The 144,179-nt window shown below is 38.4% G+C and overlaps 4 protein-coding genes across 11 annotated transcripts; 1 reads left to right on the top strand and 3 right to left on the bottom strand.

Moving 5' to 3' along the window:
* Window positions 1–3,428: 3,428 nt before the first annotated feature.
* Window positions 3,429–20,777, top strand: LOC127518067 (uncharacterized). Of its 2 annotated transcripts, none has more exons than XM_051904391.1 (9): window positions 3,429–3,692; window positions 4,849–4,962; window positions 5,072–5,134; window positions 6,893–7,063; window positions 12,674–12,860; window positions 13,011–13,147; window positions 17,592–17,638; window positions 17,799–17,839; window positions 20,317–20,777. In XM_051904391.1, exons 2-9 carry the CDS (start codon window positions 4,870–4,872, stop codon window positions 20,370–20,372), a joined length of 795 nt encoding a protein of 264 aa, XP_051760351.1. In that variant the 5' UTR covers window positions 3,429–3,692; window positions 4,849–4,869; the 3' UTR covers window positions 20,373–20,777. The 2 variants fall into 2 exon arrangements, with proteins under 2 accessions (XP_051760351.1, XP_051760350.1); XM_051904390.1 differs by having other exon boundaries at window positions 3,430–3,740.
* Window positions 20,778–28,820: 8,043 nt separating this feature from the next.
* LOC127517278 (RNA-binding protein 39-like) lies at window positions 28,821–42,803 on the bottom strand. 2 transcript variants are annotated; one of them, XM_051902647.1, is made up of 16 exons: window positions 42,617–42,803; window positions 42,259–42,318; window positions 37,064–37,116; window positions 36,785–36,976; window positions 34,696–34,761; window positions 34,528–34,581; window positions 33,297–33,414; window positions 33,034–33,186; window positions 32,808–32,945; window positions 32,651–32,716; window positions 31,743–31,947; window positions 31,528–31,608; window positions 30,453–30,567; window positions 30,242–30,347; window positions 29,684–29,762; window positions 28,821–29,579 (listed from the first exon to the last, which is right to left on the bottom strand). In XM_051902647.1, the coding sequence occupies exons 2-16, from the start codon at window positions 42,307–42,309 to the stop codon at window positions 29,479–29,481; spliced, it is 1,578 nt and encodes a 525-aa protein (XP_051758607.1). In that variant the 5' UTR covers window positions 42,310–42,318; window positions 42,617–42,803; the 3' UTR covers window positions 28,821–29,478. The 2 variants fall into 2 exon arrangements, with proteins under 2 accessions (XP_051758607.1, XP_051758608.1); XM_051902648.1 differs by lacking the exon at window positions 34,696–34,761.
* LOC127517280 (ammonium transporter Rh type B-like) lies at window positions 36,924–50,468 on the bottom strand. Of its 6 annotated transcripts, none has more exons than XM_051902653.1 (7): window positions 49,247–50,468; window positions 42,617–46,766; window positions 42,259–42,318; window positions 40,765–40,826; window positions 39,823–39,898; window positions 37,064–37,116; window positions 36,924–36,976 (listed from the first exon to the last, which is right to left on the bottom strand). In XM_051902653.1, exons 1-2 carry the CDS (start codon window positions 49,691–49,693, stop codon window positions 45,771–45,773), a joined length of 1,443 nt encoding a protein of 480 aa, XP_051758613.1. In that variant the 5' UTR covers window positions 49,694–50,468; the 3' UTR covers window positions 36,924–36,976; window positions 37,064–37,116; window positions 39,823–39,898; window positions 40,765–40,826; window positions 42,259–42,318; window positions 42,617–45,770. The 6 variants fall into 6 exon arrangements, with proteins under 6 accessions (XP_051758613.1, XP_051758612.1, XP_051758609.1 ...); XM_051902652.1 differs by having other exon boundaries at window positions 39,828–39,898; XM_051902649.1 differs by lacking the exon at window positions 40,765–40,826 and adding an exon at window positions 37,415–37,564 and having other exon boundaries at window positions 39,828–39,898.
* A 1,946-nt stretch (window positions 50,469–52,414) lies between these two features.
* LOC127517277 (solute carrier family 12 member 5-like) lies at window positions 52,415–124,463 on the bottom strand. Its single transcript, XM_051902646.1, has 26 exons — window positions 124,209–124,463; window positions 87,164–87,264; window positions 86,943–87,074; window positions 85,663–85,809; window positions 81,601–81,655; window positions 81,146–81,276; window positions 73,922–74,169; window positions 73,618–73,829; window positions 72,262–72,429; window positions 71,822–71,920; window positions 71,564–71,621; window positions 70,865–71,039; window positions 70,660–70,778; window positions 66,780–66,878; window positions 66,367–66,486; window positions 64,980–65,084; window positions 64,657–64,825; window positions 64,350–64,545; window positions 62,833–63,002; window positions 62,212–62,343; window positions 62,023–62,130; window positions 59,965–60,090; window positions 59,381–59,568; window positions 59,090–59,104; window positions 58,759–58,892; window positions 52,415–58,620 (listed from the first exon to the last, which is right to left on the bottom strand). The coding sequence occupies exons 1-26, from the start codon at window positions 124,261–124,263 to the stop codon at window positions 58,529–58,531; spliced, it is 3,354 nt and encodes a 1,117-aa protein (XP_051758606.1). The 5' UTR covers window positions 124,264–124,463; the 3' UTR covers window positions 52,415–58,528.
* Between the last annotated feature and the right edge of the window lie 19,716 nt (window positions 124,464–144,179).

Here is a 144,179-nt window from a genome sequence, read left to right as displayed (position 1 = left end):
GTTATTTATTAAACTTTGTGTTATTTTTATAATCATCATCTTCATTTGCTATAACATGACAAATATACTTTACAGAGAACATGTTATGTTTGTGTTCCCCTTGCTAGTTTGTTTCTATGGTTACTTATTGATTATTTGATTATGTTCACCTGTTCCTCATCTAGTTTCCTTTGTTTGTGTCAGGTATATACACTCAGTTTCACTTAGTCTTTATCACCTCTCGTTTGCATTGTGTGTGGTTTGCGTTGGTCTTATTGTTCTTCCTGAGTGTGTAGTTTTATTTAATAAAGACTTTATTGTGAAAAGCAAGGCGAGGCAGAGAGCCATGGGAGCGGAGCGAGGCTGGTGGAGCAATTGTTGCAAGCGACACCTGTGAGTCACACTGGTCTCGAGTCCCATGGTGGAGCTCCGGAAGGATAAAAGGAGGAATGATGACAGCAAAGGATAAGAGAGGACCAGGCCTGGGACTTTATGTTGTTGTTTTGTTTTCATTTATGTGGCAGACATCCGTAAGGGGCTGCCGCTTACTTTTAATTTATTATTTGTTTGTTTGCCTCCTCCTCCTCACTCTACATGACCTTACCATTGAGGACATTCCTGGACCTAGCCTACCAAGCATATGTAACAAATGTCCACTGCAGGCAAGTAATTTTTAACCCATGTGCAGCTTTATTTCCCAAACATAATCAAACATAAAACAAAGACTTGGCTTTGCATGACTTTGCTAACATGGACTTACCAAACAATGGGTTAAACGAACAAAGCTAGACAAGAGAACAAAGAAACATGAGGGCTATTTATACAAAGAAACTAATGACAAACAAGGAACAATCAAGACAATGACCCAATCAGAAAACAAAACAAGGAAACCCAATGACTAAAACAACCAATGACAACTTGACATTCACAAGGGGGCACAAGGTAAGATCACATGAGGAGCAAGGGAATCACATGACATGGGAGCGCATGGCAAACATAACAAACATGGCAATGAAACATGAAGCATAAACATCAAAATAAAATATGAAACATGAACATGAAACTTAACACCAAAACAAGACATTACAGAATCCCCCCCTCTAAGGGTGACTCTCGACAGCCAACATAAACCATAACAAGACATATTCCTGGAGGGTGGTGGAGCGGAGGCGGTCTTGGGGGAGGGATGGAGGGCCAGGCCCATGCAGGGGGACAGGACCTGGACCACGGCATGGCAATGGTGGGCCTGGGTCATGGAGCAGATACGGACCAGGACCATGGAGCATGGGTGGACCTGGGTCGTGGAGCATGGGCGGACCTGGGCCATGGAGCATGGAGGGGGCTCTGGTGAGATGACCATGATAGCTGGAGACTCTGTCATGGCAGGCATAATGTAAGGAGGCTCTGGCGGGGCGACAATGATCGCTGGAGGCTCAGGCATGGCGCCAATGACGTGGAGAGGCTCAGGCGTGGCACCATTGACGTGGAGAGGCTCTGGCGTGGTGGCCATGACGTGGAGAGGCTGTGGCGTGGCGGCCATCTTGGCTGAGGGCTCAGGCGTGGTGGCCATCATGTGAAGAGACTCAGGTGTGGCAGGCATGAAGTGAACAGGCTCAGACTTGGCAGGCATGACGTGAACAGTCTCTGGCTGGGCAGGCATGACGTGAACAGTCTCTGGCTGGGCAGGCATGAGGTGAACAGTCTCTGGCCTGGCAGGCATGATGTGAAGAAACTCTGGCTTGGCATCCATCTTGGCTGAAGACTCTGTTATGGCGGCCATCTTGTCAGAAGACACAGGCTTTGCGGCCATCTTGTCAGTTGCTCCTCTTCCACCGTGGGTGAGATCTGGCAAGAGCTGGCACCAACGTACATCCCTGTGGGAGTGTTAATGGGCATCAATGGCATTGAGTGGAGCCTTGCCCACAACTGAGAAAGGGTTTCTGGATCTGGTCCCTATGGGAATATATGATGACATTGAATATGTCAGTTCTCAATGCCTCCAGTCTCCGCTGGTCCCGTCCAGCTCTCTTTCTCTTTTGTTGCTGCTGGTCCCATCCAGCCACCTGTGTCCTTTGACGCCACTGGTTCTGCCCAGTCTCCGGTATCCTTTGTCTCTGCTGGTCCCATCCAGGTCCCAAGCTTCCTTGTTGAGCTTCCCAGCCTCCCACTCCCTCTTCCTCTGTAGATTCCATAATGTTCCTCAGTCCTGCCTTCACTTGCTCCCTTCAGCTCCTTGGCTCCTCCTTTGATTGCTCTGCCCAGCTACTCAGATCCACCTTGGGTCTGTCTCAAACTTCGCCTTGGTGTGAGGATTCCCTTGCTCCACCCCAGGGCTTTGAGCCCTAGACTCCACCTCGGCCTGTTAATCAATCGTCTCCTCCTTAGCACCACACTTTCTTGGCTCTACCATGGTTCATCATCCCTTCGGCTACACCTTGGTTAGTCATCACCCTGGTTGTGCTGTGGACTTCTGCACCTGCAGCTATGACTCATCCCTTCACCCCTTCAGCTCCATCGGGCTCCTCCTTCCCTCTGGCTCCACCGTTGTCCTCGCTTCCATCAGCTCAATCTGCCAAGCCCCAGATCCATGTTGCTAGTTTGTTTCTATGGTTACTTATTGATTATTTGATTATGTTCACCTGTTCCTCATCTAGTTTCCTCTGTTTGAATCAGGTATATATACTCCCCGTGTTTCAGTTTCTCTTTGTTGGTTCTCATTTGCATTATGTGTGGTTTGTGTTGCTCTTATTGTTCTCCAAGCGATCTCCTGAATGTTTTGTTTTGTTTAATAAAGAATTTATATTTTGGAAAACTCCTTTCGTCTTCATCGTGTGTGTTGGCAACGACAGCATGACAGAACATAAATTCTTAAATCATACTTGCAGTCAACATTAAATATTACCAAGCCATCAGAAAACAGTTGTTCTTTCATGTTTCATGGAGCCCTGGAAATACCAGAGTTTATGATTGACACCTTGTTCTTTAATCTCGACCAAGCCTGTGGTGAACACAGTCTTTTCCCCTCTCTTGAGAGCAATGACTTTTGCTCTGACAGTTCATATGTTAAGATGTCTCTCAGCATGCTTCAGAAGGTACAAATCTATCACAGGAACATGGAGAACATCTAAGCATCAGCATGTCAAAAAAAGAAAAGAAAAAAATGGTGTGAGAACAGACCGGTAGATAGGTAGATAGATTTATAGTTGAGTAAGTCTAGGGACACTAGAGTCATAGGGGGTTTGTGTGAGGGATAGAGAAATATCCTGAGGCTGAAATCAAATAATTGCTTTTGTCATGTTTAATGCATAGGCATGCCATGTATTTAAATTTAAAAAGACATATAAGCAGGAAACCTTGCTTTCATAAAGCCATTATGAAACATGAGAACGTAAGAAATAGAGAGGATGAGAGAGGTGTGGGCATGAAAAGGCGGAGAAGAAGTTAATGAAAAAGACAAGGAGGGGGTGAAGGGAAGGGAAAGAGAGAGTTCCTGTGAGAAAATTCACTAGACACTAGTTGTTTGACCATTGTTCCATGCTTGACAAGAATGTGCATTAAAGTCAATGTCTGGGTCAGCGTGCTTTAATTTAGATGGTGGATGGATTCTGTTACGAGCTTTTGTGTCATTCTGCTTCAAGTCTTCACAGCAAAACATCACCTGGATCTGCTCAAATGCATCTAATTGAGGATTGTAATCTTCTCCTGCTGGATCGGTGAGCCAGATGAACAACCCTACACCCTTTCACTTCTACAAAACCAAGGTAGGCTTGAAGGTCTTCATATGGTCCTTCTAAAAGCTGGAAACACCTCTCTTATTGATTTAATTCTGAATATACAAAAGACATGTTATCGTTTTCTGGAGTACAATTTTTTTTTACTTTGTTAAGACGGTATTCAGGGGAGATGAAGTGGTGGTATTTATGCATTTCTTTGCTCCAGGATTCCTCGCATTTTATCAAAGATGCTTTTTTTTAGAGAAATTTTCACATTCATGGTGACGTCAACACATCCACTGATATGATACATCTGCTTGTGCTACATTGTCAATAGAGATTTAGTTTACCTTTCTGCACAGCTAAAACATCTTAAAATGACAAAACATATATCAAAAATTAAAAAAAAAAATTCTTTTTGTCATTTGCATTGTGAGTGCATTTTTGTGTGCACATTTTTACTAATAGCTTAAGATAAGTTTCTTTTTTATATTAATTGGCAGAAACGTGACTGGACTGTGGTTAAATAAATCTCTGCAGATGAATCTTGATCAGGATTGAACAAAAGTTATTGTTTAGTGTATGCTGGCTGTTAAAGTTATGACATTCCTTGCCTCAAATAAAAAAAAAAAAATATCAAAAGAAATTTCAAAAAGATGGAGCAGATGTAGAAATGTCAAAAGCAGCAGGATCCAGTGCTGATAGAGAGAAGGAAAGGAAGATAAAAAAAGAAAGAGAAAAGATATATTGGTAGTAAGGGAAGACAGCTGCCAGTGACATACCTGGCAAAAAAAGAGTATTTTTTCCAACAATGAGCTCAACTTGCAAGAAAAAGCTTTCATGACAGTAGTTGGAAGATAACAGTGAAAGGTTCTCACCTTTTATATTCATGTATTGATTATTTCATATATAATTTATTTTTATTTCATTTATATTTTATAAAATATATTAATTCAATATTAATTCATATTTATATTTATCAGACAGTCCCCATAAGAAAGAAAATGCTTATTAAAATATTTTCAAAATAAATCAAAATCTAAGCATGCAAAATGGTTTTTGTGAGGGGTAAAAAGAAAAGTCCCATGATGATAGAAAAACAAACCTGTGTGTGTGTGTGTGTGTGTGTGTGTGTTTTCTTTGCTTGTCACTATAGGGGAAGAATGTGTGTGTTCTCATGCTGCTGTGTGTTCCCCTTTCCATGATGGACATCCCTGGTCCTTGCAAACATGCCATAACCATGGACCACCTGCTTCAACTAAAACAACTGGTGAAGAATCACATCTCAATAAAGCTTCAAGGGAGCTTTGATTTCAAATGTAGCACCTCAAATGTAGCATTTCTCCTAACTTTTCGGCTCATGTCTTTTTACTCTTCAGATTAGTAACCAGTTGCGGACTGGCTGTTCAATCACATATACATTCATTGAGAGAAAACACCTGGTAAGAGTGTCTTTAAACATTGTCTTGCTCTGCTTTTAAATTAATGTTTGAAAACAGGATTGTGTTTTTTCCACAATACAAGATTCTATTCCAAGGTCTTCTGTTTTGAATCTGCCCTTGGAAATGCATCAACGTTGGAGGTGTGTTTTAGATTAGACGGTCACTCCAAAGTGTCATCACTAATAGATGAGATTTCCGTTGTGGCATCCATGACATGGTTGAATTCAGTATGCATTTTGATATAGATCTTTGATGTCTCTGTTGGCCCCATTTAGTATGTAACAGTCTTTTTATTCTGTAGACAGTCCGAAGTTCTGAACTTTGATTTAGGTTCTTAAATCTGAAGCATTTAGTCAATAGTAACATATTACGGTAAGCAGTGTTGGGGGTAACGCGTTACAAGTAATGCGAGTTACGTAATCAGATTACTATTTTCAAGTAACCAGTAAAGTAACACATTACTTTTAAATTTACAACAAAATATCTGAGTTACTTTTTCAAATAAGTAACACAAGTTACTTTGTTTTCCCATTTATTGACTGAAAGCTCTCCTGTCCTGTGTTGAGAGAAATCAGGAGTAAGTGCAGAGTTGTTGTGTGAGGTGTGTGCTGTGTAAACATGATGGCTAGTTCTAGACTAAATGTCAGCATTTACTCATTTCACTTGCACAACAGATCCAGTATTCCTCAAAATAAATAAAAACTGTAAAATGCAAACTCAGAATATTACACAAACCTGCAATACTTACATATGTTAAATAACACAAATATACTTTATGTATTTAATCTCACTTTATTAACCAACGTCTTTGCTGACCTTTGACGATCCAATTGAACCATACTAATAAGTAAAGTGTTTAACTTTCTTCTTCTGCATCCTATTCTTCTGCAATCCAGAATAACAGCATAGCTGAAAGGTTTGTTTGAGATGCGCCCTCTACTGTACAGGTGTGAATAAACATTTTCTTTAGCCTGAGGCTTATTCATTTCACTTGTGAATGGGACTTTACATTTGCCAAAAAAAGCCCCGCCCAGCCTGGGTGGGAAAAAGTAATACAAAATTAACGTAAAGCAGTACTTTTCATAAAAAGTAACACAATTAGTTACTTTTTAGGGAGTAATGCAATATTGTAATACATTACCTAAAACGTTTCCCAACACTGATGGTAACACTTTACAATAAGGTCCCATTAGTTCACGTTAATGGTAACACTTAATTTTAGGCTTTTTTAACTAGTTGCTTATTAGCATGCATATTATTAGAATATTGGCTGTTTATTAGTAATTAATAAGCACATTAATGCCTTATTCTGCCTGACCTTATTCTACATTCTTAATCCTACCCAATACCTAAACTTAACAACTACCTTACCAACTATTAATAAGCAGTAAATTAGGAGTTTATTGAGGGAAAAGTCATAGTTAATAGTGAATACATGTTCCCTATACTAAAGTGTTACCACATTAACAAACAATAAGCAATACATTTGCTTTTTTTTTTTTAAAAATAAAAAATAAAATAACATTAGTTAGTTAATGTTAGCACAGATCCATTAAATAATATTAACAGGTACATTTTAATAATATTACTAGTAAATGTTGAGGACCTACTTTATATTAAGTGTCTATAACTACTATGTAATAACATTTAAATTAATCATTTGATAAAATGCCTTCATTGTGTTTATACTTGTGTCAGATTTTGTTCTCCAATTTTCTCTAAACCTTTTCTTATCCATTCATCTTTTTTGTCTTTTAGAGCATGGTGTGTTATGTGAAGGCTACTCTGCCAAGGGTGCTTGAACTGTTTAACGTCCACTTCAAATACATGCGGGGCTCAGGAAGTGCTCAAGCAGTGGTCTCCATACAGAACCTCATTCTCAACATCTACTCCCAACACTGCATACCTTCACTGAATGAGGAACTGGAGGTGTGTGCACTCACACTCACATATCTTGATCTTAGGTACAAAACATCTTAACAAATTTCTCTAGGCTACCTTAGAATTAGTTTTAGAATTGTCATTAAACAACAACAACAACTATTATTTGTTAACACTTTACAATAAGGTTCAATTTCACTCTTAAAAATAAAGGTTCTTAATTGGCATTGATGGTTCCAAGAAGAAACTTTAACATCCATGGAATCCTTCCACTGCACAAAAGGATTATTAAAGTGGTAAAATATTCTTAGGTTTATTAAAATGTTCTTTACAGTACATAAAGTTCATCATTAAGTAAGCAATAAGGTACGAGAGGCTGTGCTGTATCGTGAGTAAGTCATGGCTGAAGTGCGTTGTTAGGCATTGTTTTATAAAACGGTTCCCACACAATACAAATATTAAAGCCAAAAATATGTATCAATGCAACTTTCATGAAGTAAACTTTCACTAAAGCCTTCCTTTCGCCAGAAAAAAATGGTCCCTGACTGTGAACAGCAACAGAACTTTCATTATTACACCATTAGATGGTGGCAAAGACTGTCTTTATGAGTGTGTTAGTCAGTAGCGAAGACTTTTACATTGAAAAGACTGAATTGTTGTGAACACGGAACAAGACGCAACTGACAAATGCTTTGACTAGCGCTGTCAGTCACGGGAAAACTGTTAAAAGGACAGGATAATACATCGGACATTTAAAGAGATTTCTTATTATGAACATAGGACTGACCTGAAGGAAAATGCTAAATCTGAATGCAGGTAATAAACTCGCTCACTCGGTCTTTTTCTCACAATACTCCTCTACATAATACAGTAAGCATCAATGAACAATTTCAATTGAGAACATACAGTTTGCGTTGCTAAGAGTGGTTACTAAGGGTGTTGTGTAGTGATACACAGAACCGTTGGGTCAAGCGGTCATAGCCGTGTTTTATCGTGAATAAAACACAGTTACTGACCAATCAGAATCAAGGACAGGAACTAACCGTTTTATAACATAAATTATTACACAGCTCTCTGGAATACTCTATACTGATTGGTCAATGGTTGCAAATTTGATATTAAATAGTTATTGAACTGTTGCCTAAAAATCAAAAAGTAACCTACAATTTAGGCATAACTTTTAAATGAAAATAGTTTCAAGCAAAGCCACATTGTTTTTTGAAGGAATCAGATGAGTAAATGATTCAATGACCCATTTGTTCCTAAATGAATCAACCGTTTTGAATGAATCGGTTGAATGATTGATTCAACGACTCTCTTATTGAGATCTTTATAAGACACTTTATAAGTATCATTTAATATTTCTATATTAAAAATGGTGTATTTCAAAACAATCCCATGATATTATTTATGCAATTGTAATTGCAGATACATTCATGCCACCTCTGAGTTAATCACTGTGTATTTTCATTTGCTTAATAAGTGCTGTAAAAGAAGGCTATTGTTCACCGCAATAACTATTGTTACCGTATAAAATTTTTATGTAAGGTGTTATCCACTTTAATAGCATTTTAAAAGTATAGTTACTGAGCAACGTTTTAACACATGGAACTTTTAACATTGAAAATCTATTGGTAGGCTGTAGAAATGAACATTTACCAACCAAGATTAATTAATGGTGAAAAAGTATTGTTCACTGGTGGTTCATATTGGAAATAAATGTTGTGATGTTATTTCCTTCAAGAGGTGCATCAATTTTTGGTCAAGATCTTGTATTGACAATGCAAGAGGTGAGCACTCTGTAAAGTCTCCTCCAGCACATCCCAAAGACTTTCAATGAAATTAAGGTCTGGACTCAGAGGTGCCAATTCATGTGTAAAAATTATTCTTCATGCTCTCTGAACCATTCTTTCACAATTTTAACCCTGGTGAATCTTGACATTGTCATCCTGGAATATGGCCATGATGTGTCTTTCTACATGGTTGTTTAAGAAATGAAAAGCTACACTCCATCTTTAAGGGTTAAAAGAACCATTGCCAAACATATAACATGCTAGAAACATACTAATCACTGTAATAATTATCCATTCATAGATTCTTGAGTATTTGCCTATTAAAATCCAAACAGTGACTTTTTTTTTTTTTTTTTTTTTGTCCGGGCAGTGTATTTGACCACCTTATTGTAAAGTGTTACCTTTAAAGGATTAGGTTGCTAGACAGAGAATCTTGATGGCCTACATTTCATCTACATTTTCAGTCTGATATGGCAGGTCTGCTTTATTTAATCTGCACAACTGGTACTGCATAAATCACAGAGGCACTTCAAGAGTGTTTGTATATGTGAGTTTAGTCTTTTGTGAAACCACAAACAGATTTTAAATGCTCAGGGGTCACATTTCAGAAGTAGTTCTGTCAGGACCACTATCGTCAAAGATGATTGATAGTTAGCATACAGTTTGGATTGGCGGTATGGTTCTGTTTTGGGCAAGAACTCCCTGTGCATACATGCAGCCTAGCATGGATAAGAGGAGGGAGGGCAGTGATAACCCCCCTTAGGGTGAAAAGAACAGAACTAACATAAAGGTATGCAGATATCATTAATGTTCTTAATGACAATAATTTAATTTAACAACATGATTCAAGAAATTAGTCTGATTCGAAGAGGTATATAAGAGGCCAAGTCGAGAGGAGGAGCTGGGGATGGAGGAGGGTAATTAGCTCCTGAGCAACACGATAAAGCTGCTGATAATACTGCACCTATATGCTGAGATAGGCGTCGTATTCCTATAGGTAGACGTCGATCAGCTGAGAGTCAGCTGATACGAGCTTGACTAACGTGACCTTCCAGAACTAACGCTACGCTTTATCAGTCTGGAGTTGGTTGTGTTTTCTATATAATATTGCTATAATATAAAATGAAAGGCTAAAACTGATCCACTCTTTGATGAAATATTCAGAAACATCACTCAAGCACATTTTGGTCCATATCTTTGATCAAATCTGCACTCCTCATACATTCTTGTCGTGAGAGCAACAGATCTCCAGTAAAACCCTTAGAAGTCCTATAAGTAAAGCTAGATGTCTGAGGATATATTAGTTTCTCCTTAAGCTTATAAAGATAGTTAAGCATTGTTGATTGGTTTACTTACAACCCTGTCAAATTTGTAGACATTTCCATTTATTTAAAAAAATATTTCTTCAAATTCAGCTTGAGAATTTTTCCATCTGGCAGCTGGTGTCGTATATCATGTGCGTGAGAAATGTGGTTCAAGTATAAGAAATACAAAGAAGTCATGCTGTTACTTTGTCATACTTCTAATGTGAAAAGGGCATTATTATAGCCTCTGTACCTATGTTCAGCATGCTGTATTTTCTTTTATTCCCAGTAAGGAGCTTTTAGTGATTTATTGACAACGCCATTACTGAAACTACATAGTGTGGCATGAGGCAAAAACTCTTTTTCAGCACCCTCTTCATCAAAATATAATCTCTCATGGCATGAAGCAAAGCATGTGGATTATGGGATCCTCTCAAACTACACTTAAGGAAACATTTATCTCTAGCTTTGCTGAAGATAATACTGAAAAGACAATTTGTCTTTATGACTTAACTTACGTAAGCTTCTGAGATGCATTTCCAACATTAAATCATAGGGATTCCCCCTTTAGATCAAAGGAGGAAGCATACTGAGGCCAATCTATAAACCTAGTATATGTACTTGACAATTTGAACTTCAAAAGTTTTCATTTTTCATGTATAAATTCAACTTTGGTGATCATAAGAGACTTCAAAAATATATTAAAAAAAAAATCTCATCAACAACCAACTTTTGAATGGTAGTGTATAATGCACACTATGATAATGTTACATATATTTTTTAAATAATTTAAAATATTTATTAAACAAATTATTTTATATTTTTTAAATTATTTTTTGCTGGTTTATCTTAAACATTTAATTGCTATCAATTTGACTTTTTTTCTTTTGTGGAAGACAATGCAAGGTCTTTTCCATGCAAGTACAACATTCATGCTTTAAAAAGAACACACAATCACTATAAACGGGTCATTAAAGTAATCCAAAAGAATCCAAAAGAATCCAATATCTATAGCTTTAAGAAACAAACCAAAAGCAATTCATTAATCTTCCCCTCCACTGGTTGACGGGATCATTGAGTCATTTGAATGTGAGGAAACGCATAATTTTTGGACAAATCATTCAGACAGGTTTTGTGAACTGTACTAACTGATTCATTAAATGGATCTGAATCAAAAGAATAATTAATTCTCCAAACTTACACCACTACTTCCCCAAGACTCAATCACAGATTTAGAGCGGATGTCAAGATATTTAGTGAAAGATGACTTTTAATTTAATTTCTGCTCCTCAAACGAGTCATATCTCTTGTGAAAAGGAAGTACACTTTAGCATAAAAAGAGTACTTATTAGGGATATATTTTAAAAGAATTTACTTATTTATTTTAAACTGAAATATGCTTTGATGTAATTTCTTTTGAAACTTGTATGTCAAGTATTTCAATATTTGTAATTGCACATTTGTTAAGATACTGTTTATTTAAATATTAACTTTACATGTAATTTGAAATAACACACTATGTTTAAAATTATAATCAAGTAGGCTACTTTACATGTGTTCAAGTAGGTATTCAACACATCAAAATAAATGCACTTTAAAGCAGGACAAAAAATATTTAAACATAATGGTTAAAAATGTACTTATGGGGCCAGATTACTTACAGCTTGCGGCAGCGCAAACCCTCTTATTTGGCGTTAAAAAAACTACTGTCGGGATTTACTAAAGACACGCAGTGCAAAATTAGTGCTGAAAAGGCGTGGACTGAGTTGTTTTTGCGGCTGACCATATGCATTTGTAGGAGTTTCCACGCAAAATTTATGGGAGGAGAGTATTTAAATGTATCACGCAACGCGATTTACTGAGATGTTTGCGCTAGTCATTTTACTGGTATTTGCGCCATTATTTAACATCCAAAAAAAGCATGTCTTAACCCATTTTGCAACATGCTGCAATTGTTGCTTGCGTTGGTCATTATGTAAATGATTTGACTGCGTCTGTGTTCTTTATTTTGCGCGTCAGCAGTAGATCACGCGCAAAACTTCACACTCCCATCGGCACATTTGTGGAATTGTGCTCTCAAGCTAATTTGCCCCGTTTAGTAAATCTGGCCCTAAAACTTTTATTTTGACATTAAGTGTACTTAAGTGTGTTAACAAACAGTCATGCAAGTGTATACTCTAAGTATACTTAAAGAGTGTACTTAAAGAGTGGCCTTTCTTCATTAATATTATATTATCTTCAAGTATAGTTTTTTTTAAGTATATATTAAATTTGAAGTACACTACAAGTGCACATTCAATACAAGTAAACACACTTCTTTTTCACAAAGGATGGAACTCATTTATGATACTTTGATGGTACTTTTGTTTTCTTTTTGAAGCTTGAGAGCTTTGTGTCCCGCTGAAAAAAAGAGAAAGTCATGGTTTTCGAACAACATGAGGTTGAGTAGATGATGACAGAATTGACATTTTTATGTGAACTATCCCTTTAAGATCCACAATGTTAAACTACATCTCTCAGTATTTATTTTTGGTGTTCGCTTTCACTCTGACTCTCTGCAGGAAGACCCCGTAGCATTCGAGAGGCAGTACAATGAGACTCCTGTCCAAGCACTTCAAAGAGTCGAAGAGGTTCTGTCCCTCTACTTGCACCTCATCACATCCACTAACACTTCTGTTAACTGGACCTGCGAACAAGAGTATAGCAGCAATGTATCCCCTACTGTGACACCGCTTACCACTAGCACAGGTGAATGCACACACACATTCATTCGGCCACATAAAAAAGAAACAGGTACACTAGTAAACTGTAGGCAAGACTGAGATGATTCAAACACACACACACACACATATACATCCCTCCAGCAATGATTAACGCCACATGTTTGTCCTTTGAAAGAGACTGCGGTGGGATTATTCGGGCAAGATCCTCAGGGGTCCTCCAGCGATAATTTCTACAGGCTGGGCTTCATTGTGGTCTCCATCTGTGGAGGATTTCTTTTCCTACTCACTGCCTACTGCCTCCTAGAGAGAAAGGTATGCCATTCCTCCATAAATGTAGACATAAATGCCATATGGGCATTTTTATTTGAGTCCAAATCTTTTTATGTACACAGTATGTTATAATGTGATAGGTTTCCATTAGGTCAGACAGGCAATGTCCTTCATGCTCTTACATGCATTTGACCACTTGTCAGCAACATTTTATATGTATAAAGTTACCTGTTCTAGTGCTTTTGTTGACATATGACAGGTAGTGACAAACATTTTTGAGTTATTTTAAAGGCTTGGCAAGATTCTGATCATGATCAGAAAGACCACCAGCCAGCACAATGTGCTTCACCTCAATCTGGTATTGATTTGTGATGGTGTGTGTGTCTAATGCTATTTACGCTATCTAAAACTATTTACAGCACCCTTAATTTTGAAATGAAATAACACAGACTTACGTGATGACAAAAACATTAGATTAGACTCAGGGGCTGTGTCAGAAATCGCATACTCTCTTGAGTAGGCACTTATTTTGAAAAAGTACTTAGCAAGTTCTAAAAAAGTGAATGTGTGTAGTATGAATGTAATCTAGGCGTACTACTTTTGCCATGTTGCCATTTTTATGTGTTGGGTGTAACGCATTACTAAGTAATTAATTACTCTAATTACTTTTCCCTTGAAAAAGTAAGGTAAATTTGGGAGCAGTCATGACCTAATGGTTAGAGAGTCGGACTTGTAACCCGAAGGTCAATCTCATTACCCACAACTGAGGTGCCCTTGAGCAAGGCACTTAAAGGGTTAGTTCACCCAAAAATGAAAATTCTATCATTTATTACTCACCCTCATGCCGTTCCACACCCGTAAGACCTTCGTTCATCTTCGGAGCGCAAATCAAGATATTTTTGTTTAAATCCGATGGCTCCGTGAGGCCTACATAAGGAACAATGACATTTCCTCTCTCAAGATCCATAAAGGTACTAAAAACATATTTAAATCAGTTCATGTGAGTACAGTGGTTCAATATTAATATTATAAAGCGACGAGAATATTTTTGGTGCGGCAAAAAAAAACAAAATAATGAATTATTTAGTGATGGCCGATTTCAAAACACTGCTTCAGGAAGCTTCGGAGCATAATGAATTAGCGTGTCGAATCCGCAGTTCGGAGCGCCAAAGTCACGTGATTTCAGCAATTTGGCGGTTTGACACGCGGTCCGAATCATGATTCGACACGCTGATTCATTATGCTCCGAATCTTCCTGAAGCAGTGTTTTGAAATCGGCCATCACTAAATAAGTCGTTATTTTGTTTTTTTTGGCGCACCAAAAATATTCTCCTCGCTTTATAATATTAATATTGAACCACTCACATGAACTGATTTAAATATGTTTTTAGTACCTTTATGGATCTTGAGAGAGGAAATGTCATTGCTCCCTATGTAGGCCTCACGGAGCCATCGGATTTAAACAAAAATATCTTAATTTGTGTTCCAAAGATCAACGAAGGTCTTACAGGTGTAAAACGGCACGAGGGTGAGTAATAAATGACAGAATTTTCATTTTTGGGTGAACTAACCCTTTAACCCCCAATTGCTCCCCAGGTGCCTCAGCAAAAAAAATGGCTGCCCACATCTTGGTGTGTGTGTGTACAATACTCACTGCTGTGTGTGTGCACTTGGATAGGTGAAAAGCAGAGCACAAATTCCAAGTATGGGACACCATACTTGGCTACATGTCACATCACTTTCACTTTCATTTTTTGTTCACTAAAGTATTTATTAATTACTCTTAATTTTTCAGTAATTTAATTACAGTTACTTCCTAATACTGTATGGACTACAGAAAAATTCTATGTAAAACAACAGTGGATTTAACATAAAAGTTTAACGACTAATGTTAAAATGGTTTTATTGTAACTTTCTCCCTTTAAAATCTTTGGTCAGTTCAAGAATAATTTATGCAATTTTATATTATTTATTTGAAAGAATTATAAGAGCAGATTCATGCCTATCCTTGTATTGTTCAACTGGTTGAGGTTGATATGGGATTAAGAAAATAATTATGAATGCCATACTTTTTTAGAGAGAGTACACTTACAATTACACTGTTGTAATTAGTAATTAATTGCTTTTTTACAGTAACTAACCCAACACTGCCAGCATCAGTTGTGTCACTTCACTGCCATTTACAAATCCTCTCCTGTGGCCTCATAAAGTGTCCATCGTATGCACACTTCAGAATCTCGCCAGAAGTAGAAGGTCATCTGGGTACATTTTGCGTACTCTTTTATGAGTACTGTGAATTCAGACACACTTCTTTGATCACACACTGTTTTTCGCCTACTATATAGTAGAGAAGTATGCCATTTCAGACACAGCCATAGGTCAGTTATTTAGCATACTAAAACGTACTCTTGCAGTATATGCTAGTACCCGCTGATGAAAAGCAGCACCACAGCATGATGCTATTATCACCTTACTGAAGTTCACTGTAGATGAGTTATAGAGGTGTTGCGCCACAGTGTGACTGTGAATTTTGGCTTAAAATTTATTATTATTTTTTTTATCTTAATCTAATCAAATAATCTTTTCCCACTTCAGTGTAGGATCTCTTGTGAAAAAGAAATGCACTTAATTCTATTAAATGTGCACTTGTACTTCAAATCTTAAAAGTATAGGCCTATATATTTTTAAAATCCATACTATATAGATAGTGTAATGTCAATGAAATAAAAGGCCACATAGAAAGTACATGACTATGTCTCTTAACACACTTAAGTACACATTGTAATGTCAAATTAAAAGTTTTACTTTTAAGTACATTTTAAATCATTATGTTTAAATAATCTTTTGTCATGTTTTAAGAAGTACACTTATTTTGATGTGTTCACTAACATACTAAGGCACAAGTAAAGTTCTTGATTATAAATTTGTATAAATTTGAAATTAATATATTTTTACAACATAATTACAAATGTGTAATTACAAATATTTAAATACACGACATACAAGTTTCAACAGAAATGCATTAAAGTATATTTTAATTGATCATAAATTCTTGCCAGCACTTTCAATGGAAGTAATTATGAAAATACATATAAGGTGTTTATTAAGATGTATTTACTCACCCTCATGTCGTTCCACACCCATAAGACCTTCGTTCATCTTCGGAACACAAATTAATATATTTTTGATAAAATCCGATGGCTCAGTGTGGCCTGCATTGCCAGCAAGATAATTTACACATTCAAACGCCCATAAAGCTACTAAAGACATATTTAAAACAGTTCATGTGACTACAGGGGTTCAACCTTAATGTTATGAAGTGACGAGAATACTTTTTGTGCGCCATGAAGCTTCGAAGTTTTATGAATCTTTTGTATCGAATCAGTGGTTCGAAGCGTGTATCAAACTGCCAAAGTCACATGAACCACTGAAATTTTGAAACACTTATGACGTAACGAAGCCTCGTTTACTGAAAACACGTGACTTTGGCACTCCGAACCACAGATTCGAAAAAAAGGATTCGTAAAGCTTCGAAGCTTCATGAAGAGGTATTTTGGAATCGGCCATCAAGTTGGCGCACAAAAAGTATTCTCGTTGCTTCATAACATTAAGGTTGAACCCCTGTAGTCACATGAACTGTTTTAAATATTTTTTTAGTAGCTTTCTGGGCGTTTGAAAGTGTAAATTATCTTGCTGGCAATGCAGGCCACACTGAGCCATCGGATTTTATCAAAAATATATTAATTTGTGTTCCGAAGATGAACGAAGGTCTTATGGGTGTGGAACGACATGAGGGTGAGTACTTAATGACAGAATTTCATTTCATTTTTGGGTGAACTAACCCTTTAAGAAATGTAAATGTAAATGTAAATGTGACAAGCGTAGTGTAAGTACTTCTAATATGCATCCATTAGCATTGCCATTGATTTCACTGTCAGTTGCTTGGCTGGCGCATGCAGTTTTTTGAGCCGGTCATAACTAATCACAAGTTTGGATCTACAGGAAAAGATTAGCTAATACATACCAAAACTGCACACACGTGCCCATTTAGCATGGTCCCATCATCCCCAGTGGGTAGATATTTTAACTACACCATCTGGCAGTAAAATAATTCTTCTCCATAGACAGCCATTGAAATAGCAATGTTTTGCCAGTGGCCAATTTTTGTAGGCCTGTAATAGCGTGAAATGGATTTGAAATGGATATTTATCCCTGTCTGCTGTCTTGTTGAAAATTAACACTGGAGCCAGAAATAGCTTGAGCCAGAAACAAACAGACTTTGAAAGATTTTTCTCATATCTTACATTCATCATTAGGTCAGCTATAGTAGTTTACATACTGTAGTACATTGAACCTCACACTTAATCAGCAACTGGTTTTAAAGAGAGTAACGAAAAGCTAGAAGTAAAAAATGAAAAGAGTATTTGTTGAATATGTAACATCACTCATGCATGTAATTTCATCTGTAATTCTGTTTCCACAACAGAAGCTGCAACGCCAGCTTCACAGAACAAGAATGTCATCAGACTGGGGGTAACTTTGTGTTTTATTTATTTATTTATTTATTTATTTATTTTTTGCTGTACAATGTTTTAATGTTATCATACATATATATTTGAATGCTTGTATGATCTATGACCTATATGTCAAAACTATGCATATAGCAAAGAAATATCAAAATTTCTGATTACAGATTACAAGTTGTCGAAAATTTTGAAATCCAAGAGGAAGTATGTAAGTATTTGATTATTAAATCCTTGCTTGATTTTGCATCAATGTCAAAATTGACAATAAAAATAAATTAATACCTCTATACATCCCCTAGTACTTAGAAATTGTGAGATATATACTCACAATTAAGAGTTATGTTAAGTAATACATAATGTAATACATGGTTTGGTGCCCTAAATTTAGGTAGGGCAGATTCTGGGTCTTAGTTTAACCATTTTGTAAGCTTTATATTCTAATCACTGAACACATCAGACACACTTTTGGCAGACTTCTAATGTCCTTGCAAAATGGCGCTCTAATGATGATTGACAGACTTTAATACACACGACAAATGCATAGAATGCCATCTTAGGGGCCGTTCACGTCGCATCTAAAAATGCGCGGAAAGCGCGGCTGCGCTGCTTTCGAATTAGTATTTATTGCTTCCAGTTGTTGTTTTGGAATATTTCAAGTTGTGTAGGAATTTTGTGAGGAAAACAAAGTCTTGTCTATTCTCAGAAAAAACATAAAACAAACACAATAGAACTATACTGTATACAAAAGCTATTCACATGAGCATGTTTAAATTCAAGGGTTTATACTCTCAATAATTTGCTACGCGGTAACACTTTATTTTAGGGTCTTTTAACTAGTTGCTTATTAGCATGCATATTACTAGAATATTGGCTATTTATTAGTACTTATTAAGCACATATTAATGCCTTATTCTGAATGACCTTATTCTACATTCTTAATCCTACCCAATACCTAAACTTAACAACTAACTCACTAACTATTAATAAGCAGTAAATTAGGAGTTTATTGAGGGAAAAGTCATAGTTAATAGTTTATATGTGTTCCCTATACTAAAGTGTTACCTGATACGCTACTCCACATAGGAAGAACAGGGGAAAGTTACTCTTAAAAGTAATGCATTACAATATTGCGTTACTCCCTAAAAAAGTACAACCCGAATTCTGGAAATATTGGGATGTTTTTTAAACATTTGTTACGTTTTCTATGTTCTATTGTGAAGAAAATATTGGCTCATGTGATTTGAAAGTCTTTTAGTTTTCATTTTATTCAAATATAAAAAACGTCCCAACATTTCCAGAATTCGGGTTATAACTAATTGTGTTACTTTGTTACTTTTTTATGAAAAGTAATGAGTTACATTACTTTTGCATTACTTTTTCTCACCTGGGCTGGGCTTGCTTGTTTGCTTTTTAATACCCATACAGACGAGCCGTGGCTGGTTTGGTATTTGACAAAATGGACTTTGGGTAATGTTAATGTACATTAGTTCAAACATTATCTTCAGCACATGATCATTTGAGATCAGTAGAGGTCAGATGGCCTTGGAAGGACATAAAACATGTTGAATATTGTAAGTAAGTGATAAAAAACAAAAAACAAACAAAAAAAAAATCTTAGTTGAACATTTGGACATAAACTAAAGAACTGCAAGGAGGTTCATGAGTGAAGGTTCTTGATGAAAAGCTAATAATTAAATTAAAAAGTTTAAGTAAAAATAAATAAAATTCTTTTTAAAATAATAACAATCAAAATAAATCACTAAAATAAGAAATGAAGTGTAATTGTTGAAGGTTGTGCTTGAAATAAATAGGTCGAATGGGCTTGGCTGACAATATATACACCGATGAGCCATTACATTATGACTACCTATCTAATAACCTGTAGGACCTCCTTTAGCCCGCAAAACAGCAGGGGTATCTGGTACCATAATGTCAACAGCATGTCCTCCAGTTCCCGTACATTGTGGGGTGGTGGTGATGTAGCGCAAACCCTCTTTTCCAAGTTGAACCACAAATGTTCGATTGGGTTCATGTCAGGCCAAGGCATTAACAGAAATTCACTATCATGTTCCTCGAACCACTCCTTGACGATTCTGGCAGTGTGGCATGGCATATTATCCTGTTTGTAATGGCCACCGCCGGCAGGGAACACAGTTACCATGAATGGGTACACTTGGTCTGCATCAATGTTCAGATACCTGACAACTATTGGAATAATGTGGCCTAAAGTGTCCGAAAACCGCTGCCGGCCTGTGTCCGCCCAACAGCGCATCCAGGTGTCATAGCCTCTGTTGGTAATCGGCGTATCCACGCTTGGCCTTCGACATAATGCACCAGGAATCTTGATTCGTTAGACCAAGCCACTTTCTTCCAAACATCTACAGTCCAATCTCTGATCTTGGGCCCATTCATGTATTGTTGGCGATGGCGTGCGGTTAGCATGGGGACCCGGCTAGGTCATCGGCTACGCAGGCCCATACACAGAAGGCTGCAATGAACTGTCTGCACTATTGTAGCTGCTGGTGATTTGTAATGTAATGTATAAACATCAGTGTTTATATATATATGTTTACTTTTTTACTTTTTTTTATCTGTTAGCATTCAGATTGTTAACATTCTGAACAATAACTATAGCGCATACAGTATGTGCTCATAAACTTAATTCTCCTTTCTCATCTTTCATAGACCAGATGACTGACCGACGGAAAGCTTTTGGCTCACACCTCTCCACTGCCTTCTAACTGATTTGAGCTTCCTGGATGCTCACAAGAGATCACAACCAGTGACACAGACTGCCTTACAGACCACAACCGTAACAACACCTGACAGTGTTTCCAACATCAGAGGAAACAGACTTAAGATATACTTCTGATTTGTTAACATAACCCTGGACCTTGTACATATGTAAATATGCATATTATTACAAACATTTATTTCTGGACTACTGGAAAAGTCAAAGTATTGCATGCTAAGTAATGCTACAGTTACATCAATTCACAACGCACCTACTGTAACAACTAGAAAAAGAAAATCAGTCAATCATAGTTTGTTTCATAGTTGTTTTCTGCTGTCAGTCTGCTATAATGCTGTTATTGTTCATATGTGGGCAGTATGTTACAGTAAAGGCTTCATTTGTTAATACAGAACTTTCTTTCAATTTCCATATATATTTTACATTTTAAAGAGGTTAAGTGTTGAGCTAAAATTGTCAGAAAACTATTATTAGGCAAAATACTCCAGATAACACTGTCTCGCATATCTGGCATATTTTCCAAAAAGAGGTCAAAAGGTTATCTTCCTTTTTTCCCCCAGTGACATGCTGATATGAAAATGCTGTTTGAGCTGACAAAAGCATATTTTACAAAACAGATTTATTTTAAGAAAGCAGTTTTGCTTGCTTATATTTAGATTAAGTTTCGTACACTCTTAAAAATAAAGGTTCTTTATTGGCATCAATGGTTCCATGAAGGACCTTTAACATCAATGGAACCTTTCCGATTCACAAAAGATTATTTATAGTTTAAAAAGGTTCTTTAGATTATTAACCGAAAGATTTTTTGGTGAACCAAAAAGGGTTCTTCTATGACATTGCTGCAAAAACTTGCTTTTGGAACCTTTATTTATAGAGTATATAAGTGAATAGTGTATGGGAACTTTAATGTGGTTTAGGACAAAGCCACTCAAAACCAAAAATCCATGCAGGATGGCATAATATCTACTATAAAGGAACAGAAGAAAACAATTCCAGACATGAATGTTTCCGGGCGACCCACTTGAGCGTTTTGATTTGCATTTTGTTTCTGTCTGGAGTGTGTGTCACCATTTGGCTTAGCTTTAAACACTCAAAGGCTTCTCTCAAAATCAAAAACAAGGAAATGTGGTGGAGATTTTTCGGACGTCTGCTAATGATTAGAAGCCAGTCATCCAAGCGAAAAGGAAGAGCTTATGTTTAGCAGAAAAACAGGACGTAGCTTCTTGTGAATGAGATTTGAAGGCCTGCTCTAAAGATGCTGAGTGGGCATATTCACAGTGTAATGCGGTAGTCCAACACACTTTACACAGAAAGATCCAAATAAACAGTCTTTAATAAATCCAGGAACATTTAGGAGCAAGAGTAAAGTTAACGTGCACTACGCTAAACTAAAGATGACACTAAACAATGAACAGAAAGAACTGAGGGCTTAAATACACACACTAATGATTAACTGAACAAGAAACAGGAGCGCAACTCAATCGGTAACCATGACAACTAATGCTGTGTCCCAATGCTTATATGTCCTAAAAGTATATACTTTTGAGTGTGTAGCAGAATATCAGGCAAGCTTTGGAATATACTACTTTATCATAATTGCATCTTGTCACAGTTCAAATCCTCCACATTAAATTTAATTTAATGGTGCGTTCACACCAAGTCATAATTACCATAATTACGAGATTTCAACTTGTAAAAAGCATTCACATCCTTGTAGAGCTCGTAATTGTAAGCTATAGGAAGTTTCTGAGAGCTCCTCCTTGTTTTATGGCAAGGTGGTAACCTTGCCATAAAACAGCTCAGAGTAGAACTTTTTGTTGTCATCTCGAAATTGCAGTAATTACGACATGGCGTGAACGCAGCATAATTTCCTACCATATCAGAGAAAAATGTAGTTGCACGCAGTGGCGCCTGCAGCTGTACGGCTGTACGCACTGTGCGTACCATGAGAGGGCGCTATTAATGCCGTTTTTATTTTTTACATAATTTTTAAATTGATTATTAAAATCTTTCTGTGTACACACATGACATATTAAGAAAGCAACAGAGAATGAGAATAAATAAAGGTGTGCGTTTGTGTGCTGTAAAGTCAAATGTGTTTATGTGCGTGCATGGGTGGGCGTGGGGGGGTATGGGTGAAAAGAAATCTGATTGGATAGTTTAGTTTCGTCACTTTTTCTACACATAAAAAATATTTCTACAGATTTAACAAAACGAGCTCAATATGTTTAAACGCTCTCTAAAACAGCTAAACTTGACTGAAACATTTGCAAAAGGCCTAAAACTATTGTGTAGGGATGGAGAAATTAAACCTCTTAAATATTTGAAGCTTTTCTCTGAATGTTTAGGGAAAAGTTTCAGAGCATTAAGAGTGTCGAAAACAGTGCCATCTTGTGACGGGTAAAATGTACAGCAGCCATAAACCCGAGCGCGCAGCTCCGTTGTTTTATCCATTAAGCACAAACCAAAGCCTGGCGACGCTAAATGAGTTCAGTTTTCTGATAATATAATTCACATATTAAAGTGGGACAATAAATTAAATGTAACAACAAAAAACAATAATTATAATAATATTACCTTCTGATTTAAGGCAAGTAAATTGTGCTGTTATTGTTTTACCGGTTATAGGACAGAACATATGACAATGTAATATATATTTTTTGTTATATAGGCTATTTAAAATGTTAGTAAATGGATTTGAACTTCGTAGTGGTCTGGGTTCAAACATTCCGACACGCAAAGTGAAGCTTTCACGTGAATGGAAAGAAAGTGAGGCTTTGTTGTTCGTTAATCACATGTTTCTCTGAAAACAATACGCACATTTCGGGTTGGTGCAAAAAAAGTATTCTCGTCACTTCATAACATTAAGGTTGAACTGCTGTAGTTTTAAAGCTTTCTGGGCATTTGAAAGTGTAAATTAATTTGCTGTCAATGCAGGCCTCATTGAGCCATCGGATTTTATCAAAAATATCTTTTGTGTTCCGAAGATGAACGAAGGTCTTACGGGTGTGGAACGACATGAGGGTGAGTAATTAATGACAGAATTTCATTTTTGGGTGAACTAACCCTTTAATTGGCATTAATGCCACAAACAAATTAACAAATGAATGTTGAATGTTTGCATTTGCACATTGCTTTATATAGCAGCGGTGGGGAACGTTGATCCTGGAGGGCCATTGTCCTGCAGAGTTTAGCTCCAACCCTGGAAAAAACACTCACCTGCCTGTAACTTTAGTAATCCTGAAGACCTTGATTAGCTTCAGGTGTGTTTAATTAGGGTTGGACCTCTGCAGGACAATGACCCTCCAGGATCAACGTTCCCCACCCCCCTGCTTTATAGCCTAGTCTGTTTCTTGCACCAAAGACGAAGAATGAAAAAAATGAAAATTGTGCCAACCAACCCCAGTTCTGCAATGAATTCTCTTTCTTTCCCACACTTTTCTTTTTGCCACTCTTGCCAATGTCAGCCTTCATCACAGATGTCTGTGAACATCAAAGTCCTGTTTTTGATAACCGCTTGTATTTTCCACATTGATTTTTCCTGGAGAGCATTCACTGTTCTGCTAGTCAGTTGCCTTTTCACAAGGGAAAACCATGTTTGGCTCTCCATTCATTGCTCTCCATTAGGAGACTCCGTTGTTGACCACGTCCTAAGCTCCTAGTTTCAAACAGACTTCTGGTAGGCTTATGCCTAAAAGACTATTTTGGATTGACACGGCTTTGTTTTTCAAGCTGCCCAGAAATAAGAACAAGCACAGAATGAATGACAAACAGCCAAAATATTCCATATGCATGCACTTATGCAAATCAGCACAAATGACTAAAGAAACTTAAGATGAGTGTCTTAAATGTTGTTTCAAAACATTTTCACCAGTCAAATGTGGTTTTGAAGTTTTTCAAGCCCTTACCACGCACTTGACCAGCCTATATCATATCAGCTCCCTCTAGAGGTCTTAAAGACGTCAACTCTAACTTTATTAAACACAAAGCTTTTTTACACAGCGGTTAGTTAATTAGTTTTTATAAAAAGGAAGTGGCCTCTCACCGACGGATTTTTTTTTTTTTTTTTTGGGATATCCACATTATTTTTAACGTAAGAGCGACCTTTTTTTACGTTAAATGTGCAAGGCTTCAGGTGTCAGCCACTTCCAATTTAGCTGTACAAAAACAGTGCGCTGTTAATCATAAATACACTGGCCTGTAGAGCAAACTTTTGTTATTCTTCTAGTTATTTAACTAATGTGGCTAATCTGAAGTATTTAGTGGCTACTGATACCCTTGTGAAAAAAAGTATATATTTTAAAAACCTGTGCTTGCTGGTAATATAGGGTACACCTTAAGAAAAATTTTGCTTTTCATTAGCTCCGATAGTGTATGAAGAAAATATATGTTTTTATTGAACATTGATGGAGCAACATATTTTGTGTGAAAATAAATCATAAAAGTGGTTTGTTTGTTTGTTTGTTTGTTTGTTTGTTTAAAAATCTTATAAATGTACAAGGTGGCAAGGTGGGCATTTTACCCCACACATGGGGCAAAAGGCATAAAGGAGACTATTGATACAAATAATTTAGCTAAAATAATGTATTTAATAATGTCTACAAAATTATTTAAAAAAGTAAGGATTCTGAAAGCATTGAATGATATCCTATAATAATTTAATTTACAGTAGTAACAAATAAATATATTTTATCATATGATATGATTAAAATATTTTTAAACATGATGGTTTCATTATAAATAGTAGACACCCAACTTGATGTATGATATTTACCATCTGAATCTAACCATATCATGTTCAAAAAAAAAAAAAAAATGAATGTGGGCCCCAGCTTGGTTAAAGTTTTGGGCCCCAGTTAGATTGTCTATTATTGTTTATAGGGCCCCATAAGGGTGTAACGTGGCTGTTTTAGAAAATAGCATGTTGGATCCAGATGGAGTTTAAGAGTTTATTTAAACAAAACAACAGATGTAAATCCAGGCAGAAAACACAAGAGTCCAGGCAATGTAAAAGATAATCCATACACGGAACGACAGGAACCAAAACCAAGTGCACAAAATACATCTAAGTAGGATAACACCAGGCAAAGAACATCAGAAACACTGGGGTTTAAATACACAGGTTAACAAGGGGACAGGGACAGGTGTAGATGATTAGTTACTATGGCGACAAACAAGGGTAACTATGGAAACAAATAAGGAAGACAATGCATAAAGGGAAACAGGAACTAAACACATGAATGAACACAATCTGAACAGAAAAACACTTAAACTACAAAGTGCTTAAACACAAGACAGGGGAATACAGACTGGAATCATGACTGAACCCCTTAAGGAGCGGATTCCAGACGCTTCTCAAGCAAAGGGAGGTGGAGTGAGGTGGATCAGGGGGAGGGATGGAGGGAGGAACTGGAACAGAGAGGTTACAAATGGCCTATATGGCCATCACAGAGGGTTTAGAGAAGGCCTCCTTGGCCAATACAGGACAGACAGAGTTCATAGACAGCCTCCGTGGTCATATCAGGGCAGACAGGAAGTTCATGGACAACCTCTGTGGTCGTGTCAGAGCAGAAAGAGAGTTCAGGAGCGATCGCCACCACCTTGGGAGGAGCTGAAGAAGTGTGTGTGGCCAAATACACAAGATGGCAGCTGCCAGATGGAAGCTCAGCTGATGGTGGTAGGATCTCCCCGGGACCACCAGAACTGGGACCACCGGACTCAAATGCGCTGAGACCACTGGACTTGGGAACACTGGACTCAGATACACTGAGCCCCTCAGACTTGGGACCACCGGACTTGGGAGTGCTGGAATCTGTGGTGGGCCAAGCTCTGCGGCCACCGGAGTTTGAGACACATAGCCCCCCACCAAAAAGTATTTAGAGAAAGGGGACCTCCCCCACAGTTAAGGAGGAACCACTCAACTGGAGGGCGTAGTCCAGAAACCTGACTAAAGCGTCATGTAAAATTCTTGATTATAATTTTTAACAGTATTTGATATTGCATTTAAAGTTAATACATTTCAACTTAATGTAACATTTTGATAAAAACTATTCAAGTGAGGTTAACAATTAGCCTACAACAACAATAAAAATGTCCATCTAGATTGTAAAACAACGTTGAATATAACTTATTAATAGTAATCATAAAACAATTAATAAATGTAATTAGCAATAGTAGTAGTAGTAATAGTAATATAATAAAAATAGTAAAATAATCATTATATGGATGGAAACAACTGAAGCCTCCTCTACTCTCAACAGTTTCTCAGACTCACTGAGATGACTCAGATTGACTGGCAGACCATACGGTCTGTCTGAGGTCTGGCCGATTTAATTTCACATTTGATTTACTATCACAGATGAGAGCAGGATTCCTCAAAGGCAGTAGCAGAGACACTGTGCCAAAAAACGTCTTGGCTGCTAACGTTATGTCATGGTCTGTGGGGTTCTGGACACTTTACAGAAGTCTCACAGAACTCCAGTCTGCTGGTCCACTGAGGGCTGACGTAAAAGGTGAACGTTTTGGAGAACATTGTGTCCTCTTTCACTGGATGTTCTATAATCTGCATTCAACCCACACTGAGGTTTTTCTCTTTTTTTGACACCTGAACCTTTTCCTTTGTTGTTTTAGATACTCGCATGACGTTTCTGCAGCCACTAGATCAGTGTTTCTCAACGTTTCTGGTCCTGGAGGTCCAAAAAGAACATATCTTGAGAAATATCTCATTGTTTTTTCAGTGTAACCAAAACTGTTTGGTTACCAACATTTTTCGAAAGATCTTTTTTTGTGTTCCACAGAAGAAACACAGTCGTACATGTTTGGAATGACATGATGGTGAGTAAATTATGACAGTTTTCTTTTTTGGTTAACTATCCCTTGAAGTTTATAAGAATTATATACCATTATGCTATGGTCTGTCTGAATACTTGATTCTGATTGGCTGAAAGGTTTATTGCATAGGCATTGCAGCACATATACGATATCTGGCTCACACAGAAAAAAAATCGTCGCTACTTTCATTTAGTTGGGACACATCCCATTTGATATTTTGTTGTCTGGGAAAGTTTTGAAAGCTGGTTTATCCTGTGATTGGGCAGAAGAGTAGGTTTAGCTTTAGCAGCTCAGATTTGAGCTACCACCTGAGGCAAATTCCCAAGGTTTCAGTGCGCCTCAAATAAATCAAATTAACCAGCTACAAGATATGCAATATTTCATAAAGCCCCAAAGCTCCATTATGGGATTCTGGAATTTATTGACTTTTGAGTTGTAATTACAGTGAAGTTGATAGAGGGCTACATTTCTCCAATGTTTGTATCTTTTGAGATTATCATCTAGCAGAGTTTTATATTAAACTGTTGTTTCTGATTAAGGTTAATATTAAAGTTCAAGATGCAATATAATAACTCACTGCACCTTTGAAATGCAAGTTCATTCAAGAGTGTGCAGAGCTGTCATCGAGATTCTAGTTAAAGCGTGGCTACTTTAGATAAGATTGTTTTGATTTTATATTGTAGAAACACAATTTTCATTTATTTACTCGTAAACATGTTTATGTTAATTTTGGATAGTAGTTTTTAATATTAATGTTTAGAAAAACTATCAAGGTTTGATCTTAATATTTTAAAACGTAGAAAATACTAATTAAAAAAAATGGTCATGTCATATTATAATTTTCCACCATACTCATCCAGACAATAGTGCTTTAAAGTCGGCACGAAACAGATATGGCATGTGATATACAAATGAAACGGCTTCTCGAACAAGAAAAAAAAATGTAGGGTGGGACTTGATTTTATCCATCGGGAATTAATTGGATCGTTGGATCATTGTGGTTTGCTATTGCTGTGATCAGAGAAGAGATGTCACTGGAAGAGGGAGGGGAAGTTATTTTGATTAAAGATTATGAGGGAACATGAACTAAAATATATTTTAAGATGTGCACGGATAAATTGTTTATAATAAATACTGCAATATTCCATAAAACAAAAAACAACAACAAAAAACAAAACAAAAACAAGAATTGTCCATTTTGATTTCATGGTGACTTTAAAAGGATAGTTCACCAAAAAATGAAAATGCTGTCATATATTCACCCTCATGTGATTCCAAACCCATATGACTTACTTTCTTTCATTTTTCTGCAGAAGATATTTTTTTATATTATGCTGGTAACCAAAGAGCTTTGGTGACCACTGATTTCCATTTTATGGATTTAAAAAAAAAAATAAAATAAATATTCCACAGAAGAAAGTCAGTTATATGGGTTTGGAACAACATGGGGGTCATTAAACGACAGAATTTCCATTTTTGGGTGAACTATCCTTTAATACTTACAAAAACATCCTTATTCAATGAACACAAACTACCAGCTCCCTCTAGAGGTGTTCAGGATATCTACCAACACATCATAACATCATGAATACAAAGACAAAACTCATTTTTACACAGTGTTGTGAAAGTCTTTTAATCGTAGAAGATTTTAGAAAAATCAATTCTTGATTATGAAAAGTTATAAATTCAATGTTGTTTTAGAAAGCTAAACAGCTTGAGTAGACTCTCCAGAAGAAAACAAAAAAACAAAAACTTTTTTTGGTTGTCTTTTGTTGCTTAAAAGTGAAGAACCAGAATGAAAAATGAACCAATAGCTCACAACACAATGTCTGTCTTGAAAAGATGAAGATCAGTGAAAATTTTCCTTGACTTGACGACCAAACAGCTGAAGAAACCTTCCTTCTATCCTTACAAAAACAAACAGAAAGACGGTCAAATACCTTTTAAAAAAAACCCAGAATCTTCGAAACTGGTTTTCAAGAGTCAAGAACTCATCTAGAGAGGGTGACAATGTTACAGGTTTTCACTTATCAATATACCACTGTACATAAAGCTGAGAGCTGGTCTGAAGTTTGCTTTTGCCATTACAAGACTGAAAATGCTGTCCAACTGTGAAATCTAACTTCATACATTAAGTGGCCCTCAGTGACAGGACCGTCTCAGGCCCACAGCAGTTCATTTGGGAAGGAGTACGGATGCATTGGGGTTCCAGATGAAGCAGGGTCAGTGGGTGGCAGGGGTCCGAGCCAAAGCGATGGGCTGGATCACCGGTGCATGGGCCTCAGGAGCTCCGTGGCTGTGGCAGCGTCTGGAAACAGGTTATGGTATGTAGGGAGGGGCACGTAGGCAGCTGTGATCATTTTACCTGTAAAAAGGAAAGAGATTGCGATTAATGTCACGCACAGCCCATGCAAGGCAGTCTATTAAAAAGAAAAACTTGGTAGATGGGAGAAAATGGGACAGGTTTACCTGCAAACCACCGCCCGTGCAGAGCGCTGACAACAGCCATTGCTACTGGGATGGTTGGACATTTTACATAAACATTTCCCTGCCAAACAAGAGCAAGAGTGAGGATTTGTCATATTGGGGAAAACGAGAAAGGCTTTGATGATCTTAAGCCCTACAACATCAATATTACTGAAACTACTGAATTATTGACACTGAATTATTAAAAAGTTTTCAAAGAAAATGTTTATGCAAGTAAAATGAATACTTTTACTAAACAGTCTGAATCTCATTTTTAAATTTTTTGAATCTCATTTTAAAGCCATAGTTCACTTTCCGGTCAAAACAGACCCAAAACGCAAAAGGTGAAGCAATTTAGTTTAAATCGTCATATCTCTTACTTATTAAAAATTTCTATGTACCTCTTCTGGGTCAAAATGGACCCGAATGCATTAGGAGGGTTAAAGTTGGAAATAGATTTGACATGATTTTACTTTGATTCAGTTTTTATATTTTAAAAAGCTGCAATTTTGACAGGGGTGTGTAGGCTTTTATAGCCACCGTATAAAGGCGATCACTTACTTGAGCAGAGTTTTTGTCGACGTATATGTGAACCACTCCTCCGTGTTTTTTGCACTCTTCGATGACATCATCTCGTATCTCCATGTCCCAGCCAGGTTCGTTTTCCCTACAAAGCAATGCATCAAGAAGTTTCTTTTACAAAAGATACATCTCATTTGACATCACATACACCTTATTATCAAAAAAAGTTTTAATAATTAGTGCAACTCACGTCTGTGGACTGAACATGTTGGAGAGCTGTAAACAGTGTGTGGCCAGAGGCTGGGTTGGAAGGTTCATAGCTTGGTTCATCCCAGGATTGGGAATAAGAGGAGGTGCGGCTGAGGCTGTAAGCGGCACAAACACACAAAAGACTGTCACTACCACAGGTAAGCAAAGCATCATATGCTCTTGAGAATGACTGTCACTAGTCACAAAATTTTGCTGTAAGCCTTCTGAATAACAAATAAATGGTGGGAACAGGACAGCAGGTCAACAAGCTCTGTTTGGATTTGTCGAGTCTCCTCTGGAGGCAAATTGTCAAGACCTTGATGTACTTCAAATTAATCATATCAGCCACATAAGCTACGTTCAGACTGCAGGCAAAAGTGGCCCAAATCAGATTTTTTTTGCTTACATGCGACTCAGATCTGATTTTTTTCTGAAGTGTGAACAGGATCTTTTTGATTCTGATTTGGGCCACTTTAATATGTGGTCCTTAATCAGATACAGGTCTGATATTTTGCAATGCGATTTCAGTCTTAACAGTCATATCGGAGTTCATGCGACTTTTCATGTTCATGTTTATTTGCATACATACGACAGTGTGCTGAATGCCGGCTTTGTGTTTGTTACTTCAAGTTGCGCATGTGAGTCAGTTCAGGATCGTGACCTGATCACACTCAAAACTGTTTTACTGTATTTGAAAAAAATGTGAACAGTCAAACAAAAAAAATAAAAATAAAAAAATCAGATCTTAGCAATAAATCAGAATTGAGCACTATGCCTTCCAGTGTAAACGTATCCATATGCAAGATTTTAAGTCGCAAAGCCTCATTATGGGATTCTGGAATTGATCATGTCTTAGGTGAATGAAATATAAGTACAATGAGGCTGATGAAGATATGTTTATCTGTTTTCTTAGATGAAGGTTTATATTAGATGCAATATGACATGGTTACTCTCTGTATCTGCCATATAGACCAGATTTTGCTTTCGTTTAGATCAAGGCATTTAGATGAAGATACACAGCCCATTCAACTCAATGGATTCTAAGATAGGAATATGAAAATGACTCAAAGACACACCATTTGCCAGATTTCCAAACGCCACAGAACCACTCATCTGTAAGGCCTGCTTGGCAGCAGCAGGAATCTGCAGTCCTGTGCCTAAAAACATCCCAGAGACACATTTCAATGAGTACAAAACAATGCAATATCATTTGGAATAAGCAATACACAAGTAGTTTGAATCAGTCATTGGCACATCTGAGAGACAGTAACATGCAGGGTTCAATCTGTACCTTCTGCGAGTCTTGCCATCAGCTGAAGGCGACCCGTCGTGCCCAAGTCAATGCCAGTTCTCTCCAGCTCATCATTGTCCAAGAAGGAGCTGGCCGATGAGGCATCCGAACGCTCGGTAACATGACCCACCTTCATTGGCCGCCCCGCAAGCTCAAAACCATTTAGCTGCTCCAGGGCTTTTTTAGCACATTCTGCATCTGCAAACTGCACAAACAGATATCCAATCAGCATTGGAATGGTGTAATAGAACTGCCCTTGTCTTTTCGAAATGAAAGTCAGAACATTTATATATATATAAAAAAGCTGGAATAATCACAAAGATTACTATGATTATGGTAACACTTTACAATAAGGTTCATTAGTTAACATTAGTTAACTACATTAGTTAACATGAACTAATGATGAACTGCACTTCTACAGCATTTATTAATCTTTGTTAATGTTAATTTCAACATTTACTAATACGTTATTAAAATCAAATATTGTATTTAACATTAGTTAATGCACTGCGAACTAATGTGAAGAAACCATGAACAACTGTATTTTATTAACTAACTTTAACAAAGATTATCAAATACAGTAACAAATGTATTGCTCATTGTTAGTTGTTAGTTAATACATTAACTAATGTTAACAAATTAACCTTATTGTAAAGTGTTACCATTATGTAGTCATATAAATATATAAACAGACATTTTTGGCCAAACTGTGCAGCTCAGAAACAAGCACAACAAACCTGGAGATTAAAAAAATATATATTGCTTTTTACACTGCAATCACATTTTTTATTAGAAAAACTGCAATTATATTCTTTCCCCAAATCGTACAGACCTACTCACAAACACAAAGGACCAGAATTTGACTAGTCATCCACTGTCATATATATATATACAGTATATGAACTCACTGATATGAAGCCGTATCCTTTCGACCTGCCCGTCTCACTGTCCATCATTAGCTGGATGCCCTCAATCTGAAATGACAAAAATAACATTCAGTCCATGTTAGTTTTATCCTGGTTTAACTGCTTATACATGCAAAACCAATTCAAATGCCAAACACACCTTTCCAAACGGCTCAAAAATGCCCCTGAGCATGTCCTCAGTTATATTGAAGTGCAGGGAGCCAACATACAGCCGCATGGGCCCTGCACCACCTCTCTGGAGCATGCTAGCCATGGCTGCGGCCCTGTTCTTCTCAGCCTGAAATATGCAAACAATTCAACAAAATTATTCATAATCATTGTAATAGTAAACAGGCAGTGGATTTTCATTGTGTTGATGCTCTGACCTGCGAGGCCTGGACTATGATAGGCACTCCCAGAACTCTCTGCCCCGTCAGGCCGATTGCCAGTGGTACTGATGTGGCCTCCACAAACTCAATGTAGGCAATGCCCTTTGACCTCCGAGAGTTTCTATCTGAGATCATCCTGACGTCACGGACCTTAAAAGATGGATATAAAAGCTCTCATGTGTTGTATCTGTCATTTAATATCAGTAAATGGGGAGAAAAAGGGATCACAACCAAGTGTGCTTTAATCTGGGGCATCATACTTTTCCCACTGCAGAGAAGAATTCTTCCAGATCTCTGGGTCTAATTCTGGCAGCGAGCTGCATGCAGAACACTGTGCGGGCGTCTCTCTCTTCTGGGCTTAGATTATCTATCGGTTGCCTGTTTGAAGAAACACACAGGTCATCAACCACTGAAACACAAGTCATTCCCTCTGGAAATAAAGGCAAATTAATCTCTGATAGACATTTCCACAACATAAGCCATTCTGTGATCATAAATAAAGATCATAGCCATTTGATAAAGCTTTTCATGTACAATATAAACTACTAGGTTTGAATTCATATCTCTTCGCCAAAATATATTGCAATGACAATAAAAATCATGTTCTGAGTTCTGTATAATCCAATACACAGTTAATCTTAATCTTATTTTTGTAATGTCTCTCAGCCATCTCTCTTTCTACAGTCTCTTCATATCGCCCTCTTTCTTACTCTCTCTCCTCCCCCATTATGAATGGACACGCCCCCTACTGCTGATTGGCTACATGTTGTGGTGCTCGGTCTGATCCACTTTTAACAGCGTCTCTCAGAAATCGCTAACAATAATAAATATTATATTATACTTTTTTCATGTCAGGCCAAATGGACCTTAACATTCTCTATTAAAATAATACATTGCGTATTTTTGTACTTTTTGACTATTGTGAACAACATTAATAATTTTATCAATGATTTCTGTAGATCTAGATAGCCCTTAATTTTGATATCAAAACAGATTTTGTAGTACATCTGATACTAAATTGAGATCAACTGTTTGGGAGTGAATCAAGTTAATAAATTGAACACATACTATAACAATTTAATTTCTTTCTGTCTATGATTTTGAATAGGGCAAAAAACTTTTTAATGTCAGGCTAAATGGACTGTAAAATACTCTATTAAAATGACATGTATGCGTTCTTTTTATTGATTATTTTGAACAACAATTAATTTAATCAATAACACATTAATGTAGTTTATATCAAGTTTACCAAGAGCTGTAGACTTGATGTACAGTATTACTGTGAGACAGAAGGTGAACAGTTAACCTCTAACACCTTTTAAAAATAACTCCATCCACCACTTTCAGTTCCTATTCTTATTTTAAGTGCACCATAGTGGCAGATTTCGCTCTGCCTTATCTAGTGTCATTTAAAATAAAATGGCTTATGGAATAACTTGTGGAAATACTTCAATACTTCAGTACTACAGCAGAGTGTGATGAGTGTCTCACCTGACGGGGCTTTTGTCCTTCTTAAACGGGCTTTTGCTCCGAGAGCGCCTGCGACTAGAATCAGAATACATCATCAGTCTGTGTTTATTACCCATCCGTGTATGATTACTCAAGACAAACACACACATTCAGCTCACAACAGGCAGCAAGAGTCACAGATGAGATCACCTGTGTTTGGTGAAATGTTGTGGGCCGGTCTTCCCTCCGGGACCACCATTTAATTTCGGCCCCATACTATGACATAAAACAAGGGTTTGTCTCAGTGTTAAACCAGTCAACTTTCAGCCACTGTGGCCATGCGAGGGCTACTACATACTGGTGCAAGGGGGCAAGTATCCAGTGAAAACCAAATGTAGTTTTAGTCAAGAAAAAAAAAAGTTATAAAGGTAAAAATTCATTTGACAGAAAAATTGATTTATAATAATGATAACCCAAATCAGACCTAACATGAGCTGGAACACTGTGTGACTATATTGGCTTTGGTAGAAGACAAGTGTGATTTTAGATTCTTTAGAAATCATAATAAATAGCCGAATTCAGGTGGAGAACTACACTACCCATAATCCTGAATGAAGATCCTCCTTAAATCCACCATCAGAGATGACATTGCTGTTACCATGAAAACAAGAACCATGGTATAAGAGCTGAGCAATAAATTCTATTTGAATCATTATTTGAATCATTCTATTAATCAATATTTTATTATATATATATATATATATATATATATATATATATATATATATATATATATATGTATGTATGTTATCCCCATATATTTTAGAAAATATAACCAGAACCAGAGCTCGATTGCTCCCCTGCCCCCATCCCCCTCTGTTCTCTGTTCACATTATTTTATTTGGGTCCCAACCATGGTACGCTTGCGTCATCAAGCTGCAGCCGCGTACCCATGTTACTAAGTAACGGCTATGAAGGAGAAAGTGCCAAAATGGATAGAGTTGCTTGTATCACTTTTGTTGTTCATTTTTAACCTTTGGTTCTATCTGCATGAATCTATCTGCATGAACGTACTGCAAATGTTCTAAAGAACGCGGGAGACCATTTTTGCTGAAGGGGGGCAGAAATTAGATATACATTCTCTCTGCCTGGAGTGCGTCAGTGAGGACACACACAAACACAGTTTTATCGTTCAGCATTCACATCCTCCAAACGAACCGAATTCTGAAGTGCTAGTGTGAAAGCACCCTGAAAAACTTTGCTCTATAAAGGCATGCTAAGTCATGTGACTCCAATTGGACAATGAACTTGTGGTTAAGGTGGCCCCCATGAACCAGAACACAGTAGGCCTGGATAGACGTTGCCTCCCGGTTTTCTATTTTCAGAATTCCTCAAAATAAAAAAATGCATCTCCAAAAATACAGCAAAATTCTCACTTCAGCAATGTGCCATAAAGCAATGCAAGATTAAAGTACTTCTGCATTCTTAGCAAAGCAGATGCACAATAAGCAAGACACTGGCCACATTTTAGTTACAACAAAGTATGATGTGCTTTCCAAATACACAACATGTAGCAATAAATTCAAATTGGCCCATGGTCTATCTTAGGGGATAGTTCACCCACAAATTAAAATTCTGTTACCATTTACTCACCCTCATGTGGTTCCATACCTGTATGACTTCTAATCATCTTCTAAACATATTGAGCTCATCAAATACGGTAAACGAAATCTCAACCATGCTTGCTTGACACATGAGAACCAATGAGATTTGTGCAATTAAGCTTCTGTTTACCATATTTTATGAGCTCTATGTATGTGTATGTGTTTATATTTGAGTAAAAACCCAAATAAAATCTGTTAGTCATGTAAAGCCATAGTGTCTGTTCAGAAGACATGGTTTAAACCACTCGATTCATATGGATTACTTTTATGATGTCTTTATGAACTTTTTGAAGCTTGAAAATACTGGTTACGTGAGCTTTCAATGGAGGGACAGACATGATATTAAAAATATTAAAAATATCTTCATTTGTGTGCTGAAAGTCTTATGGGTTCGGAACAATGTGAGGGTGAGTAAATGATGACAGAATTTTCATTTTTGGGTTTTTACAACCCTGAATTCAGAAGCGGACATTCGGACATTTGACATTTGCTGTCGAACAGGACATTTGCTTTGTCCTGTTCTTACGGTCATCCATTTTTTTTTAACCCACCAATCTTGAACACTACAAAGACAAAGTCGCACTTAGAAAAATAAGATATAGCCTCTTAATTGAATGATCAGGGGTTAAACTCACAAGGGGCTTTTGCGTCCACGATAACGTCCACCACGATCCTTGCTGCGGGATCGTGAACGTTTGCGCTCTTTGCTTCGTGAACGTCTTCGCTCACGGCTGCGGCTCCTGCGTCGTTCTCGGCTCTTCTTGCGCCCCCCGCTTCTACTCCTCCGGCGGCCTGGACTCGGACTACGACTGTTGCTGCGTCTTTTCCTACCGGGGAAAAGACCCACAATTTCATTTACACAAAAAAACTTAAAATTAAGATGAATGAACAGAATACAGAGAGTTTTTGCTTACTTTTTGCTGCGTTCCTCATTATGACCATTGGCGCTAGAAGACTTGCTTTCACCCTGAACAGGATTGACAAAAGAACAACATGAGGATGGAGAGGAAACACTGGAAGTGGAGAGGGGAGGGGGATAAGAGAGAAGACAGAAATGCTACTATTGTTAGCTCCTTCATGATAAATTGCTTGGTTTTCCTCATTTTATCACTTTGGAGAAAAGCGTGTGCAAATTGAATATAACCAAATGGTCTGTTCTTCATAAGATGTTGACTGGGACAGTCTTCAACTTTTGAAAACTATCAGTAAGTTCAAGGTCTTGACATGTTTTTTTTAGGGGACCCTCAGGGTCGTAGTATAGGTACCCTGCTATTTTAAGCCTAAGTCTTGCTGTTGTCATGCTATAGAGATGCTAAAGGGCATTCCAGAGTCGAGGCTGTCAGTCCATGTGATCTTCTCCAGTTAGCGCTGTTGGACTGTGAGAGCTCGATGCCATCTCTGTCTCACAGCTTGTCCTGAAGCAGACAGGGATTTACACGGCTTAGTCATATCGCCTCCCAAAAGACACCGCATCAAAGTCAGCCAAAAAAGATACAACTTATAACCTCATCAAAAGATTTTCAGGGTTTTTTTCCTGCATTTGCCTCATTTTGACAACTATGAGTGGCACTTATTTGTTGTTAATTAGAAAAGCATAAAAATTCTATTTATATTTAATGATAGAAATGATTATTGGGTAATTCAGTTTTAAAGGGGTCATGAATTGAGAAATCAAATTTCCCTTGATCTTTTAACATGCAAGAGGTCATTTCAGAAGTTTCAGAACTCAAAACTTTGTTAGTCTAAAAACAGCTTTAATTGAAACCAAGCTCTGAAAACAAGTCATTTCGGATTTTGTCACATCAACGAAAAGACCGCCTCTGTAGAATCAGATCAACGCCTACATCTACATCATCACATCTTTGTCCCTGCCCACTGGCGTGTTAGTGAGATGAGAACGAGAGAAGATACAGGATCACTGGACTAAAAATAGCATTACTATCCAAAGGATACTAATGCTAGGAAAGTGCTTATTTATTTTCAACAATGTAAATGTCTTAATAGAACATTGTTTGTTTGGTACATTTTGGATTCTTAGGTAAATTAGTCACAATTTCGGCTTTGCAAACAATATGCAAGTAACCGTGTTAATTCTAATGCCTAATCTGTGATCACTGATCAGTGATTTCTGATATGCAATGATTCATGTACAGTCACAACGTTCTTTGTCTCAAAACTGTTTATTTCTGTTTATGCGCCAGGAAATCAAGCCAGTGACTAAACAGTCAGTTAATTTGTGATTAAATTATATACAGAAAGCGATCAAAGAACGCTGCCTTTATAATCGCTGGAGCTGTCAATCACACAGTGCGAGTTTATCAGTGACTGAGTTCTGGACTCTCGCCAAAACTCCCACTATGATCAATGACGCGGTCTACATTGCACAATGAATCTCTTTTTTACGTAATATTTGCACTGTTAGTCATAATAAAAGCATTTGCGAGAGTGCAGAAATCGAGTTGCAATGACGAGATCACTGCATTAATGCGCTCAACAGACATGTCTGTCATATGCTACAATGCTCATCGCTGCAACCTTTCATGCCACGGCAGTACATTCAAATATAATGCTTTAATCAACACTTTTCACAATTACTTAATCTCGACAACTGTAATAGTAAAAACGTGTTAAAGGTTTTCGAGAGAGTGCCACATGTAATACTTGTTTCATATGCAACAATGTTGGCTAATCATAGCAGTCTCACAGCAGACATGCCCCTTCCAAAAGAGCGTCCAAATCTAGAGTAGAAAATGGCCTTTTATTTCTAAATTATGACCATTTTTGATGTAAAAATCATATTAACATTATAAGTGCACCTCAGGAAACATTATAAAAAAATGCAGTTCATGACCCCTTTAAGATAAAGAGATATTACTAAAAAGGGCATGCACAAACCAACGATTTTAGAGACCATCACAAGACTGGGTAGAGAGACAGTATTCATATTTATAAACTTAAAATTCATTTAAAAAAGAATTGGGGTCAGTAAGTTTTTTTTTTTTTTTTTAAAGAAATTAGTTCTTTTATTCTGCAAGGATCTATTAAAATGTTCAAAAATGACAGTAAAGATATTTATGTTACAAAACATTTCTATTTTAAAAAAAATATATTAAAGCATTACAGCTTCCTCAAAAATTTTAAGCAGCACAACTGTTTTTAACATTGATAACAAAATTTGTATATTTCAATGATTTCTTAAGGATCATGTGACACTGAAGACTGGAGTAACAGGTGCTGTTAGCTTTCAGCTTTGCCATCACAGGAATAACTTACACTTAAAAATATATTAAAATATCAAACAGTTATTTTGAATTGTAATAATGTTTCACAATATTACTGTTTTTACCGTATTTTTTAATCTAATAAATGCAGCCTTAGTGAATATAAGACACTTCTTTCAAAAATATTTTAAAAAAAATTAGCGACCCCAAACTTTTGAAAGGTAGTGTACATATTTATGCCACTCCATTAGTTTCACCTTCAACAGATTTTCACTCATGGTGACATTAGTGAAAGGTGAATACTGTCTCTGCTCCATGTCACATTATGTTTCATCTATTGTCATTCATTCGCCGTTCTGAAACCGAATAGATTTGATGGTGTAAGGTGGCGGTCTATTTGTTTTTTTTTACCTAAGGGATCAAAGTACATTAATACATTGCGCAATTACTACCTTACTTTTTTTCACAGTTCACACTGGAATCAAAGATGTATTCAGGGGAGTAGAGGTGAGATATCATTAGGCAAGTCTATAAAGAGAGATAGACGGGCATTTATTTGTAATTCAAGATATGACACTACACAACATAACTCTTTCTCATACACATTTCTCATTCAGTCAGGCACAGACAACAAATGCAGGGTTTCTAAGTAGCCATATGACAACACAAGGAGTTCAGTTTCACACATTTCACATAAAAATTTAAATTCTGTCATCCACCCATGTTGTTCCAAACCTGAATTACTTTCTTTCTTCTGAGAAACATAAAAGAAGAAACTCTGAACTTCTGCATTTAAAATGAATTGAGCACTGGTACTTATGAGCTAAAAAAATAATAATAATAATAATAATAATAATAATGCAAAATCAACATAAAAGTAATATAAGTAGCTAATAAAACTATCAAAGGCTGAATCATAACATTACAAACTTTGTAAAGAAAAAAAAAAAAAGTATTTCAAAATCAGAGAAAAAAAAATAAGGTACTTAACTGCTTTAATGAGGGAAAGAACTACAATCCCATGAAGCATTTGTGATGGAGCTATATATAAAACTGATGTTGACTAATATATATATATATATATATATATATAGAAACAATATATTTTAAGTTTATTGCAAAATATGAATATATAGACAACTATTTAAGTAGTTACAGGCAGTGCTTCATGCTACAGAGCTCTTTTTGGCGTGATTCTATGATTGGAGGAGATTTTTTGCAGAATCATGGGTAATGTAGTTTTCACCAAGAATTCCACTTTTCATGATTACTTAAAAAATAATGCAGGCTGATGGCTTTAACAAAAGCATATACCACCGAATGACAAGCTCATAGCAGGTCTGTTTTTAAAAATCAATTTCCCTGTGGAAAAAATAAGTGGGAATTTTACTTACGGAACCCGAATGTTGGGCCTGTTTACACCTGGTCACTTCATGCGTTTTCTCTGGTCGGATAGCTATCAGATTGTGAAAAGACCAGGTATAAATTAGTGATTGACTGATATTGATTTTTTAGAACCGATACCGATCATTTTTGTTTTTATGTGCCCGATAACCGATATGCAGAACCGATATTTATTTACTGTTATACTTCTGTTTTTGACACGAATACAACACCACTGAACTGAACAAACCATTTTATTTTTAACAATCACTCCCCCCTTACATAGAAAACAAAACAAATCGCCGTTGTCTCGTCTTCCCTCATGCGCTGTAATGGCAATCCTGCGCGCAATTCTCAAAACACCCACAAGATGGCTGCGTTTATCGGTAAATCCGATATTACAAAACCGATATCCGATTATGGTAAAATGCTTAAATATCGGGGAAATATCGGTAAATCGATATATTGGTCGATCTCTAGTATAAATGCAGAACAACCCGAAACACTTTCTAAACAGATTTAAATACAATCACTCAAACCACTTCAGGAGGTGGTTTGAGACGCATTCCAAACTGGACAAGTGTAAATGCATTTGGTTGTTGGAGCCACATGTGTAAATTTTACTCCTCCCAAAATGTTAAAAAAATAAACGTGTGACAGCATGTTATGGCCACATATGACAGCGCTACTGCAAAACAGATGAGTAGCCGAGTATCTCTTCAGCAAGCTGACGTGCAAACTGCCGCAAATGAAACTGAAAGTAAGTCGCAGACGCGTAAAACACAATCATCTTCATTAAAAGTAGTGAGACTAAATTATCTTACCAGTGCTGATGCCGCTCTCTCTCTCCTATTGCAGTCTTTGATCTTGAAATTAGCAGATGATAAATGAAATGCAGCTCATATCTGTTGCTTTCGTTGACTTGAACTTGTTAAATTTGCATATAGCGTGGGAACTGAGGATTTATATCTGTTTTGCGGAGACACATTTGTGGTCAAGTGTAATGGAACCGTTTTAACAGATCAGATAGCCATCCGATCAGTAAAAACACATGAAGTGACCAGGTGTAAACAGGCCCTATATGTATACTTATTTTTATGGTGCTTTTCACCCTTCAAACCTATATAAATTTCTTTCTTCTGCTGAACACAAAAGAAGTTATTTTTTTGGGAAAAAATACTATGGTAGTCAATAGGGCCCTGAGCCTTTTTGTTTATCCATGTTCTTCAAAATATCTTCTTTTGTGTTCAGCAGAAAAAAGAAATTCATACAGGTTTGGAACAACTTGAGGGTGAGTAAATTGTGACATTTTTGGGTGAACTAGCCCTTTAAGAGTGAGCAGAGTTATCTTCAGAATTTGTCATTTTGTGTTCCTCATACGAATGAAATTCATATGGATTGGAACAGCGTGAGGGTGAGTAAACAGTTTTTCATTTTGAGTAAATTAATTATTTAAAGCCTACAAAAATTGAGATCCGGCAACTTCCGGTTGTCCACCAACCCACCTTCTTATAAGGAGCTTCCAGCATGGCCTCAACATCGAAGTCATCCGCCATTCTGACCTGCTGTAAATGGAAAAAAAAAAAGCAACAAGCGGTTTACAAACATATCCAACCTTATGAAACATATAGTTCACGTTTCTATTTTAGTACTTCCTACATCGATGAAGCAAACAGAAAGATAACAATCTTACAGTCGAGCTACGGTACTGCTGTTCTTTAAATAACACACTCGATTCTGCAGCAAACGCTCTCGATGCACAACAACAGCATTACATAAGCAGCTAATTTATACGCCACACTCATATCCTGACTGACAGCATACTGTAAATTATGTAATATTTACATTTAAATCTGAACCAACCTCGTAATTAGACCAAGAACTGCTTTTGGCAAATACTGCCTGGTTTTATTTAGGACTCCGGTTGTCGTCGCGACCTCTGCTACGCGCGTGTGAAGTTTGACACTCAACACAACTGCAAAACAAACGGTCAGATCCGCCTATAGACGAGCAACAAATACACCGAACAATCATTCAAACAAAAAGAAATAACGATGTATATATCAGTGGATATTTAAGAAGCTCAGTTATGTTTGTCATGAGGTTTCCCCCAACAAGACAACTTCCTGCTTTCCCCAAAATGGACGCTGATAGGGGGCAGGGTTTCCTATCGTTTCGTGATGTAGATAAAAGTCAAGGAGCATTTTGAGTTTCTTTTTTCGAGTGTAGTTATACTTGCAGAATTTGCAGTGCTTTTGTTTCTATGAATACCTCCTCGTTGATAAACCTGCTCTGTTATTGCATAATTCCCACATAAATTACAGAAACTAGCGTTTTGTAAACACGGGTGGAGTCATTTCACAGCATGTAAATATGAAATATAATATATAAATTAATGTCATATATCATGTGTAATATATACCTTAACATTAATGTTAAATTAATGTAATATATTATATAAAATTAATGTAATATTAATCTAATATTATATAAATGTAATATATAGGCTATAGTTTTCTTATGTTTCTTCCTTATTATTTCTGTTTTTTCTAAAGCAAAATTAAACGATATCTACATAATAAATATTTTAAATTAGTAAAATTCTTATTACTAAAATATACTGAATTCAAGATCAAATAGATAATCTAATGTACCTGTTTTTGTTGTTGTTGTTGTTGTTTTAAACGCTGCTTTTGTGTTTCAGATTCTATTGGACGAACAGCCTGTCACTCTTCAATATGAAAGATGACGTCACGGTTCACGCTGCCAATCACCTTGCACCTTGCAACGTTCCGGTATAAATGCCCGTAATTTACAACCCTGTCGACAGACAGACAGCTTTTTTTTTTGCTTGTATCGTTGATGGTTTGCCCGTACACACCCCCTTGTTTGCTTGAGCTTGTGTTCTTGTTTATTGCAGTTGCTGGAGTTATTGTATATGTGTGTACTAGACCGAAATGTGTTAATATTGTGGACGTACAGTTTTGACACAGCTGCGTTTGTTCTGTCTCTCCTCTCAAGTCTGGCTGGGAAGGAGGCAGCGGGTAAGTAAGTCGAGCAACATACACTGATTGCACCAGATGGGAACGTCCAACTAGACACACTAGGTTTAGGAGAGGGTGACATCCCCTCTGTTTTGTTTATTTGGATAGAGTAGTTTAGTTAGGGTGTTTTTATGCTGAAGACTTTTCTACATTTTCGTTTGATAGTTTTGTTTGTTTGTTTTGCAACTGTAGGCTCGCTCCCACCTTTGTTGTTGTATTGTTCTTATTCGTCTCTTGTAAATATTTTAAATATTTTTTCACCTTTTCACTTTGTACTTGGAAAAATAAATCTTTTCAAATTGAATCATCTATATTGTCTACCCTTTTCTTTTACAGACATACCTCCACCACTGTTGTATTTAATATTAAGCTATATCCCCATTTACCCCTAAGTAATATTTCCCAACATCTTCGGCATGTAACCGTTTTAAAGATTAAAAAGTCATATTCAATTTTTATTTCATAATTAGCCCTAATTGTTACCCAGACAGCCACAATAAGGTCTTGTACATTAAGCTACTAGTTAAAGTGTTAACGTCTCTCATTCACATTCAGTGTAGACCATCAACACATATATGAAATTGATATAGTTAAAATAAATTCAATTCAATGGCAGATATCCAAAACAACCGAAAAAAAAAAAAAATCACTTTCACAACTCCTCTCCATTTTTAATGAGGTTATAATCCATGTATAACTGACATATTTTGAGAAAGTGTCATCAATCAGCATCTAAATTCTGATTTTCCATATCACATGATTTTGTTTTAACTGCATGCATTTATATCCTATCTTAATATACTTAATATATGTGTATGTGTGTGTATCTGTCTAAACAAATGGATAGAAGAGATAGTGCATGAGAAATATAATCAACCTGTTAATAACTTTTCATCAAGATAACATTATCACTTGTAAATGTAATGTACTTCATATTTCAGATTTTAAACTGTTAACTGTTTAACTTTAGTACTGCTTTATCTTTTGTTCAATGAGGGAAGTGTTGCTGCCGTTACTCAACGAGAAATACAGATTCCTAAGGCTGCGCACAAAATACAAAAAAATTGTTTGCAGATAGTATAATATTAATTAAATAAAAGGCCATTTTAATGAACTTAGAGTATACTTTCGTGACAAGACATGTAAGTACAAAACTTGTAATAAAAATGTCAAATGTTTTAAATTAAAATACATTTTAAATCATTGTTTTAATGTTTTGTCATGCTTTAAAGTACACTTATTTTAATGTGTTGACTAACATACAAAAGCACGTAAAGGTAATATCTTTGCAATTTTGCAAATTACAAATGTCTAAATACATGACATACAATTTTCAATAGAAATTACATTAAAGTATATTTTAGTTTACCGCTTATATATGTCAGTGCATTCAGCAATAAACTTAAACCATATTTATTAATAGAAGTAATTATGAAATTACACAAAGATGTGGGTCAAAAAGCACTCTAAAGTTCAGCTAACTGCATTTAATATTTAGACTATAATACATTTTCATTTAATTGCGTATAACATGCAATTAATTTTCCAAAAACATTACATTTAGTTTGCAGTATTTTCTTTTAAAGTATATTATTTCCATAATCAGTACTCTTTTAAAAAGTATTCCAAAGTGTACCTCTTTTTCATAAGGGTAATCTAAAATTTATAAATGGAAAATTAATTGGTATATAGAAATATTTGATTCATAAAAAAATGAATATCTTACAAAGACATAATTTTATCAAAATCAAGCATACACTTTATATATTTCAGTAAAAAATGCAGTATATGAACCTTATCCCATCAAATATTAAAATAAACCACTTTTTGGGTAAATAAAATCACCATTTAGCAAGTTACACAGTACTCAGTTCTAAAGTCCATAATATTTTATGGTCTAGTCCAACATTGAGATTTATTCCTTCTATTTAATGCTCTTGTCAAACATCAGTCTTTTTCAAGTGCAGCTTTTTTCAGTCAGCATCAGTTTTGCTTGTGTCTCTGAGAACGTAAGACCACACATCCTGTGGCCCGTTTACGCAGTTGTAATCTGGAGGAACCTCAAAGAAGAGCTCATCATCAAAGCATTTCTCATCACTGGGGGAAGCCAGATACGGTAGCTTGAGAACTACTCCAGTCAGCAAACCGCCCACTGCCGCCGCAGCAATGGTCCCGAACACGGCTGCCACCTGAAAGAGCGCCTGTTCCTGTGCGCTCCGACCCAAGCCCGCTTCCAGGTCCGGGATTAATACCTGCAACTTCGCTAGCAGAGGGTCTCCTTCTGGAGGTGCCCGATGAGAGAAGGTCTGGTAGAGACTGGGGCCGTACGTTTCCTCAGTCGCCACCAGGATTGCGCAGATTCCTGCTAGGCTGGAAATGAGTCCCGTTAGGCCGTGCAGGTTGTGTATGCCACACTGATCCTGCAATCGCAGCCGACGCGCCAGGAACGGGCTTAGGTATTTGTACCCCAGCATGCACGCAATGCATCCCAGGATCCCCAGTACAAAAGCAGCGGCTGGTGAAATCATCATGTCCACTGAGGCTCCAACAGTTACACCACCAGCCAATGTTACGTTCTGCACGTCGGCCATGCTGATTTTGCCATTCTTGCTGAGCATGCTGGACAGGGCAAACGCAGTGATTGTGGAAGCACTGAGACCTATGAACGTGTGAAGGACGGCTCGGTGTTGGTCGTCACCCTTGAAGGTCAGCGCTGAGTTGAAAGATGGCCAAAACACCCAGAGGAACAGGGTTCCCATCACAGATAGCAGATCCGACTGGTAACTTGTCGTTTCTTTTGGGTGTCCCTCGTTTAGGCTGGGTCTGTAGAGGACAAAGGTGACACCCAGTCCAAAGTAGCAGGCAAAAATGTGGACGAGGATCGAGCCACCAGCGTCGTTGATCTTCAGGTATTTCAGGACGGCCCATTCTGTGACACCAAACACAGGAATCTCAAGCAAGGCCATCACCTATAAACAATACACAAATGTAGTATGAGGATGTGTAATTTACATTTCATTCATTTAGCAGATGCTTATATCCAAAGCGACTTACAAATGGGGAATACAAGTGATTCATTTTGTTGACATAAATGTACTAACAAAAGTGTGACACAATTGAGCCATCCCAAAACCTAGTGTGCTGCCTACATAGGTGGCATTTTAAGGCTTCATAGGTTCAATCCAAAAAGTTATTTATTTATTGCATCTTAGGATGCTTCATTTAACTAAATTCTAAGGCACCATCACATGTATCTATGCGAAGAACGCAATCCCAGAATGCATTTAACCAAACCAAGTGAAAAAAAATATGCACTTAAAGGGTTAGTTCACCCAAAAATGACATTTCTGTTATTAAGTACTCACCCTCATGTCATTACAGTCCCGCAAAACCTTCGTTCATCTTCTGAACGCAAATTAAGATTTAGAAAGCAACATAATTACCATCATTCAAGGTCCAGAAAAGTAGTAAAGACATTGTTAAAATAGTCAGCGTTACTACAGTGGTTCAACCTTAATGTTATGAAGCGACGAGAATACTTTTGGTCACGTGCGCACCACATGCATGCGTCGTGGTGCTCACGTAAACAGCGTCGGCCAATGCTGAGCCGGCATTCGGACGTAAACACGGAAGCGCTGAACTGCATTCATTGCGTCAACTGCGTATGAGACTGACAGGGTAGAGAAGAAATTTTGTTTTTGCACACAAAGTATTCTCGTCACTTCATAACATTAAGGTTGAACCACTGATGTCACATGGGCTATTTTAACTTCCATTTTAATGTCTTTAATACCTTTCTGGACCTTGAATGAGGCTAACTGCATTGCTTTCTATGGGGGATAGGAAAAAAAACCTCTCAACACAAAATATCTTAATTTGTGTTCCAAAGATGAAAAAAGGTCTTACAGGTGTGGAACGACATGAGAGTGGGACAGAAATTTCATTTTTGTGTGAACTAAACTGTTAAAAGTATATTTAAAAAAACAACAACAACAACTGTAATAAAAGGCCACTTAAGTGTATATAAAGAGTACACTTTCATAACTGTTTCTTAACACACTTAAGCACACAATTTAAAAAGTGCAGTTTATAAAAATGTCAAATTAAATGTTTTTAAAGTGCATCATTAAGTTTTTAAATCTTTTGTTGTGCTTTAAAGAAGTACACTTACTTTGATGTGTTGACTAACATTGAAAAAGATGTAAAGTATGTGATTATAATTTAAACTAGTGTGTTATTTGATATTACATTTACAGTTAATACTGTATTTGAAATATACTAAATTGCAACTTCATCAAATACATACACAACATAACATACAAGTTTCAGTAGTATATTTTAGTTTACAATGAATTTTCAGAAATACACTTTAACAATATTTCAAAGACAGTAGAAGTAAATATAAAATCACATTTGTCCCCGGTTTCACAGACAAGGCTTAAGCCTAGTCCCAGACTGAAGTGCTTAATGTTTGTGCTGTTTTAACTGAAAGCAGCTTGCACTGACATATCTTAATATCACTGCCATGGTTTTGTCTCAAAATAGTTGTTCTTTTCTAAGGCACATTTATAAAAGCTATTTAAATGTCCTAATTGAACTAAGGTCTAATCCTGGCTTAATCTAAGCCCTGTTTGTGAAACCAGGCCAGATGTACTTAAAGGGATAGTTCACCCAAAAATGAAAATTCTGTCATCATTTCCTCCCCTTCAAGTTGTTCCAAACCTGTATGAATTTCTTTGTTCTGCTGTACACAAAGGAAGATATTTGGAAGAATGTTTGTAACCAAGCAGATCTCGCCCCCATTGACTACCATAGTAGGGCAAAAAAAAAATACTATGGCGAGATCTGCTTGGTTACAAACATTCTTCCAAATATCTTCCTTTGTGTTCAGCAGAACAAAGAAATTTAGACAGGTTTGGAACTACTTGAAGGGGAGTAAATGGTGACAGAATTTTCATTTTTGGGTGAACTATCCCTAAGTGGGTCAAAAACACTAAAGTTTAGCTAATTGCATTAAATATGAATTTAAACTATAATACACCTATATTTAATTGCAATTAACATTCAATCAAGTATATGAATACAATACATTCAGTTTATATATCTTTTAAAGTATTCTAGTGCACTTCTTTTTTGCAAGTTTAGCAACATATTAACAGTTTATCTCACACAGAGTTGCTTCCGTAGGGAACTCCCAACGATGGCTGGGATGCTGCTTTAGAACGAAGATGATTTTGGCAGTAAGCAGTGAACTCTGAATTTGAGTTTTTGATGCATGGCAGATCTTTATCACATACATAAAACAGGTGAATATCTACTTTTTGTGAATATAATATAATGAATGTGAATGTTCACCACATCTTTCCACTGTATCCTTTTAGTAAAACAGTGATAATGGAAAATGTTTCACTATCTAATATCAAACCTGCTGCAAAAATGATAAACTTACCAGGAGTTGCACAGGGCTCGTCTTTCCCAGCACTGCTCCAAAAGAGATCAGCACAACGGCACAGGCAAACTCTGCATTGATCAGATTTAGCACACCAAGATGAATCTTTCCATCATAGTAAAATTGAAAGAAGCCCTGGACCAGAATGGCCCACTGAATGGTAAATGTGGCAATTAGGAAGTTAAACACCATTCCACCGAAACCATAGCGGCGGAAAAAGGCCAGAAGGCAGCCGAATCCAAGAAATATCATCACCTGGATGTCAGCAAAAAATGGATAGTTTTGATACAATGAATTCTCCATGGGCCGTGTCTGGTTGTTCTGTAGAAGTGCATTAGCATGATCATCGTACGTCACAAAGACAACATAGAGGACCACAATCATGACCTCCAATGCAAAAATTAGTGTAGGGAGCCGGACACGCAAATTTGTAGAATTGTTCTTCATTTTGACTGTAACTGAGCACAGAGCCAGCACTCCTGCCTCCTTTCTCTTCCAGTGACACTTATTTATTTTATCTACTGTAACTTGATAAGCAGAAAGCCGTCCATTGGCTTAAACATGAAGTTACATCATCCACATGCTGCTTAAGCAAAGGGGAAGCCAGCTGCACTTTGCCCTTAGTTATAACCATTCCCAGGATTTAATTACTCAGCAGTTTTTTAAACTTCAACAAAGGCATAGACCCAGTTTAAATAATCATATCACAAAAGAGATAGGTAGGGTGAGGAAGACATAAGGAAACTCATTAACCTGTTTATTGCAAAGATCAATGGCACAATCAGTGACCATCATGATAGAAGCTCACTGCTGAGTTCAGACTCAGAGCAATGCACTTTCAACAGGGTTTCACGTTATTGTTTCCTAATAGTGCTGATAACAGAACAAAATGATCTGCTCATATGCATTTAAATATGCAAACGCTTCTAATTTGGAAAGCCAGTGAGGTTTCAATTGAAAGTTGTTAATGATGATGAAGTCCTGAGAGTAAATGGAAAATGTAATCAGTGTTTATTTTTAAATCTTGTTGAGCTTCAAGGAACGTATTGTAGAAGCTTTCAACTGTATGATTGTGTATATGTTAAATGGAGGGCAAGTTCATCAATGCATAAGAATACTTTTGCTCTTTAGATATAGAATTTTTTGCTGTTGCTCACTGACATTTTCTTCTGCTGTTATTTTATGCGCAGAATATGAAGTGTTCATGCTGACCTCTATTAGAACAAATATCACCTCTATGTCTGTATTATTCAGATTATATTCTGTGTACGTAAGATGCAAGAAGTCCTTGAGACTATTTATGGGACATCTTGATCCACGATGGGCCCTTTTCAGACTGTGATGACGTGTTTCCATAGTTATTAACATCATGAATATAGCAAAGATATATTTTCTTATTTTTCAAATAATGTACATTCATAACGCTGTACTTTGTTTTCTTACCTTGGCATTAGATTACAGAAAACTGGTTAAAGCTGCTCCAAGGGTGTTTCTAATATAACGGCTAAAGGAAGTGATGGAAAATTGAAAGATTTTCTCTCATCTGACCATAGAAATCATTCTGTCTATATTTTTTTTCCTTTTTTGGAAAGTCATAGAAACACCATTGTGAGTTCTTTCTTTTGCTATCGAGGCAAATGGGAACACAAACATTATATTTGTTGTAGTGTCCATTCACCACTATAAAAGTTTACCCTATAATGACTTCTTCTGAAACCCATAATTGTAAAAACAGTCCATTTTTGGCAGATCCCTTTTTCAAAAACAACTTAGATTGCATTCAAGGTATATTTCTTTCTTTCCTAGAAATTAGTTCATCCATTCCCTGGGAATCGAACCCATGATCTTTGCTAATGCCATGCTCCAATGTTTGCGCTACAGGAAAACGCTGAAATTTAAATGAAAGAAGTAAAGGATTGCAAACAACACAACTGATAAATCTGAATACAGGATTTAGAAAAGTGTTTTTATTATAGCCGTGCTGACATGTTTAAGGTGAAATATGTGTGAAACTGCGCATACCTGCCTTTGTTAACAGTTTCAGGCAAACATATTAAATATTTTTTATCTTGACTTTTGTTTTTTTCTCAACAACATTGTAAAATGTCAACTGAACAAGCACATTACAGGTACATTTGTTTAAACATATTAACACTTTGCATTCAGGTAGTATCTGTTTACACTGAGTTCAAATAGCCAACCCTGTTGGCAAAGGCTAGTTTCACTATCTTCGCCCACCATTGATCAGATATTTTTAACTTTAACACAAACAGTATAGTACTTGTATTTACATTTTGTGCGAGTAACACCAATCACTATTACAGTAGATAGCGCCTACAGGCCAGTCATTTTACCCTCATATGGAATTAATTTTATTTGAGCAGGTCTTAAAAAAAGTTCATAAGTTTTAAAGGGTTAGTTTACCCAAAAATGAAAATTCTCATTAATTACTCACCTTCGTGTCGTTCCAAACCCGTAAGACTTTCGTTCATCTTCGGAACACAAAAGAAGTTATTTTTAATGAAATCTGCAAGCTTTCTGTCCTTCTATTGACAGCTACTCAACTACCACTTTGACGCTTCAAAAAGTTCATAAAGAGATTGTAAAAATAATCCATATGAATTGAGCGGTTTAGTCCAAATTTTCTGAAGAGACATGACTGCTTTATATGGTGAACAGATTGAATTTAGGCTTTTATTCACATATAAAGATAAAAGAGACTTTTAATTCAAAAACATGGAGCTCTTCAGATAGTAAAATTTCTCTTTAAATGCCATGACAATGTGGATATTTGGAGTTGAATTGAACTTCTTTATGCTGCAGTATCATTTATTATTCCACAAAATGCAACAGCATCACACACTACTGAAATTAGATGATAGGAAAAGGGGCCAGTTATTTATATCAGTTCAGTGTGCCATCCTCATGTTCTTTTATTCGACTAAGAAACAGAATAAAGCAAATACTAAAAAATGGGTCTGAGGAACATACATCAAGTGAAATTTGATTATTTATTTAGTTTAAGTTGAGGACAGTCCCTCCGTTATCCTGAATTAAATATGTTTTAATAAAAATTACATTTCTGAGAAGAAAACTCACTCAAGACTCCACATCATAGAATAAACAACAAATGATTTCTTTCGCTTACAAATGAAAACACAAAAATAGTTGTAATAAATGACTTGAACTTTATTGCATTTTGTGCAGACAAGTCTATAAAATGGTCCAGAGAAACCATTATTCATAGAACATAGAAGCTTTTGACAAGATAAAACAATAATTTAAGATATCTAGTTTAAATATATTTTCATATAACACAATTGAGACACAATGTTCTATTTATTTTTAAAATATTAAACTTGCATGGACACACAAATTAAACAGCTAGGCTAAGATAACTATAATGTGTCATATATTTACAAAAGCAACTGCCACGGTTTAACCTCTCTTTTTCCAATAAAGTGATATGTCACAGAGTCATATACGTAAAGAAACAGAAACACTCCACCTTTTTCCCCGTTACAGTCACGCTCACAAACACGCGCCACTTTGACTCCTTGTGAGAACCGAAGCAGAAAACATAAAGCACATCACTAATCAAGATCACTGTCTTTGGATCTACACTGACTACCATACAAAAAAGTGTCAAACTGCCCTCCTATGTAGAAATGTCAGCTGTGTAGAAACGCTCTTGCACACACTGTTGGGAAAGTTTCAGAAGCATCAGAAGATGTACGCTGCCATTAGAAAGTCAGAATCAGTGCTTAAAAATTGAAGGTGAGGGCTGGAGATTTTCGGTTAAAACACCAACATGCTGAAACGGGAATCAGGAGCACTGAATGAAAGATGAACAACTTCTGCCGATCTAAAGTAACTGCAAAGCCCCTTCTGTATGGTATATCCCAAATACACAGGATAAATCAACTGTGGCAACTTCTCTTCCCATTGATTAACTTCATCAAGTCTGGCTAAACAGCCCATTCTATATGAGTCAGCATTCTCAATATTGCATTTGAACACATTTTCACACACGCCGCTTCAGCAATCACTCTTAAATAATCATTAGCACATTCTGAAACACCTGCAATTTCAAATTCAATTCGCTGGTTATTTTATAAGCCCTGTTAGTCGACTAGTAAACTGCGTTATACCAGTACAGAGCGCAACAGTGCCCGCCCACTTTTTCAGCAGCGTTGGTTCCTGAAGTATTTTTTCCATTCATTTCTCCCATAAGGATTTCAAAAAAGTCTTCGTTAAACCATTATGAGCCATGAACCAAGCCAACCAACTACGAGGTGAATCATAACACAAAGTATTTAAAAATCGGACAAAAATACAAAAGGTACAAGACTGTGTACTTAACGGTTTTAGTGAGGAAAAGAACTACAATCCCATGAAGCATTGCGAACAGCATAATCAAGTTAAAAACAATGGAGAAATATTTAAATCTATAATATATATTGAAATATTTGAATATTTTGAGAGTGTAGGGAGACTTCATGCGCAGTGGGAGTGCGTGGGGTTGTTTCGACTCTGACTGGAATTTTCTTTACAGCATCATGGGTAATGTAGTTTTTCACCACGAATTCCACTGTTAAACATGATTATTTTAATACTAAGTTGAAATAATGTGGGCTGACGGCTTCAATTAACCTCATAGATCACAGTAAGATATCTTTAAAGGTTTACAAAAAATTTACAAAAGGTCGTTGAAAATCAATTTCCCTATGGAGAAAATGAAGGGAGTTTTTACTTCTGGAACTAGACTGTTGCAGTCTATACCATTGTTGCAGGATAGTTACATGTCAACGTTGCATAAAAAACATTATGATTCATCTATATGCATTCTAACGCTGCATTCACTCGGGGCGTCGGCGTCAACGCTTCTCATTTACTTAATTACTGAATTGTGGGTTCCGTCACGTCGAGGCAGAAGTTGAAAATTTCACAACTTTTCAAGCGCCAACGCAGGCGTCAGCCAATTAGATCGCCATATGCAAATAGCCTTAGAGCAGTCGCTAGCCAATTGCGTTCATGCAACACCGGAAATAATGTGATTGGCTGTTGTCACTATGACGGTCACGTCAGCACCAAGCTTCAGACACGCCCTCCGTCAAGCGTTGATGCCGACTCCCCATGTGAATACAGCATAAGGGCACATTCACACAGAACACGTTTTTTCCATTCCACTGCTCTACTTTTCCATTATTTTTCAATGTAAACACGTACTAGACGAACGTCTTTAACCTTTGTGCTCGTGTCTCGCATCTTTTGCAACGTCTTGCGCATGACGCTGCATTCTAAATACGCGGCGCTCAAATTAAAATTAGTTAAAACGCGTCTCTAGACTTTACGCTTTTTTTAGTTCTACTGACCTGCGTCTTGTGTTTTTAACAGCAAAAGCATGTTCTGTGTAAACCGACCCTAAGGGGCCATTCACACAGAACGCGTTTTTCCATATTACCGCGCTACTTTTCCATTGTTTTTATATGTAAACATGCGCTAGATGGATGTGTTTGACAGTTTCGCTTGTGTCTTTTGCAGAATCTCATGCATGTCGCAGCGTTCTAAAAAAGTTAAAATAAGTTATTCTCACTAGACCTTTTTCTGCTCCACTGACCTGTTCTTCTTAAAAGCAAATGCGCGTTCTGTGTGAACCGGCCCTAAAGGTGTTTACTTCAGGTTCCCTACAACAGTGCTCCACAGCGAGGATGTGAAATAAGAATAAAAATACCAACAAATGTGATTGAATGTAAATATGTGAGAAAGAAACTTTGAATTTTCACAGTGCTTATTTCTAGTTATGCTTTGGCCAATTTGGGGTGACTTTGAGTTTACCGCCCCTTTCAAGGGAAGATAAGGAACGACATGCTATACAACACAAGGTTTATGACACTTCTTTATGTCTTCAGCCTTGGGGAAGGATAAGACGAATCTGATAAAATGATATCGAAAAGCCCTTTGCATCAATGTGAATTCAATTCAGATATTCTATACTTCATGATGAACGGGACTTCAGACATCATTGTCATCCGCAGAGTGAAACCTCTGTTATCCAACAGCCAATATGGCTTAATCGCGACATTGTCCCAGCATGTTTTTCTTTGCATGATTTTAAATAATGTGGAAAGTTCTCATAAAACTGCAAGTCACCCTGGCAGATACGGAAGCTCTGATTTCAATACCTATACCACTATAAACAATTCAGTAGAAAGTAATTTTAGATCCTCAAAGAACTTACTAAACTGTAATTGCATAGGACTCCAAAGAAGCCAAACTCGTCTTTTGTGTTGTAAATTCTAACATATACGGTACAGCAATGCAAAAGTTCCTTCAGATAAGATTACCATTTTAGTACATAAGCAATAAACTTGGAAGAATTATGATAGGTAGCACTTATTACATACTTTGCAATTTCTGTTTTGGATAAAAAAGATCAGTTGAGCATAACTAGAATACTGATAGATCACTTCTATGAACTTATAGACCACAACCTTTACACACTACCTTTCTACTACAAGTGTGAACTTTGACATGACCACAAATGAGGAAAGATGAGGTATGCTTGAATAGTATAAGGACAGACTGGCGGTCTGAGTCGTTTTGCCTGTCTTTGAGTTGTAGTACTCAAAACCCTGTAAAACATTTGTGAAAATTATTCACAACTCATTTGGGCGTCTGAATGTAAATACACTTTCGATTTAAATGCAAAAAACATCTATAAATATTGTTTTTTTTCTTTCTTTCGTTTTTTAAGTCTTATGTTTTGGGGGAGTGCAATATATATTTACATTTTTATGAAGGTAGCAGCAACCTCAGCACAATTTAATTTTAAAGTTTAAAACATACATTTAGTTATTTTCATTTTAAGTCTCACAGTTACACAAGACGATATTTTACTAGTCTATTTAGTAATCTAATATATTCCTTTTTTTCATCGTTGCAATTTTACAAAAAAATAAAATAGTTCTTTAGATAAATGATTTTAATATCTTCTATTTCTACTACACATGAACTAAATAATATGCTCGTGCTCGTGAATTGAACAGTCCGCATCAGTCGCTCACAGATGCTGCTTAAATGTAGCAAATTAGTGTCGTCTTTACAAATGTAAAAATAAACGAAGATGTCAGACATTCATGACAAACATTAGACATGATTTTAAAATGCTATGCAGTTAAAATATGCTTTTGTTCACACATTTGATTAGGTGAAAAAGGATGATTTCATTAGAATAAAACTGCATCTGCAACTGGTAATATCAGACACATGATATGTTTTGATGCCGTGACCCAGCACTGTCCTTTTCTATATGAAAATGCAAAGATTGGTTCGGTTTTTTTTAAAAATGTTTTTCCTCTCATATGGCACGATTTATATTTTGTGATTTGGCAAGAGATGTACTTGAATACCATGTTTTTCCATGATTACAATCAATCGAAAATTGCTGAATGAATAAATAATCTTCTTTGTAAATAAATATTTGAAATATAAATACTAATTCTTTTCTATTTACATTCCCTTAAGATATATATGTAATTCTACTATTAAATGAGATTATTCGGGATTATATCTTTATGGAATATTTGAACTGTATATGGGTTTTCAATTATACAGCAGTTCTGTTTAGACTCTCCACAGTATGTACACGTGTGTGACTGAGCAATATAATTCATGTTTGCTGATGATATTTTTCCATTTCATGGATCAAGTGAACATATTTGTGAAATAAACATATCCATCAACCCTCCAATATTATAAAACCCCTTTAAATCTACTCCAGTACAAACACACACACACGCACGCACGCACACAAGCGGTCCAGCCCTCTCAAATCGTACAGTATATGACTCTTAAAAGGCTGATGTATTCAGAGGACATGCAGATGGTCAAGGGCAAAGCTGATAGTCATTGATCCAGCAGTGCTTACATTAAACACTGGCTCACATTAAACCCTGGTCAATTCTGTCCTTGGTGTAAAAACACACCTCAGACAATTACGTGGTACACTGGAAGACTTGTTTTCAACAAAGAAAGTTTCCGCTCTATTTACCCTATGATGAACAGTAAAACAATGGAGTGACAGTATAGGAACAAAATATAAAGCCTAAAGGGGCAGTCACACTAGATTTTGAGTTTCATTCACTTACTGTACATTCATATGTAAACGAACATGGAAGAACGCAGACTTGTGTATAAACTTCTTTCGACGAATTCTAATAGTTTGAGCTGCCTGTTCAAAAGTAGCAATAAAATAATTTGATTTAAATGTCATATTTATATTAAAACGTGGAGGAAACTTTTAGTTTGGGAATTTTTCATCATCCGTATACAGTACCATTCAAAAGTTTGGGGTTGGTAAGGTTTTTTTAAAAAGAAATTAATACTTTTATTTAGGAAGGACACATTAAATTAAACAAAAGTGACTTTTATATGCATTACATGCATTTTTAATGTTTTCCACAAATACTGTTTTCAATATTGATGATAAGCATTTTAAAATGATTTCTGAAGGATCATGTGACACTGAAGACTGGAGTAATGGCTTCTGAAAATTCAGCTTTGCCATCACAGGAATAAATTACAATTTAAAATATATTCAAATAGAAAGTGTAATAATATTTCAATGTTTTTATTGTACTATGCAGCCTTAGTGAGCGCAAGAGACTTCTTTCAAAAACCTTATCGACCCCAAACTTCTGAAGTTTACATACAAATTTAAAAGAAGCTGGATGGTTTGTAATGCTTACTGAAAACCTTTCAACATTTAAAATTGACTGTTTTTGAGGTTCACACAAAATAAATAAATAAATAAATATAAAACTGTTGTTTCGCATGCTTAAAATCTAGTGTGACTGCCCCTTAAAAGTATTTTGTTAAGATATATATAATATTAGATAAAGTTTAGATGGATCAGAGTATTTGGTCAGGTGTCACTGGAGAACATGTGGTTTTGGAAATTAGTCAGAATGTCGTAATAAAAACCAACTCGATCATTTACTGATCTATGTGTAATGTAAGCTGTTGAGTTTTTGAGGTGAGAATGAGGCCAATAAGAGGAATATAGATTGAATGATTGAAGGATTAAACTTAATAATAATAATAATAATGTGGAAGAAGTGACATCTACTAAGCTGGTGTCTTTTTAGACTATGTAGTGCAAAGTCATCTGATATGTGCTGGGGCGTTATTGCTCATGGTGTAGGTAGGGGTTACTGGGACGTTCCGTTTATGCAGTGAGGGACAAGAGGTGAGGAATATTTGGTGGTTGAGCTGAGCCCCTCAAGAGTAGATGGTAATGACCTCACGTCCACCTCCACGCACGAGCAGGACCCTGTTGAGACCTTCAGTCAGGACCTCGAGGAACTCCATGTCTGTGTGTCAGAAGTTAAGAGGCTAACTTTGACATTTACATGAAAGCAGCACTGTCATACACAAGCAGGAAGTAACTTCACTGTAAAAAGTTTTAAGTCAGATAGACAGATGATTTTATTTTAGAAGAAAAAGGATACAGTTCTCTTCTCCAGTGCGGTTCCTAGGAGGTCCAGGCATGTTTAGCAGGACTAGTTTCGCTTCTTGTGACTTCTTCACGATGACCTCGTTGAGCTTCTGCGCGTGGTGCATGCGCCTGACATTCGACTGATTCCTGTATAAAACATCATACGCAGAGCACTGCAAAGACTTTTTGTGAATGTGAAGTTTCTTGATATGACTACATTTTTAGCATGTTTCTGCTTATCAGAGAGATATGAAGCATACGTTCATATGTGATAATTAAGTGTGCCATGTTTTTAAAATAATCTGAAGGACGTAGCATTAGTGTTATCTTGAAAGAGTACTCACAGGTTCTCCCATTCCCTGAGGCATGAGCAAAGGAAAATAATGGTGAACAACCCAGTGAACAGAGAAATACAGGAACAGCACAAATTCAACCACATTTTAAAATGAACGTAATTAAAAAACAACCTCAATTACTTTTTTTTAGCCATAACTACAAAGGTAAGGATGTGCCATTTCATTTATCGGGCAATTATTGATCAAAAACCATATGTATTTTTAATTTACATTTTTTTATTGATTTATTATAGCTGACACAATATATACTTAGTAGAGACTGTCATTATCTTGACTCACGGTTTCATGTTGAACATATCCTTTATGTTTTCAGGGTTGGCCACAGCTGGGTTATTGGTCTTCTCCGTTTCGTCCGTCCAGGTCATCTGAATCTCCTCTCCGGGGCTCATGGCCACTGGTGTGGGAGCAGTAGGGGAGGTGGGGCTAGTGGGGGTGGGGGTGGCATTTTTTCCCTGAATGAGTTGAACCTGTCGAGGACGGGAGAGACGGACAGACTAAGAGAAAGGTAAAAAGAGTGAGAGGGTAGAGAGGGATACAAAAAAAATTAAGAAGTGAGAATTGTCGCATTTCTGGTAACCTTGTTTTCAGAAGGATAAAGAAAAAGATAGGAAGAGAGGGAGAGAGAAACACTGCCAGGGTGTTAACAGAAGAGAACGATTTTCTAGTAGATAATGACTGAGAGAAGAGAGAGAATTGCAAAAATAGAAAGTGATAAAGAGATGCTATCTTCATGGCTGATAGGTCCGTGTTATCATCTAATCGGCCAGAAGGAAGGGCGTGATTAGCTCAAATGGAAAACACACACAAAGTCACATGCTTGATGGATAAATGCATAGAGAAAAAAACTGCAAGACAGCAGCTACCTCCTCCTCTGGTTTCTCTTCGCCACTTCCTGTCACGGACTCCTCAGCGATACTCCTCTGGGGGTGCAGGTTTGAAGGGTTCTTTCGCCGAATAGAGCCACGGGACACATCTGTGATGCTCTGAATCTGAAGAGACAACATCAGAGCTGTTAGACTGATTCAAACGGCTAGATTTATAATATTTACCTATTATGTATCTAATTAAATATTGATGTCTGTTAGAATAAACCTTGTGAAAATGAAGTGTGCTTAAAGAGTTAGTTCACACAAAAATGAAAATTCTGTCATTACTTACTCACCCACATGTAGTTCCAAACCCGAAAGACTTTTGTTCATCTTCGGAACACAAATGAAGATCTTTTTGATGAAATCTGAGCTTTCGGTCCCTCCATAGACAGCTACGCGACTGACACTTTGACGCTTCATAAAGTTCATAAAGAGATCGTAAAACTAATCCATATGAATTGAGCGGTTCAGTCCAAATTTTCTGAAGAGACTTTATATTTTCTGAATCACTTTATATGATGAACAGATTCTTTTAGAATTTAAAATTTAGGCATTGATCAGCGAACATAAACTGAAGCTTAATCAAAACTGCGTAACACACAAGAATGAACCTCATTGGTTCTCACACGTCAAGCAAACATGCTTGAGCTTCTGTTTACCACAACTGATGTGTGTGTTGATGAATGTTTATATGTGAATAAAAGCCTAAATTCAATCTGTTCATCATATAAAGTTATCATGTCTCTTCAGAAAATTTGGACTAAACCACTCAATTCAAATGGATTAGTTTTACGATGTATTTATGAACTTTTTGAAGTGGTCTGAAAGTGGTTTTCACGTAGCTGTCTATGGAGGGACAGAAAACTCTTGTTTTCCGAAGATGAATGAAAGTCTTACGGGTTTGGAACGACATGAAGGTGAGTAATTAATGACAGAATTTTCATTTTAGGGTGAACTAGCCCTTTAACTGTATTGAATGTGCACTTGTAGTTCAAAGTTCAAAGTATATTTGAATTTGCAGATAATAATGAAATAAAGGTAACTTAAGTGCACTTAAAAAGAGTACACTTTTAGGACTGTTTTAACACAGTTAAGTACACTTTTAAAAAGTGCAATGCAATAATGTAATTACATTTCAAATGTAATTATATCAAATTAAAAGTTTTACTTTAAAGTACATTTTAAATCATTATGTTTTAATAATCTTTTGTCATGCTTTAAAGTACACTTATTTTGATCTGTTGACTAAAAAACTAAAGCACATGTAAAGTCGTAAAAAAATGTAACCGTAGTCACTTGTAAAAAAGAAGAGTGCCCTAACTATATTGAATGTGCACTTCAAATCTTAAAAGTATATACGATGAAATAAAAGGCCATTTAAGTGTACTTAAAGAGAGTACCCTTTAAAGACTGTTTATTTACACACTTAACTATACTTTTACTTGAAATTTAAATCATTATGTTTTAATAATATTTTGTCATGCTTTAAAGAAGTACACTTATTTTTATGTGCTGATTGACACGCTAAAGCACATGTAATGTACATGATTATAATTTGAACTGTAGTGTTTTTTGATATTACATCAATAAATTTTAAATGTACTAAATTGCAACTTCATCATTACAAATATGAAATTACAAATCTACTTAAATACATTAAATTACATTTAAGTTTCAATAGAAATTACATTAAATAGTTTTTACCACAAATGCTTGCCAGTACATTCGGCAATACACTTTAACCATATTTCAAAGACAATAGAATTGTGAAATTAAAAATAAATATATACTTAAGCGGATCAAAAAGCACTCTGAAGTTCAGCTAATTGCACTTAATATCAGTTTAAACTATAACAAATTTTCATTTAATCGCATAACATGCAATTAAGTGTCAAAAAACATATAGTTTATAGTATATAACACATAGTATATTCTCTTAAAATATATTATTTTCATAATAAGCACTCTTTTAAAAAAAATGCTAAAATGGACTTCTTTTTCACAAGGGAAGACTATTCTGTGATTTGTGTGGATCTGTGGGAGCATCAATACCTCTCTCTCACGCTCGTTCTTGGTAAGGTGCATCTCCTTGAGGATTTTTGATCGCTGCTCCATCACCAGGGTCTTTTCGTAAGTGTAGGCCGAGATGTCGCTGTCATGCTTGAATTAAATAAACAAACAAGTTAGAATGTTGGTCGCCAGTATCAACTCGTGTGTGAAGGAAGTGTGTTTGTTCCTCACCATTTCAACCACCTCAACCTCAGCATCGAAGCGCAGGTGATAGAGGAACGTCATCAGGTCTTTCTTCATCTGAATACTGTTGTCGTCCATCTGAGCCACAGTGAAGATACGCATCTTGCACTTCCTCCACACCTACAGTTGAAGCACAGTTATTGATTGCCCAGTATATTAATGAAGTTAGTATATCATTCAAAGACATGAAATGAATGCGGTCTCTGTTTCGATCCCTAGTGTGTGGCCTTACTAGGCAGCAACTGATTTAAGGCACTGAAATGAAACCTTAATTGCAACACTTTACATAATGAATTCCTATAGTGTTTGACGTTAACATGTTGCTATGCTAACAGAAACTCACAGATAACAGATAAGCACAACAACAACTACATAGCACACACAAATATTGGGTGAAATAGAGTTATGTCTAATTACTATTTTTAACATTTTTTTTAGTATTAAATTAAATATATAGTATAACATACTTAAATATTTTAAATTGAAATGCTCCTCAATGGCCATCTCTGAACAAGAAATGAATGGTCCTTTTGGCTAACTTCAATAACTCTGCCCACCATTGCTCAGACTGTAATTGCTGTAATTGTGTGTGTGTGTGTGTGTGTGTACCTTGTGCTGGCGCAGAAGAAAGGGAAGGAGCATGAGCATGCCTCCGTCATGGACAATCCACCACACGTCAATGTAGCCCTCAGTGAAACGCTCTCCATTTGACGGATATGCAGAGATGTTCTTCGGAACCATCAAAGCCAACTGAGCTGCGGTGGTCTCCCTAACAATCTCTGTGGGGGGAAAAAACATAACAATATTGTTATGACCCTGAGTGTTCTCCTTACCTGTTGGTGGCAGATTGTGGTCACTCCCCATGTTTACTGATAACTAGAGGAGTAGAATATATAAGGGCTCTGGGTTTTCATTTGGGTTAGCACTCTCTGTGGGATAGTTCTCTCAGGAGCGGCTCTTGACCAGAATGTAACATCTCATTGATTTTTTTTTTTTTTTATACATTTCTTATATCATGTAGCTTTTTTGTTTTTCCTTTGTTTCTTTGTTTTCCCTAGACTTAAGTTTATTATTTGTGATTATGGTTATATTTGTGACAGAGAATAAAACAATTTGTATTCATTAAACACTGGTGTGTGATCCCTTTATGTTGGGGGTTGAAACAAATCTTTTGTTTCGAATCAGTGTTTCGGAGCGTGTATCAAACTGCCAAAGTCACGTGATTTCAGTAAACGAGGCTTCGTTATGTCATAAGTATTTCGAAATTTCAATGGTTCACCACTGGGGGGCGTGACTTTGGCAGTTTGATAAACGCTCGGAACCACTCATTCGAAACAAAAGATTTGTAAAGCTTCGAAGCTTCATGAAGCAGTGTTTTGAAATCGCCCATCACTAGATATAAGTCGTTATTTTGGGGGTTTTTTGGCACACAAAAAGTATTCTTGTCACTTCATAACATTAACTTTGAACCACTGTAGTCATATGAACTATTTTAAATATGCCTTTAGTAGCTTTCTGGGCTTTGAAAGTGTTAATTATCTTGCGGTCAATGGAGGCCTCACTGAGCCATCGGATTTTATCAAAAATATCTTAATTTGTGTTCCGAAGATGAACGAAGGTCTTACGGGTTTGGAATGACATGAGGGCAAGTAATTAATGACAGAATTTTCATTTTTGGGTGAATTAACCCTTTAACAGGCTATGGTAACAACTGCAGGTAACCACATTTTACACTGTAACAAGCTTCACCCTGAAACACTCAGCGCATATTGAAATAAATGACAGGCTTTGTGATTTGATAAATCACACAAAGCCATATTGCAAATTAAATTTTATTTCAATTTTTATGACTAGGGCTGCATGATTTTAAGCAATCATGCAGCCCTAGTCATTCACATGCATGCAGTTAATATTCATCTATGAAGATATCTATGTACTGTATCCTTTATCATTGTTTATCATTGCTCATAACAGAACCTGTGTTATCATAAGCAGTAAATCTACATTGACACAAAAGTCATGAAAACACAGGTAAAAAGGTCATCAACCAGATATGAGAGATCTTTGCCTCACTGTCTAAACTAACCCACCACATATGAAAATCCATGTCTAGTCTTTGGTCTTACCAATAAAGTTTCTGCAACGGTGGTGCTCCTCAGCTTGTTTCCAGTTCTTGGGGAAGCTGACCAGAACCGCATTGTGGCGGAGGCCACCTAAACCTCCAGCTTGGATCAGATGTGAGGTGGCGTCCCGCAGGTTAGAGGAGATCACTACCTGACTGAATCCCTTCACCTTCTCAATCTCCATCAGCTTTCTTAGGGACTGAGAGAGATGGAGGTTATTAGTGTCTCATTTCATGTAAGAATGGATCATTGCCTCTTGTGTTTGGCTTGAGTTGTGTGTGTGTGTGTGTGTGTGTGTGTGTATGCATACTTGGTCTGCTTTCTGTGCCTGTGGTTGGTTGTTTAAGTAGGTGCCCTCCACACACGCTCCCACGATGGTCAGGCCTTTGCCTGCTTTCAACTGATTGGTCAGCGACAGCAGTCGAGGTTGCTCTACATTCTGCTCTCCATCCAAACCCATAAGAACCAGAATCTGGGGCCTGGAATATTGATAACATTTTGAATTATGATGAACATTTTAATTAATTCTCAATATTTTGGAAGAATGTAGTTTGACGTGTGACAACTATAAACTTGTTCACAGGAAAAACTTGTTTGTTGTGTTCACAGGCATATTATTGATCCATCACTAACCTCCAGTTTTTAGTGTGAGGAGGACCTTCCTCCAGCCTCATCAGAGCATAGCGGGCGGCACTCAGAGAGATGCCACGTATCCCATCGCCCCACTCTTTCTCTGCCCTAAAAAGACAGAACACACAGCCATTTTGGATTTTGTGATGGGGCTTAGATATTTTATTGATCAATTCCAAATTTTTAGCTTAGTTTGTGTGGATCAGGGGGTTTCAAACTAGTGTCTTAAATTATAACTTTACAAGATTATATATTATATATTTAACATGATAATTTGGTGATATTACTGTTTTATTTAGTGTTTTAAAGACACAAAAGGTCAGAAATGATGAGATTACAATTTTTTATTCTTTTGACATCACTAGTTTCTAAAAAAAATAAAAAATAAAAAAATAAAGGTGTATACATTTAATATTATTAATAGATATTGCTGTCAACCTAATCAAATTATAGTACTGTTCAAAAGTTTGGGTCAATACATATATATATTTTTAAAGAAATCAATACTTTTATTCAGCAAGGACATTCAATTTATCAAAAGTGACTGTAAAGACACGTTATAAATTTCTGTTACAAAAAATGCTGTTTTTTTAGACTTTCTATTCATCAACAGATCCTAAAATAAATATTTTCACAAAGATATTAAGCTGATATCAACATTGATAGTAATTAGAAAGTTTCTTGAGCAGCAAATCAGCTATTAGAATGGTTTCTGAAGGATCATGTGACACTGAAGACTGGAGCAATGATGCAGAAAAAATTACATTTTAAAATATATTAAAATAGAAAACATTAATCATTGTAATAATATTTCAAAATATTACTGTTTTTACTGTTAAAAAAAAAAGCTTTGGTGAGCATTAAAAAAAATCTTATCAACCCCAAACATTATTGTAAATACTCTGCAGATAATATTTTAATCATTTACTTTAGCTTTATTACATCATAACAGAGAATATAAAATCAAATATTTGAACTCTGGAAACATGCTATCTTTATAATAGTTAATATTTATCTAAAACTGTACAAAAGGGTCTTTATACAGCATCAACATAAAATTCTATCATTATATTCTAGGAAGAGGGTCTTTTGTAAGGGGATCATCTTATTTGGGAGGCCAAGGGTTAAAAACCTCTGGATTAGGTAAGAATCATTAATCCGTGTCTTCCACTAATAGTCATCTAAAACTATATACGTTTACTGTGAATAATTACTTGGCCGCATTCGTCAAGCCTTTAAATAAATCCTCTAGCAAAAAAGCTAAAAACTGTACAGACAACAATGCCTTTTCTGCCAAGAGTGAGATTGATCTAGGTTGTGTGAAAATCATTAGGTTTTTTCCTTTTTTTGTCGAGTCGCTTCCCCCTGAGGCTCATTTAGGTTCGCTTACCCGCAGAATTCGATGTACTTGTAGATGCAGCCGGCGATCCCCATGGCAACAATGGCGTAGTACCAGGAGCACAGGAACATCAGGGTGAGACACAAGCTCATGCCCAAGAGTGACAAAGCCCTGGAGAAAGATCATAGACGGTCTCATGCTCATTTGTCCAGTTAGCAATTGCTCACAGTTATATAATTTTGGTGTCAGGCAGCTGTGTTTATACTAATTATGATAACCGCCACAGGTGAGTGTATTCTTAGTGGAAGAAGGACTTAATTATGTGGTGTGATGTCTGTAGCCTTCGCTTTAACATTAAAGGTTACAAAAGACTAGACTTTTAACTTTCATCAACTCAAACCAAAGATACTTTCCGTCACTGACTCAAACCTAAGTGAGCAGGAGTATGTGTGTAATTAATATACCAGTGGTAGAACTTAAAGCGTGGCCTCCAGTTCGGGGTCCTGAGGAGAGTCTGCAGCGCACAGGCCAGGTTTACAAACATGTAGCACATGAGAAAGAACCTGTGGGGGGAAACAGAGCCAAACTTCATCAGTATATGTAATATTGAGGAAATACTTCCCCTTGGAAGTTTTTATGCTTTGTTTTGCAGCAATGAACCACTATTTATTTGAAAACAATTTATTTGAACCACTAATTTGAAAACAAATTGGCTTTTATTAGAGTTACTGAACACAAATTAATAATTTGCATAAGTATTAAGTATTTAGTCAGCATTAGATTTTTTTTTTTTTTCAATTTTAAACAATATTTATATTATTATTTTAAAATAATAATATAATTAAAGAAAATATTATTATTATAAATAATATTTTTTTTACCATATTTTATTGATATTCAGAAGAGGGAAAAAAAAGAAAAAGAAAAAGGAACAAGAACAGAAGAGAAGAAAAAAAAATGAAAGCACAAACAGGGTAAAATATAGTATACACTGTACAGGAACCACACTAGTAACACACAAAAGCCATAAAAAAATGTTACAATGTTACAATGCATATGCACTGACATTAATTGACAATCACTAATTAGCCCATTTTTAACTAACATAAATAAGTATAACCAAGCTGGAGGCCACCCAAGGGAATACAAGGGAATGTAGAAAAACCTTGTCATAAAGGTGCAGTAAGTGATTTCTGAGAAACGCTGTGGAAATGGATTGGTCTATAGCCCGGAACACACCAAGCCGATGGCCGACTAAGTTTTCTCATTGTGTTCCGCACCGTCGACTGAAGTTGGTCCTCGTCGGCTTTTTTTGGCCGATTCTACATCGGCGTCGGAGCTTGTCGGTCAGTCGGGCCATCTGATCATTCTGATTGGCTGTTCAGCTACTGCCACCTGCTGGTACGGAAAGGCATTACTTCTTATGCAGGCGCAGAGTGTCGGTTTGGTGTGTCAGGACAACTTTGGACCCAGACGCTGCCGACGTGAGCCAACTCCGCAGTCTGCTTTTGTCGCCACTAGTTCGTCGGCGTCGGCTTGGTGTGTTCCGGGCTTAAGCAACACAACACGCTTGTAGCCAATCAGCAGTAGGGGGCGTGTCCACTAATGATGGGGGAGGAGAGAGAGTGAGCAAGAGGGAAATTTAAAGAAAGACTATAGAAAGAGAGATGGCTGAGAGACATTACAAAAGAGAAAAGGTCAGAGGAATATCACTGAAAAAAGAAGGGTTATGATCAGGCAAGAGCTTTTGGACCCGCGTTAAAGGGATAGTTCACCCAAAAATGAAATTTTTTTTCATTTACTCACCCTCAAGTTGTTCCAAACCTGTATGAATTTCTTTGTTCTGATGAACACAAAAGAAGATATTTGGAAGAATGTTTGTAATCAAGTAAATTTATATTTTTTCCTACTATGGTAGGCAATGGGGCGAGATCTGCTTGGTTACAAACATTCTTCCAAATATCTTCCTTTGTGTTCAGCAGAACAAATAAATTTATACAGGTTTGGAACTACTTGAGGGTGAGTAAATGATGACAAAATTTTTGGGTGAACTATCCCTTTAACATTAGAAAAACTTTCCAGCACTGGAGAGACCTGAAAATGGGAAGGCCTGAAAATGGATGTCGAGGTTGGGTTGTTTCTGTTCCATATGTGAGTAACATTGGTTTTGCTGTTTCACAGAACCAAGATATGCTGTTGTTGTAATGTTAGTTATAGTAACAGGACAGTTTTAACTGTCATTGTTTGTCTGGAGTTGGTGTGCTGCTGGTGACTAACAACAAATTCTTTATTGTATATACTCTTGCGTACTGTATTTTCACTTTATGTTATTCCTTTTCGTTCGTTCTTCATCTTCGCTTTATTTTTCGCAAAACATTATTTTGCTTTGCTTCAGCTATGATCAGGTGCGGATTAATGCACAGGCTTGCCTAGGCTGCAGCCACATGTGCAGGGGCCCTGGATTGGCCAGACTTTTTTTATTATTTTAAATTTACTTAAGCGCGAACAAAAAAGACTCTCATTGGCTCATAAGAAACATTAAAAAAATAATAATAAGTAGGTGATTGGATAGATGGATAGATCTGTCCAATCAGCTGCTGGTCAAATCATGTCAATCATTTTCATTTAAGTCACTGCTATTGCTAGAGGCATAGCGGCAAAATGTCCGAAAGAAAGTACGATAGTGGAGCACAAAAACCTAAAATACAAAGGTTACAAGAAAAACGTGACCAAGATCTCTAAATTGACAGGATACATCAAGACAGGAAGTGGTGAAGTCACGCAGTCTGTGAGGGAGAGATCGTTAACGACAGGAAATCCAAACATTTGCCTATCATTCATCGACCTCAAATACGGCTTATCACTTGAAACATGTAAGTAGCAACTTTAAAAGTCCGCTCACTTTAATGTTAGCCTAGTCCTAGATAAATGTGCGCTATTATTTGCCACATATCCAAGTGTTTGCGTGGAGAGCGCGATTACTGCATGACATGGAGGCGTCGGTGTGATCACTTGCACTTAACTTAAAATACTCCGTCATTTTAGTCATACAGATAAGAGTAATCCAAACTGTAAAGGGTCCACTTTTATTTCTGTAAACTCACAATAACAGCAAAACGTTTTGCTTTTGTAAAATAATGAAAACAATCAGGAGGGGTGTGTTTGTTTGGGTTGATTTAAAATATCAACAGTCCTTCTCAGAAATCACATACTGCATCTTTAAGGAAACTGTTAGCTGGGACTGCAAGTGAGATCTCTCATTACTCATTATGAGAGAGCTCAGTCGTTCCATGGATATAATTTTAACATTTTCCCTGTGCAACTGACTCACAGTAGGAGGCTTGGTCTTGATCCACTCGAGTAAAACACATCTTCTTGCAACTAAAAGAAGCTTATGTAATAGTTTTTGGCATGTATTTGTTAGTGGAGTTCCTTCTGAGATATTCAATAAAACAAATCCAGCACCATTTTTATCTCCCTATTAAAAATCTTACATAATTCTTTTGTTATTTTCCCCCAAAATGTATATTAAGGGGCACTGCCACACACAATGATAGTAAGATTCCACCTTTTTACATTTGACACATCGAGGAGACATTGTATAGTTTATATTATTTAAAAACTGAGGTGAACACTGAAGCCTGTGAAGAATCCTGTATTGAAGTTTTCTGAGTCTTTTTTTTCCCAGAGACTCAATTTTCCAATTTAAAAATAATATTTAAAAAAATATTATTATTATTATTATTATTATATAAAATATGTATTTATTATATTAAATTAAAATATATAAACATTTATTTATATAAAATAATATAATTACAGATAAATAATATTTTTAAATAAAAAAAAAATATATATATATACACATATATATATATATATATATATATATATAGAATTTGACAACTCGTAAAATATGTACGATTTAGCAAAAAACGTATGAATTCGTAAGAGCGAGGTCGTACGAATTTATATGAATTAGCCACCTCGTAAAATACGTACGAATTGCTGTGAGATCGGGTTGATTAAACATAGATTAATGATACTTGAACGTTTTGCTCTACAACATAAACTGCACACAACATCAAGTTATGTTTACCACATAAAACCCCATTATAAAAACCCATAAGAAAATCTCGAGGGAACCACTGGAGAATTATTCTTCTGGGTTTTGGTGACTTCCCTGTAGCACTCTATTGAAGACCAAGCTTTTGGAAAATAGGCTATTCAGCATAGTGAAGAAGTTTTATTACAGCAATAGTGAGTGGAAACTGTTTATTGCTGTTCTTTCTCTGGGAATCATAAAGAATAAGGTGCGCTGTGTGCATTTGGGTAGTTGCTTACATAGACAGAATGGGTGCGACTGAATCCAGGGAGGCAATGAGGATGCCAATCTCACAGATGCAGGCCGTCAGGAGGAGAGCCCATGTAGGTTCACCGTTAGCTTTGCCATGACCAAACACCTGTAAAATGAAGAAATACCACTTAGTATGATCAAGTATCGAAGCATCAACAGAGAGATAATCAGAGGGCAAACATATACATGTACCCTGAGGAAAGGAATGATGCCATCACGGGAGATAGCTTGAAGGAGGCGGGGCGCTCCTGTCAAACTCTGAAGCCCCGCCCCACAGGTGGAGAAGAAGGAGCCAAACACAATGACCCAGGGCGAGGGCCATGCCAGAGTGCCAATAACCAAGTTACCGTTGACGCCTTCCCCAAATCTGTGTTTTGAACAGTGTTGATATTGTTTACTAATAGTGTTAAAAATAATTTTCGGTAACTGAAATAAGGCTGAAATAAAATATAAAAATTTGATATAATTTTTAAATATTTATAAATATAAAATGAATAAATATAAATTTAGAAAAGTTAATCTTAAAAAACTTCAAAGAAAATTAGAAATTAACAGAAATAAAATTAAGTTTAAGTTGAAATACTAAAATTACTAAAACTTAAAAAACACATTACAGCTAAACAGAAATATTTTAAGACTAATAAACATGACAAAAGTACATAAAAAATTACTAAAACTTCAACTAAAATTAAATTTAAAATATTTTACTTTAAAAAAAAGTTTTTATGTGGAAATTATTTTAATTAATTAAAATAAAAGCTTATTTATATATACTGAATCCAAAGTAAATCAAAAGCAGAACTAGTATTATTATGGTTAAAAAATATTAACAAAAACTATAATACTATATCAGTGATGCTAAAATAACCCTGAGTAGAACAACAGACTCACTTGTCCCTCAAAACGACTCCATCCACACAGGCTCCGAACAGAATCACACTAGACATGTCTGCGAGAGCAAAAATTTAGGAGGACGACACACAGCTCCTATTTCAGCTATTTTACCACAGATGAAAAACATCAAGTCTTATCATTTTATTATTGTTGTTGGATATCCAATTACACTGTATCTTGTATATTTCAAGATGTGCAGTTCTGCACTGTGTGAAAGTCATGGGTCATTTATTTAAGCCAAGCCGTAAAGGATACAGATAAAGGAGGTGGTTGTGATGGCCAGGATGGTACCAATAGGGATGGACTTCTGAGCATCCTGCAGGTCACCAGAACGGTTGGAACCAGCCATGATACCTGTGACACACACACACACATTATATCTGGAAGCTCTGGTCAGTTATTGCTTAGATTGAAGGTAACAAATGTCATAAGAACAAAAAACATCAAACTTTCAAGAAAATAGAAAATAAAAAAAAAAATCATTTTGATTAGATTATATAACAATCTTGTTTTTAACTGTTAGTCATTTAATTTTAATTCATTTTATTTTATTTTTTCTTTATCCAATGAAAACTGATTTTAAGTAATAATTAAAAACAAAAATATAGATTCATAAGTCTGATTCAAATTAATGTGACTATACATGTAAAATATGGCAATAATAAAGTATACACACAGACAACTGTTGTACTGACCTGTGACAGAAGGGAAGTAGATCCCAACCAGCAGGGTGAAGAAGCTGGTAATGTCAGCCAGGACATATCGGTTAGTGTTGGTTAGTGGGGCCTCAGGGTCGAGTACTGCCGATATACCTCGTTTCTCTATGAATGAATTTTTCTCCGCAAACATGCTGAAAAGGTTTTCTGTGAAGAAGAAAAAAGATTCACAATTCTCCATGTATTTTCAAAACAAAATTACATCAAATACAGAATCAGTACATTTTTTGAACATCAAAGCTAAACAATAACAATACTGGTTTACTCAAGGATTTCAAATATTGCAATGAGGTTCGAAATTTGTAAAATAGTACAGACATTTTTTCAACATCAATCATATAACATTTCAAATAATTTGAATCTGTGTTGAAACAAGTTTGATTAAACCATCAAAATATGAGAAAAAATATTTTAAATATCAGGGAAGAACAAAACACTAGACATAGTTAAGGTATTTATATGACAAAAAAAAAGGCAAAAAAGGTACTATCCAAAAATACTATACAAAAATACACTATTGTTCAAAAGTTTGGAGTCATTACGATTTTTTTTTTTTTGTGTGTGTTTTTGAAAAAAAATTCTTATGCTAACCAAGGCTGCAATTATTTGATCAAAAATACTGTCAATAGAGTACAGCAAATGCAACTGACACTTTGATGCTTCAAAAAGTTCATAAAAAGATCGTAAAACTAATCCATATGAATTGAGTGGTTTAGTCCAAATTTTCTGAAGAGACTCGATCACCTTATATGATGAACAGATTGAATTTAGGCTTTTATTCACATATAAACATTCATCAACTCACACATCAGTTGTAGTAAACAGGAAGCTCAAGCATGTTTACTTGATGTGCGAGAACCAGTGAGGTTCATTCTCGTGTGTTACGCAGCACGTTTGAGCTTTCAGAAGAGGTTTGTTCTTGTGCCTCAAGCAGGTTCGAGTTGAGCTTCTGTTTATGTTCACGGATGAATGTTTATATGTGAATAAAAGCCTAAATTTAATCTGTTCATCATATAAAGCGAACAAGTCTCTTCAGAAAATTTGGACTAAACCGCTTAATTCGAATGGATTAATTTTATGATCTCTTTATGAACTTTTTGAAGCGTCAAAGTGTCAGCTGTGTAGCTTACTATGAAGGCAAAGAAAGCTCTCAGATTTCATCAAAAATATCTTCAATTGTGTTCCAAAGATTAACAGTCTTACAGGTTTGGAACGGCATGAGGGTGAGTAATTAATGACAGAATTTTTATTTTTGGGTGAACTAACCCTTTAAAGTATTATTAATTTGAAATAGTATTAAAGTATCAATGTCTGTAAGTCTTGAGGGTTTCTAACCTGCCAGGATGCCACTGGTGACTCCAGGGATTCCCTGGATCTGACTAACATTGTTGTTGGTGAAGTAATCATCGCAGGTGGCGTTCAGGAACTCAGAGTCACAGAAGGATCTCCAAAGCCTGGTGGTGACCGTGACATTTCCCTGCTCTATGGTCTTGGCACAAATGTCAAACCCCTTTGACAGAAGAGTTCGGTTCCCGAGCACACACACCCTAAACAGGATAAAGTCTGTATAAATATGGACGCTCCTGAAATGTATTCTGTATCCTACAGGAACATTCTGAATGCAAAAGCTTCTACTTACGGAAATTCAGGTGGATCAAAAGATGTCTTGATGACCCCAGCGTAGACGGCGAGAATGGAGAGGATGACGCAGGCGAGGAACACAAGGGCCAACTTATTGACGTACTTCACACCGACAAAGACAACTAAAGACATCAAGGAGAGCACGATGGTACCGTACACACGCATGTTATTCAACAACGCTGCCTCGGCCTCTGATCCCTCCAGACCCTCCATCTTAAATATGGCAGCTGGTGGAACAATGTAGATCTACAAAGAAATCAAGAGAAAGAAAGAAAAAAAAATAGTAAAGAAAGATTCCACTGGTTTATATTGTGTAAAAATATATGAGTACTGAATTAATCATATTCATATTTAAAACTAAATCAAAACCGTCTCGGTTACGTATGTAACCCTCGTTCCCTGAAGGAGGGAACGGAGACGTACGTCAGTAGTGACCGACGAATTGGGATATCGCTAGAGAGCCCTATCAGCTTCGAGTGAACTACAACAGGCCAATGGAGTTGGCGTGCGATATTTGCATAATGCGCACCGCCCCCGCCAGGTGGTATAAATAGGGGAGCAGATGCAATCGCACTCTGTTTTTCGCTGAGGAGACAATCTAGTCCGCACTACAGCGAGGGTACAGCAACTGTGGCGACGGGACATACGTCTCCGTTCCCTCCTTCAGGGAACGAGGGTTACATACGTAACCGAGACGTTCCCTTTCAGTCGGTCACGTTCGACGTACGTCAGTAGTGACCGACGAATTGGGATCCCAAATAAAGCGCCACAGTATGAACCCCTTCCAGTGCCCAGCGCAAGCTCTAGCCACCCGGCGCACCAGTGGGACGGGGAAGGGGGCGAGCTTACGCCGAGAGAGTCTACTGCTGTTCCGATATACCCACTAAGTAAACTAGACTACACTGGGGAAGCGAACCCGTAGGGGACGCTGCGGAGACCACTACCCACCCGTAGGGGAGGAATTTACGTGGAGAGTACACATATGGACTGGCCGTGGGCAGTACGCATATGGAGTCCCTGGGATGGCTCCACCTGGGTAGGGGGAGACTCATCTGACAGGTGACAGCAGAGCTGGCTCTGCTAGGGAAAGACACGGGCTCGCCGTAGGGAGTTGACCGTGGACAAATACACACATGGGACCGCTCACGTGGAGGGGTCACGACATGTGGAACCCAGCCAAACGTCAACGTCGGTGACGGAGGTTTGGCCTGGCATCAGACACTCCGCAATGTCCGAGCCGAAGGGGGAGGCGGAGGAACTCGACAGGGTTCGCCAAGCGGGGAACTCGACTGGAGTAAAAAGGATGCACGTATCCGGCCCAGGGGGCGGGAGTGGCATTGCAAGCCGACACTAGAACGGGCTCTTCGCGTCTACCGGCTGGTGGAAGCGAGTACACGGGAAGATACCGGTTCTACACGAAGGCTATAGAATCTAGCGAACGTGTTAGGTGTCGCCCAGCCCGCAGCTCTACAGATATCTGTCAGCGAGGCGCCGTGCGCCAACGCCCAGGAAGAGGCCACTCCTCTGGTGGAGTGGGCTCTCAACCTGAACGGGCAAGGCACGCCCTGGGACTCGTACGCCAGGGCGATGGCGTCCACTATCCAGTGGGCCATCCTCTGCTTGGAGACAGCCTTTCCCTTCTGCTGGCCTCCGTAACAGACAAAGAGCTGATCTGAGGTCCTGAAGCTTCGCGTTCTGTCCACGTACAGGCGCAGCGCGCGGACGGGACAGAGCAAAGCTAGGGCTGGGTCTGCCTCCTCCGAAGGCAGCGCTTGCAGGTTCACTACCTGATCTCGAAAGGGAGTGGTAGGAACCTTGGGCACATATCCAGGCCGGGGTCTCAGGATAACGTGAGAGTCACCGGGCCCGAATTCCAGGCACGATTCGTCAACCGAAAATGCGTGCAGGTCCCCTACCCTCTTGAGCGAGGCCAATGCAACCAGGAGGACGGTCTTTAGGGACAGTACTTTTAACTCGACTGATTGCAAAGGCTCGAAGGGACGACCCCGGAGAGATGTAAGAACCAGGGTCAGATCCCAAGAGGGTACAGAGGGGGGCTGGGGAGGATTCAGTCTCCTCGCCCCCCTCAAGAACCTGACGATCAGATCGTGCTTCCCTAGCGATTTACCATCAACTGCATAGTGATGTGCGGCGATAGCGGCAACATACACCTTGAGGGTGGAGGGAGACAGCCTTCGCTCCAGGCCCTCTTGCAGAAAGGAAAGCACGGTTCTGACCGAACATGATCGGGGGTCCTCTCGCTCTGGTTGAGAGGAACACCATTCGACGAATAGGTTCCACTTCAGCGCATAGAGGTTCCTCGTAGAAGGAGCTCTAGCGGAAGTGATGGTGTCTGCGACCGCTTGCGGGAGATCACTCAGAACCTCCGCGTCCCGTCCAGGGACCACACATGGAGTTTCCACAGGTCGGGACGCGGGTGCCAGAGGGTGCCCCGTCTCTGAGTCAGGAGGTCCTTCCTCAGAGGAATGGGCCAGGGAGGTGCTGTCGCGAGGAGCGTGAGGTCCGAGAACCAGGTCCGAGTGGGCCAATATGGAGCCACTAACAAGACCTGCTCCTCGTCCTCCCTGACTTTGCACAGGAGCTGTGCGAGAAGGCTCACTGGGGGAAACGCATATTTGCGTAGGCCCCGGGGCCAGCTGATTGCCAGGGCATCCGTGCCGAGCGTGCCGCCGGTCAGGGAATAGAACAACTGGCAGTGGGCAGTCTCCGGGGAGGCGAACAGATCTATCTGTGCCTCGCCGAAGCGCTGCCAGATCAGCTGGACCACCTGGGGATGGAGCCGCCATTCGCCCGGAAGCGGAGGCTGCCGTGAGAGCTCGTCGGCTGCACGGTTGAGCACGCCTGGGACGTGAATGGCACGAAGCGACCTCAGATGCTTCTGACTCCATAGCAAGAGATGGCGGGCGAGTTGCGACATACGGCGGGAGCGTAGACCACCCTGATGGTTGATGTACGCAACGGCCGCAGTGCTGTCCGAGCGGACCAGTACGTGCTTGTCTGTCAACAGCTCCTGGAAGCGGCCCAGTGCAAGACGTACTGCTAGCAACTCGAGGCAATTGATATGCCAATGCAGTTGGGGCCCCGTCCACAGACCCGACGCTGCATGCCCGTTGTACGTGGCCCCCCACCCTGTGGCAGAGGCATCTGTGTGGACCACAGCATGCCTGGACACTTGTTCGAGGGGAACTCCAGCCCGCAGGAACGAAGGGTCCGACCACTTGGTGAGGGTGCGACGGCAGTTCGGTGTCACGGGAACACGGAACGTACCGCGCTGCCACGCCCATCTCGGGATCCGGCCGCGGAGCCAGTGTTGAAGCGGCCTCATATGAAGCAGTCCGAGCGGCGTGACTGCGGCTGCGGATGCCATATGCCCCAGGAGCCTCTGAAAGAGTTTCAGTGGGGCCGCTGTCCTGCGCTTGAGCGTACTCAGGCAGGTCAACACTGACTGGACGCGCTCCTCGGTGAGGCGCGCAGTCCGGGCGACCGAATCCAGTTCCATACCGAGATAAGAGATCCTCTGCCCGGGGGAGAGTTTGCTCTTGTCCCAGTTGACCCGAAGACCCAACCGACTGAGGTGAGCTAACACCATGTCCCTGTGTTCGCACAACTGCTCCCGCGAGCTGGCCAGGATGAGCCAGTCGTCGAGGTAGTTGAGGATGCGAACGCCCTGTTCCTTGAGCGGAACAATGGCCGCCTCCGCAACCTTCGTGAAGACGCGGGGCGACAGGGCCAGCCCGAAGGGTAGGACTTTGTACTGATATGCCCGACCCTCGAACGCAAACCGTAGGAAGGGTCTGTGACGAGGCAGAATCGAGACATGAAAGTACGCGTCCTTCAGGTCGATCGCTGCAAACCAATCCTGGGGACGGACGCATTCGAAAATGCGCTTCTGCGTAAGCATCTTGAACGGCAGCCTGTGAAGGGACCGGTTCAGGACACGCAGATCCAGGATTGGCCGTAGCCCACCGCCCTTCTTTGGTACAATGAAGTAGGGGCTGTAGAACCCTGACTTCATATCGGCTGGAGGGACCGGCTCGATTGCATCCTTCGCCAGGAGGACAGCAATCTCCGCCCGGAGAACAGGTGCATTGTCCAGGGACACCTGAGTGTAGTGGACACCCCTGAAGACCGGGGGACGCCGGGCGAACTGAATCGCATAGCCGAGTCTGATAGTGCGAATGAGCCAGCGGGACGGGCTGGGGAGCGCTATCCAGGCTTCCAGACACCGAGCCAGCGGGACCAAAGGCACCACAGACGCACCGGGGGTGGGGCAGCGAAGCAGAGTGCTGGAACCCGACTCGGACGGCGCAGCGGCCCGAAGTGGGGTCAGACTCTGCGAGGTGACAGTGTGAATGGGAGACGGCTGGGGGGCGGCCTCGACCATCACACTGGAACCTGCTGGCGAAGTGAGAGTGGGCTGCGAGTGGCAAGGCGGAGCCTCGCGCGCTGACAGCCACAGTCTCTTGTGACCTGGAGGATTGGGAAACTGCTCTTTTTGTGATGAAGTGGGTACCGCTGGACTCCGGAGAGCCAGCGGCGGGACAGACAATTTCACAAATTCCCCCCGGCCCTCCTCCGGGGGTGGGAGAGACGATGGAGTCCTCTCCCGAAGAGCAGGAACCTTCCCCTCCAGGTCGCCCGTCTCAGGGTCGCGTCTTCCTCGACCTCTTGCCACCTGGCTTGGCCTGAGCGGGCTGGGCGCCGCGTCCGCGACCGGCACCCTGCTGTTTGGCTGGTGTAGGCTGCTGCTTTGCCAACTTAGCAGGGGCGGAGGACGACGCAGGCGGGCGCCCTCGGCGACGAGCGGGCTGAGGCTGTGCTGCCGGCGGCGGGGTGGAGGCAGCAGCGGACCGCCGGGGCAGGACGTGTTTGATAGCCTCAGCCTGCTTCTGGGCGGCAGAGAACTGCTGGGCGAAGCTCTCTACCGCGTCGCCGAAAAGGCCGACCTGTGATATGGGGGAGTCCAGGAACCGATATTTGTCGGTATCCCTCATATCAGCAAGGGTCAGCCAAAGGTGGCGTTGCTGGACCACAAGCGTGGCCATCGCCTGACCAACAGAACGTGCCGTCACCTTAGTCGCCCGGAGGGCGAGGTCCGTGGCGGCACGCAGCTCCCCAAGCAGCTGCTGGTCAAGACCTCCCTGGGGCATTTCCATCAACGCTTTTGCCTGATGAACTTGCAAAAGGGCCATGGCATGCAAGGCAGAGGCAGCCTGTCCGCAGGCTCTGTAAGCTTTCTCTGTCAAGCCTGACGAGAATTTACAGGCCCGGGATGGGAGACGCGGCTCACCGCGCCAGCCAGAGGCCGTTGGACACAGTTGCATCGCAACAGACCTCTCGACTGGGGGAATCCGCGTATATCCCCTAGCCTCCCCGCCATCCAGGTTGGTGAAGGCGGACGAGGGACCAGGTCTCGCACGAACGCTATAGGGCGTCCGCCAGGACCTGGTCACCTCATCATGCACCTCCGGGAAGAATGGCATCGGGGCGGGGCGCTGGGGACCAGCGCGGGCCGCCCCGAGGTACCAATCATCGAGCCGAGAAGGTTCGGGACACGGTGGAGGGTTCCAGACGAGCCCGACCTTCTCGGCAGCCCGGGAAAGCATAGCCGTCAACTCAGGATCAGGCTCGGACAACGCTACGGTCCCGGAGGGAGGTAACGCAGCCGAGTCTTCATCTCCCGAGGACTCTGGCTCACCTTCCGATGCCGCGATCGACATGCAGTCATCCGCCGGTGCTCCGAAAGAAACGGCTGGTCGCTCCGTAGAGGGACCAGCACGCTCAATCGGCAACACCACCGGTTGCAGTGAGGTAGAGGGGACAGGGGCCCGCGGAGCGGAGCTCGGCGGGGAAGCCCTGACCGTGATCCTCAGATCACCCTGCCTACACGCCGGCGCACCGTCACCCCGGCCGAAGCCAGAGAAAACGGCGGCACGGGGCATAGGGGAGGGGACCCCCGCTCCCTGAGAACCAAGGAACGAGAGTCTCGATCTCAACACTGCAATAGTCATGTTCCCACAGTGAGAACATGAACTATCCACAAAAGCTGCTTCAGCGTGCTGAACGCCCAGGCACGTGATGCAGCGATTGTGGCCGTCAGCGGGGACCAATGAACGACCGCATCCAGTAACGCACAGACGAAATGACATCTTGAAAAAGACGCAGGGTTCGTCTGTGAAGCTCTTTTAGGAGGGGAAAAATTCAGCTCTCTTGTGCTGAAGCACACAGGGAGTGTCACGATGTGTTCGGGTACACCACTCCCCGAACACAACGGAGGAACCGGCCCAAATCGCAACAGACCACAATGCTGGGAAATGGAAATTGAATGCTGTAAAAACAGCAGTTGAGAGCTTTAAGCTCAGGCTCCTCGGAAGCTCGCGACCTCGCTGGAGTGCCGTTGCACCAACACAAGAAAAAGAAATTTTCCTTTTTTTTTGGCTTGAAGAATTCACTGAAGTCTGAAAGCTGGAAACACACTAGATGGCTCCGAAGCGAAAGACAGAGTGCGATTGCATCTGCTCCCCTATTTATACCACCTGGCGGGGGCGGTGCGCATTATGCAAATATCGCACGCCAACTCCATTGGCCTGTTGTAGTTCACTCGAAGCTGATAGGGCTCTCTAGCGATATCCCAATTCGTCGGTCACTACTGACGTACGTCGAACGTGACCGACTGAAAGGGAACTACAGTTCTGTTCATAAGTTTACATACCCCTTTCAGAATATGCAATATTAATTTTAACAAAATTAGAGGGATCACAAAAATTGGATGTTCATTTTTTTAATACTGTCCTGGATAAGCAGTTTCACGGCGGTTGTAAACTTTTGAACAGGATGATAATATGCAAATTTTTCTTATTTTGTTTAAAGATTTTTTTTTTTTCATTTAGCACTGCCCTTCAGAAGCTAAATGTGATATTTACATGTTTCACAGATGACAAAATAAGTACAATTCACTCCGATCATCCAGTTTCCAAAAGTTTACACCCCCCGGCCGTATTAATAAATGTGACTTGACTTGATGTATGAGCAAAACTGTATTCAGAGTATAAATTAAAATAAAAATTGTACATTCAAAATCAAAAATCTAAGAAAAGAGATGTTAAATAATGTAATTTACAGTTTGTACCATTGTCTGTTGAAATTTGGATTTAATTGGTTAAATTAATGTCAGATTAAGCAAAAACCAATGAAAATGTACCAGCAGGATTTCGATGCAGCCCAGGATGTACATGGCCCCGGCGAAAGTGGTGCCTAGGTAGAAACATATACCAACGGCCCCGCCAAATTCCGGCCCCAGTGAACGAGAAATCATGTAGTATGAACCTCCAGCTATAAGTACACAAACAAATGTGTCATTAATCATGTACATCTAAAGACCTAAATAGAAAAGCATTTTACACCGTCATCATACTTTTCTCTTGTTGAAATGTCAATTCGACACAAGTGACACATCTACAGGCTATTGTTATTTTAAATAAACACAGAGACAGACATGCATCCACATAAGGGAAACACACAGTTATGAGTCCGGAGCTGATCTCAGCACAGTTGGGAGCTGTACTGCGCACTGCAGCTAACTGCCCATGAAGAACAACAGGACAGCCGTCCTCTGGGCATCTGCACACATACACAAACACCGGGAATTCAGCTCACCTGGCACAACTCCATTGGTGGCAATAGCGCTCATTGAGATGGCAGTCAGCATAGTCTGTAAATAGAGTAAATAAAGATCAATACAGAGGGGACAGTGAGCGACAAAGACAAGAGGCCTCCAGTGAGTCGTGAAAGAAAAATGTATTTATTAGAAAATAAACATTGAGCACATTAAGAAGCTATGCAGTTGAGGGGGATTTTTGACTGGTTTAGCCGATTCATCAGTTGTAGGGGGAAAAGGGGGGAAATGATTTTGTCCCTTGCCCCATGAATTGAAGTGACGGCCCTGCATAAAGAATTACAGAACTGCATTCTGTAATTATGTTGCACCATTAACGGTGATGTGTCATTTTTTGGATGCTAATTAAAAGCTTTACAATGAGGTTTCATTTGTTAACATTAGTTAACTACATTATTTAACATGAACTAACAATGAACAATTCTTGTACAGCATTTAATAACCTTTGTTCTAGAGTGGTGCCGGGATGATGTCAAAATTCAGGAGACTATTTCGCCAGTGTGTAGCAAATTAGCTCAAAAGGTAAATATGAATAATTAATCATAACTTGTTATAATTAATTATAAATATTTGAATCAGTTAATCGAATTAACTTGATGTAGCTGAATTAATATTACATTCAATTAATCTGTTCGGCCAGTGAACACTTAGTATTGATCGTCTATCAACTCTCCAGAAAAGATATTTTCCATGGCCACAGAAAAATAACGCTTTCTTAGCATGTAGCTGTGATCGTAATCGCTATCACTGACATTGGTTTATAAGCAGATCAGAATCAACTCGCAAGAATATGCACAAAGTTTTATTTAACTAAAATCACGAACACATACCTAGACTAAACACACACAGGCATACAAATCACGCATACATAGGAAATGAGAGAGTGGAAATGAAATTAAACCGTAGCATAACAGTGGAATGAAGCTATGAAAAGAGTCATTTAACGAGCTGGAAGAACCACAAATTTCTCAATATAAAGCACCTTTGTTAAAGGTGCAATATATAAAAATTTTGTCCGCTAAAGAGGTCGCTAGAGGCCTATTCAAAACAAAGGCGTAGCTTGATGACGCCAAGTATGAGCGCATAATCTTGGGACATGTGGTCTCTACCTCAATGGCCGGTGGAAACAATCGGGATAGGACTCAGGAAGAAATCATGTTCATGGGTGCGATTATTAACGTTACTGTAGTATGAAGCAGAGCAGGACCGAGTGTTGTGGGAGCTGAACGAGGGCGCTGGAGCAATTGCGCAACACCCGCCTCACGAGCAGCGGAACTTTTATTATGCCACAGTCGCCGGCGCTGCTTCCGCTTTTCCGGTCATGAGTATGAGGTAACAGCTCTGTTTATCATGTTAGATACATTTGAGTGTGTTGAAAATGATGTTATAATGTTACTTTGTGCATTCACTCGGTGGCTGCTGTGAGACACTTGTTTGAGACACACTGCAGTAAGATAGATCGATTTTAGAATATCATATTAAATGCTGGATGGCTTGTGTTGATAAATGGCATGCAATTAATTTTAAAACGTACTGTATGATGGAGAAAATACTGTATTACTGTTACTAAAAATAAAGCTGCATCTGATTATGCTATGTTAGCCACTTGACAAAATAGTGTTTTTCTCTGAGGCATGGTAAAGCATGGTACTTGCAAAAAATCAAGAAACATAGATTTAAACAATAAGACTAAATGTGTTGAGCTATATAACAACAATTAGTTTTCTGTCTATAAACGTAACCAAACAGTTGTTCCCTTACCTATTAAAACATGTAATATATTAAAGCGTCTTTGGTGTTTCCATGGTTTCTACAAAATAAAACCGGAAACCGAGGGTAACGCGGGTATGACGCCATTGACAGGCGACTCCTCACACGTCCCGGAGCCTTGGTTAAAATTGCAATTTTCTCACGATTTACAAATAGTTGGAAACATTTGGGATATTGTAAGTACTCAAGTGAACAAAATATATAACCCTGCCTAGTGGTTTTTGGATACTTTACTGCAAAAATTTTACATATTGCACCTTTAACAAAGGGGTTAACAACTTAATACTAAATCGCCGTTTAGTGTTCAAATGTATGATACTTGTTGAGGAGCATCCGGATATGGAGTCTCGGGAGAAATTCTTGATGGTTTGGTCCGATGGTGTTGAAGTTGTAATCAATATATTCTGCATTGAATTAAGAAATGATGATGAACTTGTGTTGCTAATTTGACCCTGTTGTCAAAGAAGTTGCGTATGGCCTGAAGGTGAGTTGACCAGCAATCAGTAGAATCAGCAAGAATAATGAATTAGTGGCCAGGTTTTCTATTTCTATGGACCGAATGTATGATTCATGTGGCCTGTACATTTCTGATCAGGAACTATCTCCAAAGTGTCTTTGAAATGTATGTGGGCAACAAATGGTGAAAGTTCTCAGTGGGGGGGCCAGACATTATGGTGTCTGCATGTTGACTTTTACAATTGTCTATTACACACAAAACGTAAGTATCGTCAACTTAAGTTTACCACAGACTTATTTCACTCAGAAATTGTCAATTATAAAAACCCATAGGAAAATCTCGGGGGAACCACTGGTGAATTAGTCTTCCAGGTTTTGACATCATCCCTGTTGCACTCTATTACATGGCTCTCTGAAATGCTTGATTCTGATTGGTCAGCTGCAACATTCCAAGGTCAGTTATTTCCCAAAAATGACCATTGTCAATAGCAATGCTATATAATGACCGCTTATCCGGTTATTTTAGGTCGGCACTTCTTTCATGTCTCTTGTTTCACACCGCAGACGCGCTCTGTCTCGTTTCATTCAGACATTCAATAAAAACAGAAGACTTCAGTTATTAATAGTAGGCCTATGATAATGTTGGCAAAGTGTTTGTCTTGCTGCTAGAACAATATGTACACTTTAATAGATTATAAGATAAACAGGTAAGATTTTAAAATGGCCAATTCTCAAATCAATATTTAATGCCCTCGTCATTATTTATGGGGTGGAAAGCTGTGTAATAAGTAATATGACTGTACATTATCCCTTTAAATGCCATCTTGTTTAAACTTGTTCGTTCGTTGAAATAGAAAACTTTTGTAACAATGTAAATATCGTTACTGTTACTTTTGATCAATTTCATGCATCCTTGCTGAATAAAAGCATTAATTTCTTTCAATCTTTTAAATGGAAGTGTACTTGAGCACATTTTACACTCATGTAACTTGTATGATATTCAATGTACTCAAATTCTAAAATAGGAAGCTAGAAAATGATTAATTTGAAAACACTAAGTATTTAGCCAAGATTCAAACAAACCTTGTGAATATTACTAGTGAGTGTGGGTTGACAGAATTATTCTGCGAGTGTGAGTGTATCTGCTGGGGTTTGGCAGGGTCAAAAGGGCATGATAGGGGATTTATGGTTGTAGAATCCAAAGGGACAGCTTTCAGCTTTTTTATATCAAACAATATTAAAACAGATATGACAGGAGGGGAAAGAGCTCAGAGAGGGACAGCACTGCACATTCACTTACATAATACTGCTCAAACTCACTCTGAAACAGAATAGCGCAGCAAATATTCACTAATATGTGACTCGATCACGCACAAAATGCATGCAAACACGCAAGCCACCAGAATCACCAGCAGCAGAGCGGCTTGTGCTTAACTGGCAGCTCTGAAATCAAATACCTCATGTAAGCATTTACATTTACATTCTTGGCAGAAATTCTGTCTGGCATGCTCACATACCGACTTACCAAAGTGACTTACAACAAAGCGATTGTATAACTGTAAGCAATCTTCAGTTAAAGGTTCAGAGGGGTAAAAGGAAACCTTAAGCTCTCGAGAGGGAGTCTCTGGGGGTCTTGCTGCATAATGGTAATAATAAATTCTTCTTTCGAGGTCTGAAGAGATTTTTCTGTTGGTGTAGATGCTATTAAATGCATTCAGATATGAAGGATAGAGAGGCTATTTGTGGAGTATTAATGTTTGAGCTTGGCGTAACTGGTGTAACGGAGTCTTGCAGCGTCTGTGCATGTGAAGACTGACCGTGGAGCAACACATGAAGACGATGGCGAAGGTTCCCAGGACGCCTCCAACGCCCACCAGCCAGGTCATCCTGAGGAAAAGGATCACCCCCAGGATGTTCTGCATACATGGCAGGTACACGCCCATTATCGTGCCCATACGTGGAGCCTGTCAATTAAACAATCAACCAATCAATAATCAGGACACCATGTAAATCTATTAACTGGTACATGCTGCTCAATATAATTCACAGACGGCATAATTAAAAGGCCATTTTTTGTGCTTGTCAATCAACATCCACCCAATCAATAATTAGGTACATCCATTAACGTACACATGACTGAGGTTCATGAAATTTTTATACCATGATTATTTGCCAGCACTGACTAGTTAAAGCTGTAATTGATGTTTGCAGTGCAATATTTGACCTGAAGGGTAAAAATTATGGATATTTTCGTCAGTTACGGCTTATTAAATCTAGTGTTCTGCCCGCTTTAAATCAGACGCAGAGATAAAGTGTGGTAAGATTACATTTGCATGAATGAATAATAGCACTTATAATTAATAATGATAATTATTGAGAGAGTAAGAGAGGAGTGCGTGTGTGTGTGTGAATTACCTGCTTCTGTTCAGCAACTTTCTACTAATAGTGAAGCTGTGAGTTTCAAAAACTTCAAAAATAGCTATATTACCCACTCGTTGCTGAGAAATATAAAGTAGAGATTCAGTAGCGAAGCTATATTATTATTTAAAGACGCAGGGCAGCGTTGATAAGTTTCTGTGCTCATGAATGTTTCTGTGTGTGCAAGTGTGTGTGTGTGTGTGTGTGTTTCAACGAAAGCAGCGCATTAACATAGAACATTGATTAAACTTGCTGGAACTATCTGTGCATTAAACAGCTTTAATGCACACCTTCTAGCCAATCAGAATAGAGTATTCAGGAAGACTATGGTATAAAGCACAATACAGATAGTTTCAAAGCATTAAACAGGAAAATAATAGAATCATTGATGCAACTTTCATCAAATATTCACAAATTCTGCCGTAAAGCAGCTCTAAAAAGATAATAGTGTCATTATTCAGCTCAAGTCTGTTTAGTGTTGATTCAAGTTAGTTTAACAACAATGTTAATGTTGCAAAATTCATCAATTACGAAACAAATTTGATTCTGCTATAAAGCAGCTCTACAGAAGACAGAAATGTCATCATCCAGCTCAATTCAATTTAGGATTGTACTCATCCAAAATAAGGTTCAGTAGTGATTTGGCAGTCTGTAGATATACTGGAAGGCTTTTTATGACCTGCACAGTTTTCTTGCGCGCCTCCTCGTTGTTTTCTGCCTCCTCATGCTCTTTACTGCCTTGCGTCAGGTTGGAGTAGTTGGCGAGGCTGCTCAGCAGAGAAGATACCATAGGACTAGTGTCCATCTCCTCCTACAAAACACACACATACAAACAAAGGTGAACCTACATTCATACTGTATTGCAACCCTTTGAAACACTCATTAACAAAGCTGCACTACCTCAAACAGAGCCATGTTTTTCCCATCATACTGCTGGCTTTTCTCTACGTCACTGGTGCTGCTGTTAATAAAGGGGCTGCTCTCCTTGGATGTTGCATCTCCTGTGAACATACATGAATTAAACATTGGTGTTTATTATCATCTACAATAGAGTACATTGACAGTGGTCCCAAAAAGTATTCGGACACTTAAAAATATTAGGTTGTTGAACACAACCATTCAAAAGTTTTAAAAGAAATGAATACTTTTACTCAGCAAGGATGCATAAATTGTTACAAAAGATTTCTTTCCAATAAATGTGGTTCTTTTGAACTTTCTATTCTTCAAAGATTCCTGGAAAAAAAATTATCATGGTTTCCACAAAAATATTAAGCAGCATAACTGTTTTCAACATGGATAATAATAAGAAATTATTGTGTTTCATCAAAATCAACATCAAGTAAAAACAACCATCCATTTGCAATTTGTCAGACATTGCTCCCACTGAATCTGCTTACATATAAGATCAATGTCATCGCATTTGCATATAATACTAAAGAACAATGTAGTAGTGGTATCATCAGATTTAGGCCATAAGCATATTTGGTTTAAAATGTTCTGTCCTCTGTAAGAGTGCTTTGCCTCACAGTATTTTGCAGAATGCCTTTTCACATCTCACATAAACTAAGTGCTGTGTACAGTAGGGTAACATGGGGGTTAGATGTTCTTTTCTTTCAGATGGACAAGAAGTTGTAACGACAACTATAATTTTATAGTAAATTGCATAGTATTTTGAAGCAAAAAGATAAAATTAGACCCTTGGGGTAAGAAGACCTATGACCAACCAAGGGTTTAATTTAATCTTTTTTTACTTCAAAATAAAAACTATAACCTTTACTCCACAAATCTAAAAACAGTGATGTGTCCACAGATCCCTCATTAACAAATAGACACACAAAAACTTTGATATTCAACATAATACAGTATCATAGATCACTATTTTCCAGAGACACAAAATTAGATCAATCACCCTCAAAACTAGTGATTAAATCCCACATATGTTGATAATCAGATGAATTGACAACATTAAAAATAGTGTAGCTATTCATCAAAAGTGCTGAGATGCAATTTTGTGCTAACTATGGTCAGGAGAAAAAATGAAGGTGGTGGTGGGGGTCGATCTTGCCCCAGGGGGCATCTTACCCCATGTTACTATACAATTATTCCAAGTAGTTACAACTTCTTGTCCATCTGAAAGAAAAGAACAGGGGTGGATAAATGCAACTGTAAAGAAAAACAGCAGTGCATCAGCATGGAGCACTCCTTGAGTATCTGTGTGTGTGTGGGTGAGGAATTCCAGGATTTCTACATACTCTTCCATAGCAACAACCCGGTTCTGAGCCTATTTTTACACTACCGCTTTCAGCTGCACATCCTTTATCACAGGAACCTTTGATCGGTTAAATCTGAAGTAGCGCAACATACACCCTCACAGGTTCAGAATGCTGTTGTGTCCTATAAATACGTCATGGTTCATTAATTGTGTGTATTTCTAAATTGTAGTGCGTATTGTAATTTCTTTAGTATGCTGTCACCTTCCCTGCCTTCTCTAACATAATTATATGTGGGAGAATGCTCATTAAATGGCCAAGGGAATCCTGCCTCTTAGCTTGCCCGGTTTAATCTGATGTATTAGTTTAATTAATCAAGCTTCCTGCTTCGTACATTTTAATTTTCACAGCATTTGCCTGCTTATTGACCTGCGACCCTATGACCTTTAAACACACAATTCATCACCTTGTAATTTCATCTGTCACCACTAAATCAATACACCACCAAAATACAAGGACATACATACACACACACGTACACACACACACGTACACACACACACAAACCAATTATGCAACACATTGATAGACTTGCATTTTTTAAGCTTTTAACAGTTTTCAAACAGTTTTATACCAAGCAGAATTATCGCTTGGTTCCTACATGTAATCATATGAAACTGTAGTGTGTTTTCTCTCTAATCTTGGCTAAAACTCCTACTTCTGGCTCTCTTGACACACACCATCCCACAACCCCAGCAGACTCAAACTGTAATAAGCAATAATGAGAAAAAGATTGGGTTTACAGATTGAGATGGATGCTAATCTTTGACATCTTGTGTGATGTGTGGTAAAATTTATAACAGAAGCATTTGGTTCATTATTACAGTCCCCAGAAGAGACCCTGAACATCGCTATGCCTATTACAAGGTATCATACAGATATCAAAGAGGGGATTCTACCCTGCTGTCCATTTGAATGTCTCTGGTTTTGCAATGTTGCAAAGGCAAGAGCAGGACAAAAGACAGTAGCTGATGATTGTACTCCACTGCTTTTTTATATACTTCTTTATTCTTGGGCTCAGTCCGTATAAATAACACCAGCTCTCTTTTCTGAGACATGGGCTATTATTCTAAAGCAACACAATTTATTACTTATATACTAATATCATATAAGATCAAATTACATAACACACTATATGTCTACAGCCAAATCACAGCCTCAGTGATGGAACCGCAACAGTATCGTTGCTGAATGAATCAGTGTTTTGAACAAAAAGATTGAGTGAATGATTCAATGACTCCCTCATAAATTATACGAAATGCTTGAGTGAATTATTCAAACGACTTACCCATAAAGACCATCATTTGTCATCACTTATTGGCGTAACTTGCAAAGTCACTGAAAAATCCCCTTCACTACAGAAAGTCTGTTTGGAACGTGTTTAAAGATCAGGGTGTGCGATATGTATCGTCTACTATATTATCATAATTATAGTTTTAACTGCTTTGACGTCACTACCGGGAACTTATTTATTAATAAAGTCTTGTAAATGCAGTTTATTTGCATTACTGGGTTATTGTTTCGCACGTAAACCGGGACAACATGTAATTTCAATAAGCTGATTTTTGGGAGTTATCAGCATATTGGTGTGCATGTAAATGTGATCAGTCATACTGATTTTACAAAACAGTTTTTACAATAAACAATAAGTTAACACTTTGTCACATTTTAGACAATATTCTTTTTGCTTTATTTTGTCAACAAAAATTTCCAAATAGAACCACAGCAGAACTGTTTTTCAGAACCGTGTTTTGAACGAATGTTTAATTAATGATTCAATGTCTGAATAAATCAGCAGTTTAACTGAATCATTTGAATTAATGAATCAAATGACTAAACTCATTATTTACTTATTTTTTTTACCTTACATACCTATACATTTTAGTTACATATTTAAAGTATGATTTAGTTTTTTATCATTTCATAATTAAATATTCAAAAGAAAAAAATCTCATAGCATTATTTATGCAGTGCAAATACATGCAGGACACCTTTGAGTGTGTCATCAATATTGTGCCCTTGAACAAGTCCCTTAATGCCATGTTGCTCCAGGCAATCTGTTCCTAGGTGTACTATAAGTTAACTTTTTTGGAAAAGAGCATCAATAAAATGATAAATTACTAGTGTCAGTGATATTGCTAATAACAAATCTAGGTTAAATTATTAGTGCCTCAAGTCCATACTTGTAGCACTTCAAACCAAACAGTCCCACTTGCATATCAGCATGGGTGATTAGCATGATGAGTCAGTAAAAGCATAAAGCAGATCAAGGAACGAAATGCATGTTAACTTTATGCATATTATATATAGAGAGCCCATCAAAGACTAAATATGGCAAAATGTGTAGGCTGAGTAAAGCTTTACTGAATGCAACATGAGGCTGATGTTCTTATCTTATGCAGTTTAGCTTGGCATCCCTTGTGAGTACTTAATATACTTATAAAATATTTTAACAAAGTACACTTAAGTGGCCTTTTATTTCATTAATATTAAGTTTTTTAAAAATATACTTTGAAGAACTGAAGTACACTACAACTGCATTCAATACTTCTTTTTTCACAAGGGACTAGTTACTGACTAGATGTTTGCTGCCTTTTACAATGCTAGCAGTTAAACCTTTTTACAATTTTAGCAAAATACACTATTTTCAAAGTCATAATCATAATGTCTGACTTCCATAGTTTGGCTCTTTGTTAAATGTGCTTTTGCACTATAGCTCAGAAATATTTTAAAATGAATTCTGGACTAATGGTCTGTGTTAAATGAAAATTGTAATAGTAAAAGTTCATAGCTTTACATCAGCACATAATTTATTTTAAAAGCATATAAAACGAATATATAAAACAATATTAAAACCAAGCAATAAAAAGTTAAAGCCCCAGTGTACCATGAAAAAGGAAAAATACAAAAACTACAAATAAACAACCATTTTGCTCAGATACAGCTGTTGATATGGGAATGTTCGGTGAAATTAAAACAGCACTGCACTCATTCCCTCTAAGCACCTTTGCCTTTCTATAATCCACAGTTTTAAAATCTGCTTTTTAAAGCCCATTTTAGCCCATGACATCAAAATAATCTGCTTTTTAATTTTTAATGTTTTGCCTGCCCTTTTCTCTTTTCATTTTTATTTGTGTGGTCAGGTTGCGTCACGTTTAGTATTTTCCATATCAGAACCACACTTACATTAACACACTACATAACATTTATAGTGTGTACAGAATCCATGTGCTGACCCTTGTGACAAAAAGTAGTACACTTTAGCATACTTTTTTAAAGTACTTATTACGGATATAATTCAATATACTTCAAAAGAATATACTTGAAGTGTGTACTTCTAAATGTACTGTAAAGCACTTTCTACACTACAGATGGTCTTTTATTTAAGTAATATTACATTATCTGCAAGTACAGATTTAAAATAAATAAATAAATATATATATACACACTTCTAAGATTTGATGTAAACTACAAGTGCACAATCAATACAATTAAGCATACTTCTTTTTCACAAGGGAGTATTAGCCCAATTGTGGAGAACATGAAGAATTCCAGAAATTCTGATAAACCCAAAGTCCAGAAGTGGGCAAAACGTGGATTTATGTGGAGCATAAAGATCAGACCATCACGCTGCAAAGAGTCTAGTTTAGTTGATCACCAGGAACCCGAGCCATTTCAGGTCCAGCCCCTTAAAGGTCTTCAAGATCTGAGAGTCTATATTCCCTAAGGGTCCTGGTGCATGTCATCTTTGTCAGTTCCTGAATTGAAGCACCTTTATCTAACTGAAGGAGAGAGAGCAGGTGTTTGAGAACCCACAGAATTGGTTAGCTCGTGTCCTGTGATCCCTGAGGCTGATTATATCAGACTCAGCCGCTGTGTGGAGCTTCCTCTATTCCCTTCACAACTGATCAGCAGAGATAGCCAGCCTGAAACAGAGGGAGTGGGATGGAGGTTTCAGTGTCCTAAATGCATGGAAGGTTTGTAGTGGGCTGAGTAAGGGGCAACCAAGAAGCAAATTTGATGAAAAGCAATCTTTCCTTTAATACTGTACATTGCTGCTGGCCAGTGGGCAGTCGGTCATGTTTTTCATCCCACTCCACACCTCCTTCATTTTGTTTTAAGTTTGCAATCACACTTGTGCTGTTATCATTTCTTCCCTTGCTTAAGTACCATTTTCATGCCTTCCTGCATCCTCTTTGCTCTCCTTTTGTCTTCAGACATTCTTTTTGCTCACCAGGTCCTTCAGATCTTAAGTGATTCATGTTTTGTTGTTAGGGAAACAGCACTATCCACACTAAAGTACCTCAGTGTCACTGTATGACTCACAGAACATGTCTTATTCGGTTTACTTCAAGTACTCCTATAAAGCCTCCACTACTTCTGCTCTGGCCTGGTGGTAAAAGGCACCTGTTATATGGTCAGTTTGCATGATGCTCCACCCAGAGGTCCTATAGAATTGTTTATCACATATACAGTGCAATCCCAAAACAGTGTTATTAACATTAACAACAACTCAAATGAAGTAAATGAAAACATTTTTTGATATGTGGACTATTATAAAACTTTTGAAAACTTGCCTACAAGAGAAATATTATTTTATGGTACATTTTTAAATAAAAATTAAACTGAAATTAGAGCTCTCTGAAAAAAAAAAAAAAAAACTAAATTTAAACTACTATAGTTGCTGTCCCATATCAAATAGTAGCCCTTGGTTTCTTCTGTTGGGTGTCAAGTGTTATCTTTGTGTTACAGAGCTTCTCTGTGTTTCTCTTTGTATTTTGTTCTCGAATGGTCTTTTTCTTGGTTATTTAAATAAAAATGCTGCAGACTATATGTACGCTTCAATTCTTCCTTGACTGAAACGTTACAGAACAGCTGCAGTACAGCTCGTCCTCCTCACCCACGATGAGCGCTCCCTCGAGGACTGCATCAGTGTGTTCATCAGCCTAACAAATCAGGTACATTTTATGGATGATTCCCTAATCGCTTTCTTTGTCGCTGGACTTAATGAACCACTGAAGTCTCTCCTATCTCCACCTCCACTGCCAGTCCTGTACGGTTCACTTCCGTTGCTTCTTTCCAGCCTTGGCTCCACCTCAGTTGATTCCTCCTCTGCTGGTCCAGTCTGTTTTCCTGGCTCCACCTCTTCCATTGATTAGGACCAGTTCCCTGGCTCTGTCTCCTCCGGTGGTCCCGTCTGGGTCCCAGGCTCTGCCTCCTTCACTGGTTCTGCCTTGTCGCCCTGGCTCTGCCCCCTTGCTGGTTCTACACTGTTTCCTTCTGCTCTGCCAGCTTTTCTTGGCTTTCTGGCTCCAGTGGCACAACCACAGTCTCCTTGCCAGTCAGTTCAGCCGCAGTCATCTGAAGGGAAACTTTGAAGGGAAAAAAAAGTCCTGACCCTCTGGCTCCACGTCAGCTCTCTGAGCCCATGACTTTTCCTCATCTCTTCGACCCATTAGCTCCCCTGTGGCTTGTCATTCCTCTGGGGTCCCTCATCCTTCCGACTTCGCCTTGAACTGTCGTCACTCTGGCTACACCATGGACTTTCAGGTGTACGGCTGTGCCTGGACCCTCTAATCCTTCGGCTCCACTGGCATTCTCCATCCATCCATCTCTGCCATCTTCCTTCACCCCTCCGGCTTAGCCTTGGTCTTATGAGCTCCTAGCGCCACATCGGTCCTCAGTTCCTCTGGTTCATTGTGACTCTCCTGGCCAGTCAGTTCAGCCGCAGTCACCTGAATGGAAACTTTAAAGTCCTGACCCTCTGGCTCCACGTCAGACCTCTGAGCACGTGACTCTGCCTTGTCCCTTCAACCCATTAGCTCCACTGTGGCTTCTTGCTCCCTCAGCTCCACCATGGCTTGTCATTCTCCATTCCTCCATCTCTGCCATCGTCCTTCATCCCTCCGGCTCAGCCTCAGTCTTATGAGCTCCCAGCTGCACATTGGTCCTCCGGTTCATTATGACCCTCCAGTCCAGAGGCGTCAACCTGGTTCTCCAGCCCTTCAGCTCCAACTTGGTCTCCTAAGGCTCCACCATGGCTCTCCATCTCTCTGGCTCAGTCAGTGCTTTCCACCCCACCAGTTCTGCCGCGGACTGTGAACTGGGTGTTCCTCCTCTTGGGGATTCTAATCCTCCTTCCCACCCCCTGATATCCATCACAACCTCCTCCCTCCACTTTGGTGTTGTTTTTGTTTACGCTGTGTCTTGTTTAGTTTACTTAATTTACTTTTGTATTTATAGCCCTTGGTTTCCTCTGTTGGGTGTCCAGTGTTGTATCCTTCTGTTTCTCCTTGTTGGATTGATATTTTGTTCTTGGATTATCTTCTTCTTGGTTATTTAAAATAGCTGCGGGTTCGATCCACTTTTCAACTTTTCCTTCGCTGCAACATTACAAATGGAGCTATTGAACAAAGAAATTGATATAGGAAACATTAAAATATGATCCAGAATCACTAGATAAATCTTACTAGCTGAGCATTTAAAAAAGTCAGCTCCTCAGAGGTCCTTTTCATTACTACCTTTCTTATACATTCTCTATTTTGCATAATGACAACCATATCCAGTCTCTTGAGAAGAAATCAATTACATTGCATCACTTTTGGGTTATGGCCAAAGAACTGATCTTTGTTTACTGAAAGAGGGATTGTATTTCAGAAACCTATTTATTTTGTTTTATAAACAGCACTGTACTCTACTCTTTCTGTATTTTACACCAGCGGCGTTAAATGATATCCCTTTTTAATCATGATGGCACTGAGTGCAAAACAGCTTTCCCTCAGGACAAAGGCTTTTGTCTAGTACATGCAGAGAGTGAAACAGCAAGTACTCCTTGCCCTGATAACCCAGAATTTGCTGCTTTGCTCAAATTATCCTCCACTTTCAATCCAAAGAGCCAATCATCACATCAGTGATCATACCGGCTGGCTGAGTGTCAGATGTATTAGAATCAAGATTTCTTTAAACCCCTGACAAGCATTTTCTATTATGATCGATCATCATATTGTATGATTTGTATTCTCAAAGCAAAAAAAAAAAAAACTATCAAACCCTTGATACAACTTATATCAAGGGTTTGATCTTTGTTTTTAATTTGAGAAGTCTCTTTATAGAAGCTATTTATCTTATTTGAGATTTTTCTAAGAACTCTCCAAAGCTGGAAGACACTTTTATCCATTGCAGCCAACAATACATTAAAGACACACATTTCATTAGCCAATGCATTCCCTTTGAATTGAAATCATGTCCTTTTCATTATCAATATTGCACTCTACTAGTTGTGCTACAATAACAAGCTATTTGGCCTGAGTTTTATCAGATCTAGACAAAAAGTGGGGGCAGAACATAGGGACAGCATCAGGGTCAATCCTGGAACAAGCAGAGTCAAAGAGAATAACCCAAAAAGGATTAAGGTCCAGATTTCCTGTTTGTTATGCGAATGGCCTTTTCACTACAATATTAGGTCACATCCACTGAGTCTTGCATAAAGACAGAACAAAGAGAAAAGGATAAGGAGAAAAGAAACCAACGACTGGTACAAAAGATATTGCTGTTAATTAAATACCTGCTGATCCTCAGATTCAGAAGTTCTGATGATAAAAGACAGTTAAAGACCTGAAATATTAAAAGTGAAGTCACATGATGTCTGCTCATAAGCTGCAATAAGTCCTGAAAACTTGGCTTCATTTTAGAGAAAACTGACAAGAAAAGGAATAAAGGAAGACAGAGAAATAGAGACATTATGAGAGAAAAGCTTAAGACATGTCAACTCTCCTTCACAGTTCTCAAGTGTATTTAATGCATCAGAAATTTGCCTAGATTTGAAAAAGTGACATTTCTGTTTTGGTGTGCACCTTATATATGCTTTTTCTCTCAGTAGTTGGACTGAAGCATTTATCCTCAAGCCAAAAGTGCTGATTCACTAAGCTGGCATTGGTGACAAAGAAAGTAACACTATGCCAACTGGCTTAATCTAAACAAACTTAATGGCAGAAGGCTTTCGTGTAGGCAAAACATAACAGTATGAATTCACAACCACAGAATTTGACATATGGTGGAAATTTGATTGAGAAGCCCTCCTGAGTGAGTAGACCAGCAGCCATTTTTCTAATGTTATAAGATCTTCTGTGAATGTCTTGAGGTGGCTCTACATTAGTGGTTTAGAGCCAAGTGCTGACTAGTCTCACATAGCCAGACATTTGACTAGTGTGATGGTTTTCAATAAGAAATTCTGGGGGAATCTGGGGCAATAATTTGCCAGACTAATTTGCCAAATATATTAAGGTTGCATAATTGGCAAAAAAAAAAAAAAAAATTCATACTGCATTTATTTTGGCAAATGTAACCTTGAGCACCAAACCAGCATGTAGAGTGGTGCAGGGATAACAGATTTGTGTAGGCCAAAACCCGGAAACTAGTTAGCATTTTAGCACTTCCGGTTCCATCGTCCTGAAGTCTATGGGCACTATTTTAACGATCTAAGTGCATGGTCTGAAGCACATGCTGCAGGTGCACTTAGGGCGTGTCCGAATCCACTTTTGCAAGTTTAACAATGGAAAAAATGGTCAACACGCCAGTCCCATGGTCCGAAAGCTTTGTCCCTATTCTCTTAATGAGTCATGGGTGCGTTTTGGGCGTAACATGCAATAAACCAATCAAAGTGTCATCTCCCATTCCCTTTAAAAGACAGGTGCGCTTGCACCATGGCGGATTGCTTTTTACATGGCTGAATATAGGCACTCTCAACCTGACTAGTCAGTTTAAATACATGTGTGTATTGCCACGATTGTTCAAATAATTAGCCAGTTTCATTCATCATTACTGCAAATAGATAATTCTAATACATGCAATGACTATCCATTATGACATGTAGGCATCTTTATCTTTATGTACACAATAATAATCTTTTACATTGTAATCCTTTTATTTTTAATATTTTAATGTTTGTGCGCTGCTGCGCATCCCTGTGTGTGTAACAAGCAGAGTGTACACGCGTTGTGCACCCGCCTATAGGCACATATTACTAACGCGCCCTTGAAATAACAACAACAACAAAAAAAAAATACTGCGCCATTGACTTTAGATCAGGTTTTTGTTGGTCAATGGTGCAGTCGTTTTCAGTTGCCTCAAAATAGCAACACGCCAACAATGTGCCTGAACACACCTCGTTTTCAGACCTGCACGCCCATGGCCGAACAGATGGGCGCGAGTACATTTGCTATTTAAACAATGTGGCGCTGGACGTGAAAATGATAACTGCGTCGGGCTAAAACTAGCAAAAAACACTTGCATCGCGTCTGGCATCGCATTGCGCCAGGTGTATGACAGGGCCCTATGTCTTCACTGTCACTTTTCATAAATTTAATGCATTTCCAAACTTTGTCTTATGTGCTCTGATCTTCATCTACATCACAATTATAGACAAACACAATCTGACTACACAAACAGTTGTACTTTTCACAATTTATTGAAGACAATGGGTGATCATTGGCAGGGCAGGCTGGAAAAACGTTATCCTGAGTTCTGCTATTAAGCTAATTCAGATGCTGTGGCGTAACCTAAAGAGAGCTGTGTTATCACAAAAATATAACCCAAAAATACTGATAAACTAAAACAGGTTTGTGTGGAGGGATATCCATATTTGCAAGTCTTATAAGCAGCTACAGGAAAAATTTGGTGGAAATATTCTTGCTAAAGGAGGATCTGCAATTTAAGGTTTCACTTCCTTTCTTCACCTTACACTGTAAACGATTACTCAAATGTGAAAAGTTCGATTATTTGTGTGTTAGTTTAGTCAGATTGCGCTTGTCTATAATTGTGAGTTAAGTTTAGTAAAGTTTTATGAGCAAACAATGCAGAAATAAAAATATTTCACATACAAAAAAATATATATATGTCCTTTTATAATACTTGTCTGTTCACAGTGTGCTATTAAACTCAGGGTCAAAGGGTTCTGTGCAACAAAGGCAAGCATTGTTCTATGTCAAAATCTCTAGTCATTCACAATCTTTGACCTCAAATCCTTTGTGTGGTGAGTGTGAACATTATTGACATAAACCTTCATGTTCCCAGGAGAGCACACCACCAATTCAGTGACTCAAGGCTTACATAATGACTGTCCAGACCACAAGTCAGAAGCGCAGAGAGGACCACAGCTGTGTGTCCGCAGACCATAGCCAAAGGCAGTGCTGCAGCTGCGGCGCGTGTGACGTTCTGCAGAGATCCTTCAGCAGTGCCATCACAATGAATGTGATTGTGGATCAGTTTTTGTATTTTGTGTGTTCACATAGCGAAACAGACAATATAGAATATGCATATGTGTGTATATTTATTTGTATATTCAGCGACTACTGTTAGAGCATGGAAATAGTAATTTGACTGATGGGGAAAAATGTGTATCTTTAAAGCATTATAAGTTGTTGTGGTGGGTAAAAGTGAGTGCTAAATGTAATATGTACATATATACACTATATGGCAGAAAATATTTTGCAATTTTTAAAGCATTAAATTATGATGCTTAAATAGTGCAGTATAGTTCAAAGACTGTATTTAAGTTGGGAACATGCTTACTATGCCTAAAAATGCTATTATGCAGTTCAGAAAGACTGAAACAATTATTTTGGAGTTCATTGGGGGACATGGTTAATATTGCTTACTCAACTACTACAGACCTACAGAATCACTACAGGTCTATAATGCTCAATACAGATCTATAAAGTTGTCTACTTACCTGAGTGACTTATTAGAGGTCTATAAGTCTCACTAAAAATCTATATGGTTCACTACAGGTATATAAGGTTCTCTACTGAATTGTACACTTGTGAAAAAAAAGTACACTTTAGCATACTTTAAAAAAAAAAAAAAAAAAAAAAAAAGAGAGTACTTATGGAAATAGTGTTTAAAATAAAAGAATAAACTTAAGTGCGGAATGAATTTAATATTTTTGGACAATTGCATGTTAATTGCAAATAAATGAAAATGCATTATAGTTTAAATTAATATGAACTGCAATTAGCTGAATTTTAGATTGCTTTTTTGACCCACTTGACCCAAGTAGGATGTAAGTACATTTTTAAATGTAATTTCATAATTACTTCTATTGCATTTAAAATATGGTTAAAAGGTACAGCAGAATGTACTGAGAAGCATTTATGGTAACTAAAACAAATTCTATTGAAACTTTAATGTCATGTATTTAAATAAATTTGTAATTACACATTTATAATGATGAAGTTGCAATTTAGTACTTTTTAAATATATTTACTTTGAAAAGTAAATATACTTTGGGTGTGTTATTTGATAGAAGTCTTTCATTTGAAAGCCACATTTCTAGCATTTGTAAAATCACATTTTACCATCTTATTATATCTAATATATTATACATATGCTCTCAATGGCAATTGCAGAAAAGTTGCATTCATGCATCCATGACCTCAAGGCTAAATTATTGTAATGCTCCACTGGGTAGTTGCCCTGTACGCTTAATAAACAAACTCCAGCTGGTCCAAATTGCAGCAGCTAGAGTTATGACCATATTAGCTCAGTTCTGCCAACACTGCATTGCCTCCCTATTAAACACTGCATACATTTTAAAATCTTGCTGATAACTACTAAAGACCTGAATGGTTTAGCTCATCAGTACTTGAGCAAGCTCTTTTCCTTTTCCTATTTAGCACCCAAAATCCGAAACAGTCTTCCTTGCATTGTTCAGGAGGCAGACACACTCTGTCAGTTTAAATCTAGACTAAAAACATCTTTAACCTAGCACACACATAACACACTATCACATTTCTTTAAATTCAAATCCGTTAAAGGATTGTTAGGCTGCATAAAGTAGGTCAACCAGAACTGAGAACACTTCCCACAACATCTGATGTACTTGTTACATCGTAAGAATGGAATCTACACTAATATTAGTCTGTCTGTCTCATCCTTATTCCGAGGTTACCGTAGTCAGCCGGATCTGGGCCGTATCCAGATCAGATGGTGTACCTGCACCTAGACATGACCACAACACAGCCCTGAATGTCAGCAGAGACCATGTCAACTAGACAATCCCCTGTGAAGACCTCGTCGACACAACAGAGATCCTCAGCAAAGACCACAAGAACCAGACAAGTCCTCTGCACAGACCCTGATGGCCAGTTTTGTCTCCAGACAGGTGTGATGAATTCGATTTTCAAGCAAAAGGAACTGATTGAGTCGGCACCGATAGCCTCGAGGGCAGCGCACCGACATATAGCGCCATTGTGCTTTGGGTGAATGAAATATTTGGAATGATACAAATCCACAAACTTGTGATGCAGCCTTTAATTACACCATATTTGTTTCATTGGCCAAAGGAGAATGAGTCTGGTTTCTTCAAAGGTTTTTTTTTCTTTCTCTATTTTGTCACCTGATGGAGTTTGGTTCCTTGCCACTGTCGTCTCTGGCTTGCTTAGTTGGGGAAACTTAATATTTAATAATATTATTGATCTGACTGGACTTACACTATAGGATAAAAACTGAACTGAGCTGGACGATGAAATCACTATTTTTTGCAGAGTTGCTTTATAGCTGAATTGGACTAATTTAATAATTGATGATCTTTTAACAGAACTGAATCAACACTGAACTGACTTCTGCTGAACTGATTTTTTTTCTTTTTAAAGCTGCTTTACAGTCAAATTGAACTCTGTTTGCATCATTGAATCATTTTCCTGTTGATCACTGTTAAGCTGCTTTGAAACAATCTGTATTGTATAAAGCGCTATAAAAAATAAAGGCGAAAAAGTGCACTTCTTTTTCACAAGGGTATGGCTTACTGCAAATCTACAGTATAATATTTAGCAAAGACCCATATGACTACAGTTCTATAAGGATCACTACAAATCAAATGGAGCTTCGGATAGGGTACAGTAATAGCACAATTCAGTGTTATAATTAAATGACACTAAATAAGTAGCAGATTGTTTAAAACACCAGGGATAGATAAGCACAGGTTGTGTCTCTCACGTGGTAGATTTATCACAAAATGGACAGTTTACACTAGCTTTCAAAGGCTTTACAAGAAGTGTGGCTCACTAGGATTATCCCACATGCAGCCACATACAGAGTGGGTGACCGTGGCATGCCAGATATTGCATTAATTTCAGGAAATAGGCCACCTGAACGTAAGCACACATGCACATAGGCACGCTCAGACACAGCCACAGCTGTCAGATTAATTTCTGCAGATATTTTCCACCCAGGATACTGACACATGAAGTGGCGCATAGCTGCAAAGGTGCTGCTGTTGGCCTGAGCAACATCTCCCTCCCTCCTTTTCTCTGTCTTCATCTTCCTCCCACTCTTGCTCCCTGTCGCATGCTCTTTGATGAAATCCCCCAGCTGTCTCACTCTCCTCACACTGCAGTCTGCCAGCCACGTATCCTCTTCAACAGTCGAAACGCACCTTTCATAGTCACTCCTTATCTGAACAGATTCATGGCCATATAAAAAGTCCCTGCTGTCCTGAAGTGATGTGAATACTGTAAGACATTAGTGCTCTGACGCAGCAATTTTTTAACACTTACAGCAGAGAACGGTTCAGTGTCAAATCTGGATGCTGAACATTCTTTAATGTCTAGGTTCATCGGTCCCAAGACTTGCATGGACTTAGAGATGACACAGCATGGGAGTAAAGAGGGAACAGTCATTCTGAATTAAATCAATGGTTGCCAAAGGACAAGTAAAGCGTTGCCAGGGAACAGGTTGCTTAGTAACAACAAAGAGTTGACTGGTATTCAACGGCTTAATCACAACATACCTTCACTATGTCAAACCGCGTCCTTCACAGGAAGGTTAAACATTCACCCTGATAACATTTGTTTGCAATAAATTACAGCTTAAAGGGGCCATATTGTACACTTTTTCTCATTTGATTTTGTACAGCATTTTATTAGCATGGTTGAAGAAAGTAGAAAGAGAGCCTACACGCTACACTAAAAAATGCTGGGTTAAAAACAACGCAAGTTGGGTTGTAAATGGACAAACTCAGCGGTTGGGTTAAATAAATCTGCCCAGCATGTTGGGCAAACATTTAACCCAACCGCTGGGTTTGTCCATTTACAACCCAACTTGGGTTTTTTTTAAACCCAGCATTTTTTAGTGTAGCGTGTAGGCTCTCTTTCTACTTTCTTCAACCTCCACTATATAGCTGGGTTAAAATTAACTCAAAATACAGTATCTCACAGATGTGAGTATGCCCCTGACATTTTTGTAAAAAATTTATTATATCTTTTCATGTGACAACACTGAAGAAATGACACTTTGCTACAATGTAAAGTAGTGAGTGTACAGCTTGTATAACAGTGTAAATTTGCTGTCCCCTCAATATAACTCAACACACAGCCATTAATGTCTAAACCACTGGCCACAAAAGTGAGTACACCCCTAAGTGAAAATGTTCAAATTGGGCCCAAAGTGTCAATATTTTGTGTGGCCACCATTATTTTTCAGCACTGCCTTAACCGTCTTGGGCATGGAGTTCACCAGAGCTTCACAGGTTGCCACTGGAGTCCTCTTCCACTCCTCCATGATGACATCACGGAGCTGGTGGATGTTAGAAACCTTGCGCTCCTCCACCTTCTGTTTGAGGATGCCCACAGATGCTCAATAGGGTTTAGATTCTTCACCTTTACCCTCAGCTTCTTTAGCAAGGCAGTGGTCATCTTGGAGGTGTGTTTGGGGTCGTTATCATGTTGGAATGCTGCCCTGTGGCCCAGTCTCCAAAGGGAGGAGATCATGCTCTGCTTCAGTATGTCACAGTACATGTTGGCATTCATGGTTCCCTCAATGAACTGTAGCTCCCCAGTGCCGGCAACACTCATGCAGCCCCAGACCATGACACTCCCACCACCATGCTTGACTGTAGGCAAGACACACTTATCTTTGTACTCCTCACCTGGTTGCCGCCGCCACACACGCTTGACACCATCTGAACCAAATAAGTTTACTGGAACAGGAAATTCCAGTAATCCATGTCCTTAGTCTGCTTGTCTTCAGCAAACTGTTTGCAGGCTTTCTTGTGCATCATCTTTAGAAGAGGCTTCCTTCTGGGACGACAGCCATGCAGACCAATTTGATGCAGTGTGTGGCGTATGGTCTGAGCACTGACAGGCTGACCCCCCCACCCTTTTAACCTCTGCAGCAATGCTGGCAGCACTCATACGTCTATTTCCCAAACACAACCTCTGGATATGACGCTGAGCACGTGCACTAAACTTCTTTGGTCGACCATGGCGAGGCCTGTTCTGAGTGGAACCTGTCCTGTTAAACCGCTGTATGGTCTTGGCCACCGTGCTGCAGCTCAGTTTCAGGGTCTTGGCAATCTTCTTATAGCCTACGCCATCTTTATGTAGAGCAAAAATTCTTTTTATCAGATCCTCAGAGAGTTCTTTGCCATGAGGTGCCATGTTGAACTTCTAGTGACCAGTATGAGAGAGTGAGAGTGATAACACCAAATTTAACACACCTGCTCCCCATTCACACCTGAGTCCTTGTAACACTAACGAGTTACATGACACCGGGGAGAGAAAATGGCTAATTGGGCCCAATTTGGACATTTTCACTTAGGGGTGTACTCAATTTTGAGGGGACAGCAAATTTACACTGTTATACAAGCTGTACACTCACTACTTGTAGCAAAGTGTAATTTCTTCAGTGTTGTCACATGAAAAGATATAATAAAATATTTACAAAAATGCGAGGGGTGTACTCACTTCTGTGAGATACTGAAGTTTGGAAATTAAAAATCAAACACATAATTACTAGAGGCAACAATAATAATCAAAAGGTGAACATTTTTTTAATAAGCAATTTAATAAATGTTTATTTTTTTAATTATTATTCATTAAACTTATGAATAAATGTTCATTTATTAAACATATTAATAAATGTTAATTTAAACAGTAATTTTTAAACAATGCTTGGGTTAAATAAAACTACTAAGCAAGTTTGGCAAACATTTAACCCAGCGGGGGTTACAACAACCCAATTGCTGAGTTAAAACAGCCCAATTGCTGGGATTGTCCATTTTCAACCCAACTTGGGTTGTTTTTAACCCAGCATTTTTCAGAGTGTAAAGATAAAATACATAATATTATCACTTTTATCAGTATTTTGCGTTGAAGACTTCTTGCGTTACACCACTGTTCAAAAGTTTCTGGAAAATACGATTTTTAAATTTTATTGAGTCTCTTGAAGGCTGCATTTATTTGATCTAAAATACAGTAAAAACAGTATTATTGTGAAATATTAAATTAATTTAAAATAACAGTTTCCTATTTTAATATATTTTAAAATGTATTTTATTTCTGTCATGGAAAAGCTGATTTTTCAGCAGACTTTCCTCCAGTCTTCAGTGACAAATGATCCTTCAGAAATCATTATAATACGCTGATTTGCTGCTCAAGAAACATTTCTTATTATTGTTAATGTTGAAAACAGTTGTGCGGCGTAACTTTTTTTTTTTGGAAACCGTGATACATTTCTTCAGGATAAATCTCTTTGATTGATCCTCCCCCACTGCGATGGCCGAACCTCCCATATATATCTAGAAATTAACTGGTAGTTTATTCTTCTGGTGTCTCTGAATAATCTATCCTACATCTTATTACTTCATTGTGACTGGATGGGCCAAGTAGCTGAATACTGAATGGAATTGATATGCAGATGTGGGCAGTCAAATGTTAAAGAAAAACCTTGTGCTCCACAGCTCTATTTAAACTATATTTAAAATGCTATATGATTGTGCATTTGGATATACTTAAAAAAAAGCCGTCCTAGTGCTGTAACTCAAGGGCAGGGACTGATACTGTACAGGCAAACTTTAAATCAAATCAAAGTCTCTCCAGATCTGATATACAGCTATTGACACCCACGGACAGCTATTAATACAATAAGCCAGGCTGAGAGTCTCTCTCTCCCTCTCTCTCCCACAGGGTCACTCTTAGTGTGGATCAGATTTAATCTTCCATAATGGCTCGTCTGGCACTGACTTCTCATTCTCTTGCAGTCCATTCCACCACCTCTCATCTCCTATACACTGTACATTCTATTCTATTCTATTCTAAGCTCCAAATGACAAATAACACCACAGAAATAGCATAAAAGGTAGTTCATACAACATAAAAGCTATAAATTGTCATCATTTACTCAACAGCTTAATGTGATGAACAGACTGAAATTCAAGTTTTAAGATCTATAGTTCATGAGGTAGCAAAAGATCTATGGATCATTGAAGCAGCAATGTCCAATTTGTGAACAAAAAAATCTTTTGAGTCAGATCTTTTCAATTAATCATTTGATCCAGTTTATAAAACCAAGCTGAATGATTCATTGATGAATCAAATTGATTCTGAGTTGGTTTCAGCTCATTGACTCAACGGTTTGACTGAAAACGTTCTTTTGAGTAATATCTTCAATTAATCATTTGATCCAGTTCATAAAACCAAGCTGGGGTGCATTTCCCGTACAATGCTGTACCTCGCTGCTTTACTACCATAGTACGAAGCATCATCAAACAAATCAACTAGTCACGACTGTTGCCCGAAACCATATTGTCGCAAACCTGTCGTTCAGCCACACTGGTGAGTGATGTCACGCAGGTGGTGGAGTAATAACTTCTTTAAATGAATCCGCTTGAGATTGAATTAATGCTAGATTTTACGGACATGGCATCTGAGGACTAATTCTAATTTTTCTCAGTTATTTTGCTTTATTTCCAGATTCAATCATAGGCTCATTCTTATGTACTAGAGCACGTACGCACATGCATACTCTTCAAAAACGGTGCTTAAAATCTCTTGACAAACTAAAATATGAAAATGACAATATTTGAAATAAAAGATATACATTGTACTTAATGTCAGCTTGCTTATCTTGCTCAAGATAATTTATTAAGTCAACATGTCATAAAAACAAGAAGCTATGCTTCTTACCACTGCTTTAGAGCTGTCGTTCCAACCACACAAGTTTGCGATGCAGTTTGCGAATGTTCTTTGAACTATGGTTTCGGGAAACACCAAAATCGTTGAACTATGTTAGTAACGACGGAACGTGCGATGTTAGTTTGTTAACGATGCTTTTGGGAAACGCACCCCTGAATGATTCATTGATGAATCAAATTGATTCTGAGTTGGTTTCAGCTAAATGAATCAATGGTCTGACTCAAAACATTTTGAGTCACATCTTTTCAATTAATCATTTGATCCAGTTCATAAAACCAAGCTGAATGATTCATTTAAGAACTTAATTGATTCTGAGTTAGGTTCAGCTCATTATCTCAATGATCTGACTGAAAACATTCTTTTGGATCAGATCTTTTCGATTAACCATTTGATCTGATTCATAAAACCGATCTGATTTGATCTGATTCATAAGCTGAATGATTTATTGATTCTGAGTTAAGTTCAGCTCATTGACTCAATGATCCAGTCACAATGGTTAGCAGCCCAGCAGAGGAGAACATTAGCAGTGACTTAACATCAAAAAGAAATTCATTTGTTGTAAATTTTTTTAAATGTCTGTGTTTGGGCCTTTGCACATACTCGCTCCCATATTTTCTTATCTATCTCCAATCCCAGGTTTTGTTTCCACCTGGGTAATCTGGATGTAGAGGACTCCCGAGAACCTAATAATAGCACGAATGTAGATACATGTATGTAGGTAAGATATGTGACCTTCACCTTGACTTTGATTTAGACATTTCTCCAGATTAGTTGGTTCTGGGTCTGTAAGTCCTTGTCCCCAGGCAGTACGTATAAAACTCAAAATTTGCAAGCATTTTTTTTTTTTTTTAATTTAGCATCTAACAGCATCTTTAGCATCTTCTCTCTAGTGATGCATGCCGGAATTCTCCAATTATTTTGATTGCATAAACCCTATCCCATTCTTATAATCGACAAGCTTGCATTCAAATCTGCCTCCATCCAGTCAACAACCGTTAAAATGAACCAAGTCCCCATCCTTCTTTTCGCTAATCCGCTAATCTCTTGGATGTATGTCAAAATATAAAAAAGGATCTGACGCTACTTCCATTATATCGCAAATTAAAATATAACCTATACATTTAAATTTGCAATGCAAGTGTGCAAAATTCATATGCACAACTTATGAAATGCTGTTTTAGTGTTCATGTTGAACTATCCCTTTATACAAGCTTACATTAAAAATCAAACATAGACAAGTTCCTCTTTTATTAAAATTGCAGATTTATTCTGCATTATGTTAAAATCCAAGTACAAAATGCATCTGCAATCTCATGCCTTAGGTAAAACTGTGACATTTTTGATGATTAACTGATATGCAGCAAGTCCAACAGAGAGATAGAGTACCTATCTCTATAGGCCTATTGTTGAGGGGTTCTTTCAGGAAGGCATCGCTGACCCACACAATCCATACACCAGCACACACACACACAAACACACACCTATCTCTCTAGAGAGTTCCCTAAAGTTTAAGCTCCCTGTATAAACCCCCATGAAAGTCGCTCTTACTGTAGGACAGTTTTTATGACAAGATCCTTAATTGCGCATACCAGCACACAAGCAAACTACGTACACATATGTACACACTCAAAACTTAGCTTTTTGTTGTTGTTGTTGTTATTGTTAAATTGGACACATGAATGTATGAAAATGTTGGAAAGAAATTAACTCTTGGTTCCAATTCAATAAATAAGCAAACAGTCAGTGTTGATGCCATTCAGCTCTGCAAACACAGATCTCTATCTTTCTCTCTACATGCAGTCTGACCTACATAGTGGAGAACTACTGCCTGATGGTGCATGCAGCTGCCACAAGAATCCACACACACACACACACACACACACACACACACACACAATCAGATACGCATGCAATGCACCAGACGTGTATTCATGCTTAAAATCCACATGATTCATTCAGCTTTTTCATCACTGCCATGATTCCTGCAAACATAAAACATCCTGCATGAAGTCACCTATATATATATATATATATATATATATATACACACACACACACACACACGTATACGTATATATATATATATATATACACACACACACACACACACACACGTATACGTATATATATATATATACGTATACGTATGTGTGTGTGTGTGTGTGTGTGTGTATATATATATATATATATATATTAGATCAGGTGCCTCTATATACAGGTGCTGGTCATATAATTAGAATATCATCAAAAAGTTGATTTATTTCACTAATTCCATTCAAAAAGTGAAACTTGTATATTATATTCATTCATTACACACAGACTGACATATTTCAAATGTTTATTTCTTTTAATTTTGATGATTATAACTGACAACTAAGGAAAATCCCAAATTCAGTATCTCAGAAAATTAGAATATTGTGAAAAGGTTCAATATTGAAGACACCTGGTGCCACACTCTAATCAGCTAATTAACTCAAAACACCTGCAAAGGCCTTTAAATGGTCTCTCAGTCTAGTTCTGTAGGCTACACAATCATGGGGAAGACTGCTGACTTGACAGTTGTCCAAAAGACGACCATTGACACCTTGCACAAGGAGGGCAAGACACAAAAGGTCATTGCAAAAGAGGCTGGCTGTTCACAGAGCTCTGTGTCCAAGCACATTAATAGAGAGGCGAAGGGAAGGAAAAGATGTGGTAGAAAAAAGTGTACAAGCAATAGGGATAACCGCACCCTGGAGAGGATTGTGAAACAAAACCCATTCAAAAATGTGAGGGAGATTCACAAAGAGTGGACTGCAGCTGGAGTCAGTGCTTCAAGAACCACTACGCACAGAGGTATGCAAGACATGGGTTTCATTCCTTGTGTCAAGCCACTCTTGAACAACAGACAGCGTCAGAAGCGTCTCGCCTGGGCTAAAGACAAAAAGGACTGGACTGCTGCTGAGTGGTCCAAAGTTATGTTCTCTGATGAAAGTAAATTTTGCATTTCCTTTGGAAATCAGGGTCCCAGAGTCTAAAGGAAGAGAGGAGATGCACACGATCCACGTTGCTTGAGGTCCAGTGTAAAGTTTCCACAGTCAGTGATGGTTTGGGGTGCCATGTCATCTGCTGGTGTTGGTCCACTGTGTTTTCTGAGGTCCAAGGTCAACGCAGCTGTATACCAGGAAGTTTTAGAGCACTTCATGCTTCCTGCTGCTGACCAACTTTATGGAGATGCAGATTTCATTTTCCAACAGGACTTGGCACCTGCACACAGTGCCAAACCTACCAGTACCTGGTTTAAAGACCATGGTATCCCTGTTCTTAATTGGCCAGCAAACTCGCCTGACCTGAACCCCATAGAAAATCTATGTGGTATTGTGAAGAGGAAGATGCGATATGCCAGACCCAACAATGCAGAAGAGCTGAAGGCCACTATCAGAGCAACCTGGGCTCTTATAACACCTGAGCAGTGCCACAGACTGATCGACTCCATGCCACACCGCATTGCTGCAGTAATTCAGGCAAAAGGAGCCATAACTAAGTATTGAGTGCTGTACATGCTCATACTTTTCATGTTCATACTTTTCAGTTGGCCAAGATTTCTAAAAATCCTTTCTTTGTATTGGTCTTAAGTAATATTCTAATTTTCTGAGATACTGAATTTGGGATTTTCCTTAGTTGTCAGTTATAATCATCAAAATTAAAAGAAATAAACATTTGAAATATATCAGTCTGTGTGTAATGAATGAATATAATATACAAGTTTCACTTTTTGAATGGAATTAGTGAAATAAATCAACTTTTTGATGATATTCTAATTATATGACCAGCACCTGTATATACATATATATACATATATATATCATTACATTGATCAAAAATGACAGTAAATACATTTATAATGTTACAAAAGATTTATATTTTAAACAAATACTGTTCTTTTGAACTTTCTATCCATCAAAGAAATAATGCATCACATTTTCACACTAAAAAATTAAGCAGCACAAATGTTTTCAACTTTGATAATAATAAATGTTTCTTGAGCACTAAATCATCATCATCATCATCATCATCATCATCATTTCTTAAGGATCATGTGACACTGAAGCCTGGAGTAATTGCTGCTGAATATTCAGTGAATATTTAGAATATTTAGTGAATATTTAGATTTGCCACCACAGGAATCAATTGCATTTTAAAATATATTACAACAGGAAACAGTAATTTTAATTAGTAATAATATTTCACAATATTACAGTTTTTACTGTATTTTTTATCAAATAAATGCTGCCTTGGTAAGCATAAAAGACTTAAGATCTTACCGACCACAAACAGGCCTATAAATGGGCCTGCCTAAGGATCTCTGGACCTTTTTCCCTTTAAATCTTTGTATAATTGTTGTATTTAAATATGACTTCAACAGGAGGCCCAATAAGAAAAGTCCTCTGTTCCCTATGGCCAGTTCATCCCTGAATACTACACAAATGACCTTTTTTAGAGCAGCAGGTTATACTGACATTAAAGGGTTCTTAGGTCAGACTGGTCTAAGATAGACCCGCATACTGCTACTTAAAAGGCCAGCTTACAGAGATCAGCGCCCGTACACGGAATTCCAGCCAGCAGAGCGGCTATTAAAAGTTCGTCCCACAGAGTGGGAGAGTAGGACAAAGTGTTAAGAGCCAATACTGGCAGACTTCACCAGACTTCAAAGGCACATGGTGTGAAGACAGTCCTGTAGAAAGAGGACATGTTTCGGGACAAAACACACACAGCTTCTTTTCGCACATGGGATGGGACATCATATGTCACTGTCGTGCGGATGAACATGTCAACTGCCTTGAAACCTCAGGCAAAGCTCCGCTTAGAAATCTGTTGTGTCTGTGAACACGTGCCATGTCATAAATCATCTTGTCCTTGGAGATCATGTTGTCTTTATCAATACAGTCATTTGCATGCCACACACAAAGCTGTGGAAAAGGTCAATTAAGATGACTGAAGATCAAACTTTCATACAATGTTAATGCTGACTGCAAAAAGTAATTACTAATTACATTATTATTGTGTGAAATCTAGCATGATTTATGCTGATTAGAGCAATATGAATGTCAAGGTCAAAAAAATGCAAAGACAGTACAATGATTTAATGGGGGGAGGGGGGAATGAATGTTTAATAAAAATCATTCCCTAAACATGCCCATATACAAACACCCATATAAGACAATATTGAGAAATAATTGGCGAACATGTGGAATACTGCTGTTGCTTTGCATTGCATGGATAAGCCAAGAGCAAAAAAATGACTGACGTGTGTAAGTTGACAGACCATCATTTTCTCATAAATAAAATATAGAATTCATGGCATTGTTTGACAGAGGAATGAAACGTGGAAATCCATCAATTCTACAGCAACAAGAGACCTGCTCAGCTATATTTAAAGAGGATAAGAGAGTACAGGGGACTGTGGACCAATGCAAATGGAGAACAGAACTGAGAGAGACATGCATGAAAACCGGATGAGGGATTTAGTACAGTTCCAGATGAGAAACGGGGATCCTCACCCTACTCAGAAAGGAGAGAGAGAGGGAGGAAAAGAATAGGCGATTAAGAGAGAGAAATGGAGAAAGCACACAGTGCGCTCGGGGTGAAACTGACTCATCCAGCACTCACAGGGACAGCATGTACCATTTCTTAACTTCCATGTCTACTCTGAAGGTGATCTCTTGTTCTCACCAGCACATGGACAAATGTGTTGCTTCCATTGCTATATAGTCCTGACTTAAGGTGCGGTCACAATAGTGTAGTGATTTATGAAACACTGCACACAGAAATCACTTTCAAACCAAGCAGCTTTCTGTTGGTCAGTGCAGCCAATTCATCTGACCAACTTGAACCTGATGCGAAATCTGCATTGGGAAATCATTCACACTTACACGTCATTCCCATTCACAAGGATTCCTGTTAAAAAGTCTGGATATTGCCTGCAACAATTCACTGAACAACGGTAAATGTGACCACACCTTTAGCCAACTAGGGATGCTCCAATTGATAATCATATTCTATGACTCGATCGGTAGTCACTAAATTTGGCCGTTCTCACAAACCAATCGCAATTTGATGACGTAAAACCGTAACAAATTGCTGCCGACATGCATGTAAACAGTAGACAGATGAGGCTTTTGCAACACATTCTGCTTTGTAACTTCCTGAAGCATTAGTAAACCAAATCGCACATCTTTGTTTAGAGTAGGTTGTGTCGATTCAAACAAGCCCACACACAACATAACATGATGAGTAAATTGAGAAATGAGAAAATCTCACGGAGTGACATAACATGCTGCTTGGCTATAGGACTTATGGAATTTGATCGCGTCATGATCATGACGCAGTGATTTTCAACATCTTTTGAAAGTTCAACCAATGGAAACTGGGGCTGTGCCCCGAAATTGCCCCCTATAGGGGACAGCTATTTCTAGTGGTATTTGAAACTATAGTGAACCTTATCGAGTGTACTCACCCAATCCCATAATGCACTGCAATAACGAGTGTACAACTGATGTACCTTCAACACCTAGAGAATACCCATAAATGCACTGTGAGGGTTGTGGCGAATGAATTTCTGCGTCTCACCAGAAGATTGCGCCGGCGGCCATTCCGGTGTCTGAATTTGCTCACTTGTTTTCATTCACTCCAAGTGGACTATATTAGTGGAGTAATGTAGGGAATGCAGAATGAAGGCATAAGGGACACAGCTTGGATCTCGGGTATGGTGGGTAGGAACTTTGTGTAGAGAACAATCAGACACTGCTTTACAGCTGGAGCGTGCTTGGATTGGATCGATCACTTAGATTGACAGGTCTTGATTTATCCTGCGCCAATAGGAGCGCACAGCTGAAACATTGCTGGAAGATCATCACTCATCAACCAGGATCTTATAACCAGGGCCATTGCTAGCAGGGCGAAAGTTGTTGACAGTTCTATGATTCTAGGGGGCCCCAGTCATAGGATGACAAGAAATCGGCAGTCAGCTGCAAAAATCTTGATTGGAGCACCCCTAAACAAAGGCTAAGCATTCCAGTAGTCCAAACAGTTGGGTATGGCTTATGATTCCCAGGGAATGCATGATAAAATGTAGACCTTAAATGCAATATTAAGTCATTTTGGATAACAGTATTTGCGAAATGCATGAACGTACACTAAAGGTTTGAGTGGCAGTCGATTGTTAAATATGTAAAAATATGTAAAATATATGTAAAAACAGTTTACAATTTATACAAAAGTTCAATATACAAGAAGTTAATATTGAGTGACATACATTTTAGACACAATATTGCTAGTTACTTTGTGCTGATGCTCCGCCAACCTAAATAGCTCTAAACAAAGCCAATGCTGAACCTTCAGTTCAGCTGAACCTTCAGTTTTATTAATGATTCAATGACTCAGTCATTAAGACTTGTTTATTTCCTGAATGAACCAGCATTTTTAAAGAATCACTTTAAACAAAGATTCATTGATTCACTCATTTCATTCATGAACGTGTAAGCGTTTTTGAACAAATCAGTTGAGTGAATCAGCTGAAATAATGACTCACTTATAAAGGCAATCACTTGTCGCCACCTACTGGTGTAACAATGTAACCTGCAGAAAGTGTCACTGAAATATCTATCCATGCATTTTCCTCACTATCCCAGTGTCTCGGGCAGGGAAACACAATGGATGGCCAGTCCATCACAGGGTTCACAGAAAAATCTGCATCACTAATGCACAAACTGAAAGTCTGTCTGTAATGAGCAAAAACAGACAAACAGATGATACAAACAGAGAAAGTCCCAGTGCTATTGGGCTGTTACATCAGCACTCTTGGAACATCAGATTCAAGGACCAGAACTGCAGACCTATCTATCTAACCAGAAAACAGAAAAGATGGGGGAACAGAACTAAGAATTTGAACTGGCATCATCTGCTTGAGCAAGACAATGTGTACCACAATGTTGTACACCTCTCTCTCTCTTTAATATTCATTGCGGTTATGCAAGACTAATTTCATTATTTTTTCAATGCCACTGCGTTCTCTGATTTGGCACTTCAGACTGAAACTTAATCAATTCTTAACTCTCAGCAGGAAGGTGACAATAAACAGAGCAAACACACATACCTCACTGGAGCCAAGACATTTCCTCCAACCATCAGAATTCCCAGACAGACTTCATTCTTCTCAATTCAGTGGACACAAATAAAGAGACACTGAGGGTATATTTGTGTACGTTGCTTGTTCAAAATGGTGCAGATTAGCAGCACTACATTCTGTAATCTGCAGTCACACAAGGAAGAGATGTGCATGTAAGTATCACACTCACTCTTCTGTGGACATCACTGTGAGTGTTCATGCATAACCAGCAAGTCAAATACAGAGAGTATGTGCTGCCAACTCTCTATGCTATGTTCACAACTTCACACAGTCAGTGTTTGGGAATGACAAACATATTTAGAAATAGGTGTGACTCTTCAGTATGCAAAGTATGCTGCTGCTGCATGAATTGGCATACAAAAATCCCGCAGCAGATCTAGAAGGGTGGAGCTGGTGGAGGTGGAGGGTTTCTGAAGAACTACAGAAGCAGCTTACAGCAAACACTGAACCTAGCGGTGAGCAATGTGACCAAAATCTTATATCACTATATGAGTAAATATATTTCACGATAATGATATATATCACAATATAGTTATTTTTGCTTCAAATAAGGTTTTTATGAAATCAGAATTGTTAATACCAATTTCAATACCACAAAAAAATAATAATAGCTTAACTAACATAAGTTAAACTAACAAACAAAAAAAAATCTCTGAAGACTGAAGACAAGTAAACAGTCAGTGATAAAATATTTATAAGCAATTGGACAAAAAACTACAATAGAACAATGACAAATTAAATTGACCTACCTGTAAAAATTCAAGCACTGCAAATAAGAAATACTACATAAATTGTATCAAATAACGTACCAAAAACAATGCATTAACTTCACTGTGTAAATTAAATATACATTCTTGCCGGAATTCTCTTCTTACTAAAGTTACAAAAGTGATTCAGTCAAGAGCAGTGAGAGATTTTCTCTCTTTCATTGTTTGATTAACATTAACGGCACAGACTGCAGCAGGTATATTAGGCTGCTGTCACTTTTAAGACCGAATGCACGGATCCATTATACTGATACATGTTCATTTTCTTTCTTAACTATTTCCGCTCCCTTAAGACATAACAACTGTGTTTAAGAGGATACTTGCAAAGATGGGCATTTTGAAACATAAGTGTGCATATTTGACTGTTCAAACACAATAAGGTGCCAAAAAGAACTCAGTTCAGTACCCAAGCGCTGTATGAGCAGCAGGTTTATGTGAGTGCACTAAGAAATAGTCTGTCAGACAGAGTACATATACTAAAATGAGTTCTCTTTAACAGTTCTCTGTTAAACAACAACAATAAGCTGCTATAAAAGACAGTAGTCACTATAAATACAACTGAAATTTTCAAATGACATATACAACCTAATGTTCTTAAAAGATAAACTGCAACCAATTATCACAACAGTCTACTTGTCGATGAGCGCAATAGCTCAGAGCTAAGCCAGATATTTTTGTTAATAAACATCCGACACAGTCTCTGCATGGATCCTGACTAAACAATGAGCTGACAAGAAATACATTTTTGTTGATTGTCTTTTTGTTGCTTGTCATGATTGTGGCAGCTTGTGAATCAGGCACACTCACACTACAAGCTTTAGATGCTGTGATTTGATTGGCTGAGAGGTACATATAATAAAATGAGTTCTCTTTAACAGTTTAAAATCACTTGTTTTAAACCGCAAGGCTTAAAAACGCCTTCAAATGATAAGCTTTTGTGACAGCACAGCATGGCAATGTCACATGACCGTAACCATGATAGAGTCAATAATCCTAAATCTACTCGTTGACAAATTTCTACTGGTTTCCAGTATATTGCCCACCCCTAACTGTACCAGACTATTTAAATGTTGAGCAAGCAATCTCATTGGCTGCACAATCAGCAGAGACCAATCAATGCATGTCATGTAGGAAATTATGTGACTTTTGTATATAGTATATTAAAAATCATAATTTAAGCCTAGGTCCCTTTGCATACTAAACGAAAGTTACACCACTGAACTATAATTTCTTGCAGTCATTGGAAGAAGACCCAGGACTATCACTAGTGCCCCTCTTTATAACCAAACTGTGTGAACACTGTTTAACCAACATGTGATTAACCTTCTGACAACTTGTATATTGCATGAAGTCTCACTGGTCTCTCATCCCCTTTTTTCTCTTCAGACTGTTGTTCCTGTTCTTTTCTTATGTCTCACCTAACACTAACAGCCTCTGCCCTCCCCTCTGTTCTCACCCTAAAATGGCTTCCCAGGCACCTGCCAGAGACAGCTGGCCACGACAACTTAACAAAACCATCCATCAAGGGCAAATACATCAGCAGGATTACAGGAGGGCATATAAAAATCCTTTATGTGGCATTAGGGAAATATTCTTATATAATGCATGGTCTTTTGCAGTGACATAATACTCACTACACTGCCACAATTACATAAGAACTACATCCCCCTGACCCTAAAACACATGAAACACACACCTACCCCAGGAATTATGTTTGAAACAGAATACTAGCTGACTACCCACGCTGCCTACTATTTAAAAATGAAATGTGAAGTTTATTGCACAAATTATATATGAACTCATTACATCACATGTGAATGGTGTCATCTTATGAAAGCGTTGTGTTGCATTTAATTTTGTGTAATAATGTGTCTCAACCTTTGACAGTCCAATCAATACTTAGCCAAGTTAGGAATTTTAAATGGAATGACAGGAAAAGGAAATTACTCACACAACATTAATTCTCACACATTTCTGAATGGTGCATAAGCCTAAAACATACAAAACACAAATGCATTACAATAAGCTGCTATAAAAGACAGTAGTCACTATAAGTACAACTGAAATTTTCAAATGACATATACAACCTAATGTTCTTAAAAGATAAACTGCAACCAATTATCACAACAGTCTACTTGTCGATGAGCGCAATAGCTCAGAGCTAAGCCAGATATTTTTGTTAATAAACATCCGACACAGTCTCTGCATGGATCTTGTCTAAACAATAAGCTGACAAGAAATATATATTTTTTGATTGTCTTTTTGTTGCTTGTCATGATTGTGGCAGCTTGTGAATCAGGCACACTCACACTACAAGCTTTAGATGCTGTGATTTGATTGGCTGAGAGGTGTAGCTGTTGGTGACACATGACATGTTGTTTAAAACAATACATCAAGCTGATCCACTAACCGTACTGTATCTTTATCCAGGCAATGCTGCAGTTATAATTAACCAGCAATAAAGTGTAATAGTATTTATTAGCCTCTGTGTCTTATGAAGGAGTGTTATATCTGAGATTTTACATGCCTGTTGACAATCCTGAATATACTTTATAAGGTAACATTGTATGGTGCCCTTAAACAGCAGAATGTATGACTAAATTTATAGTCATGGTTTATTTAAAAGTGGAGTATTACGACTTTATGAATACTCTATGTTTTGACATAACTTACAGCTTCTGGCAGCTCCTTTTTTTCAAAGAGTGAGTGTGTCATGGTATTATGTTGATGGCTCTGTCTGCCTGCATAGAAATGTTTTGTAAGGTAACCTAAAAAGACAAAATATTTTCTACTTGACTGAATTAACTTGAATGCCTTACTGTAGGTTACACCAAAGAACATAATTTTTAAGGGTCATGTCAGCTAAAAAATAGTTGGTTCGTGACATAAATATGAACACATGACAGAACAATGCTTATAGCTAAGCCTGAGCAATTAAGCTTGCTTAAAGAGGCCATTTTATGCCCTTTTACAAAATCTTGATATTGTTTTGGGGGTATACTAGAATAGGTTTTCATGATTGAATATTCAAAAAACATTATTTTACATTGTTGCACCTCTCTTCCCAGTCTGTCAGTAACGCTGTGTTTAGTTTGTGTCTCTATGAAGCCCCTGCTTCTGAAAAACAACAACGTGCTCTGATTGGTCAGCTGGACTAATGTATCGTGATTGGTAAACCATTTTGAGATTGTTTCAGAAATGTCACGCCTCTTACCATAAATGTGAGCAACGCACTACTAAAGCAACTCAACCAAGTCTTAGCCCCTTTTTCACGTATGCCTTGGGTTGAAATTATTTAAGTGGGGGATTTTGTGACGTGTACATTCCCAGAAAAAACCTCGAGACTACAATCGATGCATTTTAGGGAGTTCAGAAACAGTGCTTACTGATATAATGAATAACTCCCTTTTTTCATGCTCAAAAAGCAACATTACACACTAAAGAAAGTTGAAAATGAAGAAAACATAATAGGCTCTCTTTAAGAACAAACAGTTCTCTCTTGTTCTGTTAGTGTGTGATTGGTCTTTGAGGACAGCTAGTGCTCTAGATGTTACTAATTTAGGGTGGTCCTGTTATGTTTTAATGTCTTCATGTGTCTGCGGCTGTTAAAACAGGTCTATGCCATCTGGCCTGATGTTCATTTGACCTGAGACTTCACCACAAGGACAAACAGCCATCACTGTATGCTCTCTCATCTTTTCTGCATATTCAGAGGATACAGTATCTCACAGAAGTGAGTACACCCCTCACATTTTTGTAAATATTTTATTATATCTTTTCATGTGACAACACTGAAGAAATGACACTTTGCTACAATGTAAAGTAGTGAGTGTACAGCTTGTATAACAGTGCAAATTCGCTGTCCCCTCAAAATAACTCAACACACAGCCATTAATGTCTAAACTGCTGGCAACAAAAGTGAGTACACCCCTAAGTGAAAATGTCCAAATTGGGCCCAATTAGCCATTTTCTCTATTTCTTCCCTCATGTGACTCATTAGTGTTACAAGGTCTCAGGTGTGAATGGGGAGCAGGTGTGTTAAATTTGGTGTTATCGCTCTCACTCTCTCATACTGGTCACTGGAAGTTCAACATGGCACCTCATGGCAAAGAACTCTCTGAGGATCTGAAAATAAGAATTGTTGCTCTACATAAAGATGGCGTAGACTATAAGAAGATTGCCAAGACCCTGAAACTGAGCTGCAGCACGGTGGCCAAAACCATACAGCGGTTTAACAGGACAGGTTCCTCTCAGAACAGGCCTCTCCATGGTCGACCAAAGAAGTTTAGTGCACGTGCTCAGTGTCATATCCAGAGGTTGTGTTTGGGAAATAGATGTATGAGTGCTGCCAGCATTGCTGCAGAGGTTGAAGGGGTGGGGGGTCAGCCTGTCAGTGCTCAGACATACACCGCACACTGCATCAAATTGGTCTGCATGGCTGTCGTCCCAGAAGGAAGCCTCTTCTAAAGATGATGCACAAGAAAGCCCGCAAACAGTTTGCTGAAGACAAGCAGACTAAGGACATGGATTACTGGAACCATGTCCTGTGGTCTGATGAGACCAAGATAAACTTATTTGGTTCAGATGGTGTCAAGCGTGTGTGGCGGCAACCAGGTGAGGAATACAAAGACAAGTGTGTCTTACCTACAGTCAAGCATGGTGGTGGGAGTGTCATGGTCTGGGGCTGCATGAGTGCTGCCGGCACTGGGGAGCTACAGTTCATTGAGGGAACCATGAATGGCAACATGTACTGTGACATACTGAAGCAGAGCATGATCCCCTCCCTTCAGAGACTGGGCCACAGGGCAGCATTCCAACATAATAACGACCCCAAACACACCTCCAAGATGACCACTGCCTTGCTAAAGAAGCTGAGGGTACCTAAACCCTATTGAGCATCTGTGGGGCATCCTCAAACGGAAGGTGGAGGAGCGCAAGGTCTCTAACATCCACCAGCTCCGTGATGTCGTCATGGAGGAGTGGAAGAGGACTCCAGTGGCAACCTGTGAAGCTCTGGTAAACTCCATGCCCAAGAGGGTTAAGGCAGTGATGGAAAATAATGGTGGCCACACAAAATATTGACACTTTGGGCCCAATTTAGACATTTTCACTTAGGGGTGTACTCACTTTTGTGGACAGCGGTTTAGACATTAATGGCTGTGTGTTGAGTTATTTTGAGGGGACAGCAAATTTACACTGTTATACAAGCTGTACACTTACTACTTTACATTGTAGCAAAGTGTCATTTCTTCAGTGTTGTCACATGAAAAGATATAATAAAATATTTACAAAAATGTGAGGGGTGTACTCACTTCTGTGAGATACTGTATATTTTTACTGTATATATCTTTCTGTGCTCCTCTTTTTACATTGCTTATGGTAATCAAAACGCAGTATATGAAATGAATCCACCCATCTCTAATTAACAACAGTAATATTTTTTGTATAATAAAACCTCTTAGACCAATGATATCTTTGACACATTTCATAATTGTGTATAGTTTGGAGCTGTGATGTGATAGGCTCTTTATGTAGTGCCTCAAAAGTCAATCAACAATCAATTTCCTTCTGCCTTGAATCCAATTTCTCAACTAATCTAGTCCAGCCTTCTTCCTTGCTAACAAATGCCAAAAGATCACCAGTGCCATAATGCAATCAGAAATCCCAAACCTCATTATCCACTGAGAGAAAACACCTAGGGTGTCCGGCTACTTTCTGAGTGATGTAACTGCACTGTCATAGTGACTGTCATTATGTAATGAACATTGTCAGTGAAAATGCTTAAGTTTGATACTGGTAACGACATGATGATAGTATGTTTATCAAACCTAGCTGTCCACAAGAGAATTCAGCATTTCACACAGTGCAGCTTAGGTGTTAACTGACAAATCATTACACAAAAGAATGATATTCTCTCCACTGAAAGTACAGCTGTCAATCTTTGAATTTTAAGATTTGAGATGCTGTCATATAGTGTTGAGAAAATAACATATTAGGGGCTTTCGCACTGAATAGTTATAGGAACTCAGTTATAGGAACTAGCCACTAGGCTAGTTCCCAGAGAACTAATTTCTCCCCCGGGCCATTTTGCTGGTTGCATTCTCACCGGGAATAGGAACTGTGAAGCGGCTGACAGCGGTGCCTTTAAGCGCGGCTTTTACAAACGCTAAAAACCGGTGGATGGAAGACACCGTGATCGGAGCTGAGTTTGCTGTGTGTCGTGGATTTTGTGATAATGGAGATGGAATGTAAACATATAATTTACGCGACTGAAAGAGCAAAAAGTGGGGCTAAGAGACGAAATCTCCTATGACAACTTTCAGTATTACATATCATCGAGGCGGAGAAAAGAACACAACCCTGCAGACAACAGGTAAATGCTGTTATCACAGTTTTCCATGTTTGTGAAGTAAATATGTTCACACGGCTTTTTAAAAATGCCGGGTGCCGGATTTTGACATGCGTTTGACCAATCAACGTACACTCACGTCACTGACACGTCACTCGCAGTGCTGGTTTAGACCCTTCTCTGAAGTAGGAGCTAATTTAGTTCCCTCAAAAGGGGTTCCTAGAATTAAAATCATTCCTAGTTCCTGCGGTGCGAACATGGCAAAATCTGGGTACTTCACCCAATAGTTCTAGGAACTATGAAAAGGTTCCTCCGGTGTGAAAGCCCCTATTTACAACGAACCATGATTTCTATGTCAATTTGATTGCAAGAAAATTATGCTTTTTGATGTATAGCTTTTCTTTCTTTTTTTTTTTTAAAGATTTATTTTTGGCATTTTTGCCTTTATTATGATAGGACAGTGATTAGACAGGAAGCGAAGTGGAAGAGAGAGAGGGGGGCGGGATCGGGAAAGGACCACGAGTCGGGACTCGAACTCGGGTCACCCGAAGCGCATTAGTCAGGTACAAAAAATGTTTTTATTTTAAAGTTTTGTTTAATAAGTAAAAGGTTGAAATAATTGTTCTTTCTTTCTTTCTTACTTACACAAGTTAACATAGTGAGTTCCATTTTAAACAACCAACCACGGTTTCAATGAAGTGGTACTTGGTATTTATTATATATAAAGTTATTTAAATGTAACTACTTGAATTTAATTAACAATATTGGATGTGAGTTTGAGTTTAAGTCGTTTTGGATTTGAGTTTAAATTTAAGAGAGAACTGTGTCTGCTTTGTATTCCTCTGAAAATGAGAATGACAGAAAAAGACTGTTTTGGGACAGTTTTATCTGGTGGGCTACCAAGTATGAAATTTTATGACCAAATAGGCATTAGCACCACTGCAGTACTGTCCCTACCCCCTGATGGGAGGAAGAGAGAGAGAAAATTCAGGGCAGCATTGGACTTTGAAGGAAGCGAAGCAGAGAGAGAGAGAGGAAGAGAGAGAGACCCTTTGAAAAGAAGCAAAAGCTATAATGCAGCAGTCTGCAGCCAGCACCACTCATGTCTACACAAAACAGATCAGTCCGTCAGTTACAGAGGGCCCAGAATGGATGTGCATTCATAATGCATGCAATCACAGACTGTTTCAGAACCGCGGAGAGCTCCGCTGATACCAGCAGCTCAATCAGCATCAATTTCAGCACCACGGACAGAGTCTCTGCTAGAACCACTGCAATCCGATCATGACACTTGTACTACGGTGCATTTAATAAGGGAGCTGTTCGTTTAATTGCCTCAACAGATGCCATTTGTAACATACGAGTGCATAATACACACGCATGCACAAAACGTTTCGTCACTCATAATGAGTGCAGTTTCTGCTGTACTGCAGGGGGTTGATAAGAATGCATGTGAGAGGAGGTCAGGTACAAGCTCATTTAATTCCTCCTCACAGGCTGCAGCTGTACCTGTAGGCACGAAGCTCTTTTAGAAACTGAGATCTTGCATCTGAGACCCCCTTTCCCTTTTTAAGAGGTTACGACATGAAATGCACCAAAGGTCTGCTTTTGTTAAGACGCTCCAATTATTCCAATTATTCTCGAGGATCTAAGACACAGGGAGCCAAATCCACTGCCTGTGGAAACAAAATAAGATTAAGCAACAAACAGATAGACAGAGAAAGAGCTTGATTGAGGCAGGTTGTGTCGACCGTTACATTGCAAAAAAAAAAAAAGAACTGAGGTAAAAATGGAAGTAAGGTACTGGTAAATTTTTGCCAGGACCATTTGTTAATTTTAACCCTACAACACAACAAAAAGCACTGCAACATTCAAAATAAACACCTGTGAAAAAATTCCTTTATATTAATACTGTACATTAGGCCTTTCTTTACTGACTTTTCTTAGAGTGCAAGGAGGTGACAACACTGGACCATCCACACACACACACTGCTGTCTGTACTTCCTCAGACAGAAACAGAAAGCATTATCATTCTCCTCACAGCAACCTTGCAGCACGAGCCTTTGCCAAAGCTGCATACACACCAACACACACACACTCAAGAATTCCCAATTATATCATTCCTTCAAAGCTTTCCTCTCTTCTTTTTCTTTACACACACACACACACACAAACACACACACACACAAGCATCATTGATTATGATAGTACAAGATTATTTGCACTCGTATACTGTCTTGTATCTCCCCCACACACACTCACAAGCAGCTATTAGTCATTGGTGCATGATTGGTCTCTATTACACACACACTACAGCTTGAACTGGTATCATAACCAGTGACCGGTAAAAAGGCACATTTGCTCATCATCTGCGCACACACACACACACACACACTCCCAATTGCAGGATCAGACCACTCACCCTGACTGTTGGGTCCCCCATCTCCCTCTTCGCATTCAGTGAGGTTGTTGAGCATTTTGGAAGATCGAGCACAGATCCCCTGCTAATGCTAACACTGCTGCTGTGTCCACCAGCCTCACGCGAGCACACACACGGATGGAGGAGAAGGCTAGTGGTTCTCTGCCTCTCTCCTCTCAAGAAAGCGAGCAGTGCTGTGCTTCAGCAGACTGGAGTCCTCTCTTGCCGTTTGCTGCCTTGCGTATTGACTCTCTCTCTCTCTCTAGGAGGAGGGGTTGGGGGGACAGAGAGGCTGCAGGGACGTAAATGATGGAATGCTTAAGAGCACTTTTTTTTTTCTCTCAAACACTCACACTGCATGTCGTCTCTCTGCTTCTCTCTCCACTGTGTATCCACAGGCTGCCTGTGCCTCACCATTATATTCACAATGCAGTGATCAGGATTTGCCTTTGCTTACCTTTACCATGCTTTCTGTTGCATTTTCTATGACATCACCATGTCAAACTGTGTTCATATCAGAAATAAGTGTTAATAAGTGTAATAAGAGTTTCATTCTCAGGTGGATGTTTTTCTTGAGAATTCACTACCAAAAAGAGCTGTAATGCGGATTTTTTTTTTTTTTTAGGAAAATGCGAATAGTGTTTGTGCAAGGGTGTAATGGCTGGTTGCTAGGTCATTGCTAAGGTTGCAGAGTGGTTTTAAAACGTGTTGTTATGTGGTTGCTAGGGTGTTCTGTATGGTTGTAAAGGTGTTGCTATGCTGTTGATAATCTGTTCTGGCTGGTTGCTAATTTGCAAGTCTGAAAACTAGAGATATTCCTATTTTTGCCCTTAAATGCTGAAAAAAAGCAGCACAGCTTGTTGCTAGTATTTGTTTTAGATGGTGATTTAAGCCCTCACTTTGGTTCTTCTCAATGTCCTGTATTGTCTTTACATGTGTGAAGATGTTATGATGATTTTGCCTTCTGGATTGCCTTATTTGACCTTTGTCTTTGAAACTGCTGCAGTTTAGATCCTTAGCTCCTCTTCCCTTGCCTGCACCGTGATAAAATACAGGACCACACATGGATCTAGCAGCAGCCTTCATACCCCTTGCCCGAGAATACCAACCATGCCATGCCCGGATAGGACCCAGAGCCACAGCCCGCTGCAGACCCAAAGCCAGCCGAATTTGACCATGCAGGTGTGTGAGCCAGTATCTATGTTCATCCCTGAGGGAGTCCTTGTATAAGTTCCTGAATTCCCTGATTCCCTCCTACTTTGAAGTCCTGTCTCCACTGCTGGAGCTGCCCAAGTCTCCTTTGTTGCTGCTGGTCCTGCCCAGCCCCAAGTCTCAATCATTGCCATTGGTCACACCCAACCTCAAGTTTCCTTCATTGCGTTGGTCCTGCCCAGCCTCCCACTCAATCCTCCTCTGCTGATTCCATACAGTTCCTTGGTACCACCCCTGCTGGCTCCCTTTAGCCACTTGGCTTCTCATTTGGTGGCCCCATCCAACCAGTATCCAGCTCCACCTTGATGTGAGAATCCCCTAGCTCCACCTCAGGCCTGTCGACCTATTGTCTCCACGCTCCCTCGGCTCCACCATGGTCCGTCATCCCTCAGGCTTCACCGCGATCCTTCGCCCCTCTGGCTATGCCTTGGTCAGTCATCACCCTGGTTGCGCCACAGACTTCTGGCCTCTGGATACATCTCGTCGCTCCACCGGGCTCCTCCTTCCTTCTGGCTCCACCGTTGTCTTCACTCACACCGGCTCCGCCCTGGTTGTCCCGTGAGTGCGCAGTTCCTCCTTGGCCCTACTGTCTATCGGCTTCACCCTGGGTTTTTGTCTCCACCTCCATCCGAAGTCCCCTTGGTTCCAGCAGGACTCACTGCCGAGGCTTCACCCTGGCTCCTTCCTCCATTGGTTCCACCGTGGGCCTTCATTTGAACACTGCCCTGGGTCGCTCACCAGGCTCCTCCATCCATCATCTCCTCCTTGATCTCTCCCTTAACCGGCTCCTCCAGGTCCCTGTCCACCACCAAAACTACATCCCTCCCTTCACTGTTAGACCATCTGTTACAGTGCGAGGATCCTTTTGAGAGGGTGAGTATACTGTAATGTTTAAGTTCTATGTGTAGACTCTTATATTGTTTTTCCTTTGGTTCCCATGTTCCCTTATTGTGTTTAGTTCCTGTTCCCTTTGTTACAGTTTCTAGTTGGTTTCTATAGTTACTCATTGGTTAATTGATTATGTTCACCTGAGTCTTGTTTGGTTCCTCGTTTAGCCATGTATTTAAGCCCATGTATTTAATTTTTTGTTATTCTCTTTGTCCCGTATTGCCTTTACATGTTTGAAGCTGTCACACTGATTTTTGTATTCTGGATGTCCTTCTTTGTCTTTGTAAATAAACTACAACTGCTGCAATTTAGATCCTCTGCTCCACTTCCCTTGCCGACAATGTGACAGCTATGAACAATAGTATATTTTTAAATTATTAACATACATGAATAAATATTGTAAAAAAAAAAAAAAAAATGGTTTAGGATTTTATTTTCTGGTAAAACTTTACAAAAATGCCAATAGCTTATATGAAATAATTAAATTATTTTTTTAAATATTTTAAAATGCACTTTAAAAATTATTATAATTATAAACATAATTAAACATAATTATAATTTTATATGATAAAATCACGGTTCGATACGAGTGTGGTACAACAGGAAAAAGCTACAAATCCCCAGTGCTAGGCTATTTTCATTTATTTTGAACAGACAGCAGTGCTAATTAGGTTGTCCCACCTAGTGGCATTTAGTCTCCTCTGAAGTAGTTGGTACAGTACAGCCTCCTTTAGTGTATTAAGCTCTAAGCAGTAAACAGAATGCATTCTTGCATAGGTCATATTTTTTGTAGGGCTGATAAAAAACAAAAGGTATTTGGTCACAATCAGCTACAAAACTGAAAAGCAACTCTTGTGTTACAAAAGTACAAAATAAATAGAATAATGAAAAATAAAACTTGTGCAAAGATTAGTTTTGGCATTTCTGTAGTGTTTTTTTGCCTAGCTCCGGTGATTGGCACATCTGGATGATAGTCATCTGATTTGTGTTAGCATGTTGGTCTGCACAATGCCAAATGATTTTGCCTCATTATAAAACTCAATCATTTATGGTCATACAGATAAGAGTAAGACATCATTTGAAACACTCACAATAAAAACAAAACATGGTGCTTTTGTAAAATAAAGAAAACAAAAACAATGCCACTTTCTACTGTCCCGGTTTCCTTTCCATGAAGTTTGTGGAGCGCCTCACAAAAATTAATCGAAACTCACTGTATAGGCTACTAGCAAGCACTTTAGTCGCCATTCTCATTTTGGGTTGGTGCATAGATCATCTCTTCTTCTTCTGCTCTTTTTCCTGTTGTGGCAGTTAGCAAACAGTGTTGCATTACTGCGTGCGCCCCCTTCTGGATTGGAGTGTGGATCGCCTCTGACTGACTGTATTCGTCATCTGACTGTATGCACCGAACCGTGATGTCTGTACCGTGGCGGTTCGAGACAAATACATGCACCATTACATTGCATGTATTTGTATTTATGTACATACCCCTACATTGTATACATATCATTTGTTTATTTAAAATTGTTTTTTGTTCATTCAGGATACCTAATGAATTAACTAATGTTAACTGAACCATGTGAACCGAGTTTTGCCTTTCTTTTCTAGAAAACTGGGTTCGATATTTTAACTCTGTCATTTCATGAAAAACATCAATCAAACACCTCGACGTTCTACCATAATGTTTCTATATGTGATGAAATACTTATGGAGGCAAAAGCCATGTAAGGAATAATTGCCAAAGGCTTTTACAGGCTCTATGTCATGCTACAGGTTCTGGAATGCTTGTGAGAGTAAGTGATGTAGAAATCTTGCTTTCTGCTGTCTTTTATACACACTTTCCTTCTGACCTCAGAGGTAAACTCCACTGAGTCTTCCTTTCTGAGAGCTTTCTATAAATACAGAGAATAAATTAAGGTATGGGAGATTTTAAAGGTTTTTTTCCAAAGTGCAGGATGGTGAGAAAGTGCACACAGGAACAAGGAACACAAATGGTTGGACACATAAATGATAGAATGCACTTACGGATCTGCTCAGAGTCAGAGAGGGGGGAAAAAAGAAACATTGATGGATAAAAGCTACTGTGTGAAGCTGGGGAGAACAAAGTATGTATAGAAATATGGGGCTTCGGAACAAGCATTAAATGTTTTTATAAACATGTAAAATATATCATATGTGCATGTACAGTAGAGTCTAAAAGTATAAAACCACATTGAATTCAAAATCTAATTTAAACCTAGAAATATAAAAGTTTTGAACAAGTTTAAAGAAAGAAACCTCACTTGAATAATAATAAATATAATGAATAATAAATATATCTATATGAATAACTTGATTATCAGATCAAGCGGAGTTCATGCAGCTCAAGTCTTTAAAACATAAGGAGGAATGTGTACTGAAATGTTCTTAAATTTGAATTTTATAATTTAAAATGCTGATTTTTAATTAAATGTATTAAAAATTGACAAATGTTCTACCAAATAAATATGCTATTTAAACTAAATAAGAGAGACAGAGAGAATCAGAGAAAAAAAAACATGAATCAAAGAACCTTCTACAGATATGTGGTACCAAGGTCCAGAGTGAAGAAGAGGAGATTTTGAGAAGTATCAGAACATGCTGGCTTGGCTGTATTCATGCAGTGAATCTCTACTGAGACTGGCACTTTTTCTCCTAAAAGCATTTAAGTGCGGCATTTCTGCTATTTTTAGCATCAGTAGCCCCAGAAAATGTTTCTGAACTCTGAAGATTTCTCTGTGATTAAGGAATCTGCTCTCATATCTGTCTATATTTTTGAAGTGTAAAGACATATTTCTGGATATGGTTCTAATATCATGGCTGGAGAAAAAAACAAAAAAAAATATTGTATGTTTGCCTAAATCCTTGTAAAAAAAAAGTATAATGCTGTTTGTTTGCATGTCCATGGTCTTAGTTTTTTAGAAAAAGCTCAAATTAAAAATTAAAAAAGAAAAAAGTTAAATATCTCTCTCTAGGAAGAGCCCAAAATATCAATTGAAAACTGCATTATATTTCACAGTCACTGCACCATTTCACCCAATTAGGCATCAAATACCTCAAAATAATGAGTTAACACAATTTAGGGGTCTTTAATAATATTTGGCAAATGCTCTGGTAATTATGTGAAGATGTTTAGTCTTAGAAAAATAAGAATGTTAATTATGTTTGACAATGCTAATATTTCCTCATATTGATCAATTGCACCCTTGTAAAAAAAAAAAAGAAAAAAAAGTACACTTAAGAAGTCTTTTAAAAAGAGTAGGCTACTTCTTAAAGAAATAATATACTTTAAAAGAACATACTTGAGTATGAACTGAATGTAATGTTTTTGGATACTTAATTGCATATTAAATGAAAATGTACTGTACTATAGTTTAAATGTATATTTAATACAATTATTTGAACTTGAGTACTTTTTTGACCAACGCAAGTAGGACTTAAGTACATCTATGTATTATTTCATAATTACTTCTAGTGTCATTGAAATATGAAGCGTACTGCCGAATGCACTGACAAGCATTTATGGCAATCTCAAATATAGTTCTATTGAAACTAGGCAATAAGATCTGACATAAATGCAAAGTGCATTTTTTAAAAGTATACTTAAGTGCGTTAAGAAACATGAAGTGTACTCTCATTTAGTATACTTAAGTGGCTATTTATTTCATTAATAAAATACTGCAAGTACAGTTTTTTTAATATACTTTAAGATTTGAAGTACACTACAAGTGCACATTCAATACAATTAAGCACACTCCTTTTTTTTTACAAGGCCAGTCAACGTTATTTATGGACAGGCTATTCTCATTTATCAGAAACTTTCAAATAATACCAGAAGCTGAAATCTTCTAATAGTCACAGAAGCAAGGCTGACAAAATATTTTCTGCTTCCCGAATCAGCAAAGATCTTATGTGCTGTGCAAACTGAAAGGCGTGGTCCAGATGTGGACCGACCTCCTCATGTTTGCTGGAATCTGAAATTCCTGCCATGATTGGCATCCAGAATACCATTTTCATCTGAGCCAAGCGGCTTTAGCGCTTAACCCAGGGGGCACCTCCCATCTTTACGCATACACGTATACACACAACCCTCACAGACTGCAAAAGCTGACCTAATCCACAGATTAAGGCCATAGAGAAATGTTGCAATTTGCTTTTTCATTTCAGCTAAAAATGAAACAAGAATGTAAGAGTCATCTCGCTCGATTTCACAGCATAAGACATGGATATGAGTTCCTAATAAGCTACAGTATCCTTCATTGTACATTTGCTTTGTGCTTACCAGTTTGGGATTCTCATTTTTTAATCAAGGCTAGCCAGAGTTTTAATGGAATTGAACTGAACTGTCCATTTAGCCTCAGGACAACCAAGGACATTTCCTGTGTACTGGGATTATAGAAAGCACTAGGTTCACCAGCAGCTGTACTGGGGTGAAGATTAAAATCGGGGGCAGAAAATGACCTTTCCGGTGACGATCATTCACAAAGTGCTCTCTGGTTATCATTAACTGATACTGCGTAAAGTGAAATGCCAAAGGACAAGATGGAATTCCAAGAACTGTCTGAATCTCATGATGTCATGATTTGGCTTCAAAGCCTTTTAGAGGTTTACATGGATGATAATTATATTAAGCTTATAAATATTTTAAGTAAATAAGTAAATGTTTAAGTAAAGGACTCATAATCAGACGTAGGTACATTTGACATGATTAGAGTACCATTATACACTGATAAAAATGAATCATTGAGGCTTTAAGTGTAACATAAAAAAAATCATTTTTTTTTTTACAAATAAATCTTTGTTTTTTACTTGGATAATTTGAGTAGCTCACTTAATTTGGATTTGTAGCAAAAACATATTTTGTATAATTATATATCGCACTTCTTGTCCTGAGTAATCTAGACAAGGGTTTGTAGACGTGCATTTCCAACATACTATTTAAGTTATATTTATTAAAATATTTACTGCTGGATTTGGCTGATCCAATGAACCCTTTTCACACGCTGATGACATATTTTTCCATATTGCAACAAATGTATCTTTTTTTTCATATTTCATATATTAGGGTAATTTTATAACAGCGTTGTCTACAAAAGGCTTGACTGTTGTTGTTGTTGTTTCGCACTGCACCACAACAGCTTGAGGTGGACTACACTGAAAGCATCAAAGCAAACTTTCCAAATCCATTAGTTCTGATGTTGGAAGCTTCACAACCGCGTGTATTACCTCAGGTATACTACAAGACATACTACAAGGCATGTATTCATTTACTTGCTCATCGTGCTACATTGCATCCACCGCATTTCTTGCTTTTGACGCATTGCGATGCGCTGCTCGCATCTTTCTGTAATCTTGTCTTTCTTTATTTCATTGTCTGGAAAAAAGTCATGGATTTTTTTAGTTTTGCTAAATGGAAGCACTCACTCAAAATGAGGATGTTTGCTGCTTGTTCAATATTATATTTAAATAAACATTTTGTCACAACTTAATTTTATTGTGTACAATCTACCTACTGGGGGTAAGATTTCTAGTTCCCAGAATGCTTTGCATTGGATTTAATTGGAAAAGAAAATGTTGAATTTATTTATCTTCATGTGTTTTTAAGCAATATAAATAAAGAAGAAGGCTTGTTATTATTGTTTAATGTTCTATTAAGTTGGGACTTAGCCTAACATTAGGCTGACAACAGGTACACTGTAAAAAATTAAAGTTGAGAAAACTTAAAAGTTTAAGGAAACCAGCTGGAGGAGATTTTTGAGTTTTCTCAACTTGTATAACAAGTTCAATTTACGACAAGTTGAGAAAACGCAAAAATCTCCTGCAGCTGGTTGCCTTAAACATTTACGTTTTCTCAACTTTTGAATTTTTACAGTGTACACACAGTGCATAATGTGAAATGCTTTACTCAATGAGCTGTTTATGGCAGTATTTTGGTTCATCTCTACTGCATACTGCTTATTACATATAGTGAAATAGAACTAATGCATGTTGTACCAAAGTGTATTCACTTGAGTTTTTTTTACAACTAATTTCATTGGTGCTTACTCAGTTGAATTATGTTTCTGCTACACAAAGTATTTGAGTTGTGAGTATTTGAATTGAGTTGAAATTACCTAAGGGTGCATGTTGAAGACTTGTAAAGTCTATTTGGTCATACACAAATTAGTTCAAAATATTTAGAAATCTGATGCAAATAGTTTTTTAAATAAAACCAAGGTGATATTTTTTACAGTGTAGAATCATTGATATTATATACACTATCATTAAAGCATTTTGGGTCAGTATGTTTTTTTTTTTTTTTAAAGAAATTATTTATATAAATGATTAATACTTTTATTCAGGAAAGATGCATTAAATTGATCAAAAGTTTCAGTAAAGACGTTTACATTGTTACACAACATTTATATTTATATTTATATTTATATTCAACATTGATAATAATAACAAATGTCCACGAAGCAGAAGACTACATAAAGTCGGGGTCACCGAGTGCTGAGGCGCATAGCGCGTAAAAGTCGCCAATGCCCTGCTGATTCCATTGCTGAAGAGTTCCAAACTTCCACTGGTATTAATACCAGCACAAAAACTGTGCGGCGGGAGCTTCATGGAATGGGTTTCCATGGCCGAGCAGCTGCATGCAAGCCACAAACCACCAAGTACAATGCAAAGATTCAGATGGAGTGGTGTAAAGCACGCCAGTGGAAACATGTTCTGTTAAGTGACAATTCACGCTTCCCTGTTTAGCAGTCTGATGGGTGAGTCTGGGTTAGGCGGATGCCAGGAGAACGTTACCTACCTGACTGCATTATGCCAAATTTAAAGTTTGGTGGAGGAGGGATAAAGATATGGGGCTGTTTTTCAGAGGTTTGTCTAGGCTCCTTACTTCCAGTGAAGGGAAATCATAATGTTTCAGCATATCAAGACATTTTGGACAATGCTATGCTTCCAACTTTGGGGGAACAGTTTGGGGAAAGCCCTTTTCTATTCCAGCATAATTGTGCCCCAGTGCACAAATCAGATTCATAAATACATGGTTGGATGAGTTTGGTGTGGAAGAACTTGACTGGCCCACACAGAGCCCTGACCTAGTTTAAATTATGTTAATGCTAAAATCCAATTATATTTACATTGTGTGAGTTTGGGTTTGGATATGCGCTTTTGGTGTCTATATGTTATAATAACCTGTCTGTACAGTTCTTTACAATACAGGTATGATCGTAGCTGCAGAACATATTCATTTTATTGGGTACAATCTACTTACTGGGGGTAAAAACAGCACAGAACATATTGACTTCACCTTTTGCTATAACCTCAGTCTGCAACCGTTATTGGCACTGCAGCGAGAACTGCTGAGATTTATGAGCAGCTAGAGAGAGAGAGGAGCAACGATTTAAAAGAAAAGACAGAAAGAGAAATTGAGCCTGTCCTGAATGCACCCCTGGAGGATGTCAAGGGCATATTGAATCTTTCATTCCACTCTTGCAGGTACTCTGACCTTAAATTAAGTGTTATCTGTTGCAAAGAAAAAAACTGCTAAGTGTGCTGCTTAGTTATTGGCAAGGATTTGTGCATGTGTATTTGGGAGATCACTCTGAAATGTGATTTTCATTCACTGATGCCTGAATCAACATGGCAGCATGTATCCATGACTTACCCTGACACTTAATTCAATACGATCCATCGATCATTGAACTCATCATGTGAGCTCATACAATTTTTTTGTTTCTGTTTTTTTTGTTTCCGTAGGCAAGCAACAGCAAGGTCATGGGTTCAGTTTCCAAGGAACATATGCTGCTATAAAAACGTATACCTTAAATTTGCTTTAAACATCTTCCAAATTAATTTGGAATATTTATCTATTGAAGTTTGATCAATCTAATGAATATTAAATGCCTCTAAACAAGATAAAAAGTGTTGGGATAAGATCGTCTATACTACACTCTTAAAAATATTGGTTCCAAAAGGGGGTTTTCATAGCAATGCAATAGAACTATTTTTGATTTTAAAGAACCTTAATGTTAACAGTTCTTAAAATAACTTTTTTTTTTTTTTTTTTCTTAGTGTGATGAATAGTTTAATAATCTGAAGAACTTTTTCCATTAAATAACCTTTTGTGCCTTGGAAAGGTTCCATGGATGTTAAAAATTCTTCATGGAACCATCAATGCCTTTAAAGAACCTCTATTTTTAAGAATGTATGTGTTGTGTTTGGGTCTAAGGAAATATTTGACCTCTGTTAATGACCTTTTGACTCAAGCTATTTACATCATTTTCAAAATCAATGATGTTCTTGTGAATCACACAAACCACCCATCTTATTAGGAAACAGTGACAATTTATAATCTGATATAATTTGTTAGCATTTGCATTTTGATAATACAGACATTTATTGTAATGAATATTATGTATATCGAGTGTCTTGTTTCTAACATCAACTTTTTCTAAATCTAGAAGGCTGATGATCACAAAATAAACAGGATCCTTGTGCATTTTCTAAGCCATTTGAGTCATACTTAGTTTGTAGAGGTGCTTCATCTCGCAGTTCTGAACTTTCTTCTCAGGATTTTTAGTTTACATCTAACAGTTCTGTTTTTATTGTTTGTTTGTTTCCGCCATGGAATAAAAATAAAAAAGTTAATTGCGACTTTTTATCTCACATTTCTGACTTTTTTCTGTAATTGTGAATTTATATCCCACAATTCTGACTTTTAATTCTGAAGGTAAGTAGCATTTTTATTCCATGGCAGAAATAAGCTTCCATAGGATTCGTACCAAAGCAACAGTATGGAGGGTTTTCTCACAGGCTTTCGGTTTCCCTAAGAGTTATATCACCCCTCAAAAGAAGACCTTGGGAGATTTTAACTGTAGTGGAGGACAGACATAGTGCAGGCTTGAAGCATTAGCAATGCATGTATAAATCATGAACAAAGAAATGAATAGGAAACAGTGTTCACATAAAACCTACAGAGAAAACAGAATTATAAAACACAGAGGCCGATTGAAAGTTACAGTAAGAAAAAAGCATGCATGCATATAATCTTGCAGTAATGAACAGGCATACATAAACCAAAACATCACACAGCATGTCACTAACTCATAGTGGGGTTTTTAAAAAGCTGTTTTGGGAAATGTGTCTCTAACTGTATACCTCACAGGACTGATCTGATGCCAGTTCAGATTATTCTACGATGCTAATAGAAAGAAAATATTTTTGTGTCTTTTATTAGTGTGATCCGAACAATATATCCATGTCTACATTTGTCTATAGTTGAGTTTGCCGTATTATTTATGGTGTATTTTAAGGATGTAACCAAAAATTAAAAACGTGGCCAAATGTAAACATTTAAGAATCTGTTGTTTAATAACCATTATAATAATAGACAGTAATTCCTGGTGAAAAACTTTACCCATGATTCAGAAAAGAAATCTCCACCAATTACAGAATCACCATATGCAAATCGCAGCGAAAGAGCTCTGTAGTACCCGTCCACTCCAATGAAGCACTGCGGATGATGCTCTGAGACTACTTAAATATGCTGATATGCTTTGAATGCTACAGATTCACAATCTGATTCTGACTTGTGATGCAGCCTGAATCATAATCACACCATGTTTGTTTGTTGGCCAGGGGAGACCTAGCCCCTGAACTGAACCTGGTTTCTCCTAAGGATTTTTTCTCCATTTCTGTCACCTGATGGAGTTTGGGTTTCTTGCCACTGTTATCTCTGGCTTGCTTAGTTGGGGACACTTAATATTCAGCAATATTACTGATTTGACTGCACTGACACTATTGGATGAGAACTGAACTGAGCTGGATGATGACATTACTGTTTTCTGCAGAGCTGCTTTATAGCTAAATTTAACTCATTTCATAATTGATGTACTTTACACAGTTATCAAAATAAATCAACACTGAACTGATTTCAACTGAATAATGACTGTTTACTATTGGCTTTTTTGAGCTATTTGAGCTTTTTTGAGTTGAATTCTGTTCGCATCATTGAATCATTATTTTCCTGTTAATCACTGTAAAGCTACTTTGAAACTATCTTTATTGTATAAAGCACTATATTAATAAAGGTGAGGACTTGAAATCTTTGCACATTTACACACACATATATTCCTGTAAATCATTAAATCTCAAAACTTTCTCATTAGTCTAAAAACAGCTTATATTGAAGCCAATCTCCCAAAATGGCAGGTTCTTGAAAGTGCCACTTTATTACGTAATAGTATGGCTAAAGACCGCCTCCGCAGAAGAAGATCAACTCCTGCTTCTACATCACTACCTGTTTAGCCCCGCCCAGCAATTCGCGCGAGAGAGGCAAACGCATGTCTAAACGATAAAGATGACTGATCCCAACATTAGGAAGAGTGGATGAACTTTATTTTTTAATGAAGGCAAATCTGCAGGACCGGGCCGTTGTAGCGATATGATCTGTGAAGCTTAAACAATCATCCATCACCACACCAAGGTTCCTGGCTGTCCTGGAAGGAGTTAAGGTTGACGACCCAAGTTGAATGGAAAGGTTATGATGAAGTGTCGGGTTGGAACCGACCACAAGCAGTTCTGTTTTTGCAAGGTTGAGTTGAAGGTGGTGGTCCTTCACATCCAGGCAGAAATGGCTGTCAGGCAGGCTGCGATGCGACCAGCAACCGTCAGATCATCTGGTTGGAATGAGAGGTAGAGTTGTGTGTCATCAGCATAACAGTGATAGGAAAAACCATGTTCCTGAATGACAGATCCTAGTGATGACATGTTGATGGAGAAGAGAAGTGGTCCAAGCACTAAGCCCTGAGGTACCCCAGTAGCAAGATGATGCAACTTGGACACCTCACCTCTCCAAGATACCCTGAAGGACCTACCTAAGAGGTAAGACTTGAACCACTGGAGTGTGGTTCCTGAGATGCCCTTCGACATGAGGGTTGACAGGAGGATCTTGTGGTTAACTGTGTCAAAAAACAGCAGACAGATCCAGCAAGATGAGTACTGATGATTTTGAAGTTGCTCATGCCAGTCTCAGGGCTTCAGTAACTGAGAGCAGGGCTGTCTCAGTTGAGTGGCCACTCTTGAAGCCAGACTGGTTGTTGTCAAGGAGGTTGTTCTGTGTGAGATAAGTAGACAGTTGGTTGAACACAACTCTCTCAAGTGTCTTCGCAATGAATGGAAGAAGGGATACCGGTCTATAGTTTTCTAAAAGTGCTGGATTCAGAGCAGGTTTTTTAAGCAGTGGGGTAATCCTAGCCGGCTTAAAAGCTGTGGAAAATGTACCAGTGTGAAGAGAAGAATTGATAATGTGAGTGAGTGCAGGTACAATTGAGAAGGAGATGGCCTGAAGAAGATGAGTGGGGATAGGGTCAAGCGGACAGGTAGTAGGGTGATTGGAAAGGATGAGTTTGTAAACATCTGCCTCAGAGAGCATAGAGAAGGAGAGGAGAATATGTGTGTTTTCCGTTAAGATGTTATTGTCAGTATGTGTTGTAGAGAATTGGCCGCTGATGGTTGTTATTTTATGTGTGAAGAATGTGGCAAAGTCATCAGCTGTAAGAGCTGATGTGGGAGGGAGGGGAGGAGGGCAAAGAAGAGAAGAGAATGTTTTGAAAAGTGTGCGGGAATCAGTAGAATTGTTAATTTTATTGTGATAGTATGTGGTTTTAGCATTGGAGACATTCATAGAGAAAGAAGAAAGGAGTGACTGATAGAAGCTAAGATCAGTAGGATCTTTAGATTTGCGCCACTTCCTCTCTGCAGCCCTGAGTCTAGACCGATGCTCACGGAGAACATCGGATAGCCAGGGGGCAGAGGGAGTGGCGCGGGCTGGTCTGGATGAGAGGGGGCAGAAGTCATCTAAGCAAGATGTTAGAGTGGTGCAAAGAGTGTCAGTAGCATTGTTAGTGTCCAATGATGAGAACTGATTAGGGGGAAGAAGTGTGGATGAGACCAAAGAGGATAGGTGGGAGGGTGAGAGCGAGTGAGGGTTTCGCCAAAAAGTAACGTGGTGGAGTGTGTGTTGAGTTAGAGGTCAGGTTGAGGTTAACAGTGATGAGGAAATGGTCTGAGGTGTGTAGTGGAGTAACCAGTGTATTATCAGTGGAGCAGCAGCATGTGTAGATGAGGTCCAATTGGTTACCTGATTTGTGGGTAGCTGTAGTAGATACTCGCTTGAGATCAAATGAGGCAAGCAGAGTGTGGAAGTCAGTAGCCTGAGGTTTGTCTAGATGGATGTTGAAATTTCCAAGTACTAGCAGAGGAGTACCATCCTCAGGGAAGGATGAGAGTAACACATCTATCTCCTCCAAGAAGTTACCTAGCTGACCTGTGGGACGATAAAGCACTACAACATGGATTTTAGCAGGGTAGGTGATGGTAAATGCATGTGATTCAAATGAGCTATTGTCACAGAGAGATGGTGAAGGATTGAACTTCCATTCATTGGACACAAGTAGACCAGTACCACCACCCCTTCCAATCTGGTGTGGGGTGTGAGAGAAAGTGAAATTAGAAGAAAGGGCTGCCGGTGTAGCAGTGTCCTCTGGTTTGATCCATGTCTCAGTCAGAGCCATGAGATGGAGACCTGAATGAGTAGCATTAGATGTAATGAAGTTTGCTTTGTTTACAGCAGATTGACAATACCAGAGACCAATAGAAATTGAAAGTAATGTAATAGATGACATGGGTAAAATACGCAGGTTGTTATGATTGCACTGCCTCCAACGTGTGGCACGCGATTTACGAGTGTTAGTAATAGTGGGAATTTGGAAGCACATTTCTAAAACAGGTCGCAAGATAGACAGACAAGAACAAACGGTATAAAAGAGGAAGGAAAGAAGGAAAAAGAAAAGAGCAATACTCAAGTGCCTTGTCGGTGTCCTTGCTCCGTGGAGTCGCGCAGGTAGAGTCGCTGGTCTTTACACTCTTTGGTCTTCACACGATGAGGGCTTCACACGAGAGCTGCCACGTCCACTGCCGCAGTATACTACACAGCTTTATACCCACTTGATACAACGTTAATTAGTTCAGCAGGCCACGACTTACTGACTCAGAGCGAAACGAGAACAAACGCGACTTGCCACGTGAATACAGTAAACAAACTTTACTAGCAATGACAGAGCACTAAAATCAAACTACAAAAGTCACAAAAACACTTATAGTATGTAGATCCTCTTGTTGCTTGACTGCTTCGGTCTAATAAATGCTAAATTACAGCTGTTTAAGTACTATAAGCTGGCTTTGGCCATGCCTTACTGACTCAGAGCTGACTGACCTTTAAAGCCTTTAAGTACACAGTCCTGTACCTTTGTCTTTTTGTCTGATTTTCAAATACTTTTTGCCTTAAATCAAAGTGTGTGGCTTCTTAAAAATACCCATGGGAAAAATGAATGGGAACCAAGGCCCCTGAAAAAGTGGATGGGCACTGTTGCACTCTATAGTGGTTAATTACAGCCTGTGATTTTTAAGATTTTTAAGAAAGAAAGAAAGAAAGAAAAGGTTGGATGTTTTCGAGAAAGACATACTGTACTCTCTGTGTGTGTGTGTGTGTGTGTGTGTGTGTGTGCACACAAGAGAGTTGAGTAATGAACAAAGACTGGTGTTTATAAATAGATCAAGGAAGGAAGGAGTCCTGGCAAATAAATTATGCAGTAGGGAGCTGAGGCATATTCAGGATGACAATTATGTTCACATCCAACAAACACCCTAAATGTGTCTCTATGAGTTTTTTTGTAGCAACCGAAGGAAAAAAAAAAAAAAGTCCTGAAGTCAAAGGCCATTCCTTAAAACAGATATATTGAAAATTAAGGGACCAATTAACAGCTCCTGTGCAGAAATGCATCCAGGTTCTTCCTCAGTCATAATATGCAAGTAAATACTGTATATACATAACATACAGCAGTTCAGAATAGGCATGAAATACTAAATCATGTAAGCCAGACAACAAAACCATGGACAAAACAGTAAAACATGACAATTAAATTAAAGTTTTATTTGTTATAACTTTTCCTGTCTACATCTTGTCAGGGTTATGTTTGGTTTAGTTGTCTTTTTGTTTCTGTGTTTCCGTTTCTTGTGCTTCATTGCAGTTTAGTTCTGTCTTCTTGGTTACTTATCCTTGTTTGTTATTACGGTTACCTATGATTTACACCTCTGTCTTGTTTAGTTGCCTGTGTTTGTCTTGGCACATAAAGCCCTGTGATTACATTTGTCTTTGTTGGTTATCGTATTTATCTTGTGTGTGTTAGTGCTTATTTACACCGATCAGGCATAACATTATGACCACTGGCAGGTGAAGTGAATAACACTGATTATCTCTTCATCACGGCACCGGTTAGTAATATATTAGGCAGCAAGTAAACATTTTGTCTTTAAAGTTGATGTGTTAGAAGCAGGAAAAATGGGCAAGTATAAGGATTTGAGCGAGTTTGACAAGGGCCAAATTGTTATGCCTAGATGACTGGGTCAGGGCATCTCCAAAACTGCAGTGGTCAGTATCTATCAAGACAGTGGTAAACCGGCGACAGGGTCATGGGTGGCCAAGGGTCACTGATGCACATGGGGAGCGAAGACTGGCCCGTGTGGTCCAATCCATTAGATGAGCTACTGTAGCTCAAATTGCTCAAGAAGTTAATGCTGGTTCTGTTAGAAAGGTGTCAGAATACACAGTGCATGGCAGTTTGTTGTTTATGGGGCTGCATAGCCACAGACCAGTCAGGGTGCCAATGCTGACCCCTGTCCACCGCCGAAAGTGCCAACAGTGGGCACATGAGCATCAGAACTGGACCACGGAGCAATGGAGTAAGGTGGCCTGGTCTGATGAATCACGTTTTCTTTTACATCACGTGGATGGCCGGGTGCATGTGCATCGCTTACCTGGGGAACACATTCACCAGGATGCACTATGGGAAGAAGGCAAGCCGGCAGGGGCAGTGTGATGCTTTGGGCAATGTTCTGCTGGGAAACCTTGGGTCCTGTCATCCATGTGGATGTTACTTTGACACGTACCACCTACCTAAGCATTGTTGCAGACCATGTACACCCTTTCATGGAAACGGTTTTCCTGGTGGCACTGGCCTCTTTCAACAGGATAATACGCCCTGCCACAAAGCAAAAATAGTTCTGGAATGGTTTGAGGAGCACAACAATGAGTTTGAGGTGTTTGCCCTTTAAATTCCCCAGATCCCAATTCAATCGAGCATCTGTGGGACGTGCTGAACAAACAAGTCCGATCCATGGAGGCCCCATCTCGCAACTTATAGAACTTAAAGGATCTGCTGCAAACATCTTGGTGCCAGATACCACAGCACACCTTCAAGAGTCTAGTGGAGTCCATGAGTCCATGAGTAGCCCTCAACTTGTCGAGGGGACAGACAAACTCGCTGCCATCCACCTGGGTTGTAGAGGGGAGGCTGCCATCTGAGAAGGAGCTGAGGAGTCACCGCCGTTTGCCTGAGGCCGAAGCCTGCTGCCATCCTCCATGATGGGGAGGATCAGGAATCAGGGGACTCGCTGTTGACTTCCCTAAGCCAGAGGAGCCATTGCCGTCTGCCAGGCATCGGAGGAGTTAGAGGGCTGTCCACCGAGGAGCATCCAGCGTCACCGCAAGGCATCGCAGAGGAGCTGGGGGAGGACTCCCCTCTCTCTTCTCTGTCTCTCCTCATCCTTCCGTCTCCTTTTCTCTTGCCTCATCTGCCCTTACCCCCAGGTGCTGTGGACACCATGATGGCCACCCCCAGAGGGGTGGGTGCCCCCCGCCTTCGAACAGCAATCGGGGTATGTGGCAAGCAGGGCTGGACCAAGAGCCATGGAAAAGGAGCAAGGCCGGTGCCGCGAGTGCTAATGAGCATCACCTGCACACCACACCGAGCTCGAGTCTCATGGAGGAGCTCTGGAAGGATAAAAGGAGGAGTGATGACAGTGCAAGACGAGAGAAGACCAGGCCTGAACTTTATGTTGTGTTTTATAATGTTTATATGCAGCAGTTGTCCATGAGGGGCTGCCACTTTATTTTCGTTTTGTTATTTGTTTATTTTATGATTAAAGTATTATGTCGAACATTCACCGGTGCCCACATCCTTATTCCCTTAACAAAAACCTCTTTACAATAATATAAACAATCATTTTAAGTACACTATAAATTATAACAAATGCCTACTGAGGGCTCCACAGCCTCCCACTTTACAGCAGATCAAATCCTTGTTTAATATTGGCCAAATTATATTTAATTCAAATGTCCACATGATTTTTAAATATTTGGCCACTTCTTTATGCTAGAAATGCTACAGCCACTGTAATTTCTTGAACAAGAATATGTGGACATCAAAACATGCAAACTCCACGTGAGGGTTTAAACTTTAATTTTTAGTTTTTTTTTTTATTTAACAGTTCGTTTGAATATTTAGAAACATATTGATGTATTCTCCTGTGTTGGCATAGGTTTATAAATGATTTACCTTACAAATCTTGTTCCCAGATGAACCTTATAAGTTTGAGACACGCACCACGCATTTAAATGATAACAGTTTGTGTGGGTGGAGCAGCATTTACAGTGAACGGAGCCGCTATGAGACGTATGTAACCTAAAAGCATGTAAATAATTAAAGTGAATATATATATTAAACCCACAGTGCATATATTTATTTAACTGAATAGCAGCCTTTGTGAATTCACAATAGTACTATGCTGTTGTATGGGTTTTAATTGGTTTAGTACATAGTGCAGCCATTGTGCAGCCTTAGAAAATGGTCTCATAATGTGGGTCATGGATTCTCGTCTGTGGAATCCACCACTTCCTGTATTTTGCCAGTTACTCGACATGGGTAAATTGCAATTCGAGGATTTTTTAAAATCGAGTACTCAAATTTAATCAAGGAATTGTGACATAGATGGCATCCTTGACCAGATGCTGCTAGTGAAGGAGGGTTTGATTGACTGATTGAGTTCATTGATTACACCTTGTGGGTATGCTCCTTCACCATTTTAAGGGTCAGATCATGAAGAATTAGAATGAGGACCCCTTTTATCAGTATATGAGCTGTGAGTGTAGACCCAGTCTTCCTCTCTACTGCAGTCACGTTGAGCATGAATATTGCATGTGAACGTTGAATGCCCCATTTGTGAATTTTTATGTCATTACCACGAACGCTGGTAGTTATTGCAGATCCGGTAATTCATATGAACTGCACATATGTCCACGTATATCATGCAACCTTATAATGACCTTGTAAAGATTATAACCATTGCATCACTGCAGTAAATCCCACTGATTGTGTGTGCGTGTGTGTGAGAACAGTGATGGCAAAACGATGCTTGCTCACTCTCACCAGCCCAAACAGCTCCTAGCAAATGCTCATTATGCAGTAACAACCTTTTAAATTATTATTTATAAAACAAAACATCACCAGCACTAAAGCTATTTAATGTATGTTGTTGTGATTCAGCTGTGTGCAGACTGGCATAATCACATAGCTAAATTAACACCCTCAATCACAATGGGTGGAAAGTACTCATAAATAAAGCAAGTAAAATCTATATGAACACTCCTTAATTATGGCCATAAATATTCACTTTTACAAGCTGCGAAACATGAGAGCTAAAGGCAGATTCACTAATGAGGCGTTCACACTGACCATGATTTGCAGCTGAACGGACATCATTCTTGTCAAAATCTGGTTTAAAAAACTATTTGGTCCACCCTTTGAATCAAGTGCATCAATTAGCTCAAGTAAGTTTGGGTACTAGTCAGTGTTTGTTTAAATCAAAATTGCTTTATGATGTACGAGGTCTGAACCATGTTAAACAACCATGTATTTGAAATGACGTTAAAGGGTTAGTTCACCCAAAAATGAAATTTCTGTCATTAAT

The sequence above is a fragment of the Ctenopharyngodon idella genome, chromosome 8 (assembly GCF_019924925.1).
Source record: "Ctenopharyngodon idella isolate HZGC_01 chromosome 8, HZGC01, whole genome shotgun sequence".
In the NCBI taxonomy this organism is placed as follows: domain Eukaryota; kingdom Metazoa; phylum Chordata; class Actinopteri; order Cypriniformes; family Xenocyprididae; genus Ctenopharyngodon; species Ctenopharyngodon idella.
The sequence above is the reverse complement of the archived record's forward strand: the minus strand, read 5'-3'. Positions and strand labels throughout refer to the sequence as shown.

What these genes read in the sequence shown, in the direction of transcription:
- LOC127518067 (XM_051904390.1), top strand. Translation starts at nt 3,702, where the DNA reads ATGAACAACCCTACACCCTTTCACTTCTACAAAACCAAG. An exon ending in CACTGAATGAGGAACTGGAG is followed by an intron (nt 7,064 to 12,673) that starts GTGTGTGCACTC and finishes GACTCTCTGCAG; the next exon opens with GAAGACCCCGTAGCATTCGA. An exon ending in AGAATGTCATCAGACTGGGG is followed by an intron (nt 17,639 to 17,798) that starts GTAACTTTGTGT and finishes TTCTGATTACAG; the next exon opens with ATTACAAGTTGTCGAAAATT.
- LOC127517278 (XM_051902647.1), bottom strand. Translation starts at nt 42,309, where the DNA reads ATGGCGGATGACTTCGATGTTGAGGCCATGCTGGAAGCTCCTTATAAG. An exon ending in AATGAGGAACGCAGCAAAAA is followed by an intron (nt 36,977 to 37,063) that starts GTAAGCAAAAAC and finishes TTTCCCCGGTAG; the next exon opens with GAAAAGACGCAGCAACAGTC. An exon ending in TCGACAAAAACTCTGCTCAA is followed by an intron (nt 29,763 to 30,241) that starts GTAAGTGATCGC and finishes CTTGTTTGGCAG; the next exon opens with GGAAATGTTTATGTAAAATG.
- LOC127517280 (XM_051902653.1), bottom strand. Translation starts at nt 49,693, where the DNA reads ATGAAGAACAATTCTACAAATTTGCGTGTCCGGCTCCCTACACTAATT. An exon ending in CGAGCCCTGTGCAACTCCTG is followed by an intron (nt 46,767 to 49,246) that starts GTAAGTTTATCA and finishes TATTGTTTATAG; the next exon opens with GTGATGGCCTTGCTTGAGAT.
- LOC127517277 (XM_051902646.1), bottom strand. Translation starts at nt 124,263, where the DNA reads ATGCTCAACAACCTCACTGAATGCGAAGAGGGAGATGGGGGACCCAAC. An exon ending in TCTTCATGTGTTGCTCCACG is followed by an intron (nt 81,656 to 85,662) that starts GTCAGTCTTCAC and finishes CTCTATTTACAG; the next exon opens with ACTATGCTGACTGCCATCTC. An exon ending in AGGCACAGAAAGCAGACCAA is followed by an intron (nt 64,546 to 64,656) that starts GTATGCATACAC and finishes CATCTCTCTCAG; the next exon opens with TCCCTAAGAAAGCTGATGGA.